General features: G+C 33.8%; 3 protein-coding genes, 3 long non-coding RNA genes and 2 pseudogenes across 8 annotated transcripts; 2 read left to right on the forward strand and 6 right to left on the reverse strand.

The window, feature by feature from the left end:
• Positions 1 to 20,137: 20,137 nt before the first annotated feature.
• LOC128204758 (uncharacterized) lies at positions 20,138 to 21,655 on the forward strand. Its single transcript, XM_052906163.1, has 2 exons — positions 20,138 to 20,925; positions 21,148 to 21,655. Exons 1-2 carry the CDS (start codon positions 20,138 to 20,140, stop codon positions 21,653 to 21,655), a joined length of 1,296 nt encoding a protein of 431 aa, XP_052762123.1.
• An 822-nt stretch (positions 21,656 to 22,477) lies between these two features.
• Positions 22,478 to 24,475, reverse strand: LOC128205146 (uncharacterized; annotated as a pseudogene).
• Positions 24,476 to 31,362: 6,887 nt separating this feature from the next.
• On the reverse strand, positions 31,363 to 32,607 carry LOC128204759 (uncharacterized). The gene is made up of 2 exons (XM_052906164.1): positions 32,599 to 32,607; positions 31,363 to 32,187 (listed from the first exon to the last, which is right to left on the reverse strand). The coding sequence occupies exons 1-2, from the start codon at positions 32,605 to 32,607 to the stop codon at positions 31,363 to 31,365; spliced, it is 834 nt and encodes a 277-aa protein (XP_052762124.1).
• Positions 32,608 to 37,725: 5,118 nt separating this feature from the next.
• LOC128205246 (uncharacterized) lies at positions 37,726 to 41,437 on the reverse strand. Of its 3 annotated transcripts, none has more exons than XM_052906757.1 (2): positions 41,307 to 41,437; positions 37,726 to 40,657 (listed from the first exon to the last, which is right to left on the reverse strand). In XM_052906757.1, the coding sequence occupies exon 2, from the start codon at positions 40,625 to 40,627 to the stop codon at positions 39,329 to 39,331; it is 1,299 nt and encodes a 432-aa protein (XP_052762717.1). In that variant the 5' UTR covers positions 40,628 to 40,657; positions 41,307 to 41,437; the 3' UTR covers positions 37,726 to 39,328. The 3 variants fall into 3 exon arrangements, with proteins under 3 accessions (XP_052762717.1, XP_052762716.1, XP_052762718.1); XM_052906756.1 differs by having other exon boundaries at positions 41,183 to 41,434; XM_052906758.1 differs by having other exon boundaries at positions 37,726 to 40,651; positions 41,307 to 41,402.
• Positions 41,438 to 53,780: 12,343 nt separating this feature from the next.
• On the forward strand, positions 53,781 to 56,129 carry LOC128206743 (uncharacterized). Its single transcript, XR_008256562.1, has 3 exons — positions 53,781 to 53,990; positions 54,397 to 54,525; positions 55,851 to 56,129. It is a non-coding gene; the product is annotated as an uncharacterized LOC128206743 (long non-coding RNA).
• Positions 56,130 to 64,133: 8,004 nt separating this feature from the next.
• On the reverse strand, positions 64,134 to 90,429 carry LOC128206202 (rho GTPase-activating protein 18-like; annotated as a pseudogene).
• Positions 90,430 to 90,623: 194 nt separating this feature from the next.
• Positions 90,624 to 95,278, reverse strand: LOC128205378 (uncharacterized). Its single transcript, XR_008256232.1, has 5 exons — positions 95,204 to 95,278; positions 92,133 to 92,207; positions 91,917 to 91,979; positions 91,368 to 91,436; positions 90,624 to 90,707 (listed from the first exon to the last, which is right to left on the reverse strand). It is a non-coding gene; the product is annotated as an uncharacterized LOC128205378 (long non-coding RNA).
• A 6,946-nt stretch (positions 95,279 to 102,224) lies between these two features.
• On the reverse strand, positions 102,225 to 104,821 carry LOC128205057 (uncharacterized). Its single transcript, XR_008256162.1, has 3 exons — positions 104,708 to 104,821; positions 104,304 to 104,400; positions 102,225 to 102,312 (listed from the first exon to the last, which is right to left on the reverse strand). It is a non-coding gene; the product is annotated as an uncharacterized LOC128205057 (long non-coding RNA).
• Between the last annotated feature and the right edge of the window lie 11,272 nt (positions 104,822 to 116,093).

Below are 116,093 nucleotides of genomic sequence, written 5' to 3' on the forward strand. Positions count from 1 at the left end.
TGCCAGTGTAAATAAGTGCACGACTGTAATGATTCAACATTAAAAACTAAGAGGACAAGCAGCAGTAGCTTGAAATTTAAGATAGGTCATGTTTAAAGGCAGAAGGATAATGGTCAAACAATTCCCAAACAAGGGATACAGAGCTACGTTGTATTGGCTGCATTTTAGCTTGACCCCCGCCGTGACGCCATCATGACTTAAATTGTGTTTAAATGTCATAAGGTCACGAGATAGAAGTGACTGCAATTCGCAGTATAATCCAGACGTTAGAAGACTTGAAGAAACAGATTGAGATAAAAGAGTTCCGGTTGCGATACCCTAGCGCTTTTGCGATATTCCTCTTGGTTCTTTAACGTGTACCATGTGAAGCGCCGAAACACGGGATACAAATTTCCTAGGTTTAAGCACTACTGAGTACACAATTTTCCAATAAATATCCTATTTATGCCAAACGCTAGGCAAGGGAGCAGTATCACTACATTCACTTAAAATAAATGACCTACTGATAATAATATATTAGTACTTCCGGAATAAAAAAGAACAAACACAATCTGTGTTATATAGTCGAACCTCGCTATGTCGTCATCGGATAAGTCGACTTTCCGGTTATGTCGACTTTTTTCCGGTCCCAAATTTATTCCTTCTATTAATGATATAAAATAAAATTCAAGTTCAAAGTTTATTGGCAAAGATCGGCATACAAATGCCTATGGCCATTAAACACATAGTCATGGTGATAATATATAATCAAAGCGCTGATAGCGCTATATGAACAGGGTTTTATACGGGTTTTCACCATTATGATTTACGATCATGTGTGTATTAATAAGGTGCTGATATGTCGCACAGTGAATCTAAGAGTCCGCGTGTAAAACAACCCCAGGTTTATTGAAGCATAATGGTAAATGAAAAATTAATATTTTATTGACAATAAAATTAATGTCGCTGTGTAAGAAGGCAAACAATGATGATGGAGAACGTAACCAATCCGAGCAGAACTCCATCATATGGTGTTACATATGAGTATATATATACTAATCAAACTTTACTCATTAGAAAGAGTTTGCCTATGTTTGCCTTGTTATTAACAAAACAACTTTAAAACAGAATAAGAGAAATGGTTTCTTAATTAAAATGATGAAAAATTAAATAATTGATTTAAACAATTGTAGATATATATACATCATATAAAGTTAGCATAAAATCTTTAATTTCAAAACTTTTTTTCCTTCATTGTCTATATGGTCAGCGACTCTCTTCTATTTCTATATCATCAGGTTACTCGTCAGCACTTTAGCACGTTTGTTATTCCCACGTGGGCTATCACGTGATGTTTTAAGCAGGGAAACTGTGTGATAATTGAGATCAATGAGACCATTGTTGCTTTCTAGGTAATTTCAGGTTTTAAGATGAGAATACATTTGTAATTCCTAAGCGAGGGTGGGTCTTATGTCCAGGTTACCATATGTAGCAGTTAAAATTCAAACAACAAACACAGTGTTCTTCAATATCTCTATATTCAACATTATCGAAAGTAGATATAATATCGGAGCGTCATGAAAATATAAATATAAACAACCATAAGATAATGAATAATAACATGTTTATAAGTTAACATCGTAAACAGTCTTATGTCTTATACCAGGTATGATTTAATCGTGTGCAGTGGCAGATTAAATTAAATGGCTAAAGCATATAAAACACACATATAATACAAGCGGTTACAACAACAACAACACAGTTCATCATAAAAACAAATCATTGACATGCAACTTACTGACTTATGGAATCAAACCCTCCTACTCCCTCGTACTCCCATGGTGACTTCTGTTATCCATGCATGTTATCATCAGTAACCAAACCCACATATATTAGTATATGGAAAGAGGCTAAAAGAATATCACGGAACTGCCATTCTCGGTTTAAATACAAAATCTGCTGATGTCGTAAAAATACATGACAAAACTAAATAAATGCAGCTGAATGAAATAATGATCATTCCAATCCATTGCTAACCCAAGAAAAACACAAAAGACTACAAATGCAAATCAATACTAACCATCAGAACATCAGATTCCAAGTAAAACAATCAAGTTTTCTAAACCAAAGTAAAACAAACATCTCTGTAGACTTCAAATGTGCACGACAATCAATCAAGCTTGGATTTCCCGCTTCTTCTTTACAAAGTCAAGGCAGAGAAATCTGATTAACTTACTGCATTATCTCATTACAGGATTATCTCTCTTCGACTGTAAATTCACTTGGCTTCATCATTGTGTCACGTGATTGAATGATGCGCTTAGAGTGGATAGTAATTCTTTGTTTACATTTCGATGTTCATTCATCTTTGGTACAGGGATACTACTTTAATGTTATCTTTATTTAAGTTCAACAGATTAAATTATTTAAATAGATATTGCGTTATGATTGCTTCTTGCTTTGTCAAATCTACCTCGGTTATTTGAAACATAGCTTGCAATTAAAATAGTCTGCACTTTCTCAACTAAATGTTTGGTGGTAAATCGGCTGGCGACATTTGTTACTATTAATAGGATTTTTCTGTTGTGAGTGTCGAGTTTGTGGCTACACTGAACAGGGTAAAAAACAACCCTGTTCAAAAATAGAAACACACAAAGATTCAGTAGTACAGTACAGATCATAATACAAAAAAGACACAAAAACATAAAGCAAAAAACAAACAAAAAAACAACATAATAATAAGCCAATTGATTTATACCTAATTATATCAGTAAATTTTAGAAACAGTTAAGGTTCCAGGGTAGATTTATCTTAATTCCATTGCAAATTTGATAAATCTTACAGTATTAAGTAACTGACTAGTTGATTTGTTTAGTAATACAGATTTAAACATATTTATAGAAGGCCAGGAGGTGTTGCCTAAGTAAGTTTGTCTCAATCTATTGTATAGTGTACAACATAACATAAAATGATACTCGTCTTCTATCATATTTGAAGAACATCATTTACATTTTCTGTCAGCTCTGGCAGTACCAATTTATCTACCAGGTTCAATTTCAAGATTTTGTGCTGATAAACTAAAACACGTCATATATTTTCTTAGTTTATCATTTTTAATTTGTACAAGATAAATTTCAGAAGAAAAGTTTTCTTTAAGTTTTCAATACAATGAAAGTTTTGGCATACTATTTATAGGAGCATTCCATTCTTGAATAAACTGATCACGAATTCTACATTAAAGTAAAGGAAGATAATTTCTGTTTACATCGAAGTTTAGTCTTACCTCCATAAAACCAAAATGATCAATAATGGAATTTATTCTGTTTGCCCAAGACGAATTATTTATATTAGCATTCAAATTATTATATACCATATGCTTTGGTGAATTTACATTTTTCTTTACTTTTTACCAAAATTTAACATATCGTTCCTTGCATAAAATGGATAAAGGAAATCTGCGAAGCTCACCATATACAGCAGCGTTAGGGGTTTGTTGCTTTACACCTAAAATATACTTAAGAAATCTAATGTGTGCCTTGTCAACTTCCTTAAAGTTATATACCCCCATACCTCTGAACCGTACAGTAAAATTGGAACAACCACAGCGTCAAACAAAGACAATTTGGTTTTAACATAGAGATGAACTTTGTCAAACAATGACAAGAGACTTTGGTAGGCCACATCACAAAACCACACTCTCGTTTAACATCGTCCGAACGAGAGTTATGAATATTATGCTGTTATTACTTGTTTCATAATCGTTGTAAAATAACAAGTTTAAACTAACCTTTAACGCACTGCCGTGAAAATATTATAAGTTTGTTTTAATAAATAAACATACATACTTGAATGTGTCATGTATTTTTGAGCGTATGTATAAAACGTTCAAGTGATGAATTGTTTATAGTAGGTGACTTTTATTTATTGGTTTTCTTAAAATCGAATTTGCTGTTTATTTGACCTGTATTATAACGTATATTTACTTTTGAAATGTTTTCTTATAAACGGGGTAAATTATGTTGGCTAGCCTAGGAATTCTAATCAAATATAAGGTTCAATATATGTAGATTATAAGTATCTTCCATGGCCAAGAGTGTAAGATAGGATCATCCCGACCCGGGCGTAGGGTGCGAAAACGAGGTTTCGCTGCGCGAGGTTTGTGATGAACCTATCTTACACGAGCGGCTATGGTAGATGCCTTTTCTCCCGATACATGTACATAGTAACCTATAGTTTATTGCTGTTTTCATGTTAATACATAAGTATTGACAGTGTTAATTAGTGTGTAATATTTATCACAAACTGGCCTTATCTTTTGAATGCAATATATAGTGATGAGTGCTTGTTTGAGCGATCACCGAAAGTATTATGTTCATGAATAGCTAATAGTCGTAAGTTAAACTGTGAAAATTCCATATTCACGAGATTAGATAAATGGCAACGTCTTATTTGTCCTTGCAATGTATATGAATAATTCTGAAACTTCAATAATCTTAATTGCAAAGAAAGCAACACCAATCGTTATGTGCTGTTACTCGAGGTAGTTTCCAGACATTCTACTTAAATAGCTCCAAATAACTGAATGGTGTCTATATTTTGCAAGATGTGATATTGCATTGGCAGACGCATTGCATCAATATCAATTATATCTCACTGATATCGCGATAAACCGCCGGAAGGCAAAACATACATCGAGGCACTCCATTAAAATACCACTTCACATAGATAGGAATAGATAACATATTTGTGTGGACCCATCACAATCGAGGTTTTTTCAATTGTTCTATTCATTAATTGTACGTAGATCAACGAAAATATCAAAAACAAAATATTTGACGATCAACAAAAATAAAGCGGGCTACTATGGCCTAACAAAATTAAACATTAACTTGTGTTTCTTCATCCTACAATTAATAAAAAGTTTCATAAAATGTTAAACAATTCCCCGGAGTACATCTCCCCATGTAGGTTTTCTCTAAATCATGACCAGTACTTTAATCGATTAAACCGGATACAGAATGTTAAACCATCATATTCAATGCGTACAAAAAACATGTTGACTGTCCAATGTTATCCAAAACTGGCAGTATTCCAGCAGGAATTTCATTTAATTGCCAGCTGTGTTACAAAATCAAAAACTCCTTCTATGAAAAGAAAAATGTTGATGCATGGCTGTTAAGGGCTTTCAATTGTCACTTATCAGATATTTTATGTCTTCTTTCTACATTTGTAAGTTGCATTTGCTCTTCTTTTGTTACTTTATTAAAACGGTATTTGAAATTTATTTATATGTTGAGGTTTATTGTTTTACTTTACTATATAATGCCAGTGTAAATAAGTGCACGATTGTAAGAATTCAACATTAAATAAGGACAAGCAGCAGTAGCTTGGAATTTAAGATAGGTCATGTTTAAAGGCAGAAGGATAATGGTCAAACAAATCCAAACAAGGGATACAGAGCTACGTTGAATTGGCTGCATTTTAGCTTGACCCCCCCGTGACGCAATCATGACTTAAATTGTGTTTAAATGTCATAAGGTCACGAGATAGAAGTGACTGCAATTCGCAGTATAATCCAGACGTTAGAAGTCTTAAAGAAACAGATTGAGATAAAAGAGTTCCGGTTGCGATTCCCTAGCGCTTTTGCGATATTCCTCTTGGTTCTTTAACGTGTACCATGTGAAGCGCCGAAACACGGGATACAAATTTCCTGGGTTTAAGCACTACTGAGTACACAATTTTCTAATAAATATCCTATATATGCCAAACGCTAGGCAAGGGAGCTACTTATACCATAATCAAACATAATCCAATTTGACGCGGCCGGGGTTTGAACCCCCGACCTATCGCACCCAGCGCTCTACCACTGAGCTATCACGGCGGTGACGCAGAGGAATACAACATAAATTATAGAACTGCTGTATCACTACATTCACTTAAAATAAATGACCTACTGATAATAATATATTAGTACTTCCGGAATAAAAACCTCGTTTTTCAGTCTATGTGGTCGAATTTCACACATTTCCTATGTTCTTTATGTCGAACTGTAGATCGAGACGTAGGTGTGAAAATATTCATGACGGTTTGCGGCATGTCGCAAATACCGTGTGTGTTAATATAACAAACTGTCATAATTGGGGGATACAAATTATAATTAAAGAGACATTTATTGCTCAAGTTCTTTGGTATTGTATAAAACATGAACATTTTATTGGTTAGATATATATATGCTCGCCGAATGGGTATAACCCGATGGCGAGGGTAAATAAGCTCCTGCCGATTAGATATCAATCCCGAATGGGAACAGAAAGAATAACTTCAACGGCGACTGCAGTGGTAAAACGAAGTAGGGCTTATAACGGCGACTGCAGTGGTAAAACGAAGTAGGGCTTATAACGGCGACTGCAGTGGTAAAACGAGGTAGGGCTTATAACAGTGACTGCAGTGGGAAAACGAAGTAGGGCTTATTACGGCGACTGCAGTGGTAAAAACAGGTGATCGAAGTAGCAACAATGGTGGTGGGAGGGCTAATGACGGCGATAAAATTATACAAGGCCGATGAAAAGGGGGTAAAAAAGGACGTAAAGGGATTGGTCTTTATGCCAACGGAAGTAGAAAAATAGCGACGAAAGTGGAATCAATGACGAGGTGTGGGTTGATAATGGCCATATAAGTTGTAATAATTGCAATAGCAGGGGTAACAACGGTGAAGGCACGGGTTACAACAACGATGACAGGAATAAAACGACGATGGAATGGGTAACAACGATGTCAGGGGTGGAAACTCTTGAAACTTATTAATGTTTATGTTTTTTGTGTATAAGTTAAATCCCACGTCAATACTTAAAAAAAACAAAGTATTTTTAAAAAAACAACAAAAACAATTGCACGGGAACATCCTAAATTTCACATCAATTACTTAAATAGATCAAACTAATCAATCAAATAAATCTAATATATGCTCAGTAGTGAAGCTCTGAAAACATTTCATTAATTTAAAAATTGCCTAATTTGCCTGTCCTGACAAAGATTTCTGACATTGAATTTAGGAGACTCCAGATGTAAATACAAAATCAACAATTTTAGTATCGTCTGTATTCATTGAAACATTCCATCTACTACAGTTGTGTTATTTATTTATTTATCTATATTTAGATTAGTTTGCATTTCTACACTGTTTTTTATATCATCTGCAAATATCAATGAAATAGGTTAACAGTACCAAGATCAATCCCTTTTGCTTCATTAAAACAGCTCCACTTCTAGGTCATTAAGATACATAAAAATACCAAGGGCTTAAACAACCATATTGCCGGACACCGATATATATAAAGTATAATTTAAGAGATTTGAAATTTACTTCGGAATATGTAACAGCCATTAATTAGCGTCAAGCATTTGCCTCACTTCCTTTTCATATTGCAAATTTGATGGTGTATCATACGTCGATGCAGTACGGTTCTCCATCCTTGACGACCAGGAATTAGAGTTTTAGTGTTTGCTTTATGTTTGGAAAGTACGTCTATTTTTCACATAATAAATACTTACTTCAAAACCTCCGTTTTTTATCAGCATTGGCCTCAAAAAGTCGACTTAAGATTGAAAACAAATCAATTATCAAATACGAACGACATATGCCAGACAACCCATCTACAACAAGAGCTCATCCTTTGAGAGGACACATAGTGTATGCAATCACAGATGAGGATACCTTGCCATTTGGTGCATTAAAATCATGTGAATAACTCTCACCTCTTTCCCAAAAATATCCACATTAATCCCACATTGCACCTACTCTCTATTGACTCGATATAAAGCTCCAAGATTATGTGCGTGTGTTCCTCCATGTCACAATTGGGTTATTTACCCATCTTTCGTTATCCAACATCTATTCTTCTTGACGCATTAATTCTGAGTTAGTTATATGTGTTAATTGTTTCTTTGTTTCTGTCTATTTTTTAGGAAATATAATTATGTAGATAAAACTCCGAAATAATTGTTTTTATGGTGTCTGGCTGACAACAAGCCTTGACTACTTATGCTATGCAAGAAAATTATGTTATTTAATTTAAATTTCATCATAATTTAGTTGTCGACACATGATATATCTTTTCCAGATTATAAGTATCTTCCATGGCCGAGAGTGTAAGATAGGTTCATTCCGACCCGAGCGTAGGGTGTTTTGCGGAAACGAGGTTTACCGAATCGGGATGAACCTATCTTACACGAGCGGCTATGGTAGATGCTTTTTCTTCAACCTCAGTTAAACAAAATTAAGTCAAAATGTATTTTTTGCTGGAACTCGTTTTGCTTAGTGAAAATAATTGTGTATGAATATGTGATAGCACGTGGTTGTCATGGATATGTGCGCAGTGATCCAGTTAATGTTAATAGTCAACTCGGTCTTTTTAAATAGTTCTAAAGAGAATGAAGCATTATTTCTTGAATGGTGCGTAAAAACTGTTTTATAGTGACATTTGAAGCAAGAAATAATTAATTAGCGTTCTAAATATTACCATAAGACAAGATTTCCTTGATGTTACTGACGACAGTCTTCAACAAGGGAGGTAATTACAATATGGTTACCAATAAAAAGGAGTTCCATACGGGCATTTTATCTTCGCCCGTGAATAAGAATATCTAGCATGGTTAAATTATTGGATCTACTTATCTGAGGTGGGAGAAACTTTAATCAGAAATACACTCACATTCAAAGCAAATAGTTCCAAGAAAAAAATGCGCCAGCAAAGAACACCTGGCTAAACATCCATAGTAAATGAAAAATTGACATTTTGAAAGAAGTTTATACTATCCCGTCTGAGCGTCGAATGACCAATTCAAGACTGTAGAAGCACGAGGAAAACTACTAATTTACGCACGAGTAACCAAATCTATACAAAAAAGTACTCTTATAATCCTATACCGCAGATATAATAAATACGTTTATTGTTTCTATTTCATTACATTACATGCTAAACATAAATAATTTATTATTTACCTAAAGGATAATAATATAAAAAGAAGACAATGTAGGTGTACCACAGATGGGATACTTTAATCGAATGAAAATGAATGGGAACCTTCTTGTTCATGTTTTAAAACAAATTAATATATTTGTTAAAGTTGATAAAAGTTCTACTACAAATAATCAAATATCATGACAGAGAAATATATTTACAGATTTAAACAGATAAATAATTATATTTAGTATGTTGTCGTCTGAAACATATATTCATTTAATATTCCACTGTTCCATTTTAATATTATTACTCGTCGTTAGCTTCATATTTTAAAGCGTAATATGTAACAAAACATCTCCGACTGTAGCTAATGTAACAACAGTAAAAGCAAACTAGTGTAAGACATCTAGCACGCTGATAAATCAGATTTCATCCTAACTGTAAAGATAAACGATACTATTCAGAGACATCGTAAAAATATTTAAATGCTTAAATTCTTCGATACACTCATTTTGATTTCGACTTAATTAATAACATATCTGTCCTTAGCATTGTCGGACTTCAAACGTCCGTGTTTTTTAAGCATTTTATCGGGCATGCCATTTACAACAGCCGCTGTAGCTCCGCCCGAACGAAAGGAATGAAGACCATATTGTTTACTATCAATACCAACAACTTTTAGATTGGTAACTAAAATTTACCTAGCTCTATTGTAGGATATTGGTTTGCCCGAACATGGAATATGTTTGTTCAATTTACGAGAGTATCTAATATTATGAAAAATATAATCACCTGAATGTTCATTAATATCAGATTCAGTGAGATATTTCTCAAGGAAATAAACTGGACATGAACATTTGCCTGTTCTGGAAATAAAAACCTTTTCTCCAGCTTTGTGCTGACTGTTTTACTAGAAGAAATAAAGATTTCTGCACAATCATACAGAATCTTTAAATCAGATCTTTTTAAATGCGAATATTCACCAAATCTCAAAACATCTGCAAAATTTAGTAGGCACATACTAATAAATCTTAAATCCAACAAGTTTTTTGTACCTCCAAAATGAGCAATAAGTTTAAGCAAATCATCTTTAGAAATTTCAGATTTTTGTTGAACCGGTCTCCCAGAAACTCGCAACAGGCCATTTTTAGTGAGACTCACTAAATTAGAAGAGCAAGGATCAGTAAACCCCGAAACCTTATGAACCCACGAAATACTGTAAATAATAGCATTTACTTTTGATGCTAACGATGAAGAGCCCTTCATGGATGACAGAAAAAAGCGCTACATGATAATCGGATGCTGGAAGCGGTTGAAATTCATATTTTTACACCATATGCAAAACGATGTAAAATAACAGTTGTATTGTTTGAAGGTGTTGTCCGATTTCGAAAATTTCACTAGCGTTTGTATATTATTATGGGCCAGTGATTCCATTCAGCCTATTGGTCAGCTAAATATACAGGCCAATCAAAACACTTGGTTTCTAATCTTAAAGCTAAGTTCAATCTAAAATGCTTATTGAATACGGCCTAAGATGTGTTTCGAGATCATCGGGCAGAGATTATTTGTGAAAACTCCTCCATAATCCAACATTGAGTGCATCTGTCAAATGTACAATATAAGATATTATTAGCAAATTTAGTGCTTAAAAATTTAAGCATCTTTTACACATATTATAAATAAAATAAATTGAAAAAATAATTAAAAAACGTCTTTCTAATACTCTTCGTGTACAGAGCACGACTTCATTTATACCAGGTACAAATGGACACTCCGGTTCAACAGACCGAGTAAAGGAAAAAATCCATTACATTCCGGTACAACAGACCGAATAAAAGTCATATTCGCAAATTTTGATCAATTGTAGATTGATAGTATCTGATACCGACATTGTGTAAAAAGAACTCTTTAAAACTATTAAAGAAGGGCAACAACCCATACTGGGTGAGTACCTAAATCGGAACACTTTCGGCACTATTTTTTAAATATTTTTAGTTAGACTTGCACCACAACTACATCAGCATACTAGGATTTAAGACCAATTGGTTGACATAAATGGCATTTTTCAAGATACTACCAATCTGCATGAAAAGTTCTTTATTAACCGCACAATTAAGGACTGCCATTTTCGTCCTCGGGGTACCTTATTATGGAACAGTTTTAATTTACTTAGTTTTATGTATTCTTTTAAAAGTATTGCTCCATGATTTGTTTAAGTAAATTAATATTTTTTTGTTATTTCCAGCTTTTTTGTTTGTTTGTCATTTTTTGTAAGTAAAATTTGATGATTTCAGTAAAATACAGGCTGTACCAGTATGCTGTGATTGTAGCAAGCATGAAGTCTTTCCCCCGCGTACCATGTATTGCCATTTGAACATGAAAAACTTCAAATGTTAGCAGAATTTGAAATACTTACCGGAGAATCGTGTTCTTTGGAATATGTATCTTAACGTCTTTATTGATTAAAATCGTAAATAAACTGATCTCAATCAGAAAAACACTTTTATGATGGGTGTTCCATATTTAGGTACTGTTCCGATTTAGGAACTCACCCAGTCATCCCGATATTTTGATAGAAAAAAGAGAAATTTCATATCTGAATCTGGCTATATATCCTGTTTTTATCACTCGTCTGAGACTGTTTATATCATTGCTATCTCGTTCTATTCCGACACCCATGGCATTCTGTTGATAACCCGAAAATTTGGATGATGTAGTTTCTCATTATCAATGTTATGTTGATCCTTCTAAGAGATCTGTTATAGAAAAAACATTTTAACATGTCGTTCCTGAAAAAAATATATCTGTTGATTACGAAATTGGCTCATTTTGAAAATGGGAATTTTTGAGGTCGTAAAATATGGCTGTATGCAATCAGTACAAATCAGAATTAATTCAACATCTGATATAATATTTAATAATATTTCTAGGGATCTATTTTTGAGGATATCCTAACATTGATTTTAGCCATCACATCATATTTCTAATATTGCTAATTCCCCGTTTATATGTCCAGCATTTGCCCCTGGATTTATTTTGCCACAGGGTATTCAATGAAAGGGTTTACATGGCAACTGAAAAAATGAAAATTTTGTATGTGTTAGCAACTCTTTACATTTGTTTAACTGACAGATTTTAAAACATATAAGAATCTAGTATGTTTCAAAAATGCCGTATCTGTAATAAATGAGTAGGGCATCTTTGATATGCGAGCATTAGCGGATAACATTAGCTCAATGCGAAAAGAAAAGAAAACAATGACAGTCTAATCGCACGTTGAATCCAAACATGTCAGTCGCTTTTTAGAACTTAGAAGTTTGACAAATTATTTAAAAGAATAAATTATTAGGGTTTGATCTATCTATTACAATCTTCTCTTTATAGTTTTGTGGTTATGTTCAGTATATACTGAAAAAAGAACCTGCAAGATACTTCCCGAAGTTAAATTACCGCTATAGATATTTGCTTTTATATGCATTTATTTGCCAGCGGTGTCAATACTCCCCAAGGGTAAATCTCGCCATATAAACATAGCATATTGGTATTCAAAGTCAGCTTCAGACAATAACCATACAACAACGGCCATATTTATGTTATGATGCGCTTATGGTGGAACGCGAACATGAGCGAATTTTCGAGTTTAGTCTGAAAATTGTTATAATAACTTAACAGCATATTCCCAATTAGGGACTTTTTTACATTTTCAATAATCGAAACAGTTTTGAAACGACGAGTGTTCAAAATATACCACTGACGTAAGTATTGAAACGTTTTTTTGCGTCAATAACCGATATTTGCTATCATTTTTTTTTTACCCCCTCAAGTGCGTCTTGAAAAATAACGTCCACAGTTAATAGGAAACAGTCTATTGATTTTAGCCGATGCATTATCATTGTTCTTAATCGTTTGAAAGGTCAGACTTGTATGCAGCGGCTAAATTATAAACGAGACCAACGTAATGCGTATAAAACAAACGTGTTGCAATTTATATCACTGTGACTTTCTTTCATTACTATGTACTATCAAATTTGTATTGTGTTTGTAAATATTCATGCTTATGTATGTATTACCATATACCATGTACATTTCCAGAAAATGGGGGAAATAAAGCTATATATATCGCTCACGTACAAACACACGCACTTACACGCAGGTACTGTACACTAAAAGGCAGGCATACACACTCGCACGCGCAAACATGCACCCACTCACACACAGACCACTTTTATCAATGTATGGCATTATGCTTGTCATTCGAGAACACCAGAGTATGCTGTTATCTGTACTGATAGAATTATCATAATGATGATTATCAAACATCTGATGAATGAGAATATATGATTGTATGCACATCGAGATAAGGTTGCTAGATTGACTTCTGTATTATAGGCATTGAATGTAGCGCTAAAAGATGTATCATGGAATTGGTTATGTTTGTTTTTGTGTTCTATGTATTTGGTGTTTAGTCAGTGCCATTAAACGGGGTTTATGTTTAAACGTTCTGCTACTGAGATTGTTTCTGCAGTGTTTCATATAATTATAATCAAATTTTATTGTTCCTTTTTCCTTTTCCATAAAATTGCTTGAACACACATTATAGAGTGTGGAATAAGACCAGGAAAACATATCGTTTCAGCACTGGGTCCTTCTAAAAGCCACCAAAATCGTAAAATATGACGTCACGCTGTTATTGCTAACTAAGGGTTTAATAGTATGGCAAGTGTGTCAATTATACGGTAAATCCCCTTATAAATTAATAAACAACAAGTGCAATTACTGAAGTTTAATTGTTTACATCCGCTTTTTGATGACAAGAAGCATTATTCATATTCATATTCATATGTCATGCATGAGATGACAAACCTACTATATAGCTACATGTGTTTGAAATGATAACAGTATAAACGCACATATATCACGCATCTTATTTTAAGCATCTTGATCGGATTTTAATATTATATGTTTATTGAACTATATAACTGTTAGGAAAGGACTTTACATACGTTTTTAGTAACTTGTTTTCCAATCCTTGTTATTTGTATTGTTGGTAAAATACCTTATATATGTAAATTTGAAATAAATACTGTTTAAACTAAGCATTATTCAGCTGGATATATTGACCGGTAAATGATTTTCCAATTAAAATCATTAATTAGTATAACTATTTAACATTCCGTGTGAATGAAACAGTCAGATTGATAAGTAAGACCGGATGCAATAACCGAACGTTGTACAGCGGGATGTGTTATCGTTCAGATACATGACATGAATGTTAAGTGTTATTAAAATGGATATACACAACGAATGGCATGGATACATTATTACAACCTGTTTGCTCTACCAAATCAGTGTTTTGTTTCTTAATTATTATTTACGTGAGTTTATCCATTGGTCGAAAGAAAAACATAGCATGTGTTTGTACGTTGTATGCATCACACAGAAAAGTTACAAATTCAAAAGTTCAAAGTAATCCAATCATTGTTGAGGAAAAGCCTAGGTTAAAAAAAAAAAACGATGTTTTACCAAGGACAAGAATATTTTTCAATAACAGGTCGCCGCACAGGTCTGAACATCTAGTGTGCGCTGTATTAACCAGCGTTCATTATCAGGGAAGCCTGATGGAAGACTAGTCACTGTTATAAAAACTAACTTTGAAATATTTAGAAGTGTTTCGTGGGGCAAATCAATTGACAAAAGGATAAATAACGTGAAGTGGAATTATTGTACGTATATTTCAATTTTATCATAAATATTGAATTGTAAAAAAATGTTTATTTACAACTTTTAAGCATTTTTTTTTAATTTTTGGTTTAAGACTTAGAAGAATTATTTATTTAAAAACTTCATCTAATGTACAATTACGCATGTTTTTTTTTCCTTCGTAACCAGCTTATGTCGTCATATAATTTTGGTAAAACTTGAAATACTAAAACACAGAATAAACGATCGAGATACAATTATAGATAAATCAATTAAAGCCAAAAAAGGCGTGTTTTTATTTTTCTTTAATATTTTCGCTATAATATCTCTAGTCATTAAGATTCTAAAAAAAATAGAATAGAGTAACCAGTTATCCACAACTTCACTCCCTTCGGTTTGAAGTGTAGGTTTGGATTTTGAATGAATTATGTCCGCTAGGACGGAATTTGTATTAATTATTGCCAATGGGTATGGATTTTGTATGAATTATCTCCTCCTCCTCCCAGAATTGGATTTTGAATGAATTATGTCCGCTAGGTTTTTTTATGAATAACTTCACCTTGGTTTTGATCTAAGGTCTCGATTTTATATGACTTATCTCCGCTAGGTTGTGAATTTGTATAAAATATCGTCGTTAGATTTGGATTTTATATGCCATCCAGGACATGAAAGGAATGGTAAACAAGTAGGTTAATGGGGGTTGTTAAACTTCGAGTGGCTTAAGAAAAATTAAATCATTACTTTTTGTCGTTACTTTTAGAAAACAAAGATGGAAGTATAATAATCAAATAATTATAATAAAGTCTTTTTATTTCGTTTTCGAACTGTTGCTGCAGTAAAGTTGAGCATGCGCACTAGGCGACTACTTAGTGAAACGGCATTAAATCGTTCTTGGAGTGAAAACTTTCAATATTTTATTTGTTTGTATTGTACCCACATCATTCATTGTTTAGAAATGTGAACGCAATCTAGGGATGGTCTCAACGGCTTAATTAATCAACTTAATGATTTAAGTTTCAGGCCAATTAACAACCCAAGACGTAGATGGAGAATTCGCTGACGTGGTGGTTGGGGGCTATGTTTATTCCTACCATTACAATGTTTGGGGTGATTGGGAATATACTCACGGTCATTGTGCTTTCTCGCAAGCCTCAACGCCGTCACTTTAGACCTGAATCTTACCCTATGATTTCCATGTCATCGAGACTGCATCGTTCATCTTCTTCATCGACAGATCGTATGCTCCACAGGAGTGTCCGTCTTCTACTCGATCAGATACTCAGTGCTCTACATCCAATGGCAGACATCAGTCGCCCGTCTCCCAACCGTCGTCCTCATCACCAGATGATGGTACATATCTTCCACCATTGACAACTCGTTTTCTTCTTAAGGCCCTGGCCGTTGTTGACTCTTTTATTCTTCTTTGGCCGTGCTTTATCCAGTGGACAGTACGTTTAAGCAGTGGTTCCAGTATTTTTGATCGATTGGATACATTCTGCAAAATAGGAACATTCTTCAATTATTTTCTCTTGCAACTGTCTCCATGGTTGCTAGTTCTTGTGACAATAGACCGTGTTTATAACATAGCGTTTCCAACATTTAGTCTGAAAACCCCGTTAACACAAACACATGTGAAACGTTTGTTTATAGTGACTATGCTGATTTTGGCCCTACTTAATTCATACATGTTGTTCGGTCTCAATCTGCGATTAGAAAAAGAAATGAGCAATACACCATATGAAAATGCAACGAATGCATCGAGCCCACAGTCAGACTGGAAGTGTTATCCAAAGGACAGTTTTAAATATTTCGTGATAAGTGTTTGGAGTTGGATAGATTTCGCAGTTGCATTCGGATTACCGTGTGGCATTATAGTACTCGGAAACGTACTTGTTTTCAGGAAAATGAAGTCCAGTGAGAACTTTCGGTCTAGATATGCCCATGGCGGGATAATAGCCTCTGAAAAATGGGCAAAAGTGAGTGCGATTCTTGGAATTTCGTTCATTGTCCTTGTCATGCCACTTGTCGTTTTTCAGATCGGCGGGGAGTACTGGTTCACTGGAAATCCCGACCTAGAATTAAAACAAACGTTTGACACTTTAAGATTGGTATTTACTTTGCTCCTCTACACAAACAGTGCTATCAATTTTGTAATGTACATGCTCTTGGGATCGCCAAAACTTCGACAACAGTTCGTTAAACCGCTTCACGATTGTAAAAAAATCATCTGCAAATGTACCTCAACAGATGAATAACAATACTTAACTATTATATAGAAGACAAAGCAAGAACACAGAAAAAGGCTCAGCGTCTAGAGTACGTGCAAAAGGTCGTGAAAACACTATCTGGCCATAACGTACTGTGCATATATATATACATAATATATATAATAATAAAATTATTAAATTATACAAGTATGCGTATCTCAGCAAGAACACAGAAAAACGCTCAGCGTCTTGAATATGTGCAAATGGTCGTCAAAACACTATCTGGCCATAACGTACTGTGCAAATATATATACAAAAATAAAATAATTAAATTATACAAGTATGCGTATGTATTGATCAATATCAGTGATTTAAACAAGTGATGATTAACTAAAATAAACTATTATATTGGACAACAAAGCAAAAACACAGAAAATGCCCAACGTCTAGATGACGAATGAAAAGTCGTGAAAACCCTACCTGGTCATAAAATACTGTACAGAAATATATATTATACGATCAAATTAGCTGTACATAGAACACAACACAACACAAGTTTATTTCCACACTTAACATCACACATATATACAACAATGAAGTAGACTATGGTAGTCCATGGTTATTTCCATTTTTTAACACTTGCTTGGCGGTTTATATATGTTTTTAACTAGTTGAGATATTTTACAGTAACAAATATAGTAGCAAAAATTAATCAAAATAATTATTACGAACAAATCCTTATTACAACTATTTTACGGCTGGTATATAAATATATAATAATCATGTATCATGTAAAGTAATGAAATTCTTTCTCTGAGCAAATGCTGTATACACCACCAACTCCTTGTGCAAGCCAGACGTGATGAAACCCAATATTACTCAATATTGTTTTAACATGTACTGCCCAGTTTGTTTTATTTGGATTTTATACAACATCATTAATCATTACACACACACGCACGCACGCACGCACTCACGCACGCACGTACGCACGCACGCACGTACGCACGCACGCACGCACGCACACACACACACACACACACACACACATTTATTTTCACACATAACATCACACATATGTACATCAATGAAGTAGACTATGATAGTCCATTATCATTTCCATTATTTAACACTTGCTTGGCGGTGTTTATATGTTTTTAACTAGTTGAGATATATTACAGTAACAAAAATAGTAGCAAATGTTAATCAAAAGAAGAATTATTACGAACAAATTCTTATTACAACTATATAACGGCTGGTATTAAAACATATAATAATCATGTATCATGTAAAGTAATGAAATTCTTTCTCTGAGCAAATGCTTTATACACGAAAATAGAAAGTTTCTTTAACAAATCAGTATGATCTGTATTCAGCAATTCTATGGTTTTAAACATATTTGGATTAGTACGATAATATCTAGGAATATATTTAGATCTAATATTTGTATACAGGCTGCATTCAACCAAGAAATGAAATTCGTCTTCTAAGACATTACAATGTGGGCAAAGTCTTTGTTTCAAAATTGTATTATTCCACCTACCTGCTTCTATATTTAACCGATGCGACGATAATCTTAATTGGCTTAAAGCAATTCTGAATTTCTGTACATTAACACACTTAAGATAGGGTTTTAATTCAAAATCAGAAATGTTTCTATGAAATAAAGCTCTTGAGGAGTCTGACAATCTGCTGTTTAAATTTTGAACATAAACGTCTCGTATTCTTTGCTTTAAAAATGACACAAAATTTGAAACATCACCAACTCCGTGTGCAAGCTAAACGTGCTGAAACCCCAATATTGTTTTAACATGTACTGCCCAGTTTGTTTTATTTGGAAATTTTACAACATCATTAATCATTACATTATAGATAATTCTTACATATTTATCATTCGGCATACTTAAAACTTTAAGCCAGTATTTAAAAATATTTATAATGCATTGCGACAGTAGATCTAATCTGCCCGTCTCTGCATAAACAAAGTCAGTTTGTGTTGTTGTTTTAACCGAAAGTACATATTTTATGAATTGGGGGTGTATCCTTTCAATTGGCAATCGTTTTAAAAATCCCCAAACTTCTGAACCATATAATAGGATAGGTCTAATAAGTTTGTCAAAAAGTTCCAGTTTATGTTTAGGTGTTATATTAGTAAATTTGTTCAAATATTTTCTTAATTTAAAAATTGCTTTATGTGGTTGGCCAGATAACGTTTTGGTAGCATGCCCTGAGCTAAAGACTATACCTAAATATGTAAATTTGTTTACAACCTCCAATGGTGATCCCTGATAGAAAAACTGAAGATTTATAGGTAATCTACCCCCTTTCCTAAAAACCAATATCTTTGTTTTGCTTATATTGACCTTAAGTTTCCATGTGTTACAATATTCCTCTAATATATTAATATTCGCTTGCAGTTCTGCTGCTGAATTAGCAAAAATTACAATATCGTCTGCATATAAGAGTAAAAAGAACTTTAACAATCCTGTGTCGACCCCTTTGAGATATAATACTTCCTGTAGATCGTTAATATACAATGAAAATAATAATGGCGATAGGCATTCGCCTTGACGTACACCTAAATGACGTTTTAACACTGCACCTAACTCGTTTTGCTGTTTAACACTTGAATACACATGATTATACATAGACTTTATAACTGAAAAGAGATTGCCCCGTAGTCCTAATATATAAAGTTTATACCATATATTATCTCGTACTATAGACGATTCATATGTCTTAAATAAGACCGCCGCCATTTTGTTGTCACGTGACCGTCCGCCATTACAGAAGTGAAAGTTCCTGATAGTCTGCAAGAACGCTCACACGCCATTTAAATTTTAGAATTGAGACCAAAAATGACCTCCGAGAAGCAGCTACGTAAGTTGTTATATTGGAACACTTTTTCTGAATGTAATTGTAATAAATAGTAGACCGTATAGTTGTAACTGGCCTGTAAAAAGACAATTAAATACTGCCGTATTGCTCTAAAAAACAAAATGGTGGACTTTGTTTAACAAATTATGTTTATCATTTTAGAGGGTTATTCGTGTAATTAAAGTCAGAATCTTTTTTTGGTTTTTAAATAAACATTTATAAAATGTTGTATAAAATGCTTTCTTGACGGAAAAAATAATGACAATAGCCGTTCAACTTGCCAGAGTACATAATGTTGACCTGTTGACTGCCAAGAGATTTGACAGGTGTGAACATTTCTTGTAAATAGGCTTGGGCTTTTGTCTTATAACTCGGCTGTAATTATAAATACTTCCAACTCTTTTGCAAATGAATGTTACTCCAAATAGAGGATTTATGTATGCATTACTTATTACAGGGCTGCCACCCGATAACTTGAAGTGGGAAAAGAACAAAAGCAATGCCTGGCCTAAACTGATGTACGAGGATCTTGTTGACTATTTGATACATGCAAAAGCATATGATGAAAAGGCCATGAAATCCTTTAGGTCGTTGTACGGATATAACTATGTACAAAATGGTTGGATGGGTGATATGTGGTCCATTGAATGTGAGGGTATGACTTACATAAAGGCCAAAATTTCGCCGAGTCAGCCAGGCGTTGGGCGCAAGGACTACAACTCATGGATTGCGGTTTCTAGTGAAAATACTGTTGAGACTGGCCATTGTTCTTGTCCAGCTGGCAATGCCCGATCGTGTAGTCATATATCAGCAATTATTTATGCAATTACACTGGCGTGGGCGAATGGTGTAGGTGGGGAAACGTGTACAGACAAACAGCGGGCTTGGGGTAAAGAAGCTGCGCAAGTACTGTCACATGACACCATTTCAGATATGGTGTTTGACCGACCAAGCCCATTTCAGCTACAACCATGTACTGAGAAAACAGCCAACAAGACCAACACGGATACAGATTGTCCACCTCGTACTGAACAGTTTCTGGACCATAGTGACTTACAGGACTTTGTGTCAAATTCCACAGTGGCAAACATTTGGGGGTGTAAAGGTACAATGTTGTACAAAATGCTACATGCACCAGAGGTTAAAAGGGACATAAATGAAGAAATCCTGCACCAAGAACATTGTGAAAATGCCTCGTATCCTGTACAAGTTCCTCTGTCATGTGCCAAATGCCAAACATTCTACGATAAAAATGTCAACATTAGTTCAGAAAAATTCAAATGTTAGCCAAATCCACAGAACACCTGTGTCTGGACAGACAGTAGAAAATTGAGATTAACCAGCAGCAAAGTGAATGATTTGCCAAAGACTAAAAGAGCTAATCCTAATAAATTTGTGACAAATCAAATTTATCCTAGGTTTAAGGGATGCTTTGCTACACCTCATGGACAGAAATACGAACCAGTTGCACGAGCCTGGTATGAAAGCGTTTCTGGTCACAAGGTTAGAAAATCTGGGATTGTTGTTAGTTTAACGGAGCCATATATTGCTGCCAGCCCAGATGGTATTATAGACGAAAGAACAATTGTGGAAATAAAATGTCCAACACGCCCGCTAGAAGACCTCATATCATCAGGAAAATATGATGTTCTACTCGAAGATGGTCAGCCGAAATTGAGCCCCAAGGGAAAAAATGGCTATTATTGCCAAGTGCAAGTTGCAATGTTTTGCACTGAGTCAACTATGTGCAAGTTTGTTGTGTGGACAGCTGAAAAGCAGTGTGTTGTGGATGTTCAATACAGTAAAGACTTTATAAAGGGCATTCTTCCTAGAATCCGTGACTTTTATTTTAAGCACCTCCTTCTTAGACTAACAGATGAGTTCCAGGCAAGTCGTCTGAAAATTTCCCCGGAATACAAATCCTAGTGCCGTTAATTCCATAACAAATTTAAGGACTTGAGACTTAAGGAAATTTCCTGGAAGAAGATTATTTAATCTGAATGTCATTTTATGTGTACCTTAAAATGTAATGGAAATTTCTGTGAGAAATGCACACACTTTTGATTTCTTAAGATTGTTATTTATCTGTTAAAACTTAAATATTGTAATTCATATAATTATATGTAAAAATTATTACTGTAATACATTATTATAATCATCATAAAATTAAAGGAGTAAACTCAGATTATTGTCCTTGAAATCTTTTTCAAACTTTAAAGGGACTCGCTTACTGACTTTAGCTTGACACCATTAAACTAAATTTGAAATCAAAACATAAGATATCTGACCATTATAAAATTGAACGAGTCTCTTAAAGGGTTGAAAGCATATGTATATACTTAATACATATCTTAGTAGTTCATCAAGGACACTACTTGAAAAGCTTATTGTACAGTAATAAATGGATAGACCCAATACTTCTCCAGTTGGCATTTGCATCACCATCTACTAGTCTTGTTTTTTGCCAGTGTGGGCTTATACAGAAAAGAGATAATAGACAATATATTTTCTTCTTTTTATGTGCCATATTTAATATGAAATTCATTTAAGACATGCATAGTGTTATTAATGAATGAAATAGCAAAAACAACCATTTGGCTTTTGAATTTAAGATCCAAACCATTGGACAATTACCAAGAGGTAGCATACATTTCATTTGCATACAGTACGCAATAAACAACATACTGTATACAATAAACAATAAATTGTATACAATAAACAACATTAACGGCTGTGAAATTAATTAAACTACATGTATACACAGATCTTTGTCTAGTCAACAACATCATCCCGTATTAATGAATCTCTCATGTTGCACAAAGCTGCAACTACACGGACAGTTTTATCTGCATTATGTAATGTTTTTATACTGTATTTAGTGTTCAACAGTCTAAAAGACTTCATTCGCATGATAGCGCGCTCAACATGAATTCTTTCAGCCGCAATCCTTCTAGAGTCAATGGTCTCCTGTTCGGATAGCTGCGACCGACCCTTCATAAATGCAGGAATATTCAGTTTGACTCGACGGCTACACATATCCTCACCTATTGTGAAACCACGATCAGCCATTACTTCATCCCCAGGCAGCAAATAGTCCAAAAATCCACAATTTTTAGTGATGAAATTGTCACTTGCCCGTCCACCATACAATGGTGAGATGTACATTATAAATCCACTTTGAGCTATCGCAATCAGAAATTTGGCAGTGTTATTACTTTTATATGTACTCCAAGTCTGAGCCCTTGCTTTTAATGAAAATGGCCTTTGAATAAAAATTTCAGAACAGTCTATTATGCAGGTTGTCTTTGGAAATGATGTTTTGAAGGAATTTGGTAATGTTCTTCGAATAGTATCTCAGGGCAACCATTCCACACAATGTGACAGATGTTGGGACATTACATTGATCCATGACTTAAAAACATTACTCATGAGTTGGTGAGACACACCAAAACGTCTGCCGATGTCTTCGAATGTGAGTGCAAGCCTTAATCTTAACAGCACTGAGAGGATTTGGTTTGGAACACTCATTCTGTATGGGAAACCTTTTCCATAAGTTGACAATGTTGAAATTAATGTCATGAACACTGAGAGGCTCAATCCTGTGTAAAAACGAGAGTCTGAGTCTGTTTGTATGTTTTCAAAACCAAATTCCGCAGAAGAATGCTGAGTAGATACCGTCTTTGTTTTAAGAGAATACCAGTAAGTGTGGCCATGGGCCACCAAATCAATAGTCTGTGTACTGCTGTCTTCTAGCTTAGGCTTATTGGCATTATGGCAGTGTTGTGGGTATTTCTGACAACAGATGCTTAAACATTGCTGACAGTCCGTAAAGGCTTCATCCGCATCAGTGATTGGGGTAGCTGTCAACATTTCGTCAGGAGGACAGCCAACTTTTGGACTTGGTCGTTTAACAGGAGTTGATAATGGCTGTGACTGTCTTGGACTTGAATTTTCATTAGATTCTAGACGAAGTCTTTTCAAAGGTCTACGTCCAGGTGTCTTTGGCGTCACTGGTCGATATCCCATTTCCAACACTGGGATTGGGTTTTGCATTGTAGGGCGGCCATCTATAAAGTGCTTCGAACAAACCTGAAAATATAGATTTATTTACACCTTAACAATTAATGAAAAAATGTTTTAACATCATTTCTTAATTTAATGTTGCCGACAATAAGTGTGGTGCTTTTCCATTTTTAAGGGTGGCTGTTCACCATAGTGGTTATGGTACTGTATACATAATACATAATATAAAAAAATATGACACAGTTACTCCATTTTTTCCAAAATTTAGCATAACTCACCACTGACTTGATAGGAGGATCAAAGCACAGGCGCAAGTCACAAAATAAAAAATCGGCCTATATATGTTTATTAAGATATCTTATTATAGTATATAGCCCATATAGAACATTAAAAAAAGTTTGTGTCAAGTACCTGTGGATCAAAGCCATTCCTGTTGATGGATATCTTATTATAGTATATAGCCCATATAGAACATTAAAAAAAGTTTGTGTCAAGTACCTGTGGATCAAAGCCTTTCCTGTTGATGGATTTCAACCACTGGAGACGATTTTCTCCCGATGCCGGTATGCAGTGGAATTTGAACGGTACAAAACATGGACAGTCTTTGCCATTTACATCATTATGAAACTGGCAGGGGGAATTTTCCCAGTCGTAAAGTTTCTTCTGGTTATTGCTACAATCAACCACAACACACTGCCTTCCACCACCTCGTTTATATGGCATTATTATCCGATATTTTATCGCTTCGAGATAATTTGACAGATTATTGGTTTTTCACTTCCGCAATGGCGGACAAGTAAATTAAAGAGTATTTGACAGGGGAGATAATTCGTACTGTACTATTAAATAGAATCGTCTATATAATCAAACGCTTTTGAAAAATCAACAAAAACACAAAATAAATGCTTGTTTTCATTAAGAACATAGTTAATTAAATTTTGTAACACAAAAATGTTATCAACGGTACTCATTTTAGCTCTGAATCCAGCTTGTGCCTCGATATATACATGGTAATATTCAGCATAATAATATTTGTGAATAGTTTTCCCACAACACTTAATAATGTAATTCTTTGAAAATTTCCAACTTCGTTTAAATTTCCCTTTTTATGTAATGGGACTTTATAACCCTCAGTCCACTTTTCCGGAAAATACCCGGTTATTAATAGTTTATTAAATAGCCTTAAAAGAAAAGACGATAGTCTATGTTTACCATATATCAAAAATTCATTCTGTATCCGATCTGGACCAGCACTTTTGCCCAAATTCAAATTTGAAATACCTTTAAGAACGTCTTCCTCAGTGGATGGCAAATCTAGTTCAGAAAACGTTATCTTCAATTCATTTTGTAAAATAGTATTATTAAAGTATAATATATCTTGGTCTGGCTGAAAAAACTATCATTAGGATCATTAATTGCCTGAAAGTAGGCTGTTAACGATTCAAGCGATATATTTTTAGGAGTTCTATGAGTTGTTCCATCTTTTAATAATTTCCAATAATCTTTTGCATTTTTGTTTTTAGCATTTATTAATTGATTAGTCCGCTTATTCATAGTTAGGTAGTTATAACTTTGAACGTTTCTTTTATAAACACTTCTCGCCCGAATCATTATAGCCTTATTTTCCTCGGTTTTATGTTCTCTGTAATTATTTAAAGCAGTGTAAAAAGACTTTCGTTCGTCTTTACGTGTTTTATCGAATAAACTACTCCTAACACTAGAAGTAGATCGATAAGCATGAGTATGCATTTTACGTGAAAACAATGGTACGCAAATATTATCGATACCGTTAACAAAATTCGATAAACACGAATCAATATCAGAATTATTTTCCGATTATTCAACTGATATTTCCAACTGATTCATAAACTGAATAAAATTTTCGGCGTTTAAAGTACTTACATAATCTTCTTTCTTTGAATTACGTCACGAAAATGAATAATCAATATTGATATGTGAACGACTTTCGTTATTTTCTATATTTTCATGTATATTTGGTGACCGTTCTAATGCAAATTCAATTAAACAGTGGTCTGTCAAAACATTCGGTCCATGAACATTGAAATTTACAAATTTAGTGAGCAAAACCTCATCTACAATGCAGTATTCTATGACACTTGACCCATTTGCACCCACAAATGTAAAAGCGCCAATATTTTTATCACCCTTTACGCGCCCGTTTGCTATTCTAAGTCCTGTTTCAATCAGAAAATCAATAAGCAATCGACTATTTCTATTATCAACATTATCTTCAGATGTCCTTGGCAAATAATTATCGGTTGTATATTCCTCAGGTAAAAGGTTTTGATTTTTTAATGTGTAATTATCATCTATTACAAAATCTTGCAAATGTCCCACCCTTGAATTTAAATCTCCAAGTATCATAAACAGACAATTACTGTCATCATTTTGTTGCTTAATTGTGATGATATTTTGTTCAATTATATCATAAATGTTATTTTCAACTTGAATGTTCCTACTAGAATTAGAGGGTACAATATATCATAAACAAACAAATAAACTATCCCCTAAACATAGTAAAGCTTTATCAATTTTTATCCATAAATGCGAGTCGCTGTGACATCACGAAAGAGACATATTTGGCGATACAATACATACAATAATAAACCACCAGAATTTCTCTATGTACCAGCAATTTTCTCTAACCTATTTAAATAAAACATTCAAAATCTTCGACATCGCAACAATAATCACTACTTCCCCAACTTTCTGTGAAACAAATAATATCATTTTCTTCAAATAATTCAAATTACATTATAGATTGTCCTAACATATTTATCATTCGGCATACTTAAAACTTTAAGCCAGTATTTAATAATATTTATGATGCATTGCGACAGTAGATTTAATCTGCCCGTCTCTGCACAAAGTCATTTTGTTTTGTTGTTTTAACCCAAAGTACATATTTTATGAACCAAATTTGTTATTAATTTAAAAATTGCTTAATGTGTTTGGCCAGATGACGTTTTGGAAGCATGCATAAGTGAACCCCCTGAGCTAAAGACCCAATGATGATCCCTGATAGAAAAACTGAAGATTTATAGGTAATCTGCCCCCTTTCCTAAAAACCAGTTTCTTTGTTTTGTTTTTATTAACCCTAATTTTCCATATGTTACAATATTCCTCTAATATATTCGCTTGCAGCTCTGCTCCTGAATAAGCAAAAAATTACAATATTGTCTGCATATAAGAATAGAATGAATTTTAACAATCCTGTGTTGACCCCTTTGATAAAATTAGTTGTACATAAGTGTTTTAAAAGATATATTCGATTAAAACAGATATACAGTGTATGCATATATTGAAACCCTTGAAAATAAATCGTGCGCATTAAGAAACAAAATGTTATATAATCAAGAGAAAATACAAGAACTAATTATTTACGACTAAACGTTAAACTGGATTTAACAAAGTTGTCAGCAAGAATGGAGCAAAATCACATTGTTCCGTTGTTTGGATATCGAAAACTGTTTTCCAGCATTCTTAATAACAGATTGACATCATGGCTCAGGCCGGTTTTCGCAGTGGAATGGGCACTACTGATAATATATTCGCCCTACATGGTATAATTACACATATGATAAATCAGGGTAAAAATAGTATTGTAGTTTTATAGATTTTAGCAAAGCTTTTGATTGTGTTGAACGCAATAGTCTTTGGTCTAAACTGATAGAACTTGGTATTTGCGGTAAAATGATGACAAATCTTAAAAGTATGTACTCAAGTGTTAAATCTCGTGTTAGGTTCAACAACAAGTTTTCCTTCTTTTTAGGCGTTCGTCAAGGTGAATCGTTGTCTCCTGTCTTGTTTTCAATGTTTCTCAATGATATTGAAGAGCATCTAGTACTGAATGGTTTTAATGGTATCGAGATGCACATGACAAAAATGTTTATTTTATTATACGCTGACGACATTGTTTTTTTTCTGATTCCCCCGAAGGCTTGCAAAACGGTTTAGATAATTTTTATGATTATTGTCGTAGATGGAAGCTCAAAATAAATGTCCAGAAAACCAAAATAATTGTTTTCAGAAAGGGTGGCATTTTGCCAAGGATTCTACAGTTTTCATTCAATGGGGAAATTCTTGAAATAGTCAGGTCTCTTTCTTATTTAGGTGTCGTCTTTTTCTCGGGTGGTTCTTTTAGTAAAACAGAAGTAACTCTAGCTGGCAAAGCACAAAAAGCTATTTTTAAACTTAATAAATATTCATACAATTTTCCTTACGTGAGCGCTAAACACATACTCGACCTTTTTGACAAGCTGATTGTACCTATTTTGAATTACTATAGCGAGGTTTGGGTTTTTTATGAGGCAAATATTATCGAACGTATCCATACACAGTATTGCAAACGCATTCTTCAGGTAAAACGCTGTTCACAGAATGATTTTGTTTACGGTGTACTCGGTCGATTTGATTTAGCATACAATATATATATTAGAATTGTAAAATACTGGCTAAAGATTCTAACTAGTGACGACCTGAAGTATTGTAAAATTGTCTACGAAGTTTTAAAACTGATGCTGATTTGCTTCCAAATAATGGGTCGTGGGTAACATTACTTCAACATTTATTGTCATCATTAGGATTTTATGAAGTTTGGGTAGCTCAGGGTGTTGATGATGCAAGTGTTTTTGGAAAAAAAATTAAACAACGTTTGTGTGATACAAATATACAAAACTGGAACGCGAAAATTAAAATTTCACCACGCAGCACTTTCTTTTAATCCATTGTTTCCTTTGGCTTTCAGTATTATTCAAAATGTAACGTATGTAATAGTTTAACCATAGCAATGTCTAGGTTACTTCTATCATCTCATAATCTGTCTATTGAAACAGGTCGATGGCATAGTCCAAACTCTATTCCACGTCAAGATAGAAAGTGTATTCCATGCAATAAATTGAAAGACGAATATCACTTTGTGATAGAATGTAATTTATATACTGAAGTCCGTAAAAGATACGTTGTAAAATATTATTGGTCTAATGAAAGTATGTTTAAACTTAAACAACTCTTCGAAAGTACTAATATTACTTAACTCAGAATGTTATGCACATACGTAGATAAGGCTTTTAAATTTAAAAAAAAGTTTACAAAGATAAACAATCTTCTTTTTTTCATTTTTGTTTTTTGTTGTTGTTGTGTTTTTTTGTTATAATATGTTGCCTTACATTTCATTGTATGTATTAGTAAATTTGTCCTTTAATTTGTATGTATTGAAGATCGATATTTTTGCTTTTGAAATGTATAAATGTACAATGTGTAAAAAGTTCACTTTTCTCAGATTTCTATGTTGCACTATGTTGACACTGTATGTAGTAATATAGGTATATGAACACCTTCTCCGTATATGATGTCGACTTGCACCTTTAAGCATTACGTTGTCTCTTATAATGCCCTTCGTTACCTTTTAAAATCTTTCGTAAAATTTAAACAAGCCTTACGTGCTCCACTTGCTATGTCATTGGTAAATGTTAAATCGTGTATTTTGTTTTTCTCACGGGCAATGTGGCTTATTGAACATGTGTTCAAAATAAACCATCTATCATCATACTGTTCGAATTACGTTCGAGATTGTCTGCTTCCTTAACTATGGTAACCAGTGTCGTTTACATCATGTAAAGCACTCCAAAACAACTGCGACAATTGTATTAATGTGTATGTACATACATGCTTTCGCTATCTTAGTTTAGTTTTATGGCATGTGTAAGTGCTTGTGTGTATACCATGTTCTGTTCAATTGCTAATTGTACGTGACTAATAGGGCAATGATTTCAATTAATAGATTGTAAAATTATCAAGATCTATTGAGTGTCAATTCATGTTACACTTGTCTTAACACTTTATCTGATAACTTGATACAAAAGAGATCACCAAGTATCTCGAGTGCAAGAATGGATGGTTCATATAGTACAAATCCGACAAATGAAGTCACAGTCAAGTACAAAAAAACAAGTCAATTAGTTGAGGCAAAAAGGTATTCCGAGGTACAATGCGAAAAAGGCCATATCTACGTCTTTATTTTAAGTCGTACATCATCCCTTGATAACAATGACGTATGAGGCTGAGTAGACACTTGACGATTATGAATTAAACAGTGTCATGTTTCGGAAAGGCAGTTGAACGTATAGTTAGTAAGTAAGTAAGTTTAACATTGGTATGTTATACAAAAGTAGTCAAATTTCTTAGTATTAGTTTCAAAGTATTAGTTTAATATTGGGCGACTTTAAATTAAAGTTTGTGATCTTGTGGTCACAGTAATTATAATAATTTCAAAGAAAAAAGCATGCAATATACAAGGCAGAATAAAAGGGGACACATAATTATGCTATACAGTGCTTTAAACGAGCATGTGTGATTATTGAAAACATCCTAAATTTTTATTGCAGTTAACATCTTTATATATACATATTGATATCACAAACTGGCATAATGCAATACATAGATTGTTTTTTGTTTCAGTGAATTCAAAAAGTAATATGTTCACGAGCGGCTAATCCTTGAGCTAAACTGCGAGCATTTTGTGAGCGATTAAATCAAAGGCAAGTTCCCAATCTCGGTCCTGTTTAAGTAGCAGGTCCGTGATCTCGTGGTTTTACATTTGCCTGTCAATCGTAGGTACGATTCCCTTCCGCACCACTAAAATAATTATAATCGTCTTCAGGGATTGACGTTAAATGGGATTCACGAATTTCACGTAAGTTACAGTGCTATACACTGGTGCACGTTAAAGAAGGCTCCATAAAATCGCTAGCAATCTTATCAAAGCTCTCGCCGCACCTTGCTCAAGTGCGAGTATAAATAAGCTATCATACACGCATTCCTTTTATTCTGATGACTTGAAATTGCAATAACCAGGACACTCAAGCACCATTACATGACGAAACTAAAAAGAGAGAAAAAGCACAAGTCGTAATGTGGTGTTACTTGAGATAGTTTTCACGCACTCTAAAAATGATTCCCTATGTAACTGAATGGTGCTTTCTTTATAAGTTGTGTTATTGCATTGTAAGACGCATTGCGTTGATATCAATCAAGTCTAACTGATAAAACTCCGTAAACCGCCGAAAGGCAAAACTAAAACAAGGCACTCCATGAAAATATCTATCACGGCCATTGAAATTATTCGGTTAACATTATTTGCGTTTTTGTTTACGTTGCCATTAATAAGGTGTCTCTTAAAGCGTTTTTCTCTAACTAATGACCTGTATCTTAATCACTTAAACCGTGTACAGGAATATTTCATTTAATTGCAACCCGATGTTATTTCTGTACGAATTATCATTTTGATAATGGCTGTAATGAGCTTTTAATTGTCGTTTATCAGATTCCCGGAAGTCTTCTGTCTTCATTTAAAAGCTTCATGTGCTCTTGTTTTAAAGAAACGATGTTTGACACCTGGATTAAGAACACCTGTTTATACTCTGGTTACAAACACATTATTATCATTCACACTCAGTCATCGTCATTTTGATCTATGTTAAAGACTTGTTTCACTTTACGAGCCATCTTTAACACATGTAAGTTGCGTTTCCAAAATAATTTAATGCCCTTTTTTATTTGGTCGTGATTGTAATAATACAACAATGATTTCAGTGCTTTACATGCAATACAATGGCCTTGGCCGGGGATATAACGGCGGTAACAGTGATTACAACGGCCTTGGTAGGGGTTATAACGGCGGTAACAGTGATTACAACGGCATGGGCAGGGATTATAACGGCGATCACAGTGATAACTATGGCCTTGGTAGGGGTTATAACGGCGGTAACAGTGATAACAATGGCCTTGGTAGGGGATATAACGGCGGTTACAGAAATAACAACTGCCTTTGTATGGGTTATAACGGCGGTAACAGTGATTACAACGGCCTTGGTAGTGGATATAACGGCGGTAACAGTGATAACTATGGCCTTGGTAGGGGTTATTACGGCGGTAACAGTGATTACAACGGCCTTGGTAGGGGTTATAACGGCGGTAACAGTAATTACAACGGCCTTGGTAGGGGTTATTACGGCGGTAACAGTGATAACAATGGCCTTGGTAGGGGTTATAACGGCCATAACAGTGATTACAAGGGCCTTGGTAGTGGATATAACGGCGGTAACAGTGATAACTATGGCCTTGGTAGGGGTTATTACGGCGGTAACAGTGATTACAACGGCCTTGGTAGGGGTTATAACGGCGGTAACAGTAATTACAACGGCCTTGGTAGGGGTTATTACGGCGGTAACAGTGATAACAACGGCCTGGGCAGGGGTTATAACGGCGATAACAGTGATAGCTATGGCCTTGGTAGGGGTTATAACGGCGGTAACAGTGATAACAATGGCCTTGGCAGGGGTTATAACGGCGGTAACAGTGATATCAATGGCCTTGGCAGGGGTTATAACGGCGGTAACAGTAATAACAACGGCCTTGGCAGGGGTTATAACGGCGATAACAGTGAGTGATAGCTATGGCCTTGGTAGGGGTTATAACGTGGGTAACACTGATAACAATGGCCTTGGTAGGGGATATAACGGCGATAACAGTGATTACAATGGCCTTGGAAGGGGTATTAACGTGGGTAACAGTGATAACAATGGCCTTGGTAGGGGTTATAACGGCCATAACAGTGATTAAAACGGCCTTTAATGATAATTTTTCTTTAATTAGTTCATACAATTTTCGTTCATAAAAGCTGTTTTTTATCAAGCATATTTGATAGTTTTATCTTACAATAATAATGTTGGCTGTTCCATTTTGATCACGTGATCCTCCACGGTACAACACTGAAACGTATTAAATAACTGACGTCGCGTTTCTGCGAAACGTGTACCACCCACTGGAGTCATGCGTATTCATAAATAAACGCTGCTGTATAGTTTCAAATCAACTGATATGTCAAGGAAGGGCGAACAAAAGCCTGTTCTGAAACCTGCCACGATAATTGCTAAAAATGATGAAAAATAATTTACTAATATGACAGATAGTTTTCATTATTTGTAGCAAATATTGTCTAAAAAAGTTTTGTAGCCATTCGTTCTGCACTGCTTACAGAAAAGCTATTTCACGAGTTTCGATAATGTTTAAAGTGCTTAGTATAAAAGATGATATGAAACAATTTCGGCTAAGCAATATTTTCTTTCATGCTTTTCGATGAAATACGTAGTTTTATCAGTGAAATTACTCCAGTGAAAATATCACCTCTAACTAATTAGATATTTCCATTTACCAGAAAATGAATTTGATAATCTTTAGTACTACAAACTCACCCATTGTTGTTTTCTGAATCGTACCTGTTATCCTCACTTGTCTGAGAATGTTAATATCATTGCTATCTCGATCTAAACCGACACCCATGGCATTCCCTTGATAACCCAAAAGTGAAATATTTGCAACTTAGTTAATAAAAACAGGTACTGCTAACCCTGCAAAACGACTTGGGTAACTTTATTTCTGATTATCATTGAAATGTTGATCCCTCTAACAGATCGGTTGTCAAAACAACATTTAAAAATGTCGTTCCTAAAAAAAAAGTATATTAGAAAATAATGAAATTGGCGTCGATCGACTGCTTTTCGTTAAGGTTGAAATGGCTGTGTAAATTATTGCGCATACTTTGTTATTTCTACCAGGAAAATCATGTGTACCGTGAGGGTGCCAACCCGACAGCATTGATAAATTTGAGATTAATCTGGTCTAGTATGGCTGTATGCTTTACAGTGCGCTGCAGATCGGTGCAGTATTTCTAAATATTGACACAGCTTATTTAATATGTATAATGCTTTCTAGGAACAAAAATAAAATTAAAGATATTCCCCAACAATTTATGTGTACCGGACTGTGTTTTGTTCAATGAAAAGAAACGAAATGAAATACCAGACGAAAAATAAGGCATGTTAATCAATGCAAAAAGCTTTTTCTAATGTAGCGAAATATGTATGGGGTCACAAGGTATCAAATTTTAACATTTATGCAAAAAAGCAAGCTGGACCTCACTGTAACGATAATCAAATGGTGATGCTTCAAAAGGTAGCGCAATTATAGTGCAGTCGTATCTCAATCGGGTCTAGTTCTACGGGAATCGGGCAGGCCTGAAAAATCTTGGAATGAGCGAAGTTTATCGTGACTTTAATGACTGGCGATCCTGTACGAATGAGCAGTCCTGCTCTTCGATTCATCACAATTAAAGCTATGTAAATAAAGACTGTAACATATGTTTGAGTAATCGTGAGGAAGCTTCCTTATACATACATTTATCGCTGTTGTTCTAAGAACTGTCCTTTACCATTGCAAGTATTCAAACACCACCATAGTGTACCTTGTACTTATAACATATCAAATTTGGGCCATACTTATGTCCCCGATTCATTACCCGATTCATCACGATTAATGCCTCAAAGACAAATCAGGAGGAATCGGTTCTTAACTCGTGAACATAAGAATTAAGCTTAATGGACCTAGTAATGTTTCGTTTATTCATTAAAAAGAGATGTACGTGAAGTAAGCGGTCTAGCGGCCATGCAGCGTGATGCAAGCGGCCATGCGGCGTGAAATAAGCGGCCAATTGGCCAGGCCGCTAACTTCACGCCGCTAGACTGCTGAACTGCTTGATCGACTTTTTGGAAAAAAGTGATAATTTGTGCATAAAACAATTAATTTATCATTGTTTTAGAAGAAAACGCATATAAAAATGCGTTAAAATAGAAAACATTTTAAGGCCGCTTTGTTAATGTGTGAACAGAAGACATAACATAGATTTATCACTGTTTTCCAAGAAAACGCATGAACAATTATTTTGAAATAGAGAACAAATTTAGGCCGTTAGGCCGCTAGGCCGCCAACTTCACGCCGCTAGGCAGCTAATTTCACGCCGCTTGGCCGCTAGGCCGCTAACTTCACATACATTGAAAAGTAAACAAATGCAATTACAAAAGAACAATGGTTTACATTGGCTAATATTTACACATCAATTAACATTTCTTTAATGAGCGGCCTTTCTGCAATTGCAAATATTTTCCGATGAACGCAACATCTTCGGATCGCGAACCAACGCGTTTTAATGTGAATTGAAATTGTTATCTTGTTTTGTTTGAATTGTGCCAGTAGGCCACAAATTTTTTTAATCAGCATGTGAAAATTTTTTAAGTCATGATTTGTTAAATGTATTGTTGTCATTAGTGTCTCAATTTTACGTAAAAAAATGATTTCAAAATCAGCTTTAAAGTGTCTATTTTTCATGACGTCAACTGTTTCCGGTTTAAGTCGGATTGTTCTATTTACAGAAAACGTGCGAAAGAAAGATTTTTTTTTAAAACTACAATTTGTTAAGCAAATCTGGAAAGAAATAATGAATTATTTTTGTAAATATAAGGAACGAAATCTGTGATTTATGTCTTTATCGGGGATATGAACGCCGTTGAACTGGTTATTGTACGAGGTGAGTCCTGCGTTCATATCCTAATATTGATATCAATCACGCAATTCATTCCTTAATAAGACGGCAAAAAGTATTTTTTAGCTGGATGTTTTGACTCGGAAGAAATTATTTCAACATTCCTCGTTGATAAAACAGTTATTTGATCAGTGTTCCAAGGGAGGGCAATAAACCGGTAGTTGATGGTGGGATACTTTTTCTTCTTCTTGTGTTCTACGTGGGGTTCTGGTAGTTCTGGTACTAAACATTATGGACCTTTTCTGATAGACGTGGGAGGTCCTTTTTTGGCCAACATAACGCAACCAGTTTCAACCAGTTTTGTCGCCAAATGTCTCTGTTTTGCCTGTGGCGAATACTCTCACTTCAGATGGAATTGTCCACATTCCAGAGGTTCCGCTTTCTCAGAAGCTTAAGGCATCAGGAAGCAATGAAATAGCGGATCCGCCAGAGGATGAACCCGAAGTGTCGTCATATTCGATTAAAGATGAGCATTATGACAATAGTAGATGTACACATGATTTTTATGAATGTAATCAGGGCAAAACATTTTTTTTGTGAAGGGAAGTTTAAAGAACCATTTCTTTTGGCGATCATTTGATACAAATTATTTTATACCAGAAATAGTAATTAGTTTTGAAACTGATTATACAAGAGCGGTCACAGACAGCTATATCCCCCGCCTCATGGGGGTATTTTTTGTAGCGAAAGCCAATCAATGGTAAGGGTAGTTTCTCAGGAACATAAGAAATGCGTTAAATTAAAAAAGGGCAATAACTCTTTCAAAAAAGGTCAAATTGCAAATGCCTGACAATATGCGCTGCATCACTATATAGTCATCAATCTGTGAAAGTTTGGTAGAAATTGCATGAAAACCGTAAGAGGAGTTGCGAAGAAACCAATTTTAAATGTAAAAAAGGGCAATAACTCTTTCAAAACTGGCCGAATCGCAGAAGCCCGACAATATTCTCTGCATCACTATATAGTCATCAATCTGTGAAAGTTTGGTAGAAATCGCATGAAAAACGTAAGAGGAGTTGCGAAGAAACCAATTTTAAATGTAAAATAAACAAAGGGCTATAACTCTTTCAATAATGGTTGAATCGCAAAAGCCCGACAATATGAGCTGCATCACTATATAGTCATCAATCTGTGAAAGTTTGGTAGAAATCGCATGTTAAACGTAAGAGGAGTTGCGAAGAAACCAATTTAAAATGTAAAATAAGAAAAGGGCAATAACTCTTTCAAAATAGTCGAATCGGGAAAGTCCGACAATAAGCGCTGCTCCACTTTATGATCATCAATCTGTAAATGTTTGGTAGAAATTGCATGAAAAACGTAAGAGGAGTTGCGAAGAAACCAATTTTAAATGTAAAATAAACAAAGGGCAATAACTTTTTCAAAAATGGTCGAATCGGGAAAGCCCGACAATATGCGCTGCTTCACTTTATGATCATCAATCTGTGAAAGGTTGGTAAAAATCGCATGAAAAACGTAAGAGGACTTGCGAAGAAACCAATTTTTGATGTAAAATAAGCAAAGGGCAATAACTCTTTCAAAAATCAGGAAAGCCCGAAAATATGCGCTGTTTCATTTTATGATAATCAATCTGTGAAAGTTTGGTAGAAATCGCATGAAAAACGTAAGAGGAGTTGCGAAGAAACCAATTTTAAATGTAAAATAAGAAAAGGGCAATAACTCTTTCAAAAAATCGTCGAATCTGGAAAGCCCGACAATATGCGCTGCTTCACTTTATGATAATCAATCTGTGAAAGTTTGGTAGAAATCACATAAAAAACGTAAGAGGCGTTGCGAAGAAACCATTTAAATGTAAAATAAGCAAAGGGCAATAACTCTTTCAAAACTGGTTGAATCGCAAAAGCCCGACAATATGCGCTGCTTCACTGTATGATTATCAATCTGTGAAAGTTTGGTAGAAATCGCATGAAAAACGTAAGATGAGTTGCGAAGAAACCAATTTTAAATGTAAAATAACCAAAGGGCAATAACTATTTCAAAAATGGTCGAATCGGGAAAGCCCGACAAAATGTGCTGCTTCACTTTATGATCATCGATCTGTGAACGTTTGGTAGAAATCGCATGAAAAACGTTAGAGGAGTTGCGAAGAAACCAATTTTAAATGTAAAATAAACAAAGGGCTATAACTCTTTCAAAAATGGTTGAATCGCAAAAGCCCGACAATATGCGCTGCTTCACTTTATGATCATCACTCTGTGAACGTTTGGTAGAAATCGCATGAGAAATGTAAGAGGAGATGCAAAGAAATGAATGTGGGACGGACGGACGCACACACGCACGCACACACGCACGCACACACGCACGCACACACCCGCACACACACGCACGCACGCACACACGCACGCACGAAATTGCGCCTACCATTTCTCTATCCCCTCGCCTTTTCAAGCGGGGGATAAAAATACCTTAAAACGTAAAAACTTCACAAACATTATGTAAAAATAATTAGTTTTCGAAAATCGAAATCCGTTTGCTATCGATAATCAAATCAAGTCGATAAAGCTTTTCGATTTACTATCTGACAATAATTGGAAGTTCATGATATCATTTGACAATACATTCTTAATACATAATATCAGCATGCTTATTTAAATGGTTTAAGTGTGACACCGACGTCATCTCGTCATGTCACGCTCAGTTAGTGATTTCCATGAACTATTTCTGTCTTAAAAACCTAACTAAATAACATAACAAAACACACCGAATCAAGGAAAGTGTGTCGGCATTTTATTTTATCCATGTAAAGGCATTTTCAATAGTTGTTAAACTTGATTAACCTTATATATTAAAACAAACACAAATATAAAACCGTTCTCAATAAATGTTATTAAAAACGACATCAAAAAAGGTTTCACGAACAGTATACTGGAAAATCATACCTATTGTCTACATTTAGCAGATGCCATAGAAATTGCCGAAAGTTGTTTATTGATATATTGAAGCCATTCGTACAGTGGACCATTTTATTGATTTACACTGCAGGGTACGTATACAGTAACATGCAGCGGATACTGATTGGTATTTGACTCGAACTTAACATATTTTTAAAAGTTACTGAATGTCCAGCGTGTTGCTATTTGTATAGCATATTTGCTTGAATATTAGCAGAGACTCTACCAGCATTTTTATGTCCATTTTATGTCATTTTTCGCCACGTGACCTGAAATCCAGAAATTCTCCGACATTTTACGGAACCACAGTGAAATGATTCTCTTTTTGGTACTTTTCTAAGAAATTTTCGTCCGCACCACGATCTGAAATTTTTTTAAACTTCAATATCGGTCATATATATACCATGTTAGCAAAGTGTGTATAAAATGTGTTTAACACTTAAACATAATAACCCAAACAATGCATCTTTTGGACAATGTTTTCTTTTGGGAGAATTCAATAACTCTTTATTGGGAGGATTTACAATTCACTTTTTCAAAAGCGATTATTTGGCTTTAAATAAAGGCGTTGAATGATATCTTCATTGAATTTGTTCATATCTTGTACATTGTAATTGATTTATTTCAAAAAGCATTCAACTTTTATTGAAGTCAAACACCGGCGTTGAAAATTTAAACAAAAACAACTATAACATAAAACTTCAACCTACTTGGCCTCGAAATGAAATAAGTAATGCGGAATTTTCAGCCTGATCAGCCTGCTTTTACAGCATGTAGCTATTTGAAAAAAGCGGCATAGCTGCAAAAATAATAGCATGTGGAAGTCTGTACATTTTTTGTTTGTAGCCGAATTATTTCATAACCTTACGGTAATATTTTTCTACTAAATTTTGATAGAAATTTCAAAAGTCAACGTTATGTTTTCTTTGGATTAAATTTCGTGTCTTGGATTGTTCTAGGTTGATTGCTTTTAAATTTGGACTGTTCAAAATTTTAATCCGGGTTAACGTCTATATGAAACGTATAGTAAAAATAACTGTGCATTACGCCTGATATGGAGGTACCTTTTGGAGGTTTGACCTATTTTGAATTGTTATAATTTTTTAAATTATTAGCCTGATAGATTGTTCAGGACTGTTTGCTTACTATCGAAACATTCGGTCTTTTCTGAGTACTTTCTTTGCTTTATAATATGATAGTTTATTGCTGTTATTCATTACTTGAAAAACATTTGCAAATCATTTTTTTACAATCGTGAAGCGGTCTAACGAACTGTTGTCGAAGTTTTGGTGAACCCAAAAGCATGTACAAAACAAAATTGATGGCACTGTTTGTGTAGAGGAGCAGACGAAACAACACTATTAAAGTGTCAAACGTTTGTTCTATTTCCTGGCCGGGATGACTTTTGAACCAGTACGATCCACCGATTTGGTATACGACATACGGCATGAGAAGGACAATGAACGTAACTCCAAGAAGAGCACTCACTTTTGCCCAATTTTCAGCCGCTCCTGGAAGGGTCATATTTCCGCCACGAGCATTTCTTGACCTAAACTTTTCACTTGACCTCATTTGCCTGAGAACAAGTACGTTTCCAAGTACTATGATGACAAAGGGTAATCCAAATGCAACTGCGAAATCTATCCAACTCCAAACACTTATCACGAAATATTTAAAACTGTCCTTTGGATAACACTCCCAGTCTGACTGTGAGCTGGATGCATTCGTTGCATTTTCATATGATGTATTGCTCATTTCTTTTTCTAATCGCAGATTGAGACCAAACAACATGTATGAATTAAGCAGGGCCAAAATCAATATAGTCACTATAAACAAACGTTTCACATGTGTTTGTGTTAACGGGGTTTTCAGACTAAATGTTGGAAACGCTATATTATAAACACGGTCTATTGTCACAAGAACTAGCAACCATGGAGACAGCTGCAAGAGAAAATAATTGAAGAATGTTCCTATTTTGCAGAATGCATCCGATCGATCGAAAATACTTGAACCACTGCTTAAGCGTACAGTCCATTGGATAAAGCACGGCCAAAGAAGAATTAAAGAGTCAACAATGGCAAGGGCCTTAAGAAGAAAACGAGTTGTCAATGGTGGAAGATATGTAGCATCTTTTGGTGTTGAGGACGACGGTTGGGAGGCGGGCGAATGATTTTTGTCGCTGGATGAAGCTGTTAATTGTGCAGGAGGCGAAGCATTCCGCGATGGAGAAGACGATATATTAAATACGGAAGACGAATGTCCCTGTTTGGTTGATGGACGCTGCGATGAAGAGGACTGAGTATCCGATTCAGTAAAAGGAGGATTATCCAGTGGAGAACTCGGAGGTTGCGGTCTCGATGCCCTATAACGCATAATAGGGGCTATCCATCTGGGGCGCGGAGGCTTGCGAGTAAGCATAATGAAAGTGAGTGTATTCCCAATCAGGCCAAATCCTGTGATGGCAGGAATAAATATAGCCTCCAACCACGATGCCAGTGAGTTTTCCATCTCTGTAATTGTTTGTTTTTCCGCCTGAAACTGAAATCATTAAGTTGATTAATTTAGCCTTTGGGAATTTTCCAAACGTCGCAAGCACTACTTAACAATGAACGATGTGGGTACAAAAAAATGTTTACCCTCCAAGACCAATTTTCTTGTCTAGTTTGCATGCCTGCTGTCACAATACAAACGACAACAAGACGAACAATATCCGCTTTATATTGAAACATGATGATTCGTGATCTGAACAAATCCTAAGTGTCCATTAGAAAATATTCGCAATTGCCGGAAGTCCGTTCATTTAAGTAATGGAATCATATTTGTGAATAACACCCATTGGTGGTTCACCATTTTTAGTTTAGTTTTGTGTATAATTTTTGTTCAATAAACTGAAAAACTAATATTGTAACGTTACAATATATCAAAAATTAAATCTCTCTTCGAAAGATTATCGAAGTAATGGTGATCCATTTGGACATATCTAAATCTTAATTAATAGAAGACTCTATGAAACAAATAAAACTTGGAACAGGAAACGTGCATTCCAAGTGAGTGTATCCTTACTCGAAGCCCCAGTGTTGACCCCGCGTCGAACCAATGATGGTTGTAACCGTCCCGTGCGCCAAATATCCGAACAAAACGAGTAATATACAAATAAGTTTAAATTATAAGATTTAATAATACGCACATGAATTCCACTTCACGTTATTTATCCCTGTATTTGACGAAACACTTCCAAATAAAATAGTTCACAGATACTTTTGTGACTGGTTCTCTATCCAGTTGCATTAATTAAAATGTTTGTTAATACAACACACACGTGCAGTTTGCCACATCCGTATTAAACACACTTAACATTATACTCATGTTTCTATAAGATATCACATCCTCTTTATCAACGCCCGGTTTATTGCCATCACTTAAGAAACTTATCAAATTACTGTATTATCAATGCAGAGTGTTGAAACAATTCTAATAATTATTGCCTAGTCATTTGTCAGACGTTTTGTTTTGATGTTGTTTTTATTTTATTTTTTCATTATAATATTCAACATAACCTTTTGTCTCAGTAATTGAATTTGTTTTGTTTGTTTTTTCAAAACAAAAATCCACATCTAAATAAAGGTGTTTACAATAATAATCGAAACACTTGCTTTGATATTAAACCTTCTTCATGCCAACTTGTATTTTCTTTTAAGGGAGCTGACCCACAAATAATCTAGAAATCTAGAAGATCTATTACGCCTGGTTCTCACCGTTACTATCTCAGCCTCGAATCCCCCTGACCTGTCCTCGATGCATTACTGGTGATAAATCGAGGACATAAGTATGGCCCTAATTTAATATGCTATATACGAATCTGACGAGTACCAAGTACTAAGCGGTGTTGTTCGAATAGCTGCATTTTTATGAGAGTTTTTTTTAAGAATAGCGATATATGAGCGTTACGTTTTTAGCCGCGCACTTGTTCCTCGTTTCTTACATCCACAATTTGCAAACAACAGCCGGGTGTGACAAAGGTCCGTGTTGTCGCCACGTTGTGGCCTCGTTGAAAACTCGTTGTGACACGATTGAAGGTGGCAAAGAATACCAAAGTCGATTTATGTCTTTCTTTCCCCGCGTAATTCCACGCTGTGTTTCGTTATGCAACGCTCAGTTAAAACTCGTGCCGCACTGGATGGCTGGCTGGCTGGCCTGTTTATAAACAAAATCATAACTGACTTCCGATTGAAGTACATCTCCATTTAAAATTTTAAAAGACGAAAACCTATGTTTTTGCTACGCTGTTGCTACGTTAGAAATCGATGTTCCAGGTACTCGCCACGTTGTTGCAACGTTGTAGTAAGTTGGGGGGACGTCGTTAGAACATGTCCACATTAAAAAAAAATCAGCCCACGTTTTGTCACGTATGATCACGCTTTAGCCAAGTTGTTTTACGCTTGTTCACGTTGTTGCCACTATGACTTGGGCATGATTAGGAAGATTTCTCACGATTACTCATACATGTGTTACAGTCCTAAGTTACATTGTTTTAAATGTATTAAATGGAAGAGTAGACCATAGTTTTAAACATTGACCCATAACGATCATCCACGATTATACAGGCCTGTCCGTATTTCCCGATTGACATAAGGTTGCACTAAGGTTTTGGTTTTAAAAAATCGTAGCAACTCGTAGCGGCAGCACAATTACACCATTACAACAGGATCACCTAAGACTTAGTACGATCAAGCAAATGTCACAACGTATGAATTAACCATCTGTCACGTATCACCATGATGTAAACCGTGGGTAATCGTATCAGTAAGATCCAGCTGGCCTTTTACCCATAATGTGAAAGTTTTACGCCTGGTCACCCAATACAAATTTAATTACATTTGAAAGATCATTATGCTTTGCTTAACCTGGCTTCTTGTTCATCTAGTATTCCGATTTTCCAATTGTTAATTTCATTGAATAATGCACGTACATAAGTGAAGTGCCAACGACTGTTTATACCGATTCTTTTAAATCGTTTAAGATTAAGAAATATACTGACAACAGACATAAACAAATGCCATTTATATGACTGGGGGTGGTGTAAATTTGCCTTTGGTGGTATTTCATGTTTTATACACCCAAAACCTGATTTGCCACTTGGGATATATCGAGTTCATTAATTTCTTATAAATACAGATTTCTTTTTTTTCCCATTAAATCGCATGTCGACATTGCTCGTCCAAATGTTCCTTAATAAACGACAGATATGGGATCTTATTGTTTGTTTGTTTTTCGAGCTAAACTTGGTAAACAAGACACCCTTATATAACAGATGATTTGCTTGTATTACGGTAGAAGTCACAATACATGCACATTTATTTCTACACGTTAAGAAGCCGTTGCAATCTTCAAAATGCAGCCAATAGACGCCAATTCGTAATTTCGAATCATACTTTTTTTCAAGGAACGACATTTTTTAACGTTGTTTTTTAAAAACGATATCTGAGTTGAACCAACAAAACATTGATAATAAGATGATGTAACCCAAATATTTAAGTGTTTTGAAGGGTTAACAATATTTCATTTTCGGGTAATCAACATAATGCCATGGGTGTCGGGAGAGAACCAGAACGCAACGAAAATCAAAGCACTCAGAGTGCTGAATGTGGCAATGCCTTTTATAATCGATGGTTGGTTGAATAAAAGCAAAAATAATAGTGTGTTGAAACTAAAATTCTTAAAAAAAATAGTTCAAATGACAACATCAGAATTTCAAAACTCCGATTATATGTAAACATTGATTCAGTAAGACACTGATCCAACTGGGTCGAGATTCATGTGTATTATGGTAGGTCTCGAAAGCGTTATAGAAGTTGAGATTTCAACGTTAAAACAACTGTTTGTTGTGTAATTTAAAGTTACTTTATCTTGCGTCTTAGACTTAAATCAAGAATGAATAATTGCAAAAAAAAAATAGATCATATTACATCAATGGAGTAATTCTCAATGTTATGAATATCTAATACTAAGCCAAATTCCAATCTACCAGTCCCTATTATGCACCGTGTTAGAAAACAAAAGGGACACAATGGCGTTAGATGTATATCGCTCAGCTGATCCAATGCATAATGCTCTATCAAATGTAATTTAATATGAATGTTATCATCAGGCGTAAGATTTTAACAATATGGGTAAAAGGCCAGCTGGATCTCACCGTAACGATTATCCACGGTTTACATCATGGTGATACATGAGAGATCGTTAAGTCATTTGTTACGGCAATGGCTTGATCGTGCTGAGTCTTGGGTGATTTTGTTGTAATGGTGAAATTGTGCTGCCGCTACGATTTGCTAGGATTATTTTTTAAACAAAACCTTAGTGCAACCGTATGTCAATCGGGTGTAATCCTACGGGAATCAGGTAGGCCTGTATAATCGTGAATGATCGTTATGTATCATTATCTGAATTTTATGGTCTGCTCTTCGATTTAATACATTTAAAAACAGTGTAACTGAGGACTGTAATGTATGAGGAATCGTGAGAAATACCAAGTCATAGTGGCACATTTTAGCCGCCACATTTAGCAACGTTGGGAAATGTGGCAACAACGTGAACAAGCGTAAAACATCTTTGATAAAGCGTGATCATACGTGACAAAACGTAAGCTGGAAATTTCATTGTGGACATGTTCAAACGTACGTCCCCCACAACGTACTTCAACATTGTAACAACGTGGCGAGTAGCTGGTGCATCTTATAACGTAGCAACAGCGTAGCAAAAACGTAACAATAATTTTTCGTCTTTGAATATGTTAAATGGAGATTAACCTTGCTCGTAAGTCAGTTATGATTTTGATTATAAACAGGCCAGCCAGCCAGCCAGCCAGTACCTGACGAGTTTTATTTGAACGTGGTATAACGAAACACAGCGTGTAACAACGTGGGGACAGCAAGACAAAACGCGACTTTATTATTCATTTTCACCTTTCAATCGTATCACAACGGTACTACAACGAGGCAACAGCGTGGTGACAACGCGGACCTTCGTCATACTCGGCTGTGATTTCCAAATTGTGGATGAAAGAAACGGGGCACAAGGGCGCGGCTTAAAGTGTGACACTGTGACTGGAATATACGCACATATATCGCGATTCTTAAAAACTGTATAAAAATGCAGATATTCGAACAGCACCGCTTTGTACTTGGTACTCGTCAGATTCGTCTATAGCATAAAAATTGGGACCATACTTAGTACCCGATTCATCAAATGTAATGCATCTAGCATTAGAAATAAAATATACATGAAAACTTTGGTCCTTATTGATATATATCAGCAAATGATGCTTTTGTGATACAGTCCGATTACAGCCGATTAATCGGATAATCGATCGATCAGGGTCTCCGATTAATCGATTAACACCATTCAACTTATGAATGACTTTAAACTATTAGTATAACATAGGAAAATGAGTAAAAAAATATGCGCAATGAAAATAGTTCATTTTTTAAATACTACTCCCAAATAAGAATTAACACAATTAATACAATTGTTTTAATATGCCAAAAATGATGAACATATGTCGAAAACAATGGTTCTTATGAAGGATACCGAGTTTAAATTTAAAAGAAATGTGCAGAAAACACGGTATTGCTACCTTATGAGACCAAAGTAAATAGCAGTAAATCTTTTAGCATTCACCAATCATTTAATATTTTTGCATTTTCAGCTATTAAATTCACGGTTATAATATTGTAAAAAGTAATGAATATTTTCGATAAATGCATTATTTAGTAAGTAGTTGTGGGTGTATGACTCAAAATTTATGTTTGTTTTACATGTGTATGTATCAATTTTGAAAAAAAGAGTGTCACTTTAAGTTAGGGAGCGTTTGCATGTCGTTTTTATTGTTGCATTCTTAATCTTAATATATCTAAGGGACACAATTCTTTATATACTACAGCATATTTCTCTATTGTAGTTATTCATACTGAATACTATGTTTCATATATAGCTATGCCTGTAGTATTGTATTTCACTTGATGCTTGGGTATGAATGAATAAACATGTAACTCCATTTGAGATCTTATGAATCTAACCCATTCCGCAGGTTGTTGTAAGAACTAAACCAACAACGCAACATGGTGTCAGAAGTTGGTGAACTGATTCATATGGATTAAATTGAAATTAAATGGAATAATTAAATTGTAATTGTGAAGCTCATTCTAACAAAATGGCAAGCTTTAACAATATGCAAGGACAAACACCCAAAATGGACTGGGACAGCAGGGATTTGTCACAGTCATTCAAGTCGTTCAAGTCACATTCCGACTTTATGTTTAAGGGTCCTCTAAAGATACAATCACAAGAAGTGAAGTGTAATTACCTAATGCTGTGGGTTGGAGAAAAAGGTCGTTCCATTTTTAGCACTTGGAGACCAACAGACGATCAACAAAAAGATCTTACATACTTCTACAACCAGTTCGAGAACTATTGTAAACCAAAATCAAACCGTATATATTCAAGATACATTTTCAAAATGAAAATACAAAAAGATGGCGAATCGTTTGAACAGTTTGTTACGGACTTGAGATTACTCATCAAAGAATGTGATTATCCAGAGGACATTCTTGATGACATGATCCGGGATCACATTGTATTTGGCGTTCGATCTGTGAAACTCCGCGAAAAGTTCATAAGCGAAGGGAACGGTTTAACGTTACAGAAATCTTTGGACATTGCTTGAACGTATGAACTTACAAAATCACACATTCAACAAATGGACAACAATAAAAGTGTAAATGCCGTTACACCAAGGACATATCACCACCCAGAGGCAAAGAGGAATCCAAAACAAAGGTCGAGAGGCAAACTGAAGTATGCTAACGCTGGCACGTAGAAGGCTACGTGTTCAAACTGTGGATCAAAACACGAGACCAAGGACATATGCCCAGCAAGAGGGAAAGACTGTAACTACTGTGGGAAAAGAAATCACTTTGTTAGTGTATGCTACAAAAAGCAAAAGGAACAGAACAAATCACGAGTGCATGAGGTAAATGATTTTTCTTCCTCAGATCTAAGTGACAACTGTGATGGTTATTTTGTTAATACTGTTACTCATGACAAACACAAAAATCAAGCTTTTGTCAATATTTCAGTTGGTAACAACAGCACACAATTCAAATTCAAGATTGATTCTGGTGCACAAGTTAATATCATACCATACCACATGTACAAATCACTTGGTAGCAAAATTCAGTTGAAACACACAAACAGCAAATTGACAGCTTACAATGGCACATCACTCAAAGTACACGGTGTAGTTAGTCTTCAATGCTTGTACAATGGTAAAATTTCAAGAAACGATTTTTACATTGTAGATACACCCTCATGTCCAATTTTAGGTCTTGACACTTGCCTTGCAATGAATCTACTCAAATTTGTATCAGCAGTAGAACCTGACGTTTCTTACACAAAAGACCAAGTTATTTCAAAATACCATGATGTATTTACTGGTCTGGGAACACTTCCAGGTGAATGTGACATACATATAAAATCAGATGCAATACCTGTAGTACACCCTCCAAGACGTGTACCTATTGCAATTAAGGACAGACTAAAAACAGAATTAGACAGAATGGTTAAAGACAAAGTCATTGTCAAAGTGACAGAACCGTCTGTATGGGTCAACAGTATGGTAACTGTTGAAAAACCCAATGGCTCTTTAAGGATATGCCTAGACCCTAAAGACCTGAATGAGGCAATAGTGAGACCACACTATCCATCTAGATCAATAGATGATATTTTGCCTGACTTGACAGGTGCAACCGTATTTTCCAAATTTGACGCGAGAACCGGTTATTGGTCTGTTAAACTGAACAAGAAATCATCATTTTTGACAGTTTTCAATACTCCATTTGGCAGATATAGGTATCTGAGACTTCCCTATGGTGTAAATTGTGCTCAAGACGTCTTCGTCCAGAAATGGAGTCTTGTCTTGAAGGTTTGAATGGCGTCAAGGTCATTGTTGACGATATTGTTTGTTATGGCAAAGACAAACAAGAACATGACAGAAACTTGGACAAACTTATGAAAAGATGTCAACAAAAAGGTCTCAAACTCAATGCTGACAAAACCGAGATTGGTAAGTCAGAAATACCTTTCTTTGGACATTTATTGACGTCAGACGGACTGAAAATTGATCCTTCAAAGGTAAGAGCTGTCCAGGAAATGCCGTCTCCTAAGTCAAAGTCTGAGCTAGAGACTATATTAGGAATGGTGAATTATCTGCAACGATTTGCACCAAATCTTGCAGAAATGACTAGTCTGTTACGACAGTTGCTGAAGAAAGACAGTATTTTCCGGTGGGACCCGGAACATGAAATTGCCTTGAACAAAATAAAAAGGGTAATAACTCAAAACCCAGGACAGGTACTCTCGTACTTTGATCCAAATATTGAAGTTGTGCTGCAAGTAGACGCATCACAAAATGGACTTGGTTGTGTTTTGCTTCAAAACGACAAACCAGTTTTCTTTGCTTCGAAAGCATTGACGTCTGCAGAAAGAAAATATGCCCAGATTACAAAAGAGCTCTATGCTGTATTGTATGGCATGACCAAGTTTCATCAAATGACATATGGACGACATGTTGTAGTCCAAAGTGATCACAAGCCACTTGTGAGTATAACACGCAAAAGTTTGCATGTTGCTCCGCCAAGATTGCAAAAGATGATTTTGCAATTACAGAAATACGATTATGAAATTGTTCATGTACCTGGAAAGGACATTCCAGTAGCTGATACACTAAGTCGCAACTATTTGCAAGATGAACAGATTGATGTATGTAAAGACATAGATGTTCATGTACATTCTGTCATGGAAAACATTGCTGAGTGATCAGAAAATGACCCTGATCAAAAGCAAAATTCAGACTGATCAAGAGATGCAGACTCTGAAACACACAATATTAACAGGTTGGCCTGATAAGAGACAGAACTGTCCAAATAGTATTTTATAATATTGGAATTTCAGAGACGAACTAACAGTCATTGACGATTTTTTGTTGAAAGGAAACAATGTTATAATTCCCAAAGATTTGAGACATATGATGCTGGACAAAGTTCATGATTCACACTTAGGCATAGAGAAATGTACTCAGCGTGCAAGAAGTGTAATGTTTTGGCCCAATATGACCAAAGACATAAAGAACAAAGTACTCAATTGTCCCATATGTCTTGAACACAGAAACTCCAATGTCAAGGAACCAATGATTCCTAATCAGATTCCCAGCAGGCCATGGGAAGTTGTGGCTACTGATATTTTTCACTGGAATGACAGTAACTACATTGTTGTAGTTGATCTGAATAGCAGATATTTTGAATGCGGGTTACTCAGAAATATGAGAACTGACACGGTTATTCACAAATTGAAGGGCTATTTTGCTACACATGGAATACCCTCAAAAGTCATTAGTGACAATGCAGGACAATATTGTAGTCAGGAATTTGACAAATTTGTTAGAGAAGTCAGGAATTTGACAAATTTGTTAGAGAATGGGATTTTGAACATGTTACGTCATCGCCGTTACACTCACAAGGCAACGGTGTTGCTGAAAGATGTATTCAAACAATCAAAAAGATTTTCACAAAATCTCTACAAGATAACAAAGATCCATATCTTGCAGTTCTCGAATACAGAAATGCACCGCTTTCATGTGGCAAATCACCAGTACAATTACTAATGAGTAGGGAGACTAGGTCTATTTTGCCAGTAACACGCAAACACCTTGAGCCGAAAGTTCAAAATAGGCAAGAAATCAAAAGCAAAATGTCAAAATCAAAAATCAAATCAAAGACATGGTTTGATAAATCTGCCAAGCCACTCACACAATTGTCACAAGGAGAAACAATTAGAATCAAACAAGGTAAACGCTGGAAACAGGCAATTGTTAGGAAACAAGTGCATGACAGATCATACATTGTTGAAACTAATGATGGTGGTGTCTATAGACGAAACAGAAGTCATTTGTTGAAGACAAATGAAAAACCATTTCAAATCATAGATACACATCCATGCAATGGCAACGACATTCGTCTAACTGATCAATCACAACATGACAGTGACAGAAACATACAAAATCAATCAGAGCGAAACTTTTCTCATGATAACACTCAGTCGCAACAACAACAACCATCAGCACCAACTGATGTTGCTGGCAATACTGATCAAAATTCTAACATGTACGTCACTAGATCAGGAAGACAGGTCAAAGTACCTCAAAAATTGGATCTTTGAACTGATTTATGATGTGTTTTGTGTTATGTTGTATATATATTTGTGATACTTCAATATATTTCAAATGTAAAAAAACTTTTCTTCAATATTCTGTGCTGTGAAGGAAATTCATAATCGCCTATATCCTGTAACCGTGTGAAAGTGATATTTGTGGACAATATTTCTACAATGTTAATTGGATATATCAACAGCTATCTGCGGTATGAAAACAATACACTTTCAGATGACATTTCGGGGAGGATTCAAGTGTCCTTATCTGAACTGTTAACATTTAGTTAGAAGAAATTCTCATTAATTTCCAGATACACTCTGCTGGAACAATTAATCTGTCAAGAAGATTTTCTGCTCAGCTGGAAATAATGATAACGCTAGGGTGTTGACCAAATTACTTTAGATTAAATGTGTTCTTCATAAATTTACTAATTCTTTTTAAAAGAAGAGAGAATATATATATTCGTTTATAAGCCTGCGTGAATTCGTCTATGTATTTATTTGCAGTTAAACATCGCCGAAAGAAACACATCCTGTATTTCGTTTATAAGCCTACGTGATTTCGTCTATGATTTTTTTTGCAGTTAAACAGCGCCGAAAGTAACACATCCTGTATTTCGTTTGTAAGCCTACGTGATTTCGTCTATGAATTTATTTGCAGTTAAACAGCGCCGAAAGTAACACATCCTGTATTTCGTGTGTAAGCCTATGTTATTTCGTCTATGAATTTATTTGCAGTTAAACAGCGCAGAAAGTAACACATCCTGTATTTCGTTTATAAGCCTACGTCATTTTGTGTATGTATTTATTTGCAGCCAAACAACGCATGAAGTAACACATCCTGTATTTCGTTTATAAGACTACGTGACTTCGTTGATTTATTAATTTGGCTATTTTCAAGTTATTTTCATTTTTGAGTTTCAAAGATTTCGTATAAGGCGCTATCGCTCCTTGAGAAGAAATTCGTTTACTCCGTAATAAATTAACTACAGCCTATATACATACATTGAGAGAAAGGAATGCTATCGTAGTCGTCAGATATGTCTTACATTTTGCAATACTTAATAATTTGTCATTGAGCTTAAATTCAGTCGCAATTTATGTTTTCGATATCCCTTGCTTTATGTGGCGCTATATTTGTTATACGCAATATTGCCAATGTTCCATTGTATCAGTCATTTATATATATATATATATATATATATATATATTTAGTATGTATATAAACCTCCATACTGACCGTGAATAAACAAGATTTACAGCATACGACTATATACAAATGCGACCGTACCAAGGACTAGTTTCATTTGTTTTGTTTATTTATTCCTGTTTAAATAAATGACAATAATACAGTATACACATTTTTTGTCATGTACCAAATAATTTATAAAAAAAATGATATACTAAGGTGTTGCACGAGTTATTGACGGACACGTTAAAGTTTACTTAATGACTTAGTGTAACATATTAGGAGTGAAAGGACAATATTTTTCATATACGATTATGCAATGCAACTCGGGAGTCTTTAACCCCATTTTAAATAATAAGCAATTTTGTTGCAGTTGACAATTGATTTAATATATACACAAACATCTACAATGATATATATTGTGTACATTTTATATTAAACATTATACTAATATATATGCTTGACTGCAAATAAATAAAATAGATCTGCAAAGTCACGTAGGTTTATAAACGAATTGCAGGATATGTAATTATCAGCGTTGTTTGGCTGCAAAGGGATCCTTCTTAACAGTCACGTAGGCTTATAAACGAAAAACAGGAAGCGTAACAATCGCTGCTTAAATGAAGTTCTAACCTGTTTAGAAGATCTACTATGAGTAAAAGGAGAGAATAAAATGAAATATCTACAATACTTTGGCTTTTATGCTCCAAGGCTTATCAACAGTGACCTCATAATTGTTGCCAGCACACAACTCTATATACTAGTATATCCTTTCAGCTCTTGTTTGCTGTCTTTTATACTTAGTATTTCAACAATTTTTTTATAAATAAAAAGGATTGTCGAATGATAAAAAAGAAATACTTAATATTTCAACAAGAATATTGCGATTCGTTCTATTACGTTGTGGGAAATTAATACTGTTTATCAACAAGCATTTGGTAATTCACGAAATGTTTGTGTATACAGCATTGAGTTTCATATTTATGTATATATATTCAATTAACGAGATCAAATGATACATCGATCATGATAGAATGGAACAGTGCCACTACCGCGTTTAGTAATATAGCGCCACCTTAATGCAGGGATATAAATACAAGTATGATCAAAATTGCGATTAAAATTTTCTTCGACTACATTAGTATTTAATGTAGACGTAATAACATAGAGGTGACACACGTGTTACTTTTTTATTTCTTGTTTTAACGACTTACTAACTTGCTGAAAGGACTAAGGTATCTCGTTAAAACGATTTTGTAGGTAGTTAAAGGCTATTTTAAGCCTTCTATAAGTGACCCCAACTCCACCCCCCACCCCCCAAAAAAACACAAAAAAACACACACACACACACAAACACACACACACACACACACACTCTGTGTACATTACACAACCTCTGTGTATTGATCTTTATCTACTTGCCTTTATCCCTCTTATCAAATCTCCGATCTGAGTATTCTACTGTGCAGTTTTGAAGGTTTTGTTAAAGAAATGGACCCTAAATGGCCCTGAGCCAATAAATGAATACACAGGAAATTGGCCCCTACTGTGACACCAATGCAATTAGCAGGAGATGCACAGCAGGGGATTATAATGAAAAAAAACATTCCTTATATTAGGCCTTTAAACAAATGATGTTACTCGTTAAAACGACTAAGTAACTCGTTTGAAAGACTAATGATAATCGTTTGAACGACTTACACCTCTATGCCACCACAGTATCTAACGATTTCTATAACCTTTTTCTCCTTGTTCGCATATTGTTTAAATGTTAAACTTTTAATAGTTACTATAGTTCATGTATTACAAAGTAAATTATGATTATATCCATATACGTGACAATTCTGCTAGCGATCAATCATCCTCTTTCAAAAAAGCAAGCCGAAAAACATTTCATGATTCTTACAACATCAATTTGAACTAATTAACGATAAATAAAAAAGTAGGTGTATTTATTAGTTTTTGAAACTTAGAAACTTGTTTTGATATTGTCCTGCTAAGTAATTGACTGTGTGTATATGCGAAAATGGTAGTATGCCTCTTAAGGAAAAGTTAGAAGTTATACTTATGCTTTATAATTCACTCCATTTTAACCCTCGTTCACAGCCTTGGCATTGGTATGTAAAAATCCAACGTTATTATGTATCTATATATATACCTACCTTTGTTGAGTTCATATTGATTACGAACCAGGATGTTTTTTAGCTAACATCGGAATTTTGGAAGAATGAAGTATTGAAATAACTCAATGTCATTGTAATTTTAAGAATGCCATTGATCTATTCAAATCAATAAGCCAATGAAATAAATTAGGAACAAGAAAGGGGAATTTTGTCAAATCGCAGTATTTATTGAGAGGACAAAGAAGTGTTTTACATTATTTTAAGTGAGCAAGAGCAATGGGAAATACCTGCAGTAGCAGTGAGTTGAAATTTATTTATTTATTTATTTATTTATTAAAAAGAATATACGATTTATTTTAATTTTACCATTAAAATAAAAATAAAACTTTTCTTTATCAGAACATAATACTGTGATTATTTTTACCTCAGCTCATCGTCATCCAAACAAATATAAACATATATAAACAAATATAGATGCTCATGGGACATGGAATATACATAAAATATGCAGTTATATTAGGTAGCCACCATTTTTAATAAAGAAAATAAATCAAACTTAATTACCACTGCCTTTTTTTCTCGTCTAATCAAATAATAGGATTGATGGCCGGAAAATTTGCCCTAATCTTCAATGGTTTTATAAACTGGTCACATTACTTTTTATCAGATTTAATGTTTTTGGTATTTATTTCATTATCCATCAGCACAAGTAAAAAAGCCGAACGGTGGAGGGGGTTACGGGGGAGGAAGTTACGGAGGAGGAGGTGGCGGTGACGGAGGCTGTGGTGGCGGTGATGGCGGCGGATGCGGGGGCGGAGGCGATGGGGGTGGAGGTAGGTCATTGGCAGTATTATATTTTGAAATCGCTTCACAAGTTTATTTCAAAGGTTGATAAATCTGGACACATTTTTTTAAATAGTTCCGCTATATCATAACTGCATGGTCCATCTTAACTATGGTATATTTAGTGTGCCGGGTGCTCAAATGATTGACTTAATGGTGATTGTTTGTTCTTTTGTAACAAGGAAGTGAATTAAAGTAACAATAATGCCATCGGTGTCGATATAAAAATGTACATTTTAAAAAGAAGAATTGCTACGATGGTGTTCGTGGTTTGTCTAAAAGCATATGTATATGGTCCCTTATTCAATAAAAAAGAGCATGAACACATATTCAACGGTGGAACAGTTATCTTGGAAAAATAAAATAATAAAATAAACTCCCCGCCCCCATTTAAAAAATGGATGAAAATCTAGCAGTTAATTTATTTTGGCCTGAGGGTCGATATATTAAAGCCAATTTTGGTATACAGAACGAGTATAAAGATACCTTTCATGGGTTTGCGTTTAGGGCCCTTAGGGTGCAGGTCACTTATTTTCAATAGAAAAAAACGGTAGAAACTGAATATATTTAGTTGTGATTGATATATTGTGACCAATCTTGGTATATAGGAATAGTTTAGGCTTTCGATCAGATTATGTTTAAGGCTCCTAGGGTCAAGGTCACTGTTTATTTATAAATAAAAACGGTTAAAACTGAATGTCTTTAGCTAGGCTTCGTATATAGGATTTTTTTTCTTGTGACCTTTAATGGTATTACGTTTAGTACCCATAGGATCAAGGTCAATATCACTGTTACTAAAATAGAAAATCGGTCGAATCTGAATATCTTTAGTAATGGTAGACATATTGTGTCCAAACTTGGCATTTGGACCTTTCATGCGATTGCGTTTCGGACACTAAAATGAAGGTCATGGTCATTGCTACAAAAAATAGAAACTAAAATCGGTTGAAACTGAATATCTTTAATTGGGTTGACATATTGTGACCAAACTTAAGGTATATAGGAAGAGTTTATGATGATCATCTTTCATGGGATTGCATTTGGGGCTCACGGTCAGTGCCACTGTTATTAAAAATAAACAATTGAAAATGCATCTCACAAGACAGGCTAAAGTTCTTCTGTCAATCATTGAATATCTGGTTTCGTCGCATTGCGGCGTTTCTTTTTCGTTTTTGGAAAAATATAAGTCTCACCCATGTCAGCTTAAAAAAGTCCGAAATACCCATCAAGATCCTGTTTTCGTGACGTCAAAACCACGTGATATGCAAGCAATGTGTACTACATTATATTATCTTATGGCTCACATTTTTTTCAGGAGGGGGTTGTGGAGGTGGGTGTGGAGGTGGGTGTGGAGGTGGTGGTTAGCTGCAGCCGGCGACATTTCGCGCTCGGGAAGTCCACCTTTTGGGAATTATCTTCTCCAAACATTTGCCGAATCTATAATTTATAAAGACTGTGATAGTGATTGGACTATTCCGAATGTTTCTTTTACTTATGAACGTAAAACAAATATATGATATAATAAAATATTGTCCAGATAATTTGTTTTGTATTTGTCTAACACTTTTGGAAATAAACTATTGATTTTTTTAAAGCTCTTATGTTGTAGGCATGCACATGTTGTACGGTATATATATATATATGCATCAACACTATCTTGTTGAACACGACACTTCGGTAACACTCGAACGCAATTAAGGATCTGAAAGCTAATTAGAAAACCACAGCTAAATTTTCATGAAAAAATCCATTTCAATCATGAATGGAATATTTAAAAAAAAACACTAAATGGGTTTTGGGTTCGATCCCCACCAGGGAAACTTTCTTATGGCTAAACAAATAGAACATCAATACTGGTTTCTGTCCAGGAAACGGACCCGAGGTTTATTTTTTATTTCGTCACAATCAAGGCAAAAGAAATCGATATTAACTAACTAAAATCACAAACTATTCTGACCGAGTTCCAGGCGATTGGGTTGTGCAGGTACATTTACTAGACTGTTGAATATAACAATTTTATTAAGGGACGTAGACTATGTTGCCTCAAGAATGAACAAAACTATAAAATTAAATGTGCACAGTCTAGATTCGCATTCTAAAAAGTTATCGCTCGCTTTGCTCTCTCATAATTTCGATAACGACTTTATACATTTCATTTACATTAAAAAAAATTAAGGTGTCGTGATATTTTAAATAAAACTTCCTCCATACACTGGATTATAATTCGACAGGTTATGGCCATATCCTACAATATACTCGTCCTCCTGTGAACTCGTGTTTGACTGATGGTTCAATGGCGGTAATCCCATTATTTATCGGTAAATTGTGATGCGTGTGTGGTCTGTTTATGGAGAAAGTAGCCATGAATCTGTTTTCAGGTACGTAATTCCTTTGTAGGTCAATATATTTGGCGTAAATACGTTTGTGTCTAAAGTTAATTTACGTTTTGGTCCTTGTCTTATTTCTCCAAACAGAGTTAGTAGATAAATGTTCGTCTACTGGGCTTCTCGCTGTACTTTTCAATGTATTATGCAGTCAATTGTAACCACGCCCCCCTCCAGGTCCGCGGGACATATTGTAAACCCCCCGCCAAATGCCCCCGCACCCCGGGAACCCTAGGTTAGGCCCAATCCCCGCTATATTTTGCGAAGACAAAACCACCGCATTCACCCGGCACTGCAGGGCCACCTAGAAGGTAAAAACACGGCCCATTTTCCAGGCTATCCCCGGTATACCCCCGGACCTGGGGGGGGGGGGGCATGGTTACAATTGACTGGTGCATTACAAGCCCTTCGATACCAGGAAATATACTACTTTTTGTCACGTTCTCTGCACAACCGTAAAATGAAATGGTATCGGACCCCTACCATACTTAAACATATAAGTATGCCTCGCTATGCATATTATATTTATTATAAGTAAAAATAACTAGAGAAGCCAAAACTTACATGTACATATGGCGTTTCTTTCAATAGTTTTACATGTTGTACAGTATGGTAAGCTTCCAGTTCAAAATTAATCGGTTCCAAGAATAAACGGTATTCCGAGTTTTCCGGGGGAGGGGGGGGGGGGAGAGGGCACCCTCAATAACGAAGTGGCCTTACTTTTATTCCAAAAATTAACCATAATCAAACAATATAGTCAGTTATTCGACAAGGGCCAAGCACATGTGATTTAAAGCACCAACATGAAACGTTTTTTCGAACACTGGTTTAGGAGGGCGGTCAGGTTATATACACACGACCCTTTTCCTCTGGTAATGGTAACATTTATTGTACGTCGCTGTAACGATGATGATGATGATGATGATGATGATGATGATGATGATGATTCATATGTAGCTCTAAGGTTTATGTGCCACTTGGAAATCTACCCCAGAAATCGTAAGACTCCTCCAGCTTTTGCCAGACTTAAACCTCATTTTCATATTTTTGTGTGTGATGTATGTAGCATTTTTACTAGACTAACCCAAATTAGGGTCTGACTGACTTCTCACAGACATGTGAACCATTGGCAATGGCAGAGAGGTAGATTAAGGTCTCAAAAGCGGTAGATTGGGTTCAAAAGCGGTAGATTTTCTAATTTCTTTTATTTTCAGTCCCGTACTGGTAACTTAGGAACGATCTCAGCTGAAAGGTTACGTAATTTGTTTATTGCACCATGTCCTTTAAAGTGACAGATTAATAGTGTATTTTAGCATGGTTGAATTTTGAGGTTTTTAAATTAAAGACATTTAAAGGCCAATTTTATATAAGTTTGAGGTTTTTAAAAAGAGCTTCTTCAATATCGGTAGATTTCGACGGGAAAGCGGTATGGCGGTAGAGGGGTCTCAAAAGCGGTATATTTTACCTACCGCCGGTAGAGTTCTCACCACCCGGCCAAATGCTATTTATATACTTATAAACAGGTGTTTCAACTGAATAGCTCGTATTCCAATGGGGTTCATATTATGAAAATCAATATATATTAGAGGTACAAAATGTATTTCATAGATCAACATCAGCAAGGGCTTCGACTGAAGTTTCATTTTCATGGTGCTATTCGAGAAATTCTATCGTATATATATAAATTGTAATATGCAAAATAATATCTTTGTTTCCAGTAACATCCCCCCCCCCCAAAAAAAAGGGTAAGGAAGTTAGTTCTTATGCTTACTTTGTTATTTTTGAGAACTAAGATTCTGATCCAAACTGACCTACAGTACATGTATATTAGGGTATATCTCTATTGTAGTAAATTTTAAATATAATATAGTCAAATTTTAACATGTTCACTAAAACCTTTTTTTTTAGGTAATAACTGAACAAAAATCTGTATATCGGTCAAACGCAAAACAGTGTAGATAGGGGAGGAATAAAAAGGGTCGATCGAGTAAGTGGGAACAAGAAATCTTTTTATTTGCTTGTTTGTAAGCTGCAAGGAAACAGCACACTTGCAAAGCTACATGGATAATTTATTGATTGCCTTTATTTAAAGGCGCACAATATCGGTCGATGCAATTGTATTGATTTTATTGCAATGCTTTTCTTATAAATGTGGTAACAAATTTGGTTTTCGATATCCTTAAAGTAACAAAGTCTAGATAGATGCACAAAAGAAACATTATTACTTTTAATGCGTTATTATTTTTTACTAATTTGACATCAATGATAAAAAAAAAAAAAACATGATGAGTGTGTGGACAGATGAAAATATATTAACCTTAAGTTTATAGATGTGTTTTCTGAATTAATAGCTATACGTACATAATAGAAACACAGCCAAAAAGCTCCAAAATATCATAAATATTTTTTCAACAGTACCTTAAATATGCTTTTTTGTTTCGAGTATTTAAACAGTCAATCTATGAAAGTGCAGCTTTAAGTCAAATCAGTTTAACACAATAATACATTAAAATTAAAAACATATATTTTGACATCAACCTTTATTGAGCGCCTTAAAAAGTGCATAGAATGATGGGAAATAGAAAAGATCAAGGCATCCTCAGTGTTTTCAAATGATTTATTATGCACAGGTATTCCCTGCATTTCTGACAATACAGCTGATTAAAATTTGACATACATGTTGCGATGCCAGCAAGATTATGTTGACTTATGTAAAAGTTATGTTGATACTTAAATAGACAAAAACTGTATTCATAATAATATTGACGTCATTATATTTTGAATTAATTTAACATCTTTGTGTCTACTAAAGACTTAAAGTATACATCCCTCTGAGAAATACAGTTTGAAAAAAAAACAATCTATCAAAACTCAATTTTTCACTATAACACTAAATCGAACTGCAAATTAACTTCTTCTCAACTCCCAGAAAAATATTCTTAATTTTTTAAATCCAGATTAATATTTTAATACATATTAATTGTAACAATATTGATGACAAATCACAACATCACAACTTCATGATTCATGAGATGTGAAGATAAGCATGGTTTCATTTAAGTAAAATGTTCAACATTTAAGCAATAAGGCCAAAGCTATATCCATCAACGAATTTTAGAGTGAAATATTCAACTTTTTAACAATAACGCTAAAGCCATATTCATCAACAAACTTAGGAGTGAAATATTCAACTTTTTAACAATAACGCTAAAGCCATATTCATCAACAAACTTTAGAGTGAAATATTCAACTTTTAAACAATAAGCCTAAAGCTATATCCATCAACGAACTTAGGAGTGAAATATTCAACTTTTTAACAATAACGCTAAAGCTATATCCATCAACGAACTTAGGAGTGAAATATTCAACTTTTAAACAATAAGCCTAAAGCTATATCCATCAACGAACTTAGGAGTGAAATATTCAACTTTTTAACAATAACGCTAAAGCTATATCCATCAACGAACTTAGGAGTGAAATATTCAACTTTTTAACAATAACGCTAAAGCTATATCCATCAACGAACTTTAGAGTTAAATATTCAACTTTTTAACAATAACGCTAAAGCCATATTCATCAACAAACTTTAGAGTGAAATATTCAACTTTTAAACAATAAGCCTAAAGCTATATCCATCAACGAACTTAGGAGTGAAATATTCAACTTTTTAACAATAACGCTAAAGCTATATCCATCAACGAACTTAGGAGTGAAATATTCAACTTTTTAACAATAACGGTAAAGCCATATTCATCAACAAACTTTAGAGTGAAATATTCAACTTTTAAACAATAAGCCTAAAGCTATATCCATCAACGAACTTAGGAGTGAAATATTCAACTTTTTAACAATAACGCTAAAGCTATATCCATCAACGAACTTAGGAGTGAAATATTCAACTTTTAAACAATAAGCCTAAAGCTATATCCATCAACGAACTTAGGAGTGAAATATTCAACTTTTTAACAATAACGCTAAAGCTATATCCATCAACGAACTTTAGAGTGAAATATTCAACTTTTTAACAATAACGCTAAAGCTATATCCATCAACGAACTTAGGAGTGAAATATTCAACTTTTTAAAAATAATGCTAAAGCTATATCCATCAACGAAATTAGGAGTGAAATATTCAACTTTTAAACAATAAGCCTAAAGCTATATCCATCAACGAACTTAGGAGTGAAATATTCAACTTTTTAACAAAAACGCTAAAGCTATATCCATCAACGAACTTTAGAGTGAAATATTTAACTTTTAAACAATAAGCCTAAAGCTATATCCATCAACGAACTTAGGAGTGAAATATTCAACTTTTAAACAATAAGCCTAAAGCTATATCCATCAACGAACTTAGGAGTGAAATATTCAACTTTTTAACAATAACGCTAAAGCTATATCCATCAACGAACTTTAGAGTGAAATATTCAACTTTTTAAAAATAAGGCCAAAGTTATATCAAATAGGGACCATTTTAACAATAACGTCAAAGCTATATTCATCAAGGAACTTTAGAGTGAAATATTCAACTTTTTAACAATAACGTCAAAGGTATATTCATTAGGGAATTTAGAGTGAACTATTCAACTTTTTAACAATAAGGTCAAAGCTATATTCGTAAGGGAATTTAGAGTGAAATATTCAACTTTTTAACAAAAAGGTCAAAGCTATATTCATTAGAGAATCTAGAGTGAAATATTCAACTTTTTTACAATAAGGTCAAAGCTATATTCATCAGGGAATTTAGAGTGAAATAGTCAACTTTTTAACAATAAGGTCAAAGGTATATTCATTAGGGAATTTAGAGTGAAATATTCAACTTTTTTTACAATAAGGTCAAAGCTATATTCATTAGGGAATTTAGAGTGAAATATTCAACTTTTTAACAATAAGGTCAAAGGTATAATTATCAAGGAACTAAAATAATAGTAAAATGTTCAACTTTTAAACAATCAGGCCAAGGCTACATTCACCAAGGAACTTAAATGTGAAATATTCAACTGATCAGTGTTAAGATTGGCATCTGTGTTTGACATTATTCTTGCAGAATGTATTGATTAATGTAAGTATAGTCCTTTTTTTAGCACACGTTATAAATAATTGTATGTAAAATATATAACATTCATATAAACATTTTATTGACACTATAACAAAAGCGTATATATTGTACAGTCTACACAGTCATATTAATTTATACATGTTATTTGAAGACATGAAAAAAACAATTACTACCGTATATAAAGATCGCTTGAATTTTGAAAGGTCTTTTTGCTATTTTTGGTATTGCTTTTTTGCATTTTGCACGATTGGAAATTTGTAAAGCCATCATCTACTCATTCCAAAGTAAGAGTAGAGTTTAATTTTTTACCCAATTTATTCTTGAAAAATCGTGAAATGAAACCTTCACAAAATTCAAACAATTTACACAGAAATCAGCCATAAAAGCTATCAAGCACTTAAAATTTCCCATAGCACAGATATAATACACCTTTCCTTTTTTAACTTTTCATAACTGAGCATACCTTTGCAAAAATCGAAATCCATTTAATAAAAATTGCCACTTATGTATGTGTTTGAAACTGTTACCATGACTACTGAAAAAATTGCCCCAAAAAGTTCATATTCAAAATACATATCAGATCAGACAATATAACAGCATAAGTTTTATGACTATAAATTTATATCATTCTAACAATTTCACAACACAGGCAGTGTTACAATAAACTAACACAACAAAAATCTGACAGTTCCAAAATAACGATTGGTATTTTTGTTTGACTTGCCAATCTGGTCACACTTATTATCTTATTTGATTTATTATCATATCATATGATGCACATGACTTAAATGAATGACTAAGTAATGGTTAAAGGATGTTAGTGTGTACCATTTAATGTGTAAGCACATACCAACAACTATTAACTTTTTAGTGGTCTACATACTTTTCTATAAACTACCCACTAATAAGGCCAGCTACTGTTCATCTACTGGGTCTGAATTCAGTAACGTTTTAAGTCTAAGCTTAGATAATCGGGCTCAGAAAATTGAAATCTTAATTGCTTCAAAATAATATAACTTTTGCTTCAAAATAATAAAACTTTTTTTATAAATATCTGTGCCTGTTTGTAGAACAGACTGTTTGTTACAGATAATGTGATTTTTACCATCCTTGCTTATAAAATAGCATTTTTACAACAAGATTAAGATTTTGCTTTTGTCAGTCTCAGACTCAAGATGTTTAAATAGTGAATACCTTGGCCCTAGTTCACCTGATTTAAATCAATATCAGCTGATTACTGATTTACCGAGATAAATGTTTTCAAAACTTTGAGAAATACTGTCTTCTCATTTGACAAAAAAAAATGTTGACCAAAATAAAAGTTCATTATAAATTTTTGTACTACTGTGAAATCATTAATGTTCGTGGGGCATTAATGTTCGTGGTTTTCGTGGGTTGGGTGATCCACGAATTCAAGATCCCACGAAATATAAACCCTTTATTCACTTTTTCAATTGCCTTGTTACGTACATACTCTAGTATATTCTTTACAGAGGTCGCAGTATACAGTGTTAAAACCTGTCTCACTGTATAACTTACGATCATTATTCTGTTAATATATTATAACTGCCTTTAACAAATAATGAACCAAATCAATTAAATGTGTTTTATGCAGCAAATGACAGTTATAAGCACGTGTTTAAACGTGTGCTTTCATGAAAATCTCCAAGTTTACAAGATGTGCGTGATGAGTGTCCATACTCTATTTTTTTATTTAATAAAATAATTAATCGATTACTAGTATATTGAAGGTTACTAAGCACCGAACGTGACAATATACGCACCTTTTCGGTGTTTTCAGTTTGCAAATTTCTTAATTGGCATTCAATGGCTTCCCCTATCTGTATTTATGATCAGGGTACCTCTGATTTTATTACCTTTATTCCCAATTAAATCGATAAGTGACATGGGTATATGCACAAATTGGCATGTCGTACCACATTAGCGAGTGCCATAAACCGAGTGACGTAGAAGACGGAAATCACGGACCAGCGCGTGGATATTATGCAGACGATCTAGGACGATCGCATCTTCGATTTTTTTTCAAAAATGAAAATCCACGAATTCAAGTACCCACGAAATTGTTTTTTTTTCGGCAAACCACGAAATTTCATGCCCACGAACATTAATGATTTCACAGTATGTGACATGAAGTGGATTAATTTTAAGCTTCTCCAAATATCTCTGGAGGCATTTTCAAACACACTTTCAAAGTGTTAACCAGCTCTTGTCTGTTTTTTACTTCTGCTTAATCATGAGCACTGCTCAACCATCATTAAAGCCAGAACTATGGGTCTTGCTACATATGTGCACATTAGAATTTGCAACTTGTGTACCAAGTTTCATATTAGTGTGTCAAATATTTGATGAATTATGGTCAAGGTTAAAGTTTTAACATAAAGAAGCCAATCACAAAACCAACTGACGGCTTTGCACTACCTAGTCTTTTTTTTAAACTTTTTTTTCTTTATGAAAAATGGCAACTAGCCAGAGGTATAATTCAACTCATATCATCACTGAATACATTTCGATTAACTAAATACAACATAGAATATCCGTCCTTGACCTCATCCCCGAAATGATCTAAGGTGACCTTGACTCTGTCTTTATGCTTAATTATCCACTCCGCGTTAGGATTAACCTTGTACAGCGCTAGCATGTTTGTACTGTCAGGGAGGCATCGCTCGCCAATGTTTCCCCCAACTTCAAACAGAAAGGTGTTCTTGTCCGCAGCATGAAAGACCCGAGATGTATGACTATTACTGATGTTCTTGGAGGTGAGTCTGAAAAAGTTTGAATTGTTTATTTACTTATAAGCCTTATAATACGGCAAATAATTCCGGTTTCATGCCCCCAAAAATAGGGTAGGTAAGTAAAAAAAATATTCATTTTTTTTATTTTTTTTATCATTAGTCAAATTTGTTCTTTAGGGTTTTCTGAAACCTAAAAATTATATGCCTAAGAACATCTATACAATCAGTATTAGCATCGCTGGTGTTGTTCAACGCCCTAAACACTTCTTTTTTAACTTTTTAAAAAAAGAAAAAACATACAAATGATAAAATATATTTCTCAATGCAACAAAAAGATTTATGGTCTGGGCAAAAAATTGGGTAGGATAAGAAACCGGCAACAAACGTTATTTTCTTACGTCTTATACCATAAAAAAGAGAAAAAAACAGAGAAGAAGTTGGGTAAATTTTTACAGTTACATTTTAACATATGGGTTAGGTTAAGAACTATTCAAGTCTTTGAACCAGAGAAGTGCCTATGAAAGACTCACTTTGCATCTAGTCAGAAATGCAATGTATAAGGGAATTACATCAAAATAATTTAACAAACCTGGAATCAGCTGACTCGTTTTGAAAACAGAACCTTGAGACAATATCACCAGCTGTGGTGCCGAGATCGAGCTGTACTTTGGTGCTTGCAAGAGACAGTTTGGGCGCCTGGACACGGATCACTCCCTCCTGGAAGTCAGTCTGTAATAAGAGTAAATTTTAATGGAATTTGCATGAAACATGATCAATGAAGCTGGAGATATGGCCCCAATTTCTCGAAACTTCTTAAGCTTAACAGGCTTAAGTTGCTTATTTCAATTAGCAGAAATACATACTTATAGTGAATTGTTATAAATGAAAATGGTTTATTGTGATACTTATCGTTATTATCGATTAAGTAGGAAATTTTGCTTAATGAAATAAGCTACTTAAACTTGTCCTGCTTAAGAAGTTATCTGAAATGGGGGCCTGGGGCCATTTCAGCATCAAAACTCAACTTAAAAGGAATTCACAACAAAGAAAAAAAAGGCAGTTTTGCCACTTGGAATCTAAAATCAGACTTAAGACTGTTCCTAATCATGGCCGTTTGTGTTTCTTATTCCTATAATTTGATTTTTACATAGGAGTAAAGCAATTACCTCGTGTTTTACGGCTGGTTTCTTGTAGAAATCTGTTTTGTCCTTTTTCTGCAGGAATTTCATTTTCTATAAAAAAAGAAAAATATTTTGTTTGATTACAAAAGTACACATCATTATTGATGACATGAATTTAACAAAAGCAACCTAGGGCATAACCAAAAGAAAAAGTTTGTCTGGTTAATGCACTCACTTCTCACCAAGGCAGGTCGGGTTCGATTCCCGGCCTGGGTGTATGTGAGTTTGGTTAGTGGCCACCAAGCCGGACAAGTGGTTTTACCCAAAGTACTCCGGTTTCCCCAACGACACTAAACCACACTCTTGCGCAACATTGTGCCAACAAGTGCACAATCGTAAAATATATATTGTTTAATCTAAATGTGTGTCTGTTTTTTTAAGTAAAAAAGAGCCGAGCTAAACACACTGCATTATTGTATCTTGCAAAATATTCATAAAATTTTATGTAAATATCTTGAATCATTTTTTGAGTTAATAATGGCAAAGTTTAAATATTACGCATGGACAATGCCAATCACAGCACATCACCCTAGTGCAATAAATCAATAACTATACATACAAATTGAAGCAGTTATTGAGTTTTTGCATGAAGGTGATAACCAAGACTTTTCTTCTTTTACAACTGAAATCTAACGCAAAAATGACAAATTTTGCAATATTTCAAGGCAGAAATAAATATAATTGTTGGTCAAAAATGTTCCTGCCCTACACATGAAACCCTGTCAAACGATACCAGAACCATATGGGGTCACCAGGCATCCCAAATTCACATTATAATGTATAAAACACCTTAATTAATGTATTTTTCCAAAACTTTCAACAGAAGTCAGAATGCAAGTTTATATGAATTTTCTGGTAGATGTTTAAGACACAATTAAGCTACAGCCAGGCAACATTACAAAACCCATTTTACACTTGGTCTGTTATAACTTCCAGTTTTCATTATCTAAACTCCTGCTAGCCATGATAACCTGTAATGTGACCTACTGGTTTTTCCTTCAGTTTTTTCACTCGCTCCGACTCATAATGTCTTCTGACCAATGACATCAAGTATGACGGAATCTGAAACAGTGACATCAAATATGAAGATTTTGAAACAGTGACATCAAAATATGAAGATATCTGAAACAGTGACATCAAATATGAAACTATTTGAAACAGTGACATCAAATATGAAGGAATATGAATCAGTGACATCAAATATGAAGATTTTGAAAGAGTTGCAAAAAATATGAAGGAGTCTGAAACAGTGATATCCATCAAATATGATGGAATGTGAAAAGGTGACATCAGATATAGCAGAAACAGTTATGGCATGAGAATTTCTCCAGAATATGTCCCCGGTTTGATTCCCGGTCTGGAAATTATTCTTTTGAGTTAGAATTGTGGTCAACAAGCCTGACCAATGAGTTTTCTCTCATTACTCCTCAAATCCAACAACTCAAAACCACATTCTCACATAATGTCATACTATCGAGAATGATACATATATTGTTGTAAAATCTTGTTTCACAACTGTTGTAAGAAGTAAGATTAAACAAACCGAAAGAACTTGACTGATGTTAATTTCAAACATTATATAGAAATATTACCTGGAGTTAATGAGACATATATATATCAAATTATAAAACACAAATGCCAAATTATCTCCTATCTCTCACTCACAGTACATTGATATTTTTTCATGTATGCTGTTTCCATGTTAATAATGTTTCAGAAATTAAACACAGCCAAACCCCATTGGCTCAAACTCGCTTGACTTGACTTCCTCATTGACTCAACCTAGATGTAAATGACCGATTTCTTTATACTGAAGGTAAACAACCCCGCTTGGCTCGAATTTACCGAGGCTTAAGATATTTAGTTGGTCCCTGGGAGTTAGAGCCAACACGGTTTGACTGTTATGCTTTTAATTTGTGTTTATTACTTACCGTCCATAATATATGCTTGTAACGTATTAACATCCTCATGATGTTCGATGTCCCGGCTGCCATTTTGATTTCCAAATCCATTGCATCCTTTCCCTTGCTCGGATTTTATTGGCGGATTTTAGGGGCCAGAAATAAATTCCGGGCCATAATCGTGGAAACCTTGTTTAAACTCATTTTATTCTTTGCACTGTTTTCAACAATTTTGATCAACAAATCTAAGAGTGCCTGTAAAATATATTTAAGGTGGTATAAGATTAAAATAGTAAAAGATAACAGATCGTCAACATTATCTCTCATCAATGCCGTGTACTTAACTGTGAAATAACAAAAACAACTGTAACAAAATACATCATTCTTTTTATTGAGCAGAGAAATGTGCAAAACATTTCAGAACTCTAGTTCTTGAAAGATAATTACAGTCATGCAATTTTTTCTTATTGAAATTAAGATAATCCTTTTCAAGGAAACCGCCCAGAAAATATCAATAATATCTGTCAGTGCATCAGGTTTGCACTTTTTAAATTCCCAGTTAAGAAAATATCAACAACAATGCCCTATGTGAGTCTAGCCAGTTGTTCACAAAGCCAGACAAATTGGTTTCCTTCAGATATGCTGGATTTCCAACTAAACAAAGACCTCACACTCACATAAGCTCATGCCAATTACAGTGGCATTAATATAATGTAGTAATAACTTGTTTCATAATTGTTTGTAAAACAAGAGTGCAGCAAAGGGAACACCAACGCACATCTGTTTTTATCTCAGTCAAAAAAGGGCATAATTAATCAAGTAAGTGAAAGTTAGCTTTATGGATCTTGCTGCCTTGCTACGTGTTGTTTCAGACCACAATTGTACCAAGTTTCATTTACATATCTTGAAACCATTCTGAGTTTTGGCCAAAGTAAAAGTCTTTGCAGGACATTGCCACCAACAACAAAACCAAGCCTATGATAATCAAGGCTATAACAACTAAGGCTGTGACAATATATTAACTTCTTTTCTTCAAACCACAGACAAGCTCAAACTAGACTACTATGTACTTACACCAAGGGTATCTCTGTGTACATCTGGTAGAAGAAGTACCAGCAGATTAAGAGCGTGAAGTTGCAGCTTTTTGTCAGGTAAGTCTGAAAAATAATCAACAATGGAAATTTTCAAAATACAGGAATATTCACTTAAATATAATTATCCGTAACCATAATAAAAATCATGATTAACGACCAGCATTCAAACTTAAGTTAAGTTTCTCACTAATCACTTGATATACACTTCATAATATCTGTAATAGTTTATTTGCATTGAATGATTTAAAACACATACATTTTTTTCACATACATTTTTTTTCTAAAAACCACTTATACTTTTCTCTAAATTTGACCAAGAATTTTTTTGAAATTGACTCAGTTCTAAAGGAACATCAGCATTCTTTTTACTCCCTGCTCATCTTTTATAGTTCTCACAATATGTTTTTATCTATTATTAAAATACTGATTGCAAAGCTCCAGCGTTTGATGTTTTAAACCATTGAATATCAGTGGTGTTATCTCTGCTACAATCTGTGACTGCTGGCTAGATAACTAAAGTTTCAGGAAAATCAACACCACTAGTCATTGGTGCTTAACTATCGCATGACAAAACTGTTCAATTTGAAAATTAAAATAAACCATGATGACAATTAGTCCATCAACTTACTTTCCACCTGAGCAAATGCTTCGATGTATTCTTCTGTTAGAAGTGGCACAGGTAAGTCTCTCAAGAACTGCTTCATTAGGGCCGCCACATCATTAGTAGTCAAATCTTGGCCCCACACAAAGGCCCCCTGATAGAATCTTTCTTCTATTTCCTGGCGAAGGGTCTGTGAAATAAGGCGATTTTAACAAATAAATGGCCACCATATCATTAGGGGTCAAATTTGGGCACCGATTGTAGCCAAGTTTCATCATATTGATGTCCCCTTTTTTTGGCGAAGAAATAAGGGAAAATTAATGGATTAATGAAAAAAGGGACACCATCTCGTCAGTCAAGTCATAACCCAACACAACCATCCCCTGACAAAATGCCTCCTCCATTTTATAGCTATTAGTGTGTGTACAAAGAGGATAAATTAAAAGCTGCCATGTCATAAGGGGTAGATAATCATAATTTTAGAGAGAAGGTTTTCTGATGGCATAAAAATAGGTTTCACAATAAATCCATGATCTTAATAAAAAAGAAGTTGTTCTTACTTTAATACGACTAGAAGAACCAGATATTATTAGAATGCCTTCTGCCTCTAAACAATTCTTGTGTAGGTAGTGAAGTATCTGAAACAATCACAGACTTAATACTAATACTAATTCATGAAATCAACTTAAAGGCACACAACATATTTTGAAGATTTTTTTATTTTTTTTAGTTTTAATGCATTTTCATGTTTAACTCATTTGACTTGACTTATTAAAACCATAAAAAACCCATATGAATTAGGTACAGGTAAAAAATATTTAAAGGTGCACACTTACTCCCAAATATTAGATTAACCATAATTAATAGTATTGTTTAAATATTCCAAAAACGATAAACAAATGTCGTAAATAATGGTTCTTATGAAGGATATCGAGTTCAATTTGAAAGAAATGCGCGTAAAACACGGTATTTCTACCTTATGAGACTATAGTATTTTAGCATTCACCAATTATTTAATATTTTTGCGCTTTCTGCTATTAAATACACGGTTACAGTCTTGTTATCAGTAATTAATATTTCCCATAAATGCATTATTTAGTAAAGTAGCTAAAGGTTTATCAGTCAAAAATGATGTTTGTTAAACAAGTGTATGTATTGATTTTGAATAAGAGTGTTTCTTTAAGGAGTGGTGTTCTAATGATTGATACTATGCCTGAAATCAGCATTAATCAATGCATTTGGTCATAATCGATCATCGCTTCAACCGGCGAGGTGGGTAATTTTTCCTCTTATTAATAATTTGCTTTGGTTCATTTCTGCCCTTTTTTTCCTGTTAATTTATACATTCGGAGTTAGTTAGTCGTTATTGCTTATAAATAGAAAACATAACAACAACAATAAATAACTTTGAACATACACATAACATAAGCATAGTTAAAAAAACAAGTTATTATACTAAACTAAAACTACAATTAAGGTATTGTCAGAAACTGATTGTTTTATTGATTATCGGTTACTTGAGTACGTGGAACTGATTATTGATAGTCCTACTTGAATTCATGATTCCGAACACTTCTTTAAGTCAGAATTAGCAAAACACAACAGGGAAATTAACAATGCCACTAACAACATTGTTAACTTTAACAGAGTTCTGAGCAACAGGTCCATTGACTTTTAAAACTTAATTAAATATTCTCGCTGTATTAGTACAATATATAAATTAAAAAGATTCAAAAAGGCCACAAACAAAATCTATAACCAACCTCTTGAAAGACAATAGGTATGTGAGCAGTGTTGGGGGAAATTTTCTGATCATGCTCCAACAACAGTTGAAGAGGTACACCAAAAATTCCATGTTCTGAAATGGAATAAGGATCCAGTGACATCCAAGGGGTAATGATTTAAAAAAAAAATGAGACAAACTAGCGAGACAGCATCTACAGGTACTATAATATTATTGATGTCTGATTTACAAAATACCATATATATTAATAATGGTAAAATGTTAGCAAATATAGTTCATTCGCCAAGGTAACAGTTGAAATCGAGATAACATGAAAAAAAACTATCAAAATGAATTTGTGCAAAATAAAAATGTATTATGTTCACCTGAGATGCTGTTTCAATTTAGATCTTAGGGCTATTCAACTTAAACATATAACCCCCAGAGGGAAGGCACTTTTTAAATATATCCCCCCCCCCCTACAGAAGCAAATTTACCCCCTCAAGTTCCAAATAAGCAAAAAAAAGACACCTAACCATATACTTTTTAAATAATTTCCTTCCCCCTTCGGTTATATATGTTTTACTGTAATAGCCCTTAGTCAGTTTAAGTGGTACATTGAAATGATTTTAATGTCATAAAAGGTTTATTTTTTATACATATTTGTGAAAAATGAATTACCGTTAGTGAGCAGAGAAATTGAACACTTAGTTGAGGAAATAATGTATTGCCCTTTTCAAAGTTTATACAGATTTAAGATGATTAAAGTGAAGACTAAAATCCTTTATTGAAGCAGGTATGAAATTTAGCCTTAAATATGCAATATTTCTGGAAGGTATTCCAAAGGACTTTCCTCAGTTTAAACCAGGGATTTTATCCTAAACTTAAAAAATACCGGTGATTTCATTGATCCTCATCTTATCCTGATGATGTTGTGGTCATAAATTTTTTGCATGTACTATTTTATTTAAACTAGCATTTCTTTTTAACTTTAATATTAAAAGGACTGTATTGAGTATTAAAAACATATTAGGTATTTAAATATACAATTTCTGGTCTCATCCTACCAGGCAACTTGAGCTATTATTAAGTCGCCGTGACCACGACGACTTCACTATTTTCAAACATCAAAGCTAAGTCAGTTTCGCAGAAATTTATGATGATCAAAAAGCAACATGAAAAGCCTGGGGATTTAAATGAAAATAAAGAAATTTTCCTGCTCTCACGCCCAGCTAGGAGATAATTGCATGTATGATTAAGAAATATGCTAAGTGGCAAAAAATCTTTCTTTACATTACTTGGAAGACAAAATAGAGAATCAATGCAGAAGAAAAAGTGTGTGTTTGCCATGTGATAAATTGCGTCATAAATGCTATGTCGGAAGGCAATATTTTGCTTCGAATAAGATTTTAAATAAAGATTACTGCACTATTTCTTCACCTTAAAAATAAAACATGGTGCAGTCTCACAACGATTACAGGGCTCCTCATTCAGTCTTTTACCAGAGTTTGATTGAGGGTTTAGTTTCTTTAAACACTTCGACAAACCTTTTCACAAAACAGCCGTCTGATGATTTTAGCACTGTCAAACATTATTTTGGAAACAGCTTTGTAAAAGTGTGTGATGAAACTAATCACCTTATCAAAATCCGGTAATAAAACGAAGGCAGGACTCTAAGTGACAAAGACTGCTTTTTGTTTCATTTAAAATGGTGAAGTAAAAGAAAAGTTATCTTTGTTTAAAGTCTTCATTTTTAGCACAATGTTGCTATACGACGTAGCGCATATGACGTAATTTATCACGTGGTATACACACACTGAGAAAGTACAAATTAAAAACCAAAATACAAAACAAGCCAAATGAAGAGGCATGGTTTTGGAGAAACCTACCATTGTATTTTTTCTTTGACCTTCTCCTGCTGAATGCAATATTGTGTGTGTCGAACATGGAGGTCAGTTCTAAAAAGGCGAGGTTTCTCACGTAGGTAACATCCTCCTCACTGATGTCATCTATAGACGTCTGGCCAAGTGGATCAGCCACCATGGAAAAAATCTGCATTGTGAAAAATCTTACTTCAATAATACTATTAGCTTTTATCATATGCTTTCATAAGCTTATAGCGACTGATCATTGAGATAAAAATGATATTTCACTGTTTCAAACAGTGAAAATATCAATTTGAGTATCTTCATGTCAATGTCAAGAAAGACAATAAAAAAAGCTTTAAGATCGAAGACAAGCAAAAACCATTAACAACAAAACACATCATTCTATGATCTTCATCAATATATCAACCATTTTTTTAAAGATAACCTAAAATTTGCAATGCATCATTTATGAAGGTCATATAGAAACATCATTGTGCACTTTTTAAAGGGTTTAATGTGGAACAACTTTTTGAAGCATGACCAATATTAAAGTATAAACGTCCTTATGTCAATATTACTAAATAGCTTAAAAATCTAAGACAAGTAAAAAACAACAACACAGCCATGATATTAATCAGTATATACAGTCGAACCCTGTCTGGCTCGAACTCGCTTGGCTCGAATTCCTTTTTGGCTCAAACTTGATGTAAAGGACCGAATTATTTAAACTGAAGGTAAACATTCCAGCTTGGCTCGAATTTTTTGAGGCTCGAGGTATTTTTGCCGGTCCCTGGGAGTTTGAGCCATCGAGGTTCCACTGTATACAGAATTTTGTTTTCTAAGATAAGCAAAATATTGAGATGCATCGTACCGGCAGGTCAGCCTCGGACTTCAGAAATTGGGATAAGACTGGTTCACCACGTAGTGGACTGGAATCTCCGCCATTCTCTGTGACACTGAACTCAAACGTAATGTCGCCGTCTGATAATGGTGACAGTTGAGAGGCGTTCTTCTGATGAACACTCAACATCTCAACTCCTGGAATAAAAGACACTTAAGGTATTGGGGAACGTTTCAATAATGATCTAAGTCGATTTTAGTTGTAAATGGAAATTATCATTGAGCCATTCAAAAGATTCATTATATTGCGACCTATTTGAGTGAATTGACTTAAGTCAGTATTATAAATGAACACAAAAGTGATGAAATTATGGCATTGGTGATGTTTAAACAGATTTAAAATTATTGAAGTTACGACTAAAATGCTTGTTTGAAATAGGCCCCAACTTTTTATAAGTATTTGATACTGTTTATTATGAAAGACATGTCAATGGAATGTCACGGAATGTCAAAATATATGAAAACATTGGCATGCTAGCATTTACGAAAAAGCATAGAAAATTCATAAACAAAGACATTATTTTCATTTCTTGAACAGTTAAAGGGCAGTCCTACCGGTAATGTGTTTATAGATCTTTACACATATAAAGAAAACGTAAGGCCTAACAATAAAAAAATGTTTGTTTCAGGTTTTACGACCTTCCCTGGTAAAGCCGCCAACCCAAGTATTTTTTTCAAAAATATTTAAAATAAAAAAACAACAACAAAAAAAACGTCCTCCCACCATGAACACAATTTTGTTTAAACATCAACTGTAATTAATTTTTGACAGAGAATAAAGCTCCATACAACAGCAATATATGAGAGACATTTGCAAGAAAATGATATTGACAATGATGTATATTTTGAAAAAAAAATCCCTTCCTACCCTACCCTTTTTTAAGGCCTAATAGAAAATGCTATGCCTTGAAATGCTTTAAACATAAGCAGCGTACTGACTGGAAGTGTGCTGGGAAGCAAAGTCTATTTCCCCCATCTGTTAGTTTTAAAGCTGCACTCTCACAGATATACTGCTTTTACAACTTTTTTATTTTTTGTCTTGGAAAGAACGAATTTTTGCGTAAATATCTGCAAACCAATGATAAGAGATTGTTGACAAAATATAAGATTGCAGATTTTCTTATTTCTGTTAAAAAATAATGTTTTATGGCTTCAAAACCTGATTACTAACAGTTTACAAAAAATGCATAAAACACCAAATTTTGAACTTAAATGTAAAAATCTGGGATCTAATTTTTTGTCAGCAGTCTTTTACAACTGGTGTCCATGCATTTTCGCAAAAATTGGCTCTTCCAAGACAAAAAATAAAAAGTTGTCAAAACGTTCAATCTGTGAGAGTGCAGCTTTAAACCAGACAAAAAAGGCACAACTCAACAACTATTTAATCCATAGCTATTGTTCAGCTATATAAACATGACGGTATTGGCTTTGGCAAAATGTGTACCAAGTTCCTTTCAAAGGTCTTTCCAGATAAGGTTAAGGTTTTCCAGACAAAAAAGACACAAAGTGTATGAGAATACCAGGTTGAGGAACCACGTGATTATAAAGGGGTTCTCACATGGGTCACCAGGGGTCACAACCGTTATAAAACAGTTAGAAGAAATTAACATCATTTACTTTTTTGTTTAAATCAGTATAACCCATGGTGACCCATGTGAGAACCCTTTTGAAGTCACATGATTCCCTACCCTAAATACCAGACATAGGTGAACTCTACTGGCAGTAAGTAAAATCTACCGCTTTTGAGACCCCGCTACCGCTCACCCGACAAACACTACCGCTCTTGGAAAAAAATCTAAACAGTTATTGGCCTTAAATTTTATTTGAAGCCCCTAAAAATTCTATGAACCAAGCTTAAACACCTCCGAAAATTAAAAACTGAGTAACAACCATCAAGTTTTTCATAACATTGTATCCATCCCTTCTTTAAATGAAAATGAAAGGGATTTTGAAATTTCACCGCTTTTGAACCCAATCTACTGACTTGGAGATCCACATCTACCTCTCTGACGTTGCCAGAGGTTCACATGTCTGGAATACACTGATTTTTTATTCGAAAGAGACAAGCTTGCATGGAGATTGCTTCCGGCAAAGATGTTATATAAACGTACCCAATTCAACATTATCTTGCAACTCCTCAGTAACACCTGTCATAGAGTAAATTCCCTTCTTTGCCCCCTGGCGACCCTTCTCTGCTCTAATTGCTGCCCATTCGGGATGTACCACCTCACCCCGCGGGGAGGTTGGACTTCTTGGAACCTGAGGTGGACAACAAAAAAAATGGTTTGTCTCATTTTTTCATATTTTTTATATCTTTCCGTTCGCTTTGGTCATTTCTAAAAAATACTAAAATATCTGAAAATAATTGAACTTATTTTTTTTATCTTATTTTCAAACAGTTACATGAACTTGTCTTGTATTAAAAGTCAAAATAGTGTAAATCAAATCACTACTGATATATCTAAACTATCCATTCATCATACAATGGATCTAAATATTATCTACTACAATCAAGTTTTGATCATTTCTAATAACTACAAGGTTCAAGACCCTATATACTCTCAATAATTTTTGCTGGTCTGAAATAGAAAATAAATTATGTTAGTTTATAAGCATAAGCTTCCTTTTTCCAAAGCGAATAATATATGTGCAATTAAAGTTGTTATGGTTTATTTCAGCTTTGATTATTTATTTTTTTATTTCTTAGTCGCATACATTAAGAAATTCATCAGTGTTATATTAAATGCATTTAGAAACCAAATAAACTATCAATGAGAAATAATGGTAATGGTATGAAAATGTTCGCTCAATATCCAATGTCAGAAAAAATGTTTTACAATTAATAGCAAAAAAATAACTACCCTGGTTGCTTATAAATATGGGTAGAACTTAGAACATACCGTAATTCACCGAAGAGTTCAGACACTCTAAGCATTCAAACACCCTTAATTATTTTAAAAAATAACTTATTTTGTGTACCAAAGGTCACCAATCATAATAATATAATGTAATACATGACTGAATCCTGTTGACGTAGTTTTTTTTATATTCAAGTTCAAAATTGCATTTTTCTTAAGCTGTTTGTAACACTTTTATCCATAAAACATTGAATTCTGAATGGAAATATGAAAATCGGTGATCTGAATTTTCATCAGCTGTCATTTATCACTGGTTTGCAGATATTTACTTAAAGATTTTCTCGTTCCAAGACAAAAATATTCTTTTCAAAAAAAAAAGTAAATCTGTGGGAGTGCAGCTTTAAGATAAAGTAATTTATCTTTTACATTATATACTATAGCAATTAATATATATATATATATATATATATATATATATATATATATATATATATATATATATATATATATATATATATATATATATATATATATATATATATATATATATATATATGCATGTTCAGGGCTATCTTGCTTATTAAAACAGAAATGAAGTGCATCTTTGATTGAGTGTACCATCATACTTAGTATATAAGTATTAGCTTGTACACAAACATTAACCCATATATATTATATTAACCCATATTTTATTACATGTATATTATCTCAAGCAGTTATGATGATTTAATAGGAAATATGTGAAGTATTCCTTCAAGATAAATTAAGCTGTGTTATATAAATATACATAAATTCTGTAATAATTACCGTCTAAAGTGAGATTAAATAACAATAAATTTCCAAGATAATAGTTTCATGTAAGCTGTATCCAGCAAAAAGGGGTCTTATTCATTTCACTGCCATACACAATAATATTACTATTAAAGATCAATAAATTAATACATTTTTGACCAATTGTTTGCATCTTTATTAAAGTTAACAATATTGTTAACATCATCGTTGTTAACTTTCAAAACTGTTTTGCTCTGAAAGCTTCATGGATACACTTAAATGTAATCACAGTCCTTGCAAGATTTGAGACAAGTGTTACAGCTGTACCGGTTTTATTTAAATATATGAGCACATCACAAAACAAAATATGTTTAAAAAGATAACAACTATTTTGTTAATCACATTGTTAATGCTAACAAAGTTCTGAACAATCGGGCCAATGTTTGTTTGGCATTTCCAGAAAAACACATAAAACTATCGGCGAAAAGAGACTCATTTAGCCTTTTCGGTGGCCAAAATGAGGCAAGGAAGCACCAAACAAACTTTTATTTATTATGGCCTTAATTGGTGTTTAAAATTTGTTGCATTCTGCAGTAAATTTATATTGTTAATAAAAAACCTGGTAAGACTACTTTTGAAATTCAATTGCAAACTTCCGGTAAAAAAATCTAGAATGATTGTCAGATTTAAGTGTTTTTAAAATTTCAGTGCTCATATAGTTTCATTAAATTCCTTGGTCTAAAATCAAAATCCCTTGATATGAAGACCAAAATACCCTGGAATTTAAGCGAAAATCCCCTGGAATTCAGACCAAAATCTCTTGGAATTAAGATCAAAATCAGCTGGACTTTAGACCAATATTCCCTGGAATTCAGACTAAAATCCACTGCAAAGCCTCTCAAAAATATGGCATGCATGTATTTGTGTCTGTCTTTTACCTTAAAGGTTGTATATTTTTTGTAGCCTCTTAAAATTAAGACTAAGAAACTGACTTGAGGTTGAATATATAAGATTATGTTTTTCATCATCTTCAGACAAATAGAAAATAGCTATCAGCTAAAATCTTATTCAACAATAGATGTTTGAGTATCTTAGCAGTACACAGGGTATAAATCTTGTGAAACACAGAGCAATAATGCGCTAAATAATGCACGTGAATGCAGGTAACTTGTAGTAGTAGAAGTCAAGTATCATCTTGGTTTATTACAAAAGAAGCAGTGATTACGAACTTACGGCCCCAGAAACAGTAGCGTTTTTATTAAATCCCCAGCTTGCGGAAACATGGCACATCGCAGGTGCGGATCCAGGAATTGATGTTAGAGGGGTCGTAACTTAGGGGCGCAACTTTTGACATGTGCTCCTCCCTCAGAACCGAACGTGTATGGCATGAACTGTTTTACTGGAATTGGGGTTACTCCCTCGTGAACATTTTAACAATATGTAGTTGGAAATGGTTCATTATGAGCGTATTTTATTACCTTTGTTTCTACAATATTGATGAAAACAGTAAACTTGGATTATTTTAGAGGAGGCGCACGCCGGGCGCTTAATCCGGTAGTGTTTCGACCAAAAAAAATCTTTGAGCTACACAGTTGCATTTATGCACCAGCCACTTGTACCCCCCCCCGCCCCTCTTCAGGTTCGGAAAATGGCAGGGTCTTTGACTTTCGGTGCAGCCAAGCCCGGGTAAAATCCCCGCTCTGCAGGGACGAACTGCTGGTCAAATGCCCCCGCACCCCAGGGACCTTAGGTAAGGCCAATTCCCCGCTATTTTGGCGCGAACACAAAACCACCGCATTCACCAGGCACTGTGGGGCCACCTGGAAGGTCAAAACACAGCCCATTTTCCCGGTTATCCCCCCGGACCTGGGGGCGTGTTTACCATTGATTGGCGTGTTTACCATTGACTGGTTCATTACTTAAGCTATGACAGCGACTTGTTTTCATAATCGTTCCTTTGGTTAAAATGTGATATCTTAATTGTCTGTTAATATTCCAACTGACATAATGATTGTTCATAACTTCATTTAAGCGCCATACACAATGCACTTCACACCAAATTCATTGAACTACGTCGTTGCATTTACTTTTTATCTATGGCAGCGATAAGTTTTCATATTACTTTCCCCTGTTTGAATATAATATCTTAATTGTCTGTTAATATCTTCACGGATATAAGTTTTGCGACCTGGCACATAGCATCTCATCAGTCTTAAATTCTAGTTCAGGCTTCTATTTTGCAAAATTCTAAATATGTTTTATTTTCTAAGCTATTGATTTATCAACACCATATTCACACATTCTCATTCACAATGGGTTTGATAGTGATACATCAAATGTGAAACGCATAGCACCATCACTCTGGTGAACGAGAATAATTTCATAAAGCACGATGTACATGAAATAATGACAGTATGGCGAGTCGTTCCTTCACTATTTTTACCCATAAATGCCATAAATTAAGCATTTTCATACAATAGATCTCCATCACCTCTGCCACTCCTTTATAATTTGTGGTAAAATATGAACACAATCATGTGGTCTTTAACAAAGATAGAAGTGTAAAAAAGTTTATATCTCCGACTTCATATTGCCGTACAGTACATCTTCACATTTGTAAAGAACTTCATTAATGCTAATTCTTGACCAAATTTTAGTTGCCTTTAACCTTGAAAATAATCGGTTAAATGGCAAGATGTATGTAATCAAGCTTAACGACAGCGTTTTTGTGACATTGATGAAAGATGTTTTTTTTTTATTTTGTTTGTCTTTTTTTGATCGGATAAACATTGTACTATCTGATACAAGGTTTATGAAGCAATGCGATGGTTAGACGTCGTGCTAACCATTGTATAGTATAACGGCGATGAGGAATATGGATAAGTTGACAGTTGACAGGTAAGGACATTTAAGAAGTGTCATTTTGCTAAATTATGACAATATTTTTCTTTTTTCCCATTTCCTACATGTTCCAATTACAAAATCTTATCTGTCTTTCCAATTGGAAATTTTCAATTTTAAAACTGAACTTTATTCTCCAATTGGAATTTTCCCATTCACCAAATTTTCCAATTGGAATTTTCCAATGTTCATACTTTCCCACTTTCAATGTGGGAATCCTCCAATTGGAAAGATTCACTCATGGGAAGGTTTCGCATACAAATGCCTTAAATGAATCTATCGGTTCTTCATTTTTAATGAATATAATCTTTTTCATGCAGTTAGTGTAAAATAGTCTTAATTAAACAGTCAATTTCCATTTTAAAAAATATGTTCAAAATTCTCCCACAATTTTAATAGAGCCAGTTTTCCAATTGGAAAAGCTTGAAAAAGCCATTTTCCAATGGGAAGGCCAATTTCCAATGGGATTCCCATTGGAAAAGTTGACTTTAAATGCCAAAAAAACATATTTCTAAATCAAATTTCAGGAAACAAAAAATATCTCTTATTAGTTTTACCTAATACATTTTAAAAATACAAAAAAAAAAACATTGGGTGAAAAATAAAAGAAATAAGTTTGCAAAAATTCCGGATTTGCAAACTTAATCCGGATGCTTTTAAATATAAAGATCATTTTCAAATAAATCGGTCAAAGGAATAAAATTCCCGTTTAAATGAAATAACTTTGATCGACTTATCCTATTACGAACACTTGTTTATCCTTAAGTTATATCATATTAAGTGTCTATATTTCTACTACTGTTGGAATGCATTTATAGATGAAGTGATATTATTGCGAATTAAGTGCTTCACTACCCAGCCATCTGGTGCACACCGCGAACACTTTATCTAAGGGGTGTCTTTGATCACAGGTTAGGTTGTACACACGGCAAACAGTTAGTTTTATAGTATGAGTCAACATTTCACTGAATATAAAATTTATAGTACCTTTCCATTTTTTTAATATAGAACACATTAAGTAGACAGCGTTCTTGGTTAAGCAGCCGTTCTTTTATCGGAACGAGGACCTTTTATAGTGATTTACATTAGATCCATAAGCTATTTACCAAAGCTGCACATCAGACAAAAAAATTAGCTGCTTAGACCATTTGATTTGGTATCCGGTAAATATGGCTAAAATTCCGTTTGTGCGTCAAAACATTTCGGTTTGAAAATACCCTTAAATCTTTATAACATGCTTTCATTAGCTATTTAATTTCTTTTTACGTTATGCATACTAATATGTACTCTTTATGCACCAGTCAATTGTTACCCCCCACCCCCACCCCCCAGGTCCAGGGGTATACCGGGGAAATGGACCGTGTTTTTACCTTTAAGGTGGCCCCGCAGTGCCAGGTAAATGCGATGGTTTTGGCTTCGCGCAAAATATAGCGGAGAATGGGCCTTACGAATGGGCGTGGTTACAATTGACGGGTGCATTAGTATAACATTTATTTGATTGTTATTTTGATATGTTAATTGCCGTAGCCAATATATTTGTGCAAAGAAACAAATTGAAGAATCATCTATGCTCAAATGTCCCTTTAACGGTATACTTAAGTTCTTAAAACTATTGAACAAACTTCTTGGGCTATTGCATGATTAAATGTATATCCGCATATATCAAACTATTTGTGTTGCAAAAGATCATCATATATAAAAAAAGTAATATTAAATACTTGCAAGTTTCTAAATGCAGATTATTCTGTTATTGCAAATTGAATGTTATGTAAGTTCCAATAATTGTTTTGATGTATTAAGATGTTTGCAATATTCTTTAAATTATGTACATTTTCATCATAACTAGATTGCCTAGATTGATTTACATATGAGATATATTATTTTCTAAGTTTGAATGTATATGAATTATTAGAAAATTAATTTCCGTTTGAATGTAGCGAAATATACGCTTGGTGGCGGATAACAGATGTGTACGAGGAATAAAGTGTAACTGTCATTCAGCTTTGGGCAGTCGACGTGTTCAATAATTTTTCTTTTTATCAACGTTTGAAGTGTTGTGTTGAAAGTTACTAATCGCCGTGGTCAAAAAGTGTTTCACAAAGGGTAAAAAATAAAAGTATTCAAATAGCCAAATTACATACGTTCCATAACTGTAGGGTCATGGTGTTATGATAATTCGAATAAAATCATTAGGTTCAAGCTCCAGTTTTTTTCAGGGAGGTTTATGTATCAAGGAATACTGAAAAAAATAATTTCGTGATGTATATTTAAATGCTTTTGATAATGTGACAGAACTCTTTTATAATGCTTTTTTTAGCCAGGCTTGTTGCATAGGTGCCAAATAAACAGTTATGGGCAAAAGAATTGTCTTTATTCCTTCTTAGTAGAAATAAATGAGATTTAACCATAAATTTCATGATATTATTTTCAATTTGACTGCTTGTAAATGATCTACCATTTTTAGAAGCCCAAGGAAGCAAATAAAAGTGATTTTTTCTAACAACAGAATCAAAAACAAACAAGGCCATACCAATTTTTCAGCATTATCTTGATGCATAAATTTTTTAAATCACTTTCTGTATCCGGTCCGAAGTGTCTACGGATGGGACAAAAGGCACACTATATATTTACATATGAACTTTAAGTTCAGTTACAAACCTAGTATAAACATCTCTTGTTGCACAAATGCTAAGAGAACACAAAAATGAAGTACATTAAGATATTTAATATTTCTAAATTTCAGTAAGACAACCTTATACAATGTAATTGTAATTTGATAATCAGACCTTTTAAGTTCAGTTTTAAGTTGCAACTTTCAAAGGTGAAAATTCATTGAAATATGATGGTGTCAATCAGTTTATGTTTTAAATTCCTTATTGAACACCAAATGTAAGATTTTTCACTAGTTCAGTTGTTAGAAATATACACGATGTAAATGTACCATGTGTTGTAAGTGTCTACGGATTGGACATAAAACTATTTAATGTAATACCAAGCTGCAGGCATAAGATATTCCCTGATGGTATCCACAATACTTATACTGTATCCAGTGACTAACTACTTCAATGTTCCAAGGAAATTTCAACTTAGAAACATGTTTAATTAACAATAACCAGGGCATTTTCTATAGTACCCACGGGTCAGACTATCAGACCCATTCCTAAAGCAAAATATATGATATTTTTTCCAATCTTCAGAAAAAAATTCCAATCAAAAGTAAAACAGTGTTTTTACCTGTACTGGTTCACTCAACATCTTGAAATTATGTGATGTAAAGTTTTGGGGATAACTGAATTCAGAAATCATTAATTTGCATCACATTCAGAGATCATTTGAAAGGAAAAGTTAGTATCTGTCATGATTCATTGCAATAAATATTTACACCCAAGAATTAAGATTTCAGCTGTTTTAGGGCTTTTGAAAGGGAAAATATACTTATATTTAACAATTCCCTCATTTGCAGGAGACTGAAAAGCTTGTTATTTTAACTGTAAATTTTCCCAATTTAGGCATAATTGTGACGCATTTTTTTTCCAAAATGTCTAGGATCCTTTTTCCAAAAATGGGCAGAAAGCCATTATAACTGATATATATACTCCAAAACTGAGAAACTGTTCTGAATTATATGTAAAAATGACATTTTGTCAATGACCTTTTCTTAACTACTTTAGAACTCCAAAAAATAAATAATTCATATGCCTCGGCCAAGGTCATTGTCATAACTTGAGATTGGATGTTCTCTCCATCGAGTAACTTTACATCTTTTTTATTCAGTACTTCTCCGGACACATCTACTGACAAATAACAGTTCCTGCAGTCAGTCTATCTTTCCTTGTCTTTCTTGGTTTTAGTTTCCACTTCTTTCATTAGTGTTGTCTATTTTCCCTGTTGGTCGCCTAACTTGTAGGAAGGAAGCAATCCCACTACCAAAGCTAGTATGGTATTTGGTTATATTCCTATCACGCACACATTGCAACACATTGTTGTATTCTGTCTTCTTTTTTTTGTGAAGTCCCTCCATGACTCAATTTCACATCCTGTATTCTGTTTAATTTTCTTCTAGCACTCTTTGGTAAAATAACACCCTTTTCTTCCAAATTACTTCTCATCGTTGGTGACATACTCTACCAGTTTTTCTTACACTCTTGTTTTACGCTTTGGTGTTGTAGGCATACTTTCTTTTACTTTTGATATTGCTCTATATTCTGTACTTCTTGCTTCTTGAATTAAATGGAGGCACACACATCTCATTGCTTATATTTCAGCTGAATTTGTAGCTGTTCTGGATCTGTTAATATCATCGTTGTCTATTGTACCATCTGTTTTGTTTGATCAATGTTTGAAGTATCTTGGTCTGTTGAAAGACTATTTTGCACACTGTATTTTTTTTAAGTTTTATCCCCATCGTCCAAATCTGTACTTTAAGCATCTTTAAGCACATTCTTCTTCTTTTTCAGGCTTTCATTTTCTTTCATTTCTCTATTCTTATTGTTACGCGGTGACTGTCTAGGAGTCCGGTTTTCTCCAATAGTTTTGTTTGTGATATTGTCTGCACCTTCTTTCTTTTTGGCAAACTGTTTCATTTTCTTTTCTCTTCATATTTATTATTGTTTTTTGGTTTCTCTTGGATCACTCTCTCTTCTCCCTTTGTCAATTTGCCTATCATGTGTTTTTCCTTTCAGCATCTTTCCTCTTCGTTTCATCATATTTTTCATGTCTTTCATTTTTCAGTTTTCCCCTGTATCTTCTCATTCTAAGGGCTTTTGCACTCACATTATTGTCAATTTCAGGTATATTTGAATGGTTTTTATTTCTCTGCTTGTCCATTTTTGTATTAATGTTAATTCTAGTCACACCTGAATTTATAAATGGACATTTCGTACATAGCGTGATTTAAATGTCCCATCCGAAGACATTTACCAGCTTTACTGTACTTCATTTTCTTAACCATAAATAAATTTCTAATGGGCCTCTTTATGTCTGGCTAAAACAGCATAATCCAGCCTGTATTTTGGCTACTTATTTTAATTCCCAAACATACACACTATATAAAAAAAATAAGTTTAGGCATGAATTTCAATGTTTTTAGCAACATATAGAAGTGGAAAAATGAAAATAAAAAGGTAATGAGTTGTGTTTGGTAATCCATTGCCTAGTTTTGAATATGTGCTACATTTCTGTCAAAGGAAAGTGGTTCTTATCGCTTAATATATGCAAATTCTGGGCATTTTATGTGTCTATGGATGGGACATGGTGTCTACGGATGGGACATTGACAGGTTGAGCTTCATATTTACGAATTCACTGAATGGAAATGCAAAATCTGCCTGGTTGATTATATGCTAAGCATATTCCTTGCTGGGAAAAACATGCGTCTACGGATGGGACAAAAATGTCTGTATTTTTGGGTGCATACTTAGGCGTATAATACATTTGGTAATGTAGGTATTATGTATAAATTTCTTATTGCTATTGATAAATGAGTTGTAACTCTTCCAATTGAGGGTCATATTTTCACAAAATACCATATTGCTAAGAAATTTTGGCCATTTTGTATCCCTGAATTGAAAATGCCAGATTTTGGTAACAAAATGGTGGGTTCAGTTATTTTAGTAGTACTCCGTCAGTTTTTATGCAATTTAAATGAAATAACCAGCTACAGAAAGAAGACGAAATTGCTTACTCAATGCTCAAGATATCTGATACAATTATTTTCCAGTATTTTTTATTTTTTTATGTTAAAAAGGGGTAATTTTGAAATGAAACATTGTAACAACAGTTTTTAGCCTCATTTTGGCTATTTGGAGTCTGAAATTAGAAAACGCGTCAAATCAAGCGATGGAAGTCTGTATAAGTTGAGTCGACAGATATATTCTACATATCATGAGACATAAAAAAGACAATTTTAACATAACATGTTAAGAAAATTACAACGTAACAACAGCAAAAAGGAAATTGTCATTATATCGTGACCTAGGCGAATGGATTAGTAGAAACATGTGTATGAAGTTATTAAACATCGATGATTTAGGACAAATTTCTGTATTATGCTTGAAACTATATTGGCGTTCTGAGTTGTTTTTTGAATGTAGATGTGAAGTGTTCATAATAATTTTGGTCCATACATCCATTTCCCTTTTAAATTAATATATGTTGAATGTCGTGTCAGTGTCTGTTTAGAATGCCCTTGAGGTTTTATGCATTGTATGTATAGAAGTTTAGGAATACACACAGTTCTTAAATAATTTGATATAAGTTCTTGATGACAAGTGTTATATGTTCTAAAACAATCTTCTGCTACATAAAGGCAAACATCTTCTCTGAGCATTGAGTTTGTTAACAAACCAGTTTGTTTTTGTTTTATTCTTATATCTCCAGTCTGTATTGATCAAATTGTACTATGAGGTTAATAATTCAAAATATTGTTGGAATTCTTCTGTATGTGTAGCTGGATTTTATCATTGAGGATATTTTGAGAATTTTGGACTTTGAACGTATACTTGATTTTAAGATTGTATGAAATAAATTGTACAGATTGAATATTATGTTGTATCATATTACTGAAATACAGTACCATTTGATACTAGTTTTGGAATTCAAACTAGCAACACACAGCCATGTCATTCAACAAAGAAAACACTGTAGCTAAACGTTCCAATGAGGACTTAAATATGGCTATGAAGACAGATTTGTTTAACTCTGCCAATCATTTAAATGGGTCTCAAATTGAATCTTTAATGCGTATGCAACGATTTACAATGATTTGGTCCGCTATGTTTGGGACAAGCTGAACCAGGAGGTTTTTTTAAGAATGAATAGAGGATATTTGTTGGTTTCAGTGTAATATCCTATTTTGACTCACAGATTACATAGAAAAAACATATTTTCACGATTATTTTGTTTGTATGCTTATTTTTGGAATTATATTACAATTATTATTTAATTTCTTAAATTCCCCTTTCAAATAGTGTTTGCTGCCTCGCTAACCGGGGGACGATGCTCACGCAAGTTTTGATAGTAGCTGTCATTTCTTTTTCCAGCTCATGGCGAAATTGTTTTAACAAGTTCTTTATACGATTAAGTATGTACTTGTGTTATAGCTCAAACATTTCGAACAATCATCAATACACTTTTGTTAATGCATCTTTGCTTCAAATAATTGTTGTAAATGCACGAAAGTCCTTTTGATTTGAACAAGGAATTAACGCATGACTAAAGCACTGCTTGCCAATTATTGAATGAAAATTGAAAATATCAACGTGTAACCGAAACAAATGTGATTTAACATTGGGTTTAAAACAGGTTTCCAAGTTTTAAAGCTTGTGTTATTGTCGACGATCCTGTTACCGCCTCGGCATCTCTAAATGCAGACATTCACACAATGTCACAATGGGCAGAAAAATGGTTAGTATCGTTCATTTCACAAATAACGGAGTCACTTATTATGACACGAAGACAAAACAAACTCATCCATTCCCTAGTCTTCATGGATACCACACAAATACAACAGTGACTCGCACAAACATCTTGATGTAACTTTTTCAATCGACAGTACCTGACACGATCATATTCGTATAAGTAACAGAAAAAGCATGGAAAAGAGTTTTTGCCTTAAGATCACTGAAGTTCACACTCGACAGAAAGTCACTTGAATCAATGAACAAGACGTAAGTCCTTTATCACCTCTAACCCAAAATGATGAACATCTGTTAACATAGATATTCCATTATCTATTATCAGAATGGAATTCTTATGATAAAATGACGACTATCCAATGTACTTGCTGAAGACTGTAAAACACCAAATAGTCGCCCAAATGTCATAATGCACGAAAATACATAGTTAAGCCAATGAAACACACATGCTAGATCTTCTCATAAGAAACTTCACCGTTTTTATTTCCCTGACATCAAAGCAGATGTTTCTTTATACTGCAATTCATGCCACAGTTGTCCGATGTTAGGAAAATCAGACAATTCAAAAATCTGCATTACAGCACGTTGTATTTGATGGCCCTTTTGTTAGGGTCATTATAGCCTGTGTTAATCCTTTTGAATATCTTTTGACAATCATGTGTGCTTCAACATGTTTCCCACAAGCTATTGCTTTAAAGAATATTAAAGCCAACGCCATTGTCAGGGTTCTTTCTTCTAACAGATCAAGGATCAAACTTCAATTCAATTTTAAGCAGGTCATGAACGAGTTCGGGAGCAAACAGTATTGGATGTTAACCTATCATCCTGATAGTCAAGGTGCATAAGGTATGTAATTCATCAGACATTGAACTGTATCATACGGTCATACTTTTATGACTTTGAGAAAGACTGGGGCGAGTACATTCATTTGTAATTACTTGCAGTAAGATTATATCTTGGTTTCAGCCTTTTTGAGATATGTTTTGGCCGTGGATCATTGAAATATCTGACAAGGAATTTTCTGTCGGACAATAATTTAACTGAAGTATATTTGCTTCAGTATGTATCAAACGCCAACAAACTGACTCACAATACTACTCACAGAGCTGATAAATATGAACAAATTTCGTCAAATGACAATTCCAAGTACACTGAGTTTTACTGGTCAGGGTCAATACTATAATGTGTTGCACTACTACTCGTCATGCTTGTCTCTTTTACCAATGATAATGACATCCATAAATAAAACTGTTAAAGTAAAAGACGTTCGTGTCACACAGCGGTCTTCCAAGGTAAATATGTACTACATTTTGTAGGACAACTCAAATTCCAATTATTGAAAGATGCAAAGATTAAGGTCAACACAAACGTTTTGAACAACTACTTGAAGTTAATGCCACCAATTAACTAGCTGTGGCCACAAATGGGGTCACACAAATTGGATCAAGTTTACGTTATATATGCTCTTAGGGCAATGGATCTATGTTTCAAAAGTCAACGAACAATATGTTTTACACCACAAATGTTCGTTTCTGTCACTCATACCTTTTTTAGAGAAATGCAAGAAAAAGCTATATGATAAAAATTGCAATATTTCGTCATGCATTAACAGATTTCATTTGGCATTCGAAGATGAATGTGTCTCGGTCAATAAAATCATTCGAGTGATGACCTGCTGATCCTATTAAAGCCATGTTATCATTGGTGCGAAATCTATGTCATACACATGATCAGCCACATATTTGCATTGCAGGTGGCAGTTTTTCTCAGTCAATGTATATGTAAACAAAATGAAATGCTATGCCTTAAGCTGTTATACTGATGGTTTTCACATAGAAAGTGCAAGAAGTTAAGTATTTAAAATTAAATTAAAACCAAGTACATGCTGTTAATGATTAGCTAATGTATTGTAAGATTGCTTGAAATTGTAAAACATGTGATGACCGCGGTTGGCATAATTAAGAAATCGTTATACTATAATAATTAAAGAGACATCATGGTTTATAACGCATCGTCAGTCCGACTGCAATGTATGCATACTTGCATTCTGTTGTTTTTAAAAATAATATGTTAAGTATACAGACGACCGGTCGGACTCAAAGGACGGGTGGTAAGACGGACATTAACCCTTGTATACGTGTCCAAACCTTTGTTTGTATGGGTATTACTACACTCAACATTTTTAAAAAACAGCACTGCATATAACATGGACACCTGTGTTTCAATATCCTCCGTCATCTTAGCTCGTTCGTTGTCTTCAAAACTGTCAAAAGAAACAGAATAATAACGTTTAAATTCGTTTTAAACCAATACTGATTTTGACTAAAAACCTATGCAATCATTTTCGGAACGGTATTCATAAAATTGAACATCGGGAAAATAAAACTTAACTGAGTAACCCTCATACCTCGAAATGTATGTCTCTAGGCAATTTTCCCGATCTTGAAGACGCGACACTGTAGTTTGAAACCCTCTTATAGTCGTCACAGCGCTATTTAATATAACGTTTCAAATATGTGTTAATAGTGCATAGTAAATAGACCTCCAATCAAACAATGACTAGATGCTTGTAACGCTTAGAGTTTCATTTAACAAATTAAAAAATAGCGTTTGAGACAATGATTTCATTTTTTCGACAGTTTTGCATTAATGTGCCTACACTAATTCAGTAACCCTCATACCTTGAAAGTTCTGTCTCCAGCTCTTTTACCCGCTTTTGAAGACACGACACTGTAGTTTGTAACCAATCTAAAGCCGTCAGAGCGCTATTAAATTTAACGTTTCAAATTTGTGTAAGAGGTGCATAGTAAATAGACATCCAATCAAACAATGACTAGATGCCGTTAAAGGCTTAGAGTTTCATTTAACAAATTAAAAACTAACGTTTGAGACAATGATTTAATTTTTTCGACAGTTTTGCATAAATGTGCCTTCGCTAATTCAGTTAGCTGTACTGTATAAAAAGGTGAAAGACACTTAGGGGAACTTCCATGTTTAATGGGGTCAGACATCGAATTACAATTCAACATATTGCAGGGCCAAATTGTTAGTCGTAGATGTATGAAAGTGTTTTGTTCATCTAAATTTTGAAAACATGACTGTCAATACTAAATTTGTGTAAAGCTTAGTACCGCTTAAGAAAGTGTTTTTGTTGCCTGAATCGACTTGTTTCTATTCTAATACGTATAAATACATATCTGGCAGCTTTTTTATGATGTATGTACAGTTTCTATTAAATAGCTCAATTTGAACACAATACACGAAAATTAAAATAGGGTCCTTTTAAAACCTAAATGTCATTTCTATTATTAAGTAATATGTTAAACTTTAATGGATAAACAACTCTTAATAAGTTTATAATTGAGCTTTGCGGCAAAACAACAAGCAAATTGAAGCCAACTATTTTATATGGTTAACTATCTTACTAAGTCAGATGTGTTTCGCTATGGTTCTTCTCTGTCACCTCCTTCTGTTGCAAGTCAGTCAACTCTTGTCTACAAATGATAGCTAATTAAATAGCGTTCAAATATTGTTATGCAATAAGAAGTAAAGTTTCGTTTTCTATGTCTTCTCATATGCTTTACGATATGTAGAGTGCCTAAGTTTTCATACGATAACATGCATGAAATAAAATGTTATTTACATGTGAATTATGTGTGAATAAGGGAATATTTAAAGTCTCATTCTCTAGTTTGGTCAGTTAATGTATTTGTGTCGATGCATAGAAAATAATAAAATTTTGATTTGAGCTGCACCAAACTTAATCAATTCATTTGTCCAGTTCTTCGAAACAATTCAAGAAGAGGAAAGAGCAGCAACGCTACTATCTGGGGCGACTAAAGCTTTAATTTGTGATTTTTTTTCATAAATCGATAAGCGATGATATTATTAAATGTATCACAATTACACATTGATAAACAATAATGCAAATTACTACAACTGTAATCTTAAGCAATGAAATATTTATTATCTACCTAAAAGATGCAGCCTCTTCTTCCAAAACTTCTTTCAAATGTAAACATTTATAAACTTCGTTTCTGAAAATTATATTAACAAGTTTTCATTGATTTCACGATATTATGTTATACATGTACTATATCAAATTTTCAATGAATACATTTATTTGTAAAGCTATAGTATAGTATAATTTAAATGAAAAGTAATACGACTTCAGATATAACATAACGTACTCAAGTCTGATTTGTTCGGCCTCTGCAAATCTTTTAACAAGTCTGAGTCTCTTCTCCTTCTTCTCTATCTTTGTTCTGAAAGAAAAAGAGATCAGTAAATCGTGACTTTCCTTCAAAAAGTTGATAAAAGTACTTGACCTAAGCAATCTTTGTAACATTTACAATCATTTGTAAACTATCAAACTAATGTAAAATAAAGTGTTTTTTAAAGCTTGCACATTGTTTTGTCGCTACACCTGTAAAAGCTCTTTGGCGAAAAGTACACCAGTCTCATAGAATAAGGCCTGTAGTATTAGTGGGATGCTTTCTTACTTAACTAAATAATATAAGGTAAACAATTAATATCAGAGGCTTTCATACTTTACCACATTATAAAATATCAGCAAAAGGTGTCTGAGGCTTAAGTATTTTATTACATAAGATATAGTTAGCAAAAAGTTTTGAAGGCTTTCATACTATATTACATAAGATATAGTTAGCAAAAGTACTACAGGCTTTGTACTGTATTACAAGAGATATTTGCAGCAAAAGGTGTTACAGACTTTCGTACTATAATTCAAGATATATCGCTAAAAACGTTTGCCAGGCTTTCGTGCAATATAACATGATATATGGTTAGAAAAAGTGTAGCAGGCTTTCGTGCTATATAACATAATTAGCAACATTATCACAGGCTTTCGTAATATATAACATTACATATAGTTAGTAAAAGTGTAGCAGGCTTTCGAAAAATGTAACATGAGATATAAAGAGCAAGTATGTTTCAGGCTTACGTACAATATTACATGTGGTATAGTTAGGAAAAGTGTCACAGGCTTTTGAACTGTATTATTAGAGATATGATAAGCAAAAGGTTTCCTAGACGTTCGTACTATAATATAAGATATATAGCTAAAAACGTGTGACAGGCTTTCGAACTACATAACATTAGATATAGTTAGCAAAAGTGTCACAGGCTTTCGTACTATATAACATTAGATATAGTTAGCAAAATTGTGTCAGGCTTTCGTACTATATAACATGAGAAATAGTAAGCAAAAGTGGGACAGGCATTTTTACTTTATAACATGAGATTAAAAGATTTCTTCCATGGTCGAGGGTGTAAGATAGGTTCATCCCGACCCGAGCGTAGGGTGTTTTGAGGAAACTCGGTTCGGAAAAGAGGTTTACCGAGTTTCCTCAAAACACCCTGCCACGAGCGGCTATGGTAGATGCTTTTTCTCCCAACTCAGTTAAACAAAATTAAGTAAAAATGTGTTTTTTTGCTGGAACTACTTTGTGCTTAGTTAGAATAATTGCGTAATGATATGCGATAATTCGTGGTTGTCATGGAAATGCGCGCAGTGATTCAGATTATGTTAATAGACAAATCGGTCTTTAAATAGTTCTAAGGAGAATGAAACAGTTTTATGGTGACATTTGAAGCGAGAAATAGTTGATTAGCGTTCTAAATATTGCCACAAGACAAGACTTCTATGATGCTACAGACGACAGTCTTCAACAAGGGAGGTAATTACAATGTGGCAACAGTTAAAAAGGAGTTCCATACGGGCATTTTATCTTCGCCCGTGGGCAAGATAAGAATCTCTAGCATGATTAAATTATTGGATCTACTTATCTGAGGTGGGAGAAATAGTTATCATAAATGTCACAGGCTTTCTTACAATACAGCATGATATATAGTTATCAAAGGTATCACAGGCTTTCGTACTTTATTACATGAGATATAGTGATCACAAGTGTCCCAAGCTTTCGTACTAAATAACATGAGATATAGTTATCAAATGTGTCACAGGCTAGCATACGTTATAACATGAGATATAGTAAGCAAAAAAGAGTCATAGGCTTTCATGCCGTATTAGATAAGATTTGTCTAGCAATTAGTGTCAGAGGCAAACCTACTTCACAACATAATACACGGTATGCAATTAGTCTCATAGGCTATCGTAATTTACTACATGCTAAAAGGTTATTAGTTAGCACATGAGACTATCTTACTTATTTACATGAGATAATGCTAGAAGTGAGGTTCTCCAATTGACACAAAGTGTCTGATAGATCAAGTATGCAGTAAGTGTCTGATGCTTTCGACTCTACTACATGACATACATTATCATTCGATTGTGATAAATCTAACGAAAAGTACGTAACTCTGGTGAACGAGAATGCATGAGATAATGAAAGCACTTTTGCAGCTGAGGTATTAGACTGTACTATATAAGATCAAGCAAGCAGTTTTTGTATGATGCTTTCGACTCTACTTCATGAGAAAATGCAAGCAGTTAGTGTTTGATCATATCGATTGTACCTCATGAAAACAAGTATGCAGTTAAATCTGAGGCGTTTGACTCGACTACATCAGCTCAATGTCTTCAATAGCCGTTCTTAAGGGAATTTAAACATTAAATGCTCATCAAACCCTAAGTTAAGTTTATATCTGAACACTCAGTTATTGTTTAAAATGATCAAGTTACCAAGCAGTTACTTTGTTACCTAGCTTCGCGTTTCAGGAAGACAGTAAATTGAAGCAGTTTTTAAATGTTTAAAAAAAGTAGTCTATGTACCTGAAATATTTTGCTTTATAAATGGAATCAAACGGCCTGGTTTATCAAGTTATATGCATTTGAATGTAGGATCAAAACGAAATTTGTAAATCAAAACTATATCATTTCCAAAAAAACAAAATTTAAACATATTTTCCGATCAACCGTCAGTGATTACCGAAAAACGTAAAACGATTTTTTAAGTCCCATAGTACAAACTACATTTGTGTACTGTTTAAGAAATATTGCACGAACCAATATTAGCATAAGCCTAATGAAGTTTGATTATTAATGAATGTATGGATATGAAAGTATAATAATGTCTGTTATACCCATATACGAAGTTTGTAAGAAAACCAAGTGTTATTTTCACATTCTGACTGATTGATTACCCTTTCAATAACGTATCGATGAGGCAATCTGTTGTAGATATCGACATGTTGATTTACATATAAAAGGTGGGATTAATTTGTAAATCGAATGTGATAAGAAGCTTGTTAAGAAAACATAAAAGTTAAACACGCTTACTCCAGTTTGAGAATTTCCACATTTGCATATTTCTCGACGAATCTTCGTTTGGTAATTTGATCTTGAAGCTGAAACCTCGAAAAGCATTTCCGATTATATTTCAAGGAAATCACTCAAAACATATTCAGTGTATATTTTAATGTAATGCTATTTTAATAGTTTCAGTTAATGTATATAGGTCGTCAAAAATACCATAAAATATAAAAAGACAAAGAAGCAGCCAACTTTATGTTAAATGTATTGCTTAAATTATATGTACTCAAGTCGCTCAATTTCTTTTTCTGCAAACTCTTCTGTTGTTGTCTGGATTCATTTCCGCTTTTCTATTTCTTCCCTGTAACAAGTAAATTAGGCCGCGATTATACTAAGAATATTCTTATTCTTATTCAAAACCTTCCCCAGCGAAACGATTCACACATCGAGCGAAAACCAGTGTTAGTGTTTGACCCCTTTCTGTATGTTAAATTTCATTTCAATTGTTTTCTGTAAAACTCTGTATAATAAACCAAACGCCCTATATTGATGCTAACCTTTCTCAAGAAAGATCTGAATACAGTTTAGACCCATAGCTGTGTGTTATAAACCAAATATCTAAGCTTTGTGCCTTGGAATGGACGTTTCAGAAATAAAAGTAATTTTAATGTATTACATAGTATCTTTGGTATAGGTGTAAACTTATGTAATAAAAAATTGTTTGTTTTATTTACATATGATTGTATAGCTCTTCAAATCAATTTAAAAATAAAAACGGCTTTCCAGGTTGGAGTTCTGAATATCAACTAACACTAAAGACGTTCGTGGAGCGTAGCGATTTCTCACTAAAATATGTTTACTTTTTGTAATAACACAGCTTAGCTCGGTTGACAAGTTGTTCAATAGGCCGTAGCTATAACATTAAAAGAGTTACAGACCAATACTGTTTTTGTAACAATGGCATAAGCTTTAGCGTAATAAAAGATCAAGAATATATATATACATATATGTGTGTGCGTGCGTGCGTGCGTGCGTGCGTGCGTGCGTGCGTGCGTGTGTGTATATGTGTGTGCGTGTGCGTGTGTGTGTGTGTGTGTTGCTCTTAAGATATGATACAAATCAAGGAATATTGAAGGCAAAGTGTTTCGAACTTACTCCAACTTTGAAATTTCTTCGTTTGACAATAATTCCTCCTCACTTTTATGGTACCTTTGCTTTTCAATCTGCTTTCTTATAAAAGATAATATGGATATTAATGACAAAATATATAAATTATGCCATACAAGCGGCCTAAAGGTAAAATGCGCCAAATTTAAATGTTTAAAAGCTTTTTTACGACGTGAAATGTTTTAATGTTAAATCATCGAGCGTATACTAATATCTTTGGATGTTGCGACAGCTCAAAGCTAAAAAAACCACTTTCGAATCCGTTTTCTGGTTAAAGGTCAGTACTTCGGATATTTCACGAGAAAGTACGCCAAGTGGTTATTGTAATTATTTTCATATAAAAAGGAATTATTAATTTGAAAATCTAATATGATAAGAGACTTGTAAAGTAAACATAAAAGTTATAAATGCTTACTCCAGTTCCAAGATTTCCTCACTTGCATGTTTCTCGGCGAATCTTCGTTTGGTTATTTGTTCTTGAAGCTGAAAACTTGAAAAGCATTTGTGATTACATTTTACTGAATACCACTTATAAGTCTTTATTATTCAGTGTTTTGACATGTATGTATTTATGTTATGTTATTTTAATAGTTTCAGTTAATGTTTATGTCGTCAAATGGAACATACAATATTATAAAACAAAGAAGCAGCAAACTTGATGTAAAATGTATAGCTAAAATTATATATACTCAAGTCGTTCTAATTCATTATCTGCAAACACTTCGGCTGTTATCTGGGTTCGTTTTCGTTCTTCTGTTTCATCTCTGTAACAAGTAAATTAAGCCGCGAGTATTGTAAGAATATTATTATTCTGACTCACAACCTTCCCCAGAAAAAAGATTTATACATCGAGCGAAAACCAGTAGTTGACCCCTTAAGGTATGTGACATTTTCATCTAGATTGTTTTCTGTATAAGTCTGTATAAAAAGCCACACTCATGGTGTTATTGTTAACCCTTCTTTCACCAGAAGGAACGATTAGTAAAAAACTAGGACCCTTAGCTGTGTGTTATATATAACCTATCTAAACTTTATGCTGCGAGCTTAAGACCCATATAAATGGAAGTTTCAGAAATTAAAGTAGCATTTAAAATGTTGAATAGTATCTTTGATATAAGTTTGAAAATATATTTACACTCTTTAGTACTTTTCTGTACAACTGAAGTGAAGTTTAATTTTGCATGAAAGCCCCGTACAAATCAACGGGGTATTAATTTAGGCGACCTTATTATTATGCAAATGTTACTTAAGTGCATGCGCATTACACACTTCAATTTCAGACGTTACGACAAAAAGTATGTACAAAGACTATTTATAAATGCGTTCGTATATAGAGTTACACATTTGTATAGGGTTCCCGCGATTATTTTCATGACTCGGCGATTATCACTTTTGCAGCCGGGGCATTTGGAATGTTCACATGTGAATTCAATTTTCGCTTCTTATTCGAAATGGACGGATGCAATATTAACTACGTAATGACAATTTATTGATCCGTTCAAACAGTGTCATTTTTTTCAAAATTTTAAAGGGAGGCAAACGCGAACACATTTAAGGATTTAGAATGCAGGTTTGCTAAAACCATTAAAGAAATTATAAGCGGCGCATTTTTCTTCAGAGTTGATATTGAAAACAATACAACTAAAGCGGCAAATTTGTATTTCCTTACATTTTGTATACTGTTCGTATATACAAAGTATATTTTTTTTATTTTAGAAAAGAACGTTGTTCTACTTGATACGAGTTCACTGTAAGAAACTGATTTGTGAGATTCAATACATGAAAAGTGTCAGTGATTCGTTCTGAGCAATTTCGGATAGAATTGTTGATTTGTCAAGCAAATGAATAGAAAAGATGGAAAAAACGAAATATCAGCACAATGTTGTTCGCTTTTTTTCCGACCTTGCTTACTCTTAAAAACTATATTTGAATTGAAAATAAGTTTACTCATCGTCGTCAAACTTGAAGTTGACTGGAACACTACAACTTGAGTGGAGGTTAACATTAAAATTTATATGTAATAGTAAACTAACAAAAGAATAACAGTTGGACTGTCTTGAATTTCAATTAGGTAACGCAAAATATCAAAAAACAATAAATGTTTTACTTACCCGAATGGGATAAACTCGTTTAATCCCATTTAAGATATTTTGTTTTCCTTGTGCGAGCACACTATTCCTTGTTGAGTTTAAGTCAAATTTAGGTACATGATTGTCAAAATTCTTTAAATAAAATCGACAAAAGCTCTCATTAAATGAAAAATGTGAAGCAGATTTCCTTGAATTGTTTTAAAGCATAAATAAAGACAAACATAAAAGACAAATAACAGAACTATTTGCTGGGTGATGATAACATTACCTTTGTGTGAAACGGTTTAAATGGGGCGGTATATCGCTGTACCATTCATTGGTACAGTGACGAGGAGTTCCCCTTCGTATGTAAAAATGAAGTCTTTTTTAATGATTTTAAGAATTATATATATAATTTTATTCTAAATAAAAATGTGTGTGTGTGTGTGTGTGTGTGTGTGTGTGTGTGTGTGGCTCTTAAATTATAATACAAATAGTGGGATATTGAGGACAAAGTATGTTCGTACTTACTCCAACTTTGTAATTTCTTCGTTTGCAAATGTTTCTGCCTCAAGTTGATTTTCTCTTTGCTTTTGAATCTCCTGTCTTATAAAAGATAAAATGTATAAATTATGCTATACAAAATAGTTTATGTGTATGCATGTACAATTAAGAAAGAATTGCGGGGTTGGTGCCATTATCGGGGTATGAACGCAATTGGGTTGGTCAATGTGTGTGGAGTCCGAAAGACTCCACGCGTACTTTGACCAACCCAATTGCGTTCATATCCCCGATAATGACATCAACCCCGCAATTCATTACTTATATTTACACCAATAGTTCCTTATTTCATTCAATAATTGTTAAAAAAATACTTCATTTCATTTAAGAAAACCAATCATTAATCCTTTCTACCCATTCTGTAAATAGAAAGACCCGACTGTAACCGGAAACATTTTATCAAATGACGTCACAATAACGCGGGAAAAGATCAACCACTTGAAAACACTTTTAAACGTAAAATTTAAACACTTGCGGAAGCAATACATTTAAAAGATAATAAATTAACACTTTCTAAAATGTTGATTTATATTTTACGGGACCTGCTGACACAATACAAAAACTAACAAGATCAATATTTTTCATGTATATTGTTATGCGATTAATTGCCATCCGAACATATCCGAAGATGTTGCGTTCATCGATTGATGAACGCAATTGCCCAAAGGCAGTTCATTTAAAAAATGAAAGTTGAGGTGTAAATATTACTTATTTTTGGTTACCCGTTACCAATATTACACTCAACATATTTTCCATATAAGAAATACATTTCATTAATTTGAGTATTCCATGTAATAACAGTAATATCCACTGAAAACATTTTGCATGTATGATAAGCAAACAATTTAGTACACAATCAAACAACCAAAAGGTTGTTGTTTATCAAACAGTCCTTGAAAATGACATTCGTAAAGCATGTTGTCACCAGGTTTAACATGTGAACAGCTTTTAACATGTAAAAATAATTGACCTTAGACAACTTATTGATATTTATAGCTATTAAACAGCTAACTTACTAGTAGTAAGGGGTCGCAGAATCCCTACGATACCTATAGATAGTAACGTTTCTTACTTTAATGTTTGTATGTCTTTTTCCATAAGCCATTTTACATTTTTTAGCATCGCTGTCCCTTCTTCGTCCAACGATAATGCACTGAAATTAAAGTAGTGTTCACTTTTTACGTTTCATAGAAGGTCATTTGGTTTTAATTTTGAACAAATAACTATTTACTCTTACTGTAACGTTATAACCCTGTTAAAAAAAATTTGAGCGATTTTGGGTGTTAGAATTATCATTGAGAGTGTGCTTATTTCTAGGAAATGAGAAATCAATCAAGTTCGCATAAAATTATAGCAATTTTTTCTAGATCTAATTAAAATTGCCATAATCGGTATTTGAATAACGCTTCTGAATACCTTGATTGTCTCAGATTGTCCGTCAGTTTTATTAATTCTTCTAGTCTGAAATGTTAATTCATTCAAATGAAAAAATACAGCATGTACAGCAGTGTTCTTAACTTTTCATATTCATTGTCATCGCTGATTTTTTCATTGAAATGTAATACGACATAAACTCTTGCAAGTGTGTGTTGATATGTCAACAGTGTTGCACATAAGTCTTTACTGTCAGTATCAGTTAAACTGTGACCGCTGTTGTATTGTTTTGATTAAGATGCCCTTCGGATGGGACTCCCTTCAAAACTATGTTTGAGCGTCCTGCTTTTATTATTTCAATCTGTTATTTATCGGTCAACTTGTTATTCAACATTTCCCTTGTTCGAAGTCTCCTAAATATTCCCTTTTAATTGTCAAGTTTGTGTGTATTTTCAGTTGCATGTAATTTGCCAACCATTTTGCATGTTGAATTGTTCTGATAGATGCATTGTGGGAAGGGAAATTGTGGAATTGACTGAAAAGGATTTAACTCTAGCGTTACTTAATGGTAACGTTAAATAGCATTGAGTAACATAACTTTTATTGACCTTTAAGTTGCGGTAATTAATGGTAAAGCAGATCTTTAAGGTAACATACCGTTAAAGTGAACAGAGGTTTTCAAAACACCGGCCCTAGTGGTACATAACAACTTTTTATCAAATGCAAGACATAAATTCCACATGGACATTGACCTTACCTTAAGTTTTTTCTCAATTTTGTTTCCTTTGTTTTATTTGAAGATTCTAAAACAGCGGAAGTTATATCACATGCTGCTATTTTCCTTATTTTAGACAACACCTGTTCATCATTGGTTTTATTTGTTTCTAGTTCAACAATTCTTTACTGAAGCTTAGTTGAGAGATCCATATTTTTCTCAATATACAATTTATTATCTGCAGTTAATTCATTTATCTTTATGTTGAGTTTTGCAATAATGTATTCGTGTTCGACTTTCAATTGTTGAACAATCATTCCATCTAATGACTGAATATTAGAAATATCAATAGTTTCTAATTTACTTTCCAGTGCAATTATTTTATCTTCATAGTCATTCTTCTGTTTCCTAATTTCTTCTTCTCTTTGATAATGTGCATCATTCAATGATTTTATTTCATCTTCCATTCTTGTTTTCTCTACCTTTTCTCTTTGGAGTTTTCCCCTTGTATCGTGCAATAATGCATTTAAGTTGATAGCATTGTCTTGTGAACGCTGGTGTTCTTCAAGCATGGCTGTTTGTACATCCAACCTTCTGTTTAGTTTTTCGATGATGTCTTCGTGCTCTTTTAAAGTATTTGCCTGTTTACTTTTCAGAGTAAATATTTTATGTTCATAGTCATTTATCTCTTTGTTAATTTCTACTTCTCTTTGACATTGTGCATCATTCAATGATTTGATTTCCTCTTTCATTCTTGTTGAAGTTTCCTTTTCTCTTTGGAGTTTTTCCTTTGTATCGTGCAATGACGCATTTAAGTTGATAGCATCGTCTTGTGTACGCTGGTGTTCTTCAAGCATGGCTGTTTGTGCATCCAACCTTCTGTTTAGTTTTTCGATGATGTCTTCGTGCTCTTAAAAAGTATTTGACTGTTCAATTTTCCATCGTTGAGCAATCATTTTATCTATTGACTCTTTATGAGATACATCAATGTTTTTTAATTCACTTTCAAGAGTAAATATTTTATCTCCATAGTCATTCACCTGTTTGTTAATTTCCACCTCTTTTTTTAAATTGTACTTCATCTAAAGTTTCATGTTCTTTTTTTAGTGTTTCCATTGTACACTGCAATGTTTCACTAACGCTTATATCATTGGCTTGTGTGCGCAATTGCTCTTCAATATTTTTTTGTAAATAATTGTTTTTAGCATGAGCATCACTTAACTTTTGTTCAATGCTTTTGTGAGTATGAACTGCAATAACAAAGGTAATAGAAACACTGTAAACGAAGACTTTTAACATCGATTATGCATTGTATTCAACTAGACTACATGCATAATTTAGCGAGATTGTAAGCCAGACATAAAAAAAGATTTTGTACTACACAATATATTATAATTAACACGGCAAAATACATAAAATGACAATGTAGACAATATTGCAGATAAGGCCAAATAGAAAATAGGTGCGTTCCAGGTAACGCAGCCAAAAAAAATAGGGTAGGTAGGTCGGAATATTTTTTTTATATTTTTTTTTGATATATTGATTTCAGTAACTGTTGACTCAGAAAGTAACAAAAAAATTAATCCATTTTCAGGTTTATCAGTAGTTTTTAAACATGTTCCATGCTTCAAAGGAAACATTCTTTATTTGTCTGGTTAAATACTTTGACAATGATGGTTGGATTTCAACTAAGTTATGGTACACCACACTGCTATTATTTAAGACTTTCCAGACATTTTCTTTATGCACCCTTTTGCTTTCAATCACCCTCTGTAGAATGCTAACCTCCCTGTAACATAATTACATGAAGAGTGGGGCAGCAAATTTACCATATAAGCCATCAGCCAAGGAAACCTCAATGCTCCCAAGAGGACCTGGGGTTTCAGGTTTAAAGAACAGGTTTTATTGCCAAAATTGCACACTTAAGTCTGACATATCAATCCGAAAGTCATTATCTGACACATTTGTATCTGACAAGAAAATATTGTTCAAGAATTGAAATATACCTGCCACATAAGCACAAACTACTCGTAATTCACCTTAGAGTTCGAACAATCTAAAAATTCGGACATCCATTATTATTTTCAAAAATAATTTATCTTAGGTACCTAATTTTCGGACACCAAAAGGACATCGATTGTAACTTTTACAGTAACTAAGTCTCACAGACCAATATTGATCTTTATCGTTACAATGCCTGGCTAGATTAACTAACCGTATACATCACTGTGATAAGTTAGTTAGTTACTACCCATCCTAAACGATGTATTGCCTGTTGAAAAGGATGTGTGATATTTTTAATGGAGGATTAAAGAAACAACAAGGGCAATCACGAGATTAAGAAAACACAGACATGAAATGTTTGTAAAACGATCCGCCAATAAACTTTGAAACTTGTACCACACTTTTAATATAGACTTTATGAAGCAATAATCGTACAGTAATACTCATTGTAACATCAATAGAACAATAAAAGTCAACACATTCAATGATACGGGTAACCATTTAATTTCATGATTTGAAGTTAGAAATGCAATACTTAATTACAATCGAAAACACCACCCAGACACATTAATTCTGCATAACAATATCCATGCTCTCCATGAGATCCTCGTGGGTATAACTGAGAGTTATGTGACGTCATACAATGTGACTGTTTGATCTGAAGCCGATAAAAGGTGTTTATTCATTTCAATGCATGTATAAAATGGTGTTGAATGGGATTTTAATTAACTTGATGAAGGAGTTATACACTTATATGCGTAATAACCATTGATAACTACGGATAAATTAATAAGTGGTAAAATGCAGACATGAATAAAAAGGCAGGTTTACCATACATGTAGATAAAATGTAAAAATGGTTATTTTCTATGAATTCGGAGAGCGAAAAATTAATTATTTTAAGGTGTCCGAAATCTAAGGTGAAGTACGGTAAATACATTCAGAAATCCAACTCTAATATTGTCAACTTTACGTACATACATTTCGTAACAAATGCTTTTCGTTCCAAAATCACATTTTGTCAGGGAAAAATAGATTAGGGTCGGCGGGAAAAAATAGGGTCGGAAAATAGACCTATTTTTTATTTGGCCTAACGATGGAGTCGCGCTTCACAGTATACCACTTATAATGCTTTAGTTTGCTTTAAAGTCTAAATGAATATGAGTGGCGACAAGGTATGGCACACTTTTTACACTGGGTAATTGTACAAAATAACACAATAAAGTTAATCTACATACCAGCTGATAGCATTTGTTGCAATCCTAACACAAACATGCTCGGTTCACGCATGGCTTCCTCAATACATTTGACTGTAAACTGTAGGCTACCTTCAACCTTTATTAAACATTTAATGTTTCTTCACAAATAAAATATATTTAAGTAGCGCAGTCGACCTTAGCGATTTCATTTGTTTCTATTTAGACTATAATTTAAGCTATCTGCAACCGAATTAAAACAATAAAATAAACACCTGTTTAGTTATTCTTTACGGACGACAGGTCTGACAAAATTTAGACTGTGTTAAAAAGGAGTTAATTTACTTAAAAGGATATCGTTCATCATCAACCTTATTACAATTTGTTGTAACGGCTTAAATAGACGAAGTATGTTAGCTAGAAGATAATCTTGAGGAGTAACTTACTGCTTCTGATTCTCTTTTTTGTTCATGATCGTCATCTTGTTTTCTTGATATCCATGAAGGCTTTGGTGCGACAGGCGGAGCAAGTCTTGAATTTGCTTCCGCTGATATGGAGCTCTGGTAAATAATATGCAGGATAAAATCAATATTTGAATATATATAGAAAACAACATCTGACGAGGTTCCGATTACTTTCTATTCTAACCTACCTAATGTACATATATTTGATGGAAAACACTAGATATCTAAGCAAAAACTTAACATACGCGTTACAAAGACAAAAACAGGAAACATATATTGCATTCGAGTTTTAGTGAACGAATCAAAATTAAGCTGAGAATATTGCTATCTGCATTATTTCTTACGCTTGCTGGTGCACTTGCCATTTTGTGGTTGGAGCAGAGGATCTATCTATTCCATATTTAGGACATCCCACACACTAGAGCCTGAATATTATTAAATAACAGTTACTTTAAACAATGAGTTCAACGTATAGCTTCACTGTTTAAGACAGTCATAGATTGTGAAATGAACGTAAATGCACACTGTTTGGGGAATTACGTCATCAAAATAAAATTTGGCGCGCTTTTCTAATTATAGAAAGTTTAGATAAGTAAGATAGTTTTATTCAACTTTGTTTGTGTGTTTTAAACTATAATTATTACTTAAATTAGAATCGCAAAACATATTGCTTTAAGTGTAAAATATCATTTGTGTGCTCTCTATCTTTTCAATCTAAATGTTTTTCTTGTATCTTTCGCTGAAACAGAAAAAAAATCTTCTTTTTTCATATTCATTAAATTTTACTACACTTTGGTGAAAAATACACATTGGTGGAATAGTCACGATGAATCTGTGAGCAAGTTTAAGGTTGAGAGATCGTTAAGACATTGAGGTTTATGTAAACGTTCACTGACCGTGCTAAAGGGATTAAACTCACTGTTTTCCAATTATGACATTTTGATAGTCGTCTATTGTTTGTTGTCGTATTGTTTCAGATGTCTCTTATGTGTTGATTGTTTGGTATTGGTCCAGATCTCATTCATATTTTCAGTATGCTTGCCAATTAAGGAGTCATTGTTTCAAACAATAACATTGGGGAAAGTACGTTAGAAATTTTATAGGGTTAATTCACCTTTTTGAGGTCGTTACCATCTGCAAAGGCCCGCATAATGGTTTACAGCCCGAGTGCGAAGCCCTGAAAGCGCTTATGTAAAACAAAAAGCCGGTCATTAAAGGCACGTGAATTTACTGAATAATACCGAAAACGCCAGGGTTTTTGCGTATAAACACACCAAGATAACGGACCGAAACACATATTTTATGCAATAATGCTCTTTAATTTATCATGCACATGTGTACAATTCCATGATTGAAAAAGAGAACACAAAATACAGTTAATTTTGTGATAAGAAAGAGGAGCCTCTCTTTTAAAATGGTTTTTCTTTTAATAATACAATGACAAGCCCAGTAGTCTAAAATGTAGATATAAACCTTGTTTAGAGTCTTAATGCAAGGACCAAAAGTATTGACGAGAAACAACCGTACAAACAACACAAATAGTCTAAACAAGCATCAACATATCTGTGTCGATAAATAATGATTTTAAGACCTTCTTATTATATTATAAGTTTAAAGTTTCAAAAGAGTGTCTACAATTGTCCCAGTTGGTTATTTTTTTTTTAAAAACTACAATAGATGAAAAGTGCTTTACAGAAAGATTTTAGTATAAAACTCTATTTTTTTTCATGAAAACCATGCAGTTTTAAGATATTGATTGAAGAAATGTATGAATACGAAGATAATAGGTCACTGCAAAAAGGTGCAGTTGTCAATTTGTGTCTGTCGTCCTTTTTTAATTCGAGTATCGGGCATTATGGAACATGCATGTAATGTGAACACTTCACATACACTTAAATTTATTTCACAAGGATTCAAGTTTTTAATGAAAACCATGAAAAGAACAAATAGAATAAATTATCATGGTAAATAGAATAAAGGAACAAACTATCTAGCTCTGGATAACTTTTACGCAAATGACGTAGGTAAATGGGTTGATCATGTGTATGTGGTGTTTATACATGTGTCTCTTAAGTTCATTGTCGTTAGGGCCATTGACTTGTACTTCGAAACAGGGCATACTTATGGATTTTAGACTAAAGGGATTGTCCCTGTAGTTTTCATTGAATTATTGATCACAGCTACAGTATTGAAATCGTGGGATCCATTATCAATGTTGTTCAAACTGTCCAAATATGTATTAGGCTCTAAGTCCTAAATGTTCACCAATTATTAACCTTAACCTTAACCTTAGTCCTACTGACCTTAATATAAATTGAGACCAAGTGCTGGTGATGATTGTGAAGGTCATGAAATTTGGTTCGAAGGGCAAAGTCTTAAAATTGTCCAAATTTTGTTTTTAATTCATTTGGAGTTCAGTATTATTGGCGCCGCACTGAAGTGCGCGCCTATTATGGAATGGGAATTTATTTTAGTTAGTGGTAGGAGCGGTTTTTAAGTTGATTGACCGTTGGGTTTTACTGTTATTTTATTATGATAAAAAAATGCAAATGGGTGGCGATTGCATGGGTGTTAAAAAATGCTTTTTATGGTTGAATAGATTGTCTTCAATTTATCTTCAAAAGATTATATTGGAAGAACGACAAATAAGTTTAATAACTGTTCCCGATTCTTTTACGTTTTCCGATTGGTTACCTGTAATATCATGTGCCGGAAATGTAAACATTCGGAGGAGTTCCGAATAAAATGTAAAATGTGTGGACCGGTAATTATGTGAATGGGAATAATTATATTTTATGTTGTTTTGTTATGTTTACTGCATTGATAAACCATGAGGTAAGCTGTTTTCTTTAATTTAATCGATATTGGAATTAAATGTTCACCTAACTTTATTTGTTAATGTGTTGAAGGTGACATAAGTAAAATTGTATTACGATTGCCCTCGAGTACAAACGCATGGGAACAAACCAAACTTCAAATGTTGAAGAGTGAAGAATTATTGTAAAAAATTCTAAAAATAAAAAAACATTGACTAAATAAAACAAATAGACATCGATTACCCACAGAGACTGTTTACACGTTACAATATTAAAAAGACATTAGTTGAGAACTTTCATTCTGACATTTTAGTTGAGAACTTTCACTCTGACATTTTTGGAGGGGCATTACCGCCTACTTAGTGTTCTTGTTTCTTTACACATTTTAATTTAAAAGTATATTCATTGTTTTTAAATCTGAATTCTGAGTTAGTATCATAAGTAAAATTAAATTTTTTTGAATGATTACATTTTATGAATAAGTCCAATTAAGCTTTATCAATTTTTACAAGAAAAAGGTTGATTTTTAAGCATTATTTTAGCTATAAAAATGTATAGTTACATGACATTATGCATATTTTCTTCAAAACTGAACGGTAAACTATCATAAATTGTCTTTTAAATTGTTCATTAGACATCATAGAAAATATTTAAAATGATTTCAGCAGGTTGTCTTACTATTTACTATTTTTTATGAATTGATGAAACTGCAATATATTTTCAATCATCGAAATACTGCTCTGTTCCGAAGACTCAAATCAAAATGGGTTTTTTCCATGTGTATCAATAATATGTTCGGTTGAACTTAAGTTTTCTGTAAACTGAAGTTTATTTTACCAGAAACTGTTGTGTTTATTTAATAATCTATGATAATGTGAAAAAAAATCAAATATAGACAAAATATTTTTCACTAACAGAAAAAATCTTCAAAATTTGGATATAAGTTCCATAGTGTACCATGATAATAACTATGTTGTCAGTAAAAGCTTTATATAAGTGTGTATTACTTATAAATACCTTAATTGAGTTTAAATAATTATGGCCCTTAATGATTTTTGTTTACATATAGATTTCCTGTTATATTGAGCTTTGTCAATTTTTGTTTATGTTTCGTATTATGTACAATTACTACTTCTATTTCCTAACTTATTTTTTTTGTCTCATTTGTCAAAATAATTGTTACATATTTAAGTGAAAAACACACACACTATTGTTAAAGATGCACTCTTACTCCCAAATAAGACTTATCACAATTAATATTATTGTTTTGATTTTTTTTTAAATGGGTTGATAGATGTCAACAACAATGTTTCTAATGAATTAAGGATCTTGAGTTCAATTTGCTAATAAGAATGAACATAAAACATGGTATTTCTGCCTTGTGATACTATAGTAGACCACAGTAAATCTTTAAGCAATCACCAATCATTTAATATTTGTCATTCTTTCTGCTATTATAAACAGGGTCACAAGCTTGTTATCAGTAAACAATATTTCAGTAAACGCATTATTTAGCAAGTAGTTATTGTTTTATCAGTCAATCTGATATGTGTTATAAATACAATTATATGTATTGGGTTCAAATAAGAGTTTCACTTTAAAGATGCTCATTTAAAGATAATGAACAGACACACAAAATCTAGACACATTTGATACTAATTATATCAATGATTATTGTTTAGGTGACCTCTGATTTGTTTTGGAGATATTTATAAATGGGTGTTATTCTTTGTTGTCTTCAGTTTCTTATACATTTAAGGATTTTTATAATTGCTTTTCTGGTATATATTACAATGTAATTTAATGCAAATGAAAACACACTTTAAACATTTGATACTAATGATATAAATGATTATTGTTTACATGTACTCTGATTTGTTATGAAGATATTCATAAAGGGGTGTTCTTCATGTTATACATTTTGTACTTGATTTAGTATTGCTTTTCTGGTATATATTCATTTAATGCACAAAGAAATTATTTTAAGTGTTCAGTATCACTTTTACACAATGTTTACTATTATATTTTTGCATATTTGGCCTATATATGCTTATATGTGCATTGTTGTATTTCAAAACCTTTGTGGAAAAGAGAAACAGTATTACTTCTTCCATACATAGTCAGATACATATTCAGTTTGAATGCGTTATTTTTATCATATTTAAAAAAAAATGCCATTGTCCAATAAGACACATGCTGTTTTTGTGTTAATATCATTATCAACTAAAAACATCCATTTTCAACTCCCCTTTACCATGTAAATGAAGAAGTTAACATTATAACTCCATTGACCTGATTTTTATGCAATTTTACATTAAATTTTAGTATTATTAAACAGCTTAAAACAAGGCATGTTATGTTATAAATGCATTTCATCTAGTAAACAATGTTCACTTTTTATATAACAATTCAACAATAATGTTCTATTTATGTTTGCAACTTTCAGACGAAATGATAATTTATTAAAGTACTACAAAAATTGTTAAATTGTTGTTTTTTTATATCACTTCTGTATGATGAATGAGGAAACTTATTCTTCCCTACAATTTGTCATTCCAGCATGGTGACGTTACCCCCTCCCCTTATATGATTAGAACTGCAGTGTACATGAACAATAACTCTATTTCAGTGTATTGCAAGAGTTATTCCCTTTGTATCTTTTCTTGTCCGGAGCATAACTAGAAAACTACTTGTTTGGAATTTCATTCAATGGTATTTAGCACAACGAGATTAAGTGCAGTGCACAATGACTATAGCTGTATATCAGCTAATTACATAATTATTGCCCTTTGCCGCTTTTTCTTGACCAGAGCATTACTTTAAAACTACTTATGGTATTTGAATAAAACTTGGTATATGGATAGGTGGCAATGACACAAAGTACAGTGCACAAGTACCCTAATTCTGTCGTGTTCATTAATGTACCACACCCCTAATGAAATGTTCAACTTGAAACTCTTCAATTTCAATGCTTTTGCCTATGTTGTCAAGCAGAATACTACAAATATTTTGAGAATCATGGATGCGGTTCGTTGCACCATAATATGCTTGTTGGCATTGACATTCCTTGTTTTTCAACATATAACAAATGCATAAACTATTAAACGGCGCCCTTTGATGCTTTGCATCAATGGTCTTTCTTGTACATATATCTGTAATGACCAATGTAAGTGGAATAACGATTTGAGCAAATTTTACGAAAGAAGATTTTAGCAGATTGTCAATCAAAAAGCTATTGTATGTTTTCTTGTAAAAATATTTGAGACTTCCCGATAACCAATGGCTTGGTGGTGAATGCAAAGTGGAAAGCAGAGCAGTGAGTTTTCAACTAAGAGCTTTTAAATCTCAAAACAGAGAAAAAAACTATTTGTTATTCTTTCAATAATTAATTCAGATATTCATTAATTTATTTATATGTACGCTTGCTCACTCAAGTGCTCACTCACTCACTCACTCACTCACTCACTCACTCACCCACCCACCCACCCACCCACCCACCCACCCACCCACTCACTCACTCACTCACTCACTCACTCACTCACTCACTCACTCACTCACTCACTCACTCACTCACTCACTCACTCACTCACTCACTCACTCACTCACTCACTCACTCACTCACTCACTCACTCACTCACTCACTCACTCACTCGCACACCTCACTCGCTCACTCGCACACTCGCGCACTCGTGCACTCGCGCACGCACGCACGCACACACACACACGCACATCCAAACCGACCACCAACTTTCCACCCTTCAATTATTTCATCCATCCATCCACCCATCCATCCATTATCTATTATATATTCAATTAATGTTAATGTTTAACCAGTATATGTACTCAAGCACTAAATGGCAGCACAACGATCAGCTTGAGCCTCAAAACGCATAGACTGAACAACGTCCACAAGGTTGGCAGCAAAATACACAGTGCATACACAGTTTTTACGAATTATTATCCAGCCGGATGGTCAGGCAAAGACACATGAAGATCCTCTCCAATCGTCAATAAAAATGATCACGACATCACAAAAGTTGTATGACACTCTTAACCTTGAGCGCCACTTATACCAAAACTAGTTCAACGGTTACTTGAACGTAGTAAAAGTAAACTTTATATTAAGCTCTGATGTATCACTAGACCAAAGGACGCCAATTTTCTGTAATCGCTATGGTGTACCAGGTGAACGCAATCTGCTAAAAGGAAAATAACAGTCATGAGTACAAGATACACACATAAAAACAAATACATATCCAACATCAAAAGCATTAAAGCAAACATCGTAACAGCATAACATCAGAAAAATTGACTGTTCTGCTAACTGACCACACTATCGATGTGATTGTTTTATCTCAGTACCGTTAACAGATCACTCGTAATGGTTACTAAGATAAAGGGTGGCTTGATCAACTTTGTGATTTTGACAATCGGTGAAAATAATTACTTTGCCGTGTATGACACAATCGATGTTTCGGTAAAAAGAAAAACACTGGCCGCCATTTACTGAATAAACATTTGAAAGGTCGAACGTGTCAGTTAAACAAATGTTGATTATCATTTTATTGAAGCATGTTTTCAATTTTTAGAGATTGTATCATGATATATAGGTATTCCATCAACCCTCAATGTCAAAGTACAGTCTGTTTCGTTTGGAGACGAGTCGTTTTCCAGATGAAAATTGGAGACAACGCTTCTTTGTTGACATATTTTGAGGCGTGGTGGGGTATTTTAGTTTATCAGTTAGAAATATGTGATATATGATATCGAACTTATCTTAAAGCAGGTGTTTTCGTCTGTTATGTTTTGTAGTTTAGCTAATGTTCAAACATGAAGCTTCAATTTAAGAAAACTTTAAATTAAAAAAAAAGTTATAAAAACAACTTTTTTATTTAAAATAGTGCATTATTTTTAAGTATCAAATCATTTCTTTCTTTCAAAAACTACTGGTTCAACAGTGATGTTTTAAGATTTGATCAAAGGGTAGTTACATCATTTTTTCAAGTAGTTCTAAAGCAGATATATTCGCTTCAACAACCAAACAATACACATCAATTCAGAAGCAGAAAAGTAAAAAATAAAATCAAAACAAAAGCAAGAAAACAAAACAATAAACAAAACAATTCCGTAAATAATGTGGTTTAAGATCCTTCGAGAACAAAACTACAATAAAGGAACGAATGTCAAAGAGAAGCAAGCTTCCCATTGGGCAGAACAGTTAAACAAAATATCATTTTAGATAATCAAGTTTGTTTTGAAAAACGCTTGTCACGAGGGAACTCCGAAGTCAGCTGTTGATTAACCAAATACACAAGTAGCTGTTTGAGGATATGATGAGGGATGAAAGGATCACAAATGTGTGTGAGGCCTGTTGTATGTAAAATAGATAGCACAAATTTGTCGCTAATGAAACAGATTTGCTTTTTCTGTCTTTGTTTTCCTCATCGGATGTAACTCCGAGCATAAAAGTAAAGAAAATGCAACCAAAACATTAATACAGCAATGATGAAAACTTTGTTGAAATTGAATCACCCGAAAACAACAAAACTGATGATGGCACAATTGTTTTATCCTGCAAATTCTGACAATCCAGAAACCCCTCACGTGGTGGTTATAGCAATAAACATTTCCAAATTATTGGATTTATAAAGCCACTGTTAAACGGCTTTCTGCATTTATCTCGATACATGTTAAACCAGATGGATGTGGACAGATTATCACCTTCGTTTTCTCTGCTAATCGGTGTAGCCGGACCAGCTAAGAAAATAGACAATTTGGAAATTTATTTTTAGTTGACAAGAAAATAAGGTGAACCCAACAGTGAATGATGCACACATTGGAATTATTTAAAACAATCCAAATACTTCCTCTCGAAAACAAAAATTCGGAACAAAATATTCCCTCTGAAAGCACATTTGTTTGCACAGAGAAAAACCAGTGCCAATGACAGAAGGCAATTACATCACTTATGAACTTAACTTTATGATCTCTAACAGAATATTTATGTGTTTGTATTTCAATGGTATGCCTGTAATAGAACAATCCTTCAAATCGCAATTATTTGGGGCAACTATTGGTTGAACATACACAAATGTGTTAGCGTTGACAATCAGGTGAAGTCAGAAAGAAGGCAACATCATCCCGCAACAACAGTTTGTGAGAGATTCCACCTGATATGCATTTGACGAGAACCCATACATCTATGACTTTCTAATGCAACTTTAAACTTGTGAAGCTAAAACTACCGTTTTGATCATCAGCTTGGCTGAAACTTTAGCATGTTTTGTATTTAGTGAAGCATAGGGATATCTTGAGATCATTAAAATATCGTGATATAGATTTTTTTTAAGTATACTCCTCAGTATGCTTTGACGAACGAAACTTGTTGTAGATGCATATGTTGTGAATATAAACTGTTAAACTAATTGTAAACATGATGTTTTATGTTGTATTTGGTCGTATAATTAACTGTTACCTGTTGTATGAATTAACATGTAAAATGTTGAAAAAAGTGTAAAAATATTTGATTAGCACGTGTTAAGTCTATAATCTTTGAAAACACATGAGTTTGTGTTGGAACGCCCACACCAAAGTATGGTGGTTGTTAAATTTATTTTCCAGGTAGACTTTCGTAAGGAAAATCGAGTTTAGTATCTTAAACATTCAAACACTGTGATGAGATAATTACAATCTCAACGTATAAAATAATATATGCGCATGGAAGATTTTTAAACATGTTCCCTTCGCATCTTCCTCCTCCATATCATCATGCTGAAATAATAATGAAATGATTTAAAGTGAGGTTTAATTGTATTTGAATCGCAATTTATAGTTGCTAAACTATATTTTTTACGGTATTTAAAATGGTTTGTTAGTCTTACCTTTAACAGTAATAAATAAATATGTATATTGTATGTTTGTACACATGTAAACAAATGATGGAAATACGTATAACGTAACCCTTGCAATGTGTTTCTGATAATAAAGTTAAACTACATTAAACAAATGACAGGCCGGTTTATGAAACGATCTACTGAAATACTATCGTCTGCTCATCAGATTAAAATTAGTATCACTCCTTTATCACTTCTTTTTAAATTATAGCCATGGCAGTCCTTTGCCTGTATACAATTTAAACCATGTTGACTATCGCCGTTAAATGTTCAACGGCTGGTGAATACTTTAATACTTGTAAACAACTGATTACGAAATGTGTCATTTGATTGGTTTACGGGTACAAATCTCGATAAAAAAACTGAATTATTCGTACACTTATCTGGCGAAATTTAAAGCTGTCGGAAATAGAACAAGTTAATTGATGAGAGTAAGCGTTTAATATCGACAAAAGATTGCACACCTTACAAAATATGGACGAATGCCTTTCCTCCGGTGTTCCTGTATCCCTCGCAAAATAAGACCGCAGTTTCGTGTATCATTGTATAAAAAGATTGTCTTATGTAGTTTTTAAATTTTACATGTAAACGGTCATTGTGAATTAAATAAGTTTAAATTAAAAAGAAGTGAGAAATAAAGTAGTTCTGCAAATTGAAATTATTTCCGAGATTTCAAACTTCGATAATACCCAGCCACATTTTGATACGGATACGAAGTATCCCCGCACTAAAATTTTGAGAAGCAGACCACATCAAAATTGAAGACGCAGCCCACCTCATATTTAGAGACGCAGCTTTCATCTAGTATTTTTGCGACCTTCATAGTTTATTTTTAAGAATGTTTCAATGATGTTATAATTTTATACTCGTTTGCAGTCTTGGAGTTTTTTCATATTTGCAGTTCTAACGATTATTGGCGTGCACGTATGTTCTTTATTGCAGTATTTACAAGAACCTTCATGTTAACAAGTTCTTACACTGGATATATTTAAGAGGCTGTTTATATTGAAAATATATATTACTAGTGATATCCTGCAAAGATGCCTGAAAAAACTGACTTGATCCTTTTTTAGCTTTTCGTTTTGCTGAATAGATGGCTGTTCATTGCATCCGTTTTTCAGAACCATTCCCCCACCAGAGGGAGAACAAGTTTCCTTTTAAGCAGGTAAGAAATGAGTGAAACTCAAACTCTATTTTCAGTCACACTTCAAGCTATAAAAAGTAAGTTGCATGTATAATATATTTTCATTTTAGCTTGTAAGTCCGATAGTCGTGCTTTACATTATTAAGTGGACTTTACTACTTGAAAAAGACTTGTAACCTTATAAACTTAAGCCATGATGATTAACAATAAATATACGAATAAACTCTACCAGACATGTATTGAAAGTGTAACCTGGGGTCAACTTTTCCAAAATAATTAGAAACGATCTTTGATTGAGAACACTAATGAGTAACGTCCAAGTTAACAAAAAATGTATAATTTATCCAAGTGTTATATATCAAACATAAACATTATTTTTTTATCGTAATTCATGTCATTTGCAGGTATTTTGAGGGAAAATGTGCGGGTTGCTAAGGTAAACAAAGGTCTCCAAACACCGAAAACAGGTTAAATACAAATAATTTCAAAGTGACACAACGGAAACATATAGATAA

This window comes from Mya arenaria, chromosome 10 (genome assembly GCF_026914265.1).
Source record: "Mya arenaria isolate MELC-2E11 chromosome 10, ASM2691426v1".
NCBI classification, from domain to species: domain Eukaryota; kingdom Metazoa; phylum Mollusca; class Bivalvia; order Myida; family Myidae; genus Mya; species Mya arenaria.

Coding starts and splice junctions, on each gene's coding strand:
- LOC128204758 (XM_052906163.1), top strand. CDS start 20,138: ATGAATGTTACTCCAAATAGAGGATTTATGTATGCATTACTTATTACA. Junction 20,926..21,147: donor GAACATTGTGAAAATGCCTC/GTATCCTGTACA, acceptor AATTTATCCTAG/GTTTAAGGGATGCTTTGCTA.
- LOC128205246 (XM_052906757.1), bottom strand. CDS start 40,627: ATGGAAAACTCACTGGCATCGTGGTTGGAGGCTATATTTATTCCTGCC.